A 144,179-nucleotide genomic window follows, 5' to 3' on the forward strand; every position below is an offset into this window, starting at 1 on the left:
AAGCAGAAATATTCCCATAATCCATCTCAACATTCTCATCTCTGTTCTCTCAAGCTTTACTACCTCTTTTCTTCTTAGAGACCACGTTTCTGCTCCATACATTAACACTGGTCTTATCATTGTGTTATATATCTTGACTTTTAGCTAGATTGGCATTTTCTTATCACATACCACTCCAGCTACCTCTCTCCACTTCCCCCATGTAGCTTTTATCCTACTGTCACTTCAGCCTCACCTCACATCCTCCCTCTTGGCTTAAAGTAGATCCTAAGTATTTAAACTTTTCCACCTGTTTTATAATACAGGCTCTTCTTTCTTGTATTACTATTCTGTCTCTATCTTCCCTGGTGCTCAGCAAATCCTCTGTTTTTATTCCCACTAACCTTAAGCCACCCCTCTCTAAAATCTTCTGAAACTCTCCAACCCTTCTCTGTAGGTCCTCTTCATTTTCAGCAGTAATCACCAGATCATCGGCATACAACTCCCACAGCTGTTCATTCCTGATCTCTTCACTCAATACCTCCATGACCAGCACAAACAAAAACGGCCTTGATGCTGATCCCTGGAGTAATCCAACACTAACTTCAAAGTTTTCTGTTTCCCCAACTGCTATTATCACTTTTGTGCTCATTCTTTTATATATCATCTCGACCAATCTAACAAAGTTTTATGTGACTTTCCTTTTCCTTAAACACCAAAATATTACTTTTCTTGGGATGCTATCATATGCTTTTTCTAGCTATATAAATGCACAATAGAGCTCCTGGTTCTCCTCTTGCCTCTTTTCCTGTAGCTGTCTTACTATGAAGATTGCATCCACCGTCCCTCTTCCTCTCATGAATGCATACTGCTGTTTCTCAATCTTTACAATCTCTCTTAATCTCTCCAGTATTCTCTCTAAAAGTTTCAATTCATGCTCTGTTAGTTTAATTCCCCTGTAATTACCACAAACCATGACATCTTCCTTCTGCTTGTATAGATATATATATATATCTATATATATATATATATCTATATATATATAGATATATATCTATTCCTATCTATATATCTATTATAATATATTATTATCTATATATATATATACACATACCATACATAATACATACTATATAAATAAAGTACGGCCTAGGGTTTTTGATTAATAATATATTGTCCGTGTGTTCCCTTTGACCTATGGAATGTGGAGAACAGTGCAGAGGTAACGACCTGAGAGTAGCTGACAATGAGATTCTAGGGGTGGCGTGAGATAAAAATGCTTAGTTCAACAAGTCAATGCACGACAGTTTATGAACTCTTCTCAAAGTGCCTTTGTGAAAACTGGATGCAACTAGTGTTTTTGTGAGGCGCTAACGAACTGTGTGTTCGTATGTGCGTGTGTGCCTCTTCCCTTTAAGAGTGTCATACCCAAGCCTATGGGAGGATTTTGAGAGGGCTTCAAGTCACAGGCAAAGATGCCGTGGCGTTCGCCGGGGGAGTTTTTTGTGACATAGTGTTTAGTGTCCGGTTGTTTGGGTAAGTGTTGAAGTGCTTTAGCCAAAGAGTGGCTTATTATCTGTTTGACATTTTTGTGATGATATCCAATATTTAAACCTCTGTCTGTCAATCTTGTGTGTGTACTTACCGGGATGTGTTCTGTATCTTTGAAACAGACGGATCTGGAATGCCGGGGGACAAAGAATTCCCAGAGGGGTGTAGACTTTTTTTGGTGTACCAGACATGTTACATTTACGGGTTTTTTGAGTTAGTCTGTAAGACTGGATTACTTGATGATTGATTTATTTATTCGTTGTTAATAATGTTAATGTTATGACGCAACTCTCTCATTTCATTACCTGTTAGAATGGAGAGAGAGAGAGAGAGAGAGAGAGAGAGAGAGAGAGAGGGATTGCCGAGAGAGAGAGAGAGAGAGAGAGGCTGTGTGAGTAATGCTGTGTGTGGATTTGCCTTCCGCTCGTGTCTCACGCTTACCTTATGAATAATGGGGGGAGAATATATATATATATGTATATATATATATATATATATATATATATATATATATATATAAAGATATATGCCACGAAGGAAAAATAAACGAAGGAGTAACTGCGAGACCTTTCGACGTTTCCACGTCCTTTACTAAGCAGAACTGACATACATGCGGGAAAAGACAAAACAAGAAGATTCGTATAACTGACTGATAGGGATTATAAAGAGATTAATACCTAGAATCCGACACACCTGGAAGAAGAGTAACCCTCCCAAACAAGCATAAACAATGGGTGCGATTAAAAGTTTAAGATAACCATCTCAGATACAAGGACAAGACAATTAAAGAATTATAGGTGACAGCTGTTCAGAATTTCGGTAAACAAAACAATATTCAACATATTCACAATACAGGTTAGACATACATTACAACGAAGATAACTCTAAGGCAGCTAATTTTTATTTAAGTCAGTAATTATATCTTTGAGGTCATTCTTAAACATGTTACAAATACAAGGGTCTAAAAGAAAAAGGCCACGACTAACATTGAAATTACAATGAAAAGTAAGTTGTATTAAAGCAATTCTAAAAGATTTCGTGATAAGACATCTCTTGACCTTGCAATTACTGAACTACCATTCCAATTTATTCGGTGGTTGTTTTCACTTGAATGAATGAATACTGCATTAGATGTTTGCCAAGTTTTTACAGAATACTTATGCTGGCTTAGCCTTACCTCTAGGCCCTTGCTAGACTGTCCGAGATAAAATGAGGGACAATCCATACATAGAATTTTATATATTATGTTGTTGCTTTCTCTGGGGATATTTTTTATTAACATTCCTTTTAGTGTGTTATTATAGGAAAAAACAAGGTTGACATTAAAAGCTTTTAACAATGATTTAATGGTTTCAAATCCGTTAAAATAAGGCAAACTGAGAATGTTCTTAAAATTTTCTTTCTGCGTGTTACTTACACTATAAAACTTTTTGTGGGCTTTATTATAACAAATCTCTAATATATGTGAAGGATAGCATAAATGTTTCCCTATTTTTCTTATGTATTCAATTTCTTGATCCAAATATTGGGGACTGACAATGCGCAATGCTCGTAAAAACATAGAAGAAAAAATTGATATTTTTACATGTGCATTCGTGGTTGTAAGTTTATATTCAATGGTGAATTTTATCAACAAATATTTGGCATGGCAATGGGGAATCCTTTATCACCACTACTCTCAAACTTGTAGCTACATGGAATTCTTTGAAAAACGTTACTTACCTAATATCATTTATATTCCTGTAAAGTGGTATCGTTATGTTGATATTTTAGCTGTTCTGCCTGTTGGTATTGATGTAAATGATTTACTCTCTAAATTAAATAACCAGGTACCATCAATTAAGTTTACTTTAGAATTAGAAAAAGACAATTGCCTCCCTTTCTTAGATGTTTTGATACATAGAGAACCATTTCAATGTAAATTCAGTATTTATAGGAAACCGACCAACAACTTAACTTATGTTCATTTCTTCTCAGGCCACCATCTTAACATAAAAATATAAATTTTTTCTTCTATGTTTTTACGAGTGTTGCACATTGTCAGACCCCAATATTTGGATCAAGAAATTGAATACATAAGAAAAATAGGGAAACATTTATGCTATCCTTCACATATATTAGAGATTTGTTATAATAAAGCCCACCAAAAGTTTTATAGTGTAAGTAACACTCAGAAAGAAAATTTTAATAACATTCTCAGTTTGCCTTATTTTAACGGATTTGAAACCATTAAATCATTGTTAAAAGCTTTTAATGTCAACCTTGTTTTTTCCTATAACACACTAAAAGGAATGTTAATAAAAAAATAGCCCCAGAGAAAGCAACAACATAATATATAAAATTCCATGTATGGATTGTCCCTCATTTTATCTCGGGCAGTCTAGCAAGGGCCTAGAAGTAAGGCTAAGCCAGCATAAGTATTCTGTAAAAACTGGGCAAACATCTAATGCAATATTCATTCATTCAAGTGAAAACAACCACTGAATAAATTGGGTTGGTAGTTCAGTAATTGCAAGGTCAAGAGATGTCTTATCACAAAATCTTTTAGGATCTGCTTTAATACAACTTACTTTTCATTGTAATTTCAATGTTAGTCGTGGCCTTTTTCTTTTAGACCCTTGTATTTGTAACATGTTTAAGAATGACCTCAAAGATATAATTACTGACTTAAATAAAAATTAGCTGCCTTCGAGTTATCTTCGTTGTAATGTATGTCTAACCTGTATTGTGAATATGTTGAATATGGTTTTGTTTACCAAAATTCTGAACAGATGTCACCTATAATTCTTTAATTGTCTTGTCCTTGTATCTGAGATGGTTATCTTAAACTTTTAATCGCACTCATTGTTTATGCTTGTTTGGGAAGGTTACTCTTCTCCCAGGTGTGTCGGATTCTAGGTACTAATCTCTTTATAATCCCTATCAGTCAGTTATACGAATCTTCTTGTTTTGTCTTTTCCCGCATGTATGTCAGTTCTGCTTAAAGGACGTGGAAACGTCAAAAGGTCTCGCAGTTACTCCTTCGTTTATTTTTCCTTCATGGCATATATCTTTATTTATGGATTCATCACGTTCCTAACTTTCGTGGTATATTATAATCTATATATATATATATATATATATATATCTATATATATATATATATACCATTAAACTCTCCTCACAGTCCCCCTTGGCATTTCTTTCTCTTCACATAAATCCAGCATCCATTTCTCCCCCTCTGTACATAGTAATTTGGTCATTTCAATTTGGAACTCTGATGGACCTGGTGATTTACCACTCTTCATTTTCCTTATTGCTCTCCTTATTCACTTTCTGTATTCCTGTTTTCGTCCAACACTGGTCCCTCCACCCTGTGCTTCCCATCTCATCTCTCTCTTATTTTCAGTATTTTAGCAGTGGTTCAAAATACTCTCGCCATCTCTTCATGTCTTCATCCCTATACAATATATTTCCATCACTATCCTTGATGACACCCAATTTACCCACATCCTGTCTCTGCCTTTTCCTCAAGTTTAAAATCTTATAGATATCTATTCTCCCCTTTGTTCTTATCTTTCATTCAACTGCTCTGTCACCCTTCCAATAGCCATACCTACCCTCCTTCCGCATTTCTTTCCTCTGCACCCTGTGCATGCCTTACTTTCCCATCCTTAAATGCTACTGATTTTCTTTTAATTGATTCTTGCGACTCTCCATTCCACCACCACTATTGTCTCGACATTCAATATCCGCTGGTTCTTCCCACCAGTTCCTCTGCTTACCTGACACATTTCTCTCATGTCTGCCCAGATATTTTCCACTCTGTTACCCTGTCCAAATTCTACGTTCCCCCTTTCCAGACCTCTCTCTCTCACAGTCCTCCTAAACTGCTCCCCCCTTTTCTCCTTTAAGATCCCAAATCTTAATTCTAGATCTTCTCTTTCTCTTCTTGGATTTCCTAAAATCCATCACCACCAACCTATGTTGTTTAACACATGCTTCTCCCAAGATCACTTTGCAGTTTGGCACATTGCTTTTTGTTGGCTCCTCTAACCAGGATGTAATCTATTTGGCTCTGCACTCCTCCACTTCATAACATATCAAGCACTTACCAAACTTTTGAAACCATGTATTCATAATGGCCAATTCAAAGCTCTGAGCCATCTCCAATAAATAATCCCCATATTCATTTCTAATTCCAAACCCATGGCCTCTGTGTACCTCCGCATACCCATCTCTTCTCTTTCCCACCCTGCCATCCATATCAGCTCCTATTATTAGTTTTTCCCCCCCCTTTTTTTTTTCTCCCCTCTTTCACTGTTCTAATGGTAGTCTCAAACTCTTGTCTAAATAATTCTTTCTCTTGCTCTTGGCACCTCATCTGTGGAGCGTATGCTGCCTATCATATACTCTCTTTACTTCTACCATTTCTTCCTTCCAGTTGTTGCTTACTATAATTCCAACTCCATTTCTTCCCTCTCGTGACCCGCTGTAATATAGCTTACACCCATTTCCTATCTCTCTAGTTCCATTCCCTTTCCACCTAGTCTCCTGCACACAAAAAAATCTATCCTCCTCTTCTCTATCACATCTACTATGTCCCTCAGTTTTCCTGTTAGAGCGCCTACGTTCCACATACCTGATCTTATCTTCCACTTTCACTAACTTCTCCAAAGATTGACCTTTGTTTTGCTAGGTCCACTAATTTTTTAACTGTGCTGAATTCCAGGTGCATTTGCCCCTTATAATCCTCATCCTCAGGAATATCTGTATGTCATCTGTCAATTTTATGAATTTCCTTATAACCATACCTTTGTATTTTTCACCAGCTTGCCAGTAAAGGAATGTGTCGAAATGCCTAGCAGCTACTCCATAGTTTCACTTCTCCTTTGTGGCATTTGCCTTTATCTATACATTCATCACGTTCCATATCTTCGTGAATCAGTTAATCTATATATATATATATATACATAGCATCACGTTTTATATACGTACTTCATGATCAAGTTATTCATATATATAATATATATATATATATATATATATATATATATATATATATCTTATACATAAATCTGACGGTCAGAATATGAATGTACTGTCGGCCAAAAAACTCGTGGCAGAGTTTCATAATTTTTCGTTCACCTGCCTGACGCACGATTCATGCCTTATTTATCCATTTTTCTTTTCAAAGATGGAAGAAATCATGTGTAATGACGTTAAAAACAGTCACTGATATCTTTAGAACATTATTTTATGTTATTGTGTAAAACTATTTCCCATATAGCAAAATTGACGTGAACGAAACGAAGTGATAAAAAACGTCATATCACAACCATAGATATACATTACCAAATAGATAGGAGACACCTATCACTAGTAGTATCGCATAAACATAGTCCTTAAATTGTCACTTCAATATTAAGGTAGTTGAACTATTCCATTTGTTAAATTTTACAGAAAACATTGGAATCTCACAAAATGCTATCAAATTTAAAAAAAAAAAAAAAAAAAAAAACGATATCTTAACAGTGTGAACCAGGCGACCTCACTCCATTGCTTTTGATGTTATGTGCACGGGAATCTAATGTCAATGTGTCATTTATCGGTCTAAGAAACATTCCTCGATGAGCGAGAGAAATATTGCACTGCATTCGGTGCAAGTTCCTGTTGGAGAGATATCAAGAAAGCTTAATAAACCGGAGAGAATCATAAATAGATGAATAAAATTGTTTTAAGAGCGGCAAAATTTAGAACATGGGCCTAGAGGTGGAACACCTCGAAGCACCACATGAGAGCAAGACAATACAGTAGTGTAAATGTTGCTGAGCAACATTCATTTGTGAACTTTGAATTCTAGTGCCTCGTCACGACATTGCTGAACCAGGAATCATGACTAGCTCTACGCTTATGAAGTTATGACTGGTGTCTGATGAATACTTTAGATGGAGAGAAAGAGATTTTTAAATCTACACTTGAAGTCTTTGATAGTTGTCTAATGAATAAGTCTAATGAATATGCAAACTTATCTTTGATGGATGAGAGATTCAGTTAGGCTTACTCTTTTTGTTTTGTTTTTTTATCGGTGGCCAGTGAATACCACGGATAGGGAGGGAAACGGTTTCAATGATGCATGCATTTTTTTCTTCAAAACCTAAAGAATACATTTTATTGGGAGATACTTTATTAACATCGGCCTAATCCTTCCATCACTCCTATACGCCACCTCCGTTCTCTTCTACATCTCAGGCGACTAGATCCGACTTCTCACTATGAACTCCATGGATCTCGTGAAAGCATCACTAATGATAACGGTTATTTTAAAATTCCCCGCACCGACAACGGACGCCTTAAAATGCATGTTTATAAAATATTTTCTGTTCAAAGAAACTTTAGCTTTCATTCCACAAAATATGTGCATACACTCGTGTTACACCCTGTAGCCGTCAAAGAGCAAAACCCTTGATTAGCAGTAGGTCTTTCTTAAAAAAAAAAAAAAAAAAAAAAAAAAAAAAAAAAAAAAAAAAAAAAAAAAAACATGAAATAGACTTAAACGAGAACTTCACCTTTCATATTTCTTATCCTTTCAGCTACTTATAATATGCTTATGGGAGTAGGTCTAGTAAGTATACATCTGAAACTAATTTGAATTAATTTCTATTTAGAAGAAATGAATAGCTACAAAAAGATAAACCTAAGAAAGCTTTAAGGAAAGTAAGCCTTTCTTAATGTATTCGTCAGTTTTGACTCCCACAGCTTTCCAAGGTGTCCAAATGAAACAGGATAATATGCAAGGAATTCGATAAAAAATAAGACTGAATTATATTCGTTTGATTTTTTATGATTGCTTTTTTGACTTTATTTGAATAGCTAGGTCTGAGTTAATTATGTTAAGCAATTATGAAAAGGATGAGAAGAACATGGCTAATACAACAAGAATAACGGGAATAGTCAAATAAAGCTGATTAAATATATATATATATATACATATATATATAGATATATTATATATAAGTATATATATATATATATATATATATATATATGTATATAGTCCGATTTAAATATTCATTAATATTACCGTATCCGAGAGAGTATCCTGCTGAAAATAGACATAGGCAAATCATCTGGGAAAATCAGAAGTCCAATTTAGGCCCACTAAATGTGTCATACAAATGATTTTATTGATCAAAGGACAAAATTAGTTTAACTAAAAATCGTTTTCAAAGAATGTTAACGCCTTGATGTATTATTTATCGGCTGTAGGAGACGAAATGACAACACCCCAAGTGCAGTACGATACGTTGAGTCAAGACTAGCGCCAGCAAAGCCAACTTCAAAATCTTCGGTAAGCTGTCACGAAGCTTGAGTTGAGAATAAAATTAGAAATCGTGGACCCATCGGTATACATTTTCCTTACTTTGCAAAATAATTATCTTTAATACATTGAATAAGTCTACTCAGTTCTAATGTCATTTATTTCAAGTATAGCACCTTTGAAAGGAAATATTATTTATTGTTAAGTAAATAATCTGGCACCTGCATATGGCAATATTTCCATAACGAACAATGAATTAAGAAACTACGCCAATTCTTCGTTGGCCGTCTGTACATGTATATGTTTGCTATACCAGGTACCATTTTGATCTGGATATCAAGCCATGCTAACTTCTTTATTATTTTTAGATCAATTCTGCTTTTGTGTTCTGTTTTGCACTTTTTGTTTTTCTTTTTTATTTGAGTGCAACTGCTAAGTAAGCTATCATGGGTTCAAAGAAATTTCAAGTGCAAGCCCTCCTGTAAAAATAGCGAGAAACACCATAGAATTTAAGAAAGAACTCATACTAAAGTGTTGGAGGGTGTTGCATGCCGATCACAGTGAGAAAATGCCTACATGTACTGATGTTAGTGACTTTAAGGCCAGCAGAGGCTGGTTTGAAACTTCCAAAAGCAAATGGGTATACATAATGTGCCTGCTTCAGTGATTAAGGACATGTTTGTAAAGTGGAGTGGTGTAAAAGAATTTGTGGAGAGTTATCATCCCAAAAAAGATGTTGTAATCTGTCTCCAACATCTTTAATGACAATGCCATGTTCCACTTTAGGCGAATTCTAATGAGATACCAACAACAAATGTCTCTGGACAGTTTTGTTGTGATCGATTGATTGATTAAGAAATTTAGGTCATGAGGACTAAGCGCTGGAACCCATCAGGGTTATTCAGCCCATTGTGTAACAGGGGACCAGTGACTCTCAGGCTGGTCCCAGTGCCACTAGAAACCGAAGAGGGGAGTAACCCCAGATAACGCCGTTACAAAACGAAGAGAAGTAACCCCAGATAGGTCCTTGATACTTGAAATCCTTCTGGAAGGGGATTCCCATTCCAAACAATAACCTTTCCTCCTCCTCCTCCCCTTGTCTCCGTCTTCCATACGTTAACAAGTCTTCCATAAAGGTAAGAGTGATGTTAAATGTTCATTATTAGTTTCATTTTTCATTTATATTCCTTTTTCATTGTTTTCTGTATGTAAAACTGTTTATTCTCTGTAAAATGTATTGTTGTTAATATTTTGGGGGTCTGGAACGCATTACAGTGAAACCCCTGTATTCATGGATTTCTCTCTGGAAGATATACCCCCATTATTCGCGAAAAATGAGTATATTCACAGTATTTTTCTGAGAAATATCCACAAAGTCCGTTGTTCTTTTACCAGTTTCATCATAAAATGCACTTTTTGTGATAAAACTATTAAAATAACCAGGTATAAACATTTCTAGTGGATTTTTCTTGAGCTTTAACCAACAAAATGGGCCGTTTTAAGAGTTTTTGTACAGGTTTCAACTATTCGCGTATTCCAGCTATTCACAGGGGGGGTCTGGTACGCATCCCCCGCGAATATGGGGGAAAACTGTAATTGTATTTACTTTATTCCTTATGGAAATTATTGTTTTGGTTTTCACACGTTTTGGGCTTTGTGGGAGGTTCTGGAATGGATTGTGAAAACAGAGGTTCCACTGTACATGGACGCCATGGAGACAGAAATGAAGACAGAGAGTTTTGAATATGAACACATGGTTTCAGAAGTTGGATAAGCACTTGATAACTCATGAAAATGGAGGAGTGCTAAGCTAAATAGATTACAACCTGATTAGAGGAGCTGTCAAAATCAATGTGATGAACTGCAAAGTGATGTTGGGAGAAGCACGTTAAAGAACATAGGTTGGTGGTGATGGATTTTAAAAATGGCAAATTTTTTTCATTTTGCATTTTTCATAGTTTACAAACCTGAGGTCTTAACAATAAGATATCTTCTAGCACCAGCTGGAAACTGGTTAAAAAAGATAAAAAATTTGTAAAGCAAGGTATCTGTGGCATCTGGCAACCCATACATATAGGAGGTGGAAGCTGGTTGCCGACCGAGCTCGGGACCTCGTGACACATCAGTCTTTCTTCCAACCCAGTACACAAGAGGGGTGGCTAGATGAGGGCAGTATAACATTAAGACCTCAGGTTTGCAAGCTATGAAAAATGCAAATTTACTAAAAATTTGACATTTGTTCATATGTGGAATATACTTTCAGTCTTAACAATAGGATACACTTATACTTGGAGGGAGGTAGAAGTACCCTGAACTGCTGGAGGTTCAGCCCAACTGACCATCCTTCTTACAAGAACGAGTTCTAGAGGGGGTTATAGCCAGTGAGAGAATAGGTAGAAAAACACCCAAAAACTCAATCTGCTGGGTTCAGTGTTTTGTGGTATGGCCAGATTTATTGCACTCGTGGAAGATAAAGAGAGCTTTGTCTGTTCTAGTAACAAACCTTTCATGCCACAGGGATTTGTCACCAATCCCTACTCCCTTGCTATAAAGATGAGCATATGCTACTGAGAAGCAGATTTGTTTATTGTATAGGAACATAGTACCTAACTATCACCAGTATGACTACCAGACACCTGTATCAGACCAGTTCCAGCATATGATGTGTCTATTCTTCGACCTCCCCGAAGGAAGAGAGGAACAAAGAGAAAGAAAGAGGCCAGCCAACTCACTCATTCTCTCTTCCACACAAACATCTTTGGTAAGATACAAAATCCCCTGTCCAGGGGGCAGATGAGCTACACAACCTGTTGGGCACCCACCACAGGGCCCAAGGGAAACGTGTCCAAGGATCTGTGGGCGATATCCTTCACATAAAAGGAAGTGAACATAGTTTGACATAACCAAGAGCCAGTGTTCAAAATCCATAAACAGGCATGTTCTTCTTAAAAGCCAGAGAGGAACTTAAGCCCCTGATGTCGTGCACCCTTGGGTGTACAGTCTCTGTAACAGAACTAGAGAGCAAGGAATATGCCCGAGTAATCACCTCACGTAGCTAGAAGGAAATTGTGTTCTTGGAAACTTCCTTTCTAATGTAGCCCGTATTGACAAAAAGTCTTCAACAGATAGCAGTGCAGAGGCCTGACGGGCAAAGCCATAGTTCCTGTGGGTCGCTATCCATAAAGTCATTCAGCGAGGGAATTGAGAATGCGGCAAACCTGTCATCATGCGTCGAATGATTCTGAGTTTTGACCACGAATTCTGGGACAAATTCGAAGGATACAGACCCCCCAAAACCCTGGTGTGTTTTCTCATCATAACTCAGGCCATGGAGTTCTCTAACTCTTTCCGAGGAGGCCAACATGAAAACTGTTTTCAGAGTCAGATTTCTGTCTGACAACCAATGTAAGGGCTCGAATGGAGCTTAAGTGAGATTTTCGAGGACAAGGGACAGACCCCAAGTTGGAGTTTGAGCTCTTTTGGTGGACAGGATTGCTTGAAACTCCTAAACAACAAAGAGATCTCCCAGGATGAAGCGTTGTCTATGCTGACATGGACAGGCCTTTCTCAGCCCTGATGAAGACGAAGAAGTTTGCTATACACTAAACAGAAGTTCCGAATGAAGAGAAACCCCTTTGACGACACCAGAGATAGTCGGACATGTAGCCCACTGCTTTGCTAGAAAATCCTTTTGCTCACAGGAGATACTTGATAAGATACTTGATAATCTCCAGCTGTGAAGAGACTCAACTGATTGGTGGAATCTCTCAACATGAGGCTGGCAAAGAAGGTGACGCATCGGGGGAATTTCCCACGGTACTTCTGAAAGCAGATACAGAAGATCTGGGAAACACTCAGTTTGAGGCCAGGAGGGAGCCACTAAGGTCATCCTGAGATTTCAAGAGCTTATTACCCTGTTCAGGACCTGATGGATCAGGCAAAACGGTGTAAAGACGTAAAATACGACTGTCCCAGTGATGCTGATGGTTTTCCTCGAAAAGCTAGGAACTTCAGAGAACTCCAAGCATAAGTCAGGTGGGAGAGGGGTTTGTCTGAGAGAGAGGGAGGAAAGTCGAAAGGTAGGAGATATCCGACCTGAAGGACATCTACTACCCACTTCTCTGAGCCGTGCAATTGCTATTTGGCACAATGGACTGCCAGGCATTCCCTGACCCATAGCACTGGAATAGGATAGGTGCCCTCTCTATCGACAACCCCCTCTGCTTGTAGGGGGGAGACCAAAATGGGTGTAGTTGTTGTCTTGACCCAGAAGCTGTTGAAGGTCGAAATGTCCTCACAGAAGACGCACACTTGATTTGCTTCCTGGGGGGAGACCGTCTAGCTTGCCATTGAGGTCGAGGTGGAGGAGGAGGACGAGAACAAACCGCCATCTTTGATACTGCCTACTGGACTAGTCTATCTTTAGTATCAGGCCACGTATGTATGGTCAATCGCATCCTCTAACTGCGTTCTTGGTAAGAGAAACTGAGACTCTAGGAGGTCCCCATTACAAAGAGCTGAAAATGACTCTGAATCTACTACACCCACTACCTTCAATAAGGCCGCATCCCTTCTAGCCAGGAGGTTACCCCATAAAGTACTGCTGAGGTGGCCTAACCACAACAGTCTGAAAGATAGAGGAGAGAGTAGACTCCATAGCGGAGGCCTCCTGGGAGGAAAACAAAAAACACTCAGACCTTATTTGTTCCAGAGTTAGTCCAGGCTTGAGGTGGACCACATCAGGATTAAGGTGGCGTGGCATCATCTGAACAATGTTGGTGGAATATTTCCTATGCCGCAGAAGAGAATGAGAGAGGAACTTAGACGACCTACTGGACCAAAGTGAGCTATCCCTATCCGAAATCTGGTTGTTAATATGCTTCAAAATAGACTGTGCATGTCCCGAAAGTGGGAGCTTAAATGGAGCTTTAGAATCCCGCTTTAGGTCGAGCAAAGCTTCTATGCTTGTAGGGGTCATCGAAGATTGAGCTTGTGTCCTCCCTTCCAGATTATTGAACTCATGGATGGGATCAACAACCTCCAAAAAAGAAGACAGAAACTCATTGCTCTCCCCTTCCTCTGGATCCAGCAAAGGGGAACGGCGATGTGAGGAGGAAGGTCTAGAGAGAACCTCGTCCTTTTCTAAAGCCACTGGAGAGGTCTCCCTACAGAGCTAGGCATCAAGTTTCTCACTGGAAGAAGTGGTATCCCGAACAACTGAAACCTCTGAGCAAGCAGGTTCAAGAACATAGCAAGATGCATGACGAACATTGTCTTGAGGAAAATTATGAGCACAATCGTGCGATGTACCATGTACACGTCTGCACAAAGGCTCATGTACCCAGTCCTGAGATGGATCATGTACACATCCATGAGACGACTCAAATACACAACCGTGAAACAACTTACGTACATTACCGTGAGATGACTCGTCCATGGCCATGAGACGACTCACGTACACGGCCGTGAGACGATTCATGTCAATGACCATGTGAATGCATGTTCACAGTCACAGAATAAGGACCGACAAGCAAGAGAAGGTCTTGAGGGAGGAGACTGACCTAGTCAACATCTCTAGATGCAGAACTACGATATCGGGAATTCTTAGGGGAAGGAGACTTAGAAAGTCTAGTCGTCTTGGGGAAGAAGGCCGAGGTGCATGACCATGGACCCAAAGTGTCTCACGGCCTTGACCACCATCGTCATCAACACATTCGTTATGAGAAATCCCAGATGCAGGAGGCAACAGAGTGGAAGACAACTTCGAACTCTTGATAACTGCTCTATCATCTTTACAGTAAACTCTATGGCTGTGGAGATGGGGAGCCATCACATACTGGAACACATACATGTATATGCAATGGAAAGACACGTCCGTGTAGAGAAGACGGAGAAACACTTCTCTCAGTCTCGGAAGAAGACAACAAAAACCTGAATCCACCAACATCTGACTCATATACAAGTAGGATGAGGAGATGGAGTGGAGGAAGGCTCTCTCCTACTTCCATGAATCTTGCTAGGAGGATAGGAGGAAGGGGAAGGTTCTTCCCTTCTACGTGTGTGGTCTCTTTGTAGGGGGAACTGCATATCTCTCATGAAAAACGGAGTCCAGTTTATCAAACATTGCCTGAAAGAACGTCTCTGAGGGAGGCAGAGCAGACAACAGAGACATGGATGGTAATGACGTCACAACATGAGACGGAGGGAGAACCAACACCACAGTCGATGTCATAGGCCAAGTGGAAGCTGGGAGTGACATCACAATATTGGGCATGGCAGCACGAGCCAATGGCCTCACTGGTGGGGAGATAAGCGGTGACCCAGCTGACAATGTTGTCACCTCCGGCCCGCTTGAAGGCATCACACGCATACCAAAGTACTGTCACCTCTCAATTAACTCTAGTTTAATTAAAGCATTTTCGATTTAACGCGAGCTAGAAAACATTTTAGAATTTAAAAAAACGCAAAAATTTCTATTTAACATGAATTGGTGCCAACTAATGGAACCAGGCAGACTTACTGAGCAGTTGTGCTCAGCCCAGCTCATGTCCTCTCAGTTTGGAGTGAACTTGTGCATTGGTAACTTCTGTCGCACAGCCTAAAGGTGGGTACACACGTGCGAACCGAACCTTGTATTGTAACCGATTCTTGTAACAAAAACGCAAGTGTGGACGGTTCCTCGAACCCGAACCCCGAACCCGCGAGGTTCGAGGCTCTGTTCGCCCTCCCTCCCGGCAATTGTCGGTTTTTGGGCCCCGAATCAAAGGGAGGTCTCTTTGAACGTTACGCCATGTGTGGACGGGACCTGTATTACACGCGTAACAACAGAGGTTGCTGAACTTGTTAACACCGACTATGAACAAGGCCGTCCATAGTAGAGTCCCTTGTTTTGGTCAGTCAGTACGTATACGTATGTATACCATGGCTGATTGGAGTGATACGTATATGTATACCATGGCTGATTGGAGTGATACGTATATGTATACCATGGCTGATTGGAGCGATACGTATATGTATACCATGGCTGATTTGAGTGAGGAAGAGGTCCTTCAATTTATTAGTTATTACAAAGAAAAGACTTTACTGTGGCCAGATACTTCTTGGAATCTCATGTCAGCGAGTAATTCCCGACCACTGTATTCTACCCTTCTAGTATATAACCTTGATTGCCACCATCTTCTTTTATTTCGCTTCATCTTCGTTAAATAATGTATACAAATATACGCGGCAGCTGCTACTTGCCTGGTGGCCATCGTCGGTAAACAACCCGGACAGAGACAGACTGATGATCGCAGTGGATTGAAATGAAGTTACGCGCTTATCGTGGTTACGGTTCGTCCTCAACATTTTGACACCTTGTAACCGTATATGCGTAACTCAGTTACACATACAAGGTTCGGCTCTCGCGTGTGTACCCACCTTTACAATATACGTATTCTAGTCATACAGTAGTACTTACCTCTATTCTACTATGACATCCAAGAATCCGTCCACCGCATCAGATGAAGAAACTGCTGTGAAAAAAACAAGGAAAAGCCTCACAGTGGAGAAGAAACTGGAAGTTTTGTCTCGCTATGATAAGAGAGAGAAGACTTCAGTTATCGTGCACGCTATGGGCTTGAAGGAGAGTACACTTTGTACAGTTAGGGCCAATCCTGACAAGATTCGTGCCAGTGCTCTGGCTGGTTCAGCAGCTTCTTCTACACGGTGCTCTCATGCAAGACCAGCAACGACGGAGAGAATGGAGAAGTTGCTAGCACAGTGGGTACAGCACCACAACAAGAAGAATGTTCCTGTCAGCATGTCTATAATTCAGGCTAAGGCTTTAAGCCTCTAATGATGTGAAGGAAGATGACGAAAAACACCAGAAATTCAACGCCAGTTCTGGATGGTTCGCCAATTTCAAGCGTTGATATGGCTTCCACATCATTAAGATCATGGGGGAAGCTGCCTCTGCTGATGTGGAAGCTGCCAAGACCTATCCTGCTACATTGAAGACCATAACTGAGAAGGGTTGCTACACTACTAAGCAGATTTTCAATATAAATGAAACTGGTCTATATTGGAAAAAGCTTCCATCAAGAACATCTCTGTGGAGGAGTCAACTGCACCAGGATTTAAGGTCTCCAAAGATTGTCTTACTCTTCTGCTGGGGGCAAATGCTGAAGGGGACTACAGACTGAAGCCTGTCCTTGTGTACCACTCGGAAAATCCATGAGCATTGAAGGTAAGAATGCTTCTTTAATCAGTTACAGTTTCAATAAATTCAGTGAATTTAGTTTAGTTTGAATTTCCCAACTCTCGTTTTCTGTTACACCTTACGTGATTTACAGTTAATCTTCTTTTTCTTTCTCATTTTAATAGGGTTTTGTCAAGAGCTTCTTCCCATCCCACTGGTATGCAAAAAAGAAAGGTTGGATGACTGGCAGCATCTTTAAAGATTATTTTGGAAGACTGGAGAAGGAGCTACAGCTATACTGCAAACGAGAACTGCTGTTTAAGATTCTCCTCATTGTTGACAATGCTCCCAGCCATCCACCATCACTGGGAGACCTCTCTAGCAACATTCAAAAGGTGTTTCTACCACCCAACATTACTTCTTTGTTGCAGCCATGTGACCAGGGTATCATAAAAGACATTCAAGTCGTATTACCTTAGATCAACTTTATGCAACCTTGTTGGGAGGACCAGCAAAGAAAAAATGTCTGTGAAGGAGTACTGGAAGCAGTTCACTATCAAAGATATTTTGCGTTTTATAAAAGAATCATGGAAAAAGATACCTAGCAAGTGCATCAACGGAGTTTGGAAAAACCTGTCCCCAGCTTGTTCATGAGTTTACTGGATTCAACATCAAAGAAAACGTGTCAAGGGCAAACTTGGAAAGTCTTGCCAGGGCCAGGGAAGTTGGTTTGAAGATGTAAATGAGGGTGATATTGATAAACTGCTGGAGTCACACAAAGTGGAACTAACTAATGAGGAATTGATGGAGCGGGAGCAGCAAGAGGCAGCTGAGCAACAGGCAGCAGGAACTTCATCACCACCACCAGAAAAAATGTTGACAACAAAGCACCTCCAGGATGCGATGCAGAGAATTCAGGAGGGACTTGACATCCTGGAGGCAAATGATTCTAATGTGACAAGAAGTGCAACTGTACCAAGAAAGGTGGATGAATTAAATTGTTACACCGTGATGCTACAGAACAGGAAGAAGGCAACATAGACCAAACTGGAGCAATTTTTCAAGAAAAACCCAGGCCTACAGGAGGGAAAAAACAAGAAAAGGAATCAGAAGAATCAGAAGACAAGTGAGTGGGGGAAAAGAAGATTGAGGGGGTGGGGAGGGACAGCCAAGGTGTAAGGTGGCATGCACTGCAGACGACGGCCGTCGACATATGCAAACAAAGACTACGTACGTATGTACATACATATTTATTAATAAAGCAAAAGACTTTGTGTGCTGTACATATTTATTAATAAAGAGAAAGAATTTGTTTATCAATAAAACAAAAGATTTTGTTCTTTTTCACTTTTTCGTCTGACTTACATAGTACTTGTATATATCAATAATGCAGTAAAGAGTTCCCAAAGTCCAGGAACGTAACCCCCCTTATTACTGTTATTTCTTATGGGAAAAATATGTTTAAATAACACGTTTTTAATTAACACGAGCTCTCCAGGAACATAACCCTCGCATTAATTGAGAGGTGACTGTAGTGTAGGCTAGGAGGAGGAAGAACTGGGGAAGTCTGGTGAGCAGACAAGAAATGCACCAGCAAACTGTCCAAAGAGGGTGAACCCTGTAGGCCTAGGGACGCCCAAACCGCCGCCATTTTGCGGGATTCTAATTCTGAAACAAAGGGAACTGGAGGGGGAGCCTCCTCTCCTGAGGGAATGTGATCGTCTCCCACAAGAGAGGGGCCTAATTAAACATAAAACTATTCCATGCACCGTCTGATACTTCCAAAGTCAAATCAATGGAGGAAAAGGACAGGGACACAGGAACAAAAGATGCAGGAGGAAGTCTACTAGAAGAAGGAGACGCCAAAATGTCCACTTGGGGAGGCGAAAAACCTTCCCAAGACGGACAAGTTGACACCTTACTTTGTTCCATCTTTTTATAGAAAGCCCTCCACTGAGATATAGGCCAGAAACGACATTGTGGGCACGGATTAGATGGTACAAAAATTCGCACGGCACTTAGTTACACGTCAAATGGGGATCTGTAACAGAAGCCAAAAACCTGGAACATGGAAATCCCTGAACTCCCAGACATACACGTTGACAGGGCTTGGAACTGTTGGAGGAATTCATGATCACAGGACACACACACCAAAAATACATAGAAATAACGGGCAAACAAAGCAACCGGCTTGGGAAGGAGAGCGTAATGCGGCTACTCTCCAAGGCGGTCAAATAAAGACTAATGAGTCAGGAGGTCCTAAGCTTGGTCGGTGGCAGAAGGCGGAATGTAGAATTGGGACAGTGTAACAGTGAAAAATATCTGGGCAGACATGAGCGCAAGGGACTATTGGCATCTGTGCTTGATCACGAGACATGTGGAGCCACCCACATACCCCTCTTTAACTCATGACCCCGTTAAGTTATTTTCTTACCACCTTTAAGAGAGGATGTGCTTTGCTTCCGTCCTTTTAAAGCCGGTTTAGTTTGCCCCCTGTTGTTTTGATCTTTGTTTGGAATTCCCAGGCATGTGAACATGAAACCTTCTCATGCTTTGAGACTTCCTGGATATCACAAGAAGCAGATAAATGCCTGGATATTTTCTTCAACGATTTTAACGTCTAGGTACTCATCGTGTAGTAAGTTGTAGGTGCAGAAACTCTTAAGGTACAGTTAATTCGTTGCATATGCTTTGGATTTTCACATATTCATATGAATGGCCTGTAAATCCAAAGCTTGGATGTATCAGGATGTGCTTTGGGAAGTAATTATGACTAATTGTGCTCCTTTCCCTGGGGAGAGGTGTGCATCGCCATCTTGTTTTCGTTCCAGATATGTGGGCACAGATGATGCAGGTGTGCGGTCGGCGTTAGGCCTATCAGGAGTACCAACCCGAGGGACAGTTGGTTTGCTATATGACATCGCGCTGCCATCCAGGGTCCCACGTGATGGATGTCCCTTTTATCCTGATATGCACCGAATGGCGGTCAGATGCGTCAACATCTGTAAAGAAGCAGATAGTGCAACATGGCAGCCTTTAGAGTCAGGTTGCTATGCCTACGAGAATAACAACACCAGCCTTGCACTTCTTGTCGAGTGCTGGCTTCGCATTCAAGATGCTGTGACTGTCATAAAAATGGCGCCTGCCATGACATCACTTCACAGCTGCAGCCTACAAGGAGACATGCTTCCATTTTTGCTTCGAAGTACAAGAGTACTTTACAACTATGCTTTCAGATTTGGCGATTTTTAAACACATTTTTGAGAGAAATTACAAGTGTTAGGAGATATAACAGTCACATAGTGGAAAAGACACAAGTCTTTCCTCTGTATCCTTCCGCTTAGGCGTCAACAAGCTTAGGTGACTGGCTTTAACGCCAGTGCGTTCTGCCAATCCTGGAAGAATAAGAACTTCGTAGCTGATCCTCGAGCCAAGAGGAGAAGTTTCTCCTCCATCTTCGAGCCGGACTGTTACATCCCTATTATATGAAAGAACAAGTCGTCGTAATTGTCGAACAAGTGACTGATGGAAGCTTAGTCTACTGTGGCTGTGAAGAGTTGGAGAATGTTAGAATCAGGGACTTCGTGACTGATCCTTGTGCCAAGAGAAGAATAATTTCTTCATCTTCGTGCCAGGACTGTCTACACCCTTGTAAAAGTAGAAATGCCACAGAAGATTGGGTCTCTTGATCTTGGGTGCAAGAGTACAGGCAGTCCCGGGTTACAACGTTCCAAAGTTAAGGCGACTTCTCAATTATATTCATCAGACATTATTTCCAGGGTTACGCCGCCTACCTCGCTCACCTGGCAGATGAAATATGACCCCAAAAATGCAAAATAATCAATATTTTAAAGTTTTTTTTAAAGAAAAATGCAATAAGAATGCAGTTTACATAGTTTTCAATGCACCCAAAGTGTTAAAAGTAAGGTTTTCTTGGGATTTTTTACGATGTTCGTCCTACAACGCGTCTCAAGAACGGAACCCCCGTCGTAACCCGGGGACTGCCTGTACCATAGACAGCCTCAAGGTTCCATCAAGCATGATGACGTCATAGCCAAAACTGCTATCATAATGGCGGTAGTCATGACATCACAGCCTACTGCTGCCGACCTATCGTCTTCAGTGGCATCATTCTATTACGCTTTCATTTCGGGAGCACACACTTATGGAGAAATATGAATTTTTTCGTAAGATAAGTGGCAGTACCATTGTGTGCTCTAGTTAAGTTTTGAATAAGAAAGCTTAAGCAGTACTTTAGCTCAGTCAACTTTAGACGGTTGCCGTTTAGGTTGTCAACAGTCCAGTGGTAGCCTAGGTTGCAATAACCATGTCGGCTGTAGAGCTATAATGGGCGTAGATCCATGACGCCCAGGAGAGCTAAGTAGGGCTTTGGAAGCATGACGATCATCAGAGCTATAATAGACATGAGTATTTAAGGATTGGAAAGTAAGGAATGCACAGGGTGCAGAGGAACAGTAGAGAGAGGAAAAAATAGGAGGGGGGTAGGTATGGCTATTAGAAGGGTGGCAGAGCAGCTGAACAAGAGGAGAAAACAAGATCTATAAGATTTCAAACTTGAGGAAAAGGCAGAGAGGATTTGGGTAAGTTGGGTGTCATCAAGGATAGAGATGGAAATATATTGTATGGGGATGAAGACATCAATGGATGAAGAGAGTATTTTGAACAACTGTTAAATACTGAAAATGAGAGAGGAAATGGGGGAAGCACAGAGGGTGGAGGTACCAGTGATGGAGATACAGGATACAGAAGTGAAGAGAATAATAAGTGAAATGAAGAATGGTAAAGCACCATGTCTATCAGTTTCAAATTGAAATGTTTGTTTGTATGGTGTTTTTACATTGTATGGAACCAGTGGTTATTCAGCAACGGGACCAACGGCTTTACGTGACTTCTGAACCACGTCGAGAGTGTACTTCTATCACCAGATACAGATCTCTCACCCTGGAATGGAATGCCTGAGAATTGAACTTGTGGCCACCGAGGTGGCACACCAACACCATACTGACCATGCCACTGAGGGCCTTTCAAATTGAAATGCTCAAATTACTGGGTACAGAGGGGGAGAAAAGGACGCGGTATCAAGAGCTATATGGGAAGAGGAAGGAATACCAAGGGACTGGGAGAAGAGTTTAATGGTATATACTATATACAAGCAGAGGGAAGATGTCTTGGATTGTGGTGACTACATGGGAATTAAACTAACAGAGAATGGATTGAAAGTTTTAGAGAGAATACTGGAGAGATTAAGAGAGATTGTAAAGATTGAGAAACAGCAGTATGGATTCATGAGAGGAAGAGGGACAGTTGATGCGATCTTCATAGTAAGACAGCTACAGGAAAAGAGGTCAGGGGGAAACCAGGAGCTCTATTGTGCATTTATAGACCGGGAGAAAGTATATGATAAATTCCAAGAGAAAGAAGAGGCTGTATTATAAAACAGGTGGAAAAGCTTAAATACTTAGGATCTACTTTAAGGCAAGAGGTAGGATGTGAGGCTGAAGTTGACAGTAGGATAAAAGCTGCATGGGGGAAGTGGAGAGGTAGCTAGAGTAGTACAGGATAAGAAAATGCCAATCAAGTAACATATGGATTGGAAACATGGACTCTATTATAATAGAGGAAGTCAAGCTTAAGAGAACATATGAGAATGCAGAGGTGGATTATGGGAATATCGCTGCTCGAGATTTCAGAAAATTACTAAATTAAGATGAGAAGGCTTAGCAGATTACAGAGGTAATAAGAGTTACAACTGACATAATATGAGCATGTGCTGAGGATGGATGACGAGGAGGGAGTGAAGAGAGATAGAAAGAATCCTAGTTGAGGAAGATGATTGAGAGGGAGACAGAGAATTAAATGGCAAGATAAAGTGAAATAAGATATGGAGAGAAGAGGTTTGGTGGAGGACGATGCCCTTGATAGAAGGCAGTGGAAAAGGCGCATCAGGCAACAGACCTGTTAATGTAGGGATAACGGTGGGAAAGAAAAATTCTACATTCCAATATTGGATTTGATGTTAATTATGTTCATTGCACACATTCTGCCATTTCCTGATTATAATGGGTTTTAAAAATCATAATTATCAAAAGGAATATTTTCGTGTTATCACGTCATAGCAGTTACAGTTTTGGCTGCTTTATCAGCAGTTCCTATAATGCCTGCACAGGCAGGAATGAAAAATTCTACATTTTTACCAGATTTTTGCATCTTGAAAAGGCATTTGACACCATACATATAAATAATAAAATGTGCATCATAAGTATGGGATGCCAGAAAAAATCAATAATCTAGTGATGTTACACTACTACAATGTATCCATACTGATAACACTTGTAGGTTTACCACAGTGATTTATTGATTGATTGATTGAGTTATCTGGCGTCACAACTACCAGGGTCCCTGATGCCGAATACTAAATGTGATGTTTTCACTTTTATAATATATTAAACAAAATTCAAAATAAAATTTTGCTGAAAGAACTACATATAAATTTAATAAAAATAAAAGAAAAAACTAAACAAAAAAATTAAATACAGAATAAAGTTCTGATAAAAATTGTTAATGAATTTGATCACAACAGTATAACTTCAAAAAAAAAAAAAAAAAAAAAAAAGGGATATTAACCCTTAAACGCCGAAGCGGTAAAAAAAAAAAAAATGTCTCCCGTGTGCCGGAGGTGTTTCAGAGTGAGCGCGGAAGCGGAAAAAATATTTTTTTCAAAAAATCACAGCGCGCTTACTTTTCAAGATTGAGTTCATTTTTGGCTCCTTTTTTTGTCATTGCCTTAAGTTTAGTATGCTACCATCAAAAATGAAAAAAATTATCATTATCATAAATAAATAATGCAATATATGATAGCGCAAAAACGAAATTTCATATATAATTGTATTCAAATCGCGCTGTGCGCAAAACGGTTAAAGGTAACAGGTTACTTTTTTTTCGTTGTAATGTACACTAAATTGCGATCATTTTGGTATATAACACATTGTCAAATGATCAAAGCAACACAGAAAATATTATCACAAAATAATGCATGAATTCGTAACGCGCGGACGTAAACAAATATTTTTTTCAAAAATTCACCATAATTCTAAATATTGTCCTAGAGACTTCCAATTTCTTTCAAAATGAAGACAAATGATTGAATATTACTATACTGTAAGAGTATTAGCTTACAACTGCAGTTTTCGACCATATCTGACGAGTTTAAAGTTGACCGAATGTCAAATTTTTTATATATATATATTTTTTTTTTTTATATGCAATTATTTCGGAAATAAGAAAAGCTACAACCTTCAAATATTTTTTAGTTTTTATTCTACATGAAATTGCGCACATTTTCATATATAAAACTCTATGAAATGCCTAATATGAAACGGAGCAAATATTCCGAGAATGGTACGTACGTATTTCGGAGATTTGTGGCGGAGAATCCGCGCACAGAGGGAAGTTAAGATTTTTTTAAAATTCACCATAAATCTAAATATTTTGCTAGAGACTTCGAATTTGTTTCAAGATAAGATAAATGACTGAATATTACTAGACTGTAAGTTTTTAGCTTACAATTGCGTTTTTTGACCATTTCGGTTGAGTCAAGTTGACCGAACGTGGTTTTTTTTTCTATTTATCGTGATTTATATGCAAATATTTCAAAAATGAGAAAAGCTACCACCTTCAATATTTTTTGTTGTATTCTACATGAATTGCGCACATTTTATTCATATATAAAACTTTATGTACGGCTAATTTAAAATGGTGCAAACATTACCACAATCGCACTATGATTTTTTCGGAAGAGTTACCACGAGGACGTAAAGAAAATGTTATTTTTTTCATAAATTCACCATAAATCGAAATATTGTGCTAGAGACTTCCAATTTGTTGCAAAATTAATAGGTAAATGCTTGAATATTACTAGAATATAAGCGTTTTAGCTTACAATTGCGTTTTTCGAACCATTTCGGTAGAGTCAAGTTGACCGAAGGTTGAAATTTTGGCAATTATCGTTATTTATATGAAAATATCTCAAAACTGATAAATGCTACAACCATGGGTTGTTTTTAGTTGTATTGTGCATGAAATTGCGCACATTTCCATATATAAAACTTTATATAACGGCTAATTTTAAAATGGTGCAAACATTACCACAATTGCATGTATGATTTTTTTCGGAAGAGTTACCGCGCGGACGTAAGGAAAATTTTTTTTTTCAAAAATTCACCATAAATCAAACTATTGTGCTAGAGACTTCCAATTAGTTGCAAAATTAAGGTAAATGATTGAATATTACTAGAATATAAGCGTTTTAGCTTACAATTGCGTTTTTCGACCATTTCGGTAGTCAAAGTTGACCAAAGGTTGAAATTTTGGCAATTATCGTTATCATATATGAATATCTCAAAACTGATAAAAGCTACAATCATGAGTATTTTATTGTTGTATTCTACATAAAAATGCGCACATTTTCATATATAATACTTCATGTAATGGTACAAAAATTATGTCAAAGTGACGAAATAATTTCCGAGATGTGTCACAGATACTTTTTAGTGCGGCAAGAAATTCGCGCTTGCGCGCCTGCGTATCGATTGTAAACAAAACAACACCTTGATCCGTGAACTCCCAGCATCCCCCAAGGCGCGTGATTCAAGAGTTTTCGGCTGGTAGGCCTAAAAGTATTTTTCCGCGATTTTTAAAAAAAACTTGTATGTCGACGTAAAATACGTCCAGTCGGCACCCGAGACACAAAAAATGTCGACGTAAAATACGTCCAGTCAGCGTTTAAGGGTTAAGACAGCACAGCTGTCAAATATATTTGAGACGACCAGCTTCATTGATAAAAGAAATAACATTATTAATATTTATGCTTTCTCCTATATTTGAGAGGACCAGCTTCTTTGATAAAAGAGATAACATTATTAATATATATGCTTTCTCCTAAGTTTTGCCATGCTATAATTACCACCTGCTTCACTATCTTAAGATAAAAAACTATTCTTAAGTTCCACTAGACTGGGACACTCAATCAGCAATTTCCTACCGCAGTGGAACTAAGTGATCGTCACAGGGGGGCTTATTTTCCCCATTCATCAGATAGCCATAAGTTAAACGAGTATGGCCAATACATAATCTATACAATACAACCTCTCATATTTCCAAGGGTGTGTCTGACTAGTGATTTCTTTAATTTTATTGGGGCCTACTCTGTCCCACTGAAGTGCCCATAAATGCTGGATGGACTTCCATAAATCTTGGAATGTATCGCAATATGGAACAGGGAATTATCTCTATATCAAAATTTGTGCTGCTGATTTGGCTAGCTGGTCTGCCTCTCCGTTTCCAGATATGTTCATATGGGCAGGAACCCGACAAAAAGAAACAATGCTTTCTCTATACTGGTGCAAGAAGATCCACTACAAGATCTTCTACACTAAAGGATGATCAGTACTGAAGACTTTCAGGGACTGTAAGGCACTTTTAAGTCACAAAATATTGTGTAGCTACACACTGGGAGGGTTGCAATATGTTCCAGTGCTACTAGGAGGCCAAACAGTTCAGCTGTCAAGTTTGAGGCAACTGAAGAAAGAGCACCTCGGTTAAGATTCACTAAAAACTCCGTAACCAATGCCAACATTGGATTTGGAACCATAAGTAAATATAAAATTTGTAGTATCTATATGCTCTGATGCATGCTCTAAAAATATTGCCCTAATTTCACAGCTGGTATCTTTCAGACAGGAGTACTGAGATACACAAAAATGAATTATGGGAAATTTCTTAATATTTGTATCCTCTAAAATCTTTTTAATTCTATAGCTGAAAGAAGTGGGATACCTTGGATGACTTTTGTAAAAACCAATAAAAATATTTCTATTTGTCTTTGCACTCTAAACCAGTACTGAAGTAATGATGACTGGTGATAGGGTTAAAAGAGCATCTCTCCTGCATCCACTAGCAAACTAGATATTGGTGACGAACAGAAAGCCTGTGGCTATATGAATATCTGAATGATGTAGCTGAGAATGTGTGGGTGGCTGAAATAGCAAGTGTAATAATGGCAAGAAAAGAAAAGTGATAAAAAGACAATTATAGGCAGCATGGCAAGATGAAACAACTGGGGAAAAAAAGATAACAAATGAATACCCAATGCCATTACTTCATACACAACAAACTAGAGGTGACTTGAGTCTTATCTTACTGCTATTGAACAACTTGTACCATACCAAAATTATACATTAAAATTAATGTTAAAACTTTTTTTATAAACACTAATTTCACTTACAGAGGTCTAGAATTACAAAAGAACAATACTGACATCTACTTACCAGTAAGTGGTAAGTGCAAAGGAATTATTAGACAACTTTGAATGTCAACTAGTACTATCTACTGACATGTCCAAAGGATGCACACAATTTTAGTTCAACATCTTTTGCCAACAATACATTTACAGTCATTCAATGCTGGAATGGATTTAATATGATTTTGCAATGAAACTATTTTTGGGGATTAACTGGGTTTTAACATGGCACACTTCATTTACATTAAGATACAGTGACCTATTGGTAAATGTTATGTATGGAAGACTTTTTAGATATTACTTAATAAAAATAAGTAATATCTAAAAAATAGGTTATGGTTCTCTTAATCTCACACACGTGTCACTCCAGTGCATGGATAATCCAACCAAGTAATGTACATTATTTCTTTACGAAGAGTAATCTGGAAAAGTTTTCAGTTGATTAAAAATAACTTTACTAAGTCTGTATCAAAAAACCTAATTCTTTCCAAAGATACAAGTGGCATAAATTGAAAAAACTTCTTGACACTGGTGTACTACAGAATCTACTTCCTGGATGTTATTTACTTATCTAGCCATCTCTACACTGCACTATCATCCTTGGGACAAAATCTATTCTTCAAATATTCCACCTAAAACCTACACATTCTAATATGTATTACCACTATACATGTTTCCATAAAGTAACTTGGATATTGTAATTGTGGAGTTCAACTGCTAATTTTGCCAAGATCTTAAACTTTGTGGTCTGGCTGAACCATCCATTAATAAATGGGTGAGAATAAGGTAATGTAATTAAAAAAAAACAGAAAATTGTAATTTTAATAAAACTAAAATATACAGAAAACAGTATTAAATGGGACTAGTAACTTACACTTCTGGAAAGGTACAGTAGTATTAAGACATTCAAAATCCAATACCGGTGAAAATGCTTCCATCACTTTTTTTTTTTTTTCTAGGGTCCAAGAATAGAAGCTGTTCCAGATACATTTTGTACATAGCCACATGTCTGAGGTCTCCACAAATAAAACTTTACAAAACAAGCATAACTTTAAATAGCTATCCAGTTATTGTAGACAAATAAATAAATCTTTGTTTTAGAAGAGTTGAAATAATAGCTTAGCCAGATAAATTAAAATAAAGCTACAATACCATTTTATAATCTACAAAAAGACAGCTACCAATTCCCATTTCACTTTTGTGCAATTTTGGTCTTCAAGACAAAGTAATATAGTAGTTAATCATTGCACAATTGACCTCAAGGGAGGGTTTTAAAAAATAATTTCACAAAATTACTAGAAATAAAAGGTAAAATAAAATCAAAGCTAAAATCTCAATTAACAAAATCATCTCGGAACACTGCAATTTTCAAATAAGTCCTATAAAAAGACTTCAGTCCTTTTGTATGACTTCTGAAAGATACACCACTGAAAGACTTGCTTCATATTGAAGCATTTCCTCATGTACATGTGAGAATTGTATTAATTTTTCTTAGAAATACTGAATGGCAGCTAACTGCCAAGAATTCACAAACCTACAGTCCTCTTCATGGAAAAGAAAAATAGAGCAAGACACTAGACTGTTAGAAAACTCAATTTAACCGATAAACAATATTACAAATCTCATGCAACTTCCATAGCACAAGCACTATTGCTATTTTCCAACATAGGAACTGGCTTCTGCTGTTCTGTGGTGGTTTGTGAGGAGGAGGAATTCTCTGCAACATTTTCTGAGGGTGGAATGTTTTCCGAGTCTCTTGCATCATCCCAGTCAATTTTGAACTTTGTTACACGAGGCTGAGATCCCAAAATATTTCTTTGTAACTGGAATAGAACGAATCTGTGATTACCGTTTTTTCTTATAGTACTATTTAATTCTTAGATATGAAATATCCATAATGTACTGATCCTGCCCTGCCAAATCACAGCCTACTTTATCACATGCATTTTAGTAATGGTTTCTCTTGTAAGGGAGCTCATGATTATCACTCACCCAAAAACGTTGAAACAAACCACCTCACAAAGATGGCAATCACAAGTAATTTATGAAACAAGCAGGCACAGAGCATCATGATACCAGTTGACAATGCTCTAAGCAATAACTGAGAAAAGGGATTTTAATGCCTTCACTATACCATATGATAAATTTTAAAATTTTAACTTCATCCAAACTGGCAGTTTTTAAAAGTGGCAATCACTTAAGCTTAACTAAGCCTTTTCCCTTATTAAAACATTTAATACTAAGTATTTAACAATAATACTTCAATTATTTGATCACCATTATCTGGAACTTGACATTATGTAACACCCAGACCAGGGACCAAGGCCACAGATACAGGATGTGTAGGGATTTCCGGGATGAGGATGCCTAGAAAAGTTTCCTAGGTGGTGTGTCAGATGGCTGAACACCATGGGAGAGGAAGGGAAGTACAGCTCAGTAGAGCTTCACTTACTCAATGAAGGGTTTCTTTTGGAAGGTAGGTGGAGCTGAGGAACAGTTTTCCTGGCTGGGAGAGGGTGGGGATGCTGTGTTGGATGGGTGAAGAGGGCGACTTGAGATGTCTGACTTCCCAGAAGCTGTTTTGCATTGTTTATTTTTTTTTTATTTACAGCTCATGCTATTCTCAATTAAATTTTGACTTTTTTTTCCCCCTCCCCCAACTTTTACAACCCAAAGGATACACATGCGTAGGGTAGAAGAGGGTGCGGAACAACTTCAATGAAATATCAACAATGGTAAAATATTCTCTATGCACTATTATGGTACATGTGATAATCATACCAGAGTCAACTAGACTTCCAATGAAATACTGTACAGTAAATCAAGCACAGCATAAAAGAAAAATGACAAATGTGATACCATGCTAAGAAACACTGTTTGAGATTAAACTGCCTTATGGCAGCACAAGCACAGGCTCTTGCTCATATAGCAGCCTGTAGATAAACACAAACATAGTGCTACATAGATACAGGAATGTGAATATTGATGAAACGCCATAAGTAGATGTAACGCACACACACACACACACCCATACAAGTAAAGCTTCCATGACCCCAGGGTGAAATGAAAAATCATAAATTCCAGTAAAATAGAAAATGATTAATTACTTTTTAGTAGTGTTCTCAAAAGTGAATTTGCTTTGAACATTCATCACTGAGAAATGCCATATTTACTAAAGATGTAATACACAGTTCGTGTAATAAAAACCAAATTAATTTCACTTTTGGTTGACTGTACTAGGATAGGCTTTCAAACAAGATTACCAAATTTAAGGATTTTGTAACAATTCATAACCATCTCATATAAATTAAACATTATCCAAAGAAAACTCAAACACATTGAGTATGATGTAAACTAACGTATTGGGAAACAGCTGTTTTGTGTTTGAGGGATTTTACTTGAACAAAGTGTATGTTAGTCTAACTTTGCATACCCATTTTACATTTTTATACAAAAATGAAAATGACAAATTTGAAATCAAATTGTATTTTTCATAACTAACAAACCTAAGGTCTCAATGTAAGATGATTTTCTCAGCATCCTGCTGAGTCCAGTTCGTTCATCTAGGCTAACTTCCTAGCAAACTGTTAAGAGCACAGGAAGGAGTCATATACCTCTGATCTGTTAAGCGAAGGGCTACTCAACAACCAGACATTTGGACAAGGAGAAAATAGGAACTCCTGTCTAAATTTTTTCTTGGAATGAACAGAACCTGTAATTGTTGGAGACGACAAATTCCCATTAGCTACCAACCTTGATCTATTGTCAGTTCCTCTCTCCTTTTAAAAGAGGAAGGGACTTGCCTCTACTAAGGAATTTTTTTATTGTATAGGAACAATTGAATCTAATATGACAAATAGAATGGGCGCTCACTCGCCTGAATCTAACCAGTTCCAGCAAATGATTCAAAACTATCTGCTGCCCGTCAGAAGTGGAGGAATAAAAAGAGAAAGGAAGAAATCCAGTCATCTCATTCACTTTCATAACCAACATCTTAGGTAAGATACAAACTGTCACACTAGGGGCAATGGATGAGCTACACAACTTGCTGAGCAGCCACAACCGAACCCAAGAGCATCTTCTCTGATGCCTGAATTGTTCAGATGATTCATGGGTTTACATTTTCTTAAAAATGAATAATATATAAAACACACACACCACAATATATGGAGAAACAAACAAAAGAGAATGAAAAATTAGAATGTTAAGATGTAAAGCGAGTGGGAAGTGCTAAAAACAACTGGCTTCTGAGTGAGAGACACAGATAGTCTTGCTTGAAGGTAGTTGAGAGAAACTGAAGTGTTGCCACCAAAATCTTGTGCTATTCATAAATGAAATCCGCTCAGGTTCTGAAAAATCCCATTGCATTAAGACCAATGGTCTGTTCCGGATATGAACAAATAATAATTCTGGTAATACAGTCAATTTTGTTACTAGCAGGCTTCATCAGCCGATTCTGAGAATGTCAACACTATAAATAGCAGATGATTGGTTTTCTTACACATAGGATTTAACATCCACGATAATGGATAAATAGATTCATAAAGTAATACATCAGTTTTGTTTCTATAACCTTTATCCTAAATAAAGTTGTAATATTCTATCTGCCTTCTACAAATGGATACGGAGAGTGTAACACCTAGCCTACATCAATAGTTCACCTCAGAATTAATATATTTTCATATGTGTTAACCATAGGGGAATTATTCTGAGGTAAAGCAAATTAGATATTAAAGGACATTTGTAGCTCGATGAATGTATATGAATCACAGTAATGTGATATGACTCATATAATGGCTACGTGTGGACAAAAGCATAACATTACCGAGGTCAAGGTGGGTTGATACCGACTCTAAAGTATATATGTGTATATATATGTGTGTGTGTATAGTATTATATATATATAATATATATATATATATATATATATATATATATATATATATATATATATATACATACATACATATATATATATATATACATATACATATATATATAATATATATATTATAATATATATAATCTATATATATTATATATAATAACTATATACACACACACACACACATATATATATATATATATATATATATATATATATATATTATATCCTATATATATATATATACAACATATAATATACATATACATACATACATACATATACATACACACACACACACACACACACACACACACATACATATATCATATATATATATATATACACACACACACATATATATATATATATATATATATATATATATATATATATAATATATATATATATATATATATATATATATATATATATATATATATATATATGCAGGGGTTCCGTTCCTGGCTGCCGACACCAAGCGATTTTTGACGCTAAGCAATTTTAAAGCCTACGGCCACCGCACACCTTTCGAAACTCTAGACCAGTCAAAGGCGCCGTAATCCCAGAACGGCCCAATAAGTAAAATTATATTTATGCAGTATAGTACTATAGAATTTACTGTACAGTACATTATAGCATTGTAAATGCTGTAAAGTTAAAAAAGCCTAGCTTTAATCCTTTGGGTGTCTAGAGTATGTAAAGATATAATAAAGTTTATACAATGTACAGGTAGCTGTAGTGTTCAAGTTACGATCATTAGTCTTATGATAGTCCGATTTTATGAGAGATCAAATTACAATGGCCTAACTTTATCCATCTTCTAGTTACACAAGTTCAATAACAGCAAAAGAGAATGATGAAAGTATGGTTTTAACGTTATACTCGTTGCGTGAACATGTACAGCCATGAACAACCGAACGAGAAGACTTTTTTTTTTTTTTTTTTTTTTTCTAAGTACAACCGAACTGGATAACATCCGTTTGGCTTGTATTTCAATCATCGTACTATAGTACAAGATTACCGTAGTTGTTATAAATGGCGTATGTATAGAATAGAACTGAGATATCTTAATGTAATAACTTTATTCGCTATAGATCAAAGATCAATATAGATTAAAGATCAATCGGGAAATATACTGTTAAATTTAAACCTAGTTATAACTGAAGCTGAGAAAACTGTTCAAGCTGCTAATGACTATTATTGTACATCGGCAACAAGGATAAAACTGCAGTAAACGTATGCCATCAAACACAACCGTAGATAAAATTGGGATAAAATCCTTTTAATCAAAACTACTGTGCTTGAAAGAACACATTTTACTGTTGGTTTCACGCCGATATAAGATAAATAACGTAAAGTTCGTATTACGATGATATAAAGATTATTGCGAACGGAATCACGTAATTTTTTACGCAATAAACATGCCGCCAACGTAATCTGTTAATGAAAAAAATAGTAGTTCACATTCACAACGAGACATATTAAAAAAATATTTCCACCTACAAACACGTTGTATAAGGAAAAATAACTTTGTCTCATATAAGTCAAGTATCTAGATATTCGTTTATGCTAACTAGAAGCAAGAGCATTCGCTCAGAATTGCGTTATGGTGAAACGAACTTGTATTCATCAGCTGATTTCAAACCACAACATTGGCCGCTCCGCGGAATACTGGCTTAAATTTGCTGTAGTATTTTAAAATACAATAATATGAGAATACATACAATATTCTTGGATAGAGTGAAATAATGTATAACTTTTTAAAGGATTTATGGAAAAGATGCATAATTAATAAAATAACACAATGCACTTTTCGGAACTGGCGGACAAGAACGAACATGAAAAAACATCCCCTGACAACGTGGAGCGTAGTTAAAAAGGCTGCCTTAATTTGTATCTTATTTCTGTACAAAAATGAAAATACCTTTACGTAATATATTTTCATACACATTTTAAACATAAAAGCATAAACATTTAAAAAAAATTGACACATTGATCGCTAAATTTGCACTCTTTAAATCGATATTTTTGAAGAGCGGCAGACGGCGGCATACAAGAACAAACTTGAAAAACATTGTAGTCGATAACTTGAAGGGCAGTTTCAAAAGCTACCTTTTTATCATATTTCTGCAAAGAAATAAAAATACCCTATTCGTAATACATTTTCATACACATTTTAAACATAAAAGCATAAACATTTATAAAATCGACACATCGATCACTAATTTGCACTTTTTTTAAATCGATATTTTCAGAAAGGCGGTGGCTCACAAGAAAGACCATGAAAAAACACTGTATTTGATAACGTGAAGGGCAGTTTCAAATGATGCCTTTGTATCATATTTGTGCAGAAATAAAAATACCATACACGTAATACATTTTCATACACATTTTAAACAAAAGCATGAACATTTATAAATCGACACATCCATAGCTAAATTTGCACTTATGTAACTCGATATTTTTGGCATAGAACAGCGTCAAGAGGCATATATTTTACCCTAAAACCTACGTATTAACTCTCCATAAAATTTGTCAATATAATTTGCATAACCTTTATGGTCTGAAAGGCATTTCTACAAATGTATGAACTCGTTAGACAACGGCGCTAGCGGCGCTGTTAACTGAAAATTGTGCCGTAAAGATACCTTTAAAAAACAAATGCCTTATTTTTTTAATGAATATATTTTTTACGACCGCCTGTATACATATTGTATACATAATAGTAAACATTATATATATATATATATATATATATACACAATACATTACAATATATAGATAATATAGATATTTTTATTATATATATATATATACTTATAAAATTATTTTCCAGGGTTACGACGCCTACAAATGCTGATCTGGCAGATGAAAATATGACACCAAAAATGCAATAAGAATGCAGTTTACGTAGTTTTGAATGCACACAAAGCATTAAAAGTAAGGTTTTCTTAGGATTTTTTTATGATGTTCCGGCTTACGACGCGTCTCAAAAATGGAACCCCCGTCGTAACCCGGGGACTGCCTGTATATTTATATATTTATAATATATATATATTTATGTTATTTATATATTTATTATATATATATATATATATAGATATATATATATATATATATATTTATATATATATATATATATATATATATATATATATATATATATATATATATATATATATATATATATATATATATATATACTATATATATATACGTATATATATATACACACACACACACAGGCAGCTCCCGGCTTATCAGTGATCCAGTTTAGTGCCATAAAATCAGCGATTTATGGCACTGATAACCAGATATTGGCATCATAAATGTTTCGGTTAATGGCAGTTTTCGTTTCCCAGCACACCTGCCGATAACCAGGGACTGCCTGTATATATGTATAATATATATATATATATATATATATATATATATATAATATATATATATATATATATATTATATATATATAATATATATATATTATACAAAATTTAATATCATAAACATACACTTACACTACATAATTTCCCTTAAACAGGTTGCTCTTATTTATAAGCTGTTTAAGCTATGTAGTATTCACTTCCAGAAACAATACTGCATTTTTTAGTAAAACCACTTCTACACCATAATATAAATAGTACACTACCCAATTATAAAAATGGCCTTTACAAATATTATTTTTTATTATTTCATATGAAGAGCCAAACACTCTGTGAAGTTCTCTTTCAGGAAGCCAGTGGCCAATAGCCAGTAATTAGAATGAGACTGTATGAAGTAACCACACACACACACACACACACAACACAAAAAAGATTAATTCAGCATATCCTTCCTCACCTCCATTAGAAATCTATATTTACCTGAAGGGGTCTCTCTCTCTCTCTCTTTCTCTCTCAAATTTTATTTGGTGTTTTCTGAATTTCATAGTTCAATGAAATGAATAGATTAGTTTTTGTAATCATTTGAATCAAAAAATACTTTTAAATTTTCTTTAACATTACTTTTTTGCTATTTGCATAAATTTCCTGTATTTTTATTGAAAACCATGTTTTTTATACTTTAAAATGATGCATAACTTAATTTTCAATATGTATAATGCCCAATAGTAAATTTTATGCTAGAAAAGACCATGAAATCGGATTTTAAATTTTTTTAAACATGAAAATGTACATACCAAAGGGTTAACCGATTGCTTTAAGAAATGTGACTAAAAGATGAATATAAAAGTATAGGTTACAGCATCTATATACTTTATACGACTGGATGTTTTGAAAATCATACTTTCTTATACAGTGGTACCTCGAGATACAAAAGGCTCAACTTACGAAAAACTCGAGAAACGAAAGCAAATATGAAGATTTTTGTGGCTCTACTACATACAAAAATTGTTCAAGATATGAAAGGTTGTTGCTGTAAAGTCCGAGATTCGCCCGGACCACTGATAACAACTTTAAAACTCGCGCACCGCCAACTGAGTGGACTCGCCACCATCCTCCCGCTCTCTCCCATTGGTTCCTAATGCTAGTCACCGCCATACGATCCTGCTCTCCTATTGGTCAGCATCTCTCCCATGATCCCATCATGCACCTACGTAGCGGCGTGCTTTTTCGGTCACTTCGCGGCATCATCGGTATCATAAGCACGAGGAATTCGTTCGTTTATTAACGTTAAATAGTTAGTGATTTCGTTGTAGTACTACTTTATTGTGTTGTGTGAGAACTTTACTTCATGCGTATGCATACTACATAACATAATTACATACAGTATATACGTAGTCATGGTAGTCATGGGTCACAAGAAAGTTGAAGTAGGAAAGAAGAGGATGCTTTCTTTGGAGACGAAGATGGAGATCATTAAAAAATATGAAGCTGGTATGTGATTGAGTGTGATCGCCAAGGAATATGGCCGAAATCCGTCGACAATAGGCACCATCCTTAAGCAGAAGGACGTCATCAAAGCAGCTACACCTTCCAAGGGCCTGACTATTTTGTCCAGCAAGAGGAGCCACGTGCACGATGAGATGGAAAGGCTGCTTCTTGTCTGGATAAAAGACAAAGAAATCGCTTGTGATACGATAACGGAGACGGCAATCTGCCACAAAGCCAGCGCTATTTTCAGCGATTTGATTGCCCAGGCCGAAGACGACGGAGGAGAAGGGACATCGATGCATACACACAGCAACTGTCTACTGTAGTTTACTTCAACACGATGCATACAAGTATCTACATTGTGTTTCAGCGCTGCTCTGTAAGATTAATTCCATTGTAAGTTGGTTTTTCACTGTTAACAGAGCTTCAACAGCAATCGTGGCGCACTAACTCGAGTTACGGAGCCGGAAGTTGATGTTCCATCAAGTTACGGAACTGTAAAGTGAGGTTAATGATACTGAAAAAGTGCCGTATGATCGAATCTCTGCTTGAATGGTGCTTTTACGTTGCATGGAACCAGTGATTTTTCAGCAACAAGACCACGGCTTTACGTGACTTCCGAACCACGTCGAGAGTGAACTTCTATCACCAGAAAAACATATCTCTCACACCTTAATGGAATGGCCGAGAATCGAACCCGCGACCACCGAGGTGGGATGCTAACACCATACCAACCACGCCACTGAGCTGCTTGAATCTCTGAAAGTCAAGGATTCACTGTATTATTATTAATAGGTGTTAGTTTTTCCAGACCTCTGAGTCTCAAGTAGACTCTTCTCGGGCTGGTTCTCAGGGATCAATCCTGAGTGGGGGGAAAAAAAAAAAAAAAAAAAAAAAAAAAAAAAAAAAAAAATACTTTTATTTGAGAAACCCGTCTTATTTAAAAAATTTATGATTTTATTAATTGAAAAATCCCTGCTTTCCCGCAAGAATTTTTTCATTTCCAAACTCCGCAGATAAATAGATCTTTGCTGGGTCCAATTTGGGCACTCAACAAGCAAATGCTGTACTGTCATGGGTGTTTGACATCTGTTACATTTCACTGGGTCAGCATGTGGTGTTGACATCAAGTGACCATGTGAGAATCTTGTGTATCCTATACGTAGCCTTGCTAGGATCACCTCTTTTGCTCTTTCCTCCTGTGAGGATGTCCTCCATGCATAGACTTCAGTTTTATATTTTTAAGTTTATTTGTGTTGGCACAGAGGCCCATTCTTCTTTCCAATCCTGGTAAATTAATGTTTTAACTGATTTTACCCAGTCTGACACTGGGGCATATGAAATTGTTGGAGGGATAGTGCAGGCTAATTTGGCAGCAGAGTCTGCATATTCATTTCCTTTTATTCCCACGTGTGCTGGGATCCACATATTTCCATTGATATTCCTGATTGGAGGAGTTGATGAATTTTTATTTGAATTTCCTGTACTATTTGTTTCCTGGTTTATACTGTCTTATTGCATCTATAGCGCTACGTGAGTCACTGAAAATAACAGACACACTTGCTTTTTGCCCCTCAGATATCATATCTAGAGCCATCTGTAGGCTGTGACTTCAGCAGTAAATACTGATGATATTGAAGGTAGGCTTTTTTTACTTAACATATTTTTCGAATATGCAGATGCTCCTACCCAACATTATTTTTGGAGCCGTCTTTATATATCATAAATTTGTCGCCTTTTTTCTTAATGTGCTCCAAAGCATGTTGGCGGTACATTTCCGTACTTGTCATTTGTTTTTTGAGTAGGTAAGACAGGGAGGTACATATCTTTACTCTATTTATAATCCATGGTGGTGGAAATTCCATTGGTGGGAAAAATTGGATTCGTATTATGTATGTTCATTAGTGTATCTAGCTCTTTTTGGAAAGAGCTAGTACTATTAACTGCTGTTACTTGATTACAGTTTTGGAAGCAGTAAGTTGCAGGAGACGATCCTGCTTGCATTGAAAGACCTCTTTGTATTGTTATTAAATTACGGTGATGTTTTAAGGGCAAAACACCTGCCTCCACCAAAAGTGAGTTTGTTGGGGACGATCGGAAAGCTCCTGTGCACAATCGCACCGCCTTCATGGTGCACTGCATCGAGAGATTTTAATGCAGATTCTGAGGCGGATGAATATATTGGACAGCAGTAATCTATTATGGATTAAGGACTGTTGCCTTATATATCATAAAATGTCTCGCTTTGCTCCCCAATTAGTGTGTGATAACTTTTTTAATATGGCAAGGGCTTTGATGCCCCTTGGCTTTAATGTATTTGATGTGCTCTTTTCCAATTTAAATGTTGATCAAATATTACTCCTAGATACTTGATTTTTGTACAAAAATTTGTATTTCATTTTTTTTTTTTTTTCGTGCTATAAAGATGCAGTTTGATTGTTTGGTTCTTCATCCACCTTTGTCTTTGTAGAAGACGATTGCTTTTGTTTTATCGTTTGAAAATTTAAATCCAACTGAATTTGCCCAACTACATATATTGAAATGGCAGTACTGAGAACTCTCTGAGCATGTCTCAGATTACTACTCGTAATAGTAAATGACAAAGTCATCAACATATAAACTGTTTTTACACCACTTGTAAATTTTTATAGTAATGTCATTGATTGCTAAAGCAAACAATGTACAGCTCAAGACCACTACCTTGAGGGGGATTCCTTCTTCCAGTTTATAGGTTTACTGAGTAAGGAATTTTTCTACTCTACTTGAAAAGTTCTGTTTGTTAAGAAGTTCTTAATAAATATTGGTAATAGTGGCCTCTTAGTCCCTTGGAGTGGAGTTTTTTGCATGATGTTATGTTTCCATGTTAGTTATCGTATGCTTTTTTCTATATCAAAAAAATATAGCTACTGTTAATTTCTTTTGTTGCAAAGAAAAGCCTTTTTGATATGATCTTCTAAATGTGTTAAGGGTTGATCTAGGGTTGATCTGCCAGCTAGTTGAACCAGATTGTGTTGGTGTTAAAATGGATATTCTTTGGTTATTACATACGTTAATCGTGCATTAACCATTTTTTCTAAGATTTTGCATAGGCAACTTGTTAGAGATATCGGTCCTATAATTGGATGGATTACTTGCATCCTTTCCTGGTTTGTTTGTTTATTGGAATAATTATGGCATGTTTCCATTTGGTCCAGGAAACCGAGACACGATTTTCAAGCCAGATACTATTGTAAAATTTTAATAATATGATTTAGCTATAGGAGCTAATTTTTTTGTTCTAATCATTTCAAATGATATTTTTATCATATCCTGGTGCAGAGGGATGACAAGAGTTGATGGAATTATCTAAGTTCATCCATGTTAAAAATATAGTTTATTTATTCCAGTCTTCAAGGAGTTTCAAAATTGAGTATTATATTTTCTTTTTGTTTTCTGATACTTTGAAAATGTGTATCTAGGCTGGAGTAAGCACTGATGTTTTCATGTTTCCCAATTATGTTTGATATTTCATAAGTATCATGGTATATTTTTCCATTTAAATGTATTGCACTTCTTGGAGGTCTTATATGTTTTCCATTGATTTTCCTTATCTTTTGCAAGACATCCCTTGTGGATGTGTTTGAAGATATGTTTTGAGACATATTCCTTCCATGATGCGATTTTTTCAGCTATTACCGTTTTTCTAAATTTGGCTGTATATTTGTTATATAGTGGTTTAATGTGGTTAATTGTTATGTTTGTTATAAACTAGTTTTGTTTAATATGTTTATACTATAGGGCATTTTTGTTGTTTAGAGTGATTTAAGGCGAGTTTTGAGTCCTGTTTAAGATTGCGACTCAATATATGTTTTTATTTTACTTAATGTTGTTAATGTTGGATTCCACCATGGGACAGGGGATTTTTGTGGAATGTGTTTTGGTTTTGGAATACTTTTATCTGCAGCATTTATTATGAAGTTTGAGAAGGATTCACATGTAGTATTGTGATCTTCATTATGTGGGATGGTGGTATGTTTTCGTGTGTATAGGAAATATTTATCCCAGTTAGCTTTTTGGATATTATATCTTGTAGGTGGCAATATTTTGACATTACTTAAGTAGTTCAGAATGATTGGGAAATGGTCACTTGTGTATGAATCGTCTAGGACGTTCCATTCAAATTTCTCCGCTACATCATTTGAACATAATGAAATGTCAATTGAAGAAAAGGTTAGGTGTGTATTTGAAAAATATGTTGGAATTTCGCTTTCATTGAGCAATACAGATTGTGTTTCATTATAGTATTCTCTATGTTTGATTCCGGATGTGTCAGTGGGGTTTATTAATATCCCATACTGGATTATGTGCATTAAAATCTCCTACTATAAGTAGTGGTTCCTGTATACTTTTGCTAATAAGTTCAGAAAAATCACTGAAGAAATTTGCATTGAAATTTGGTTGGTTATATAAATTACAAATAGTAATTTTACTTTTATCAGGCATATACAGTTTAATTGATGTTATTTGATATGCATAGATGGTATGTCAACAGGTTCATATGTAATGCTATTATGAACGTATATGGCTGTGCCTAATTTTCCCACCGTCAGTTGGTGAATAACAGGCAATTTTATAGTGTTTGGATATTTGTAGGGTTACTTCCTATATGTTGTAGACATATGCACATTGGTTGTGGTCTCGTATGATTCTTTGTAATTCACCCAGACGTAGTCGGGTTAAGAGACCATTTATATTCCATTGAATGATTTTATATTCCATTATTGGGAGGAATTGGTGTTAAATTCTGTAAATTGATTGCTGATTTACTTTATCTCGTAGTTTATATGCATTTGAATTTATTTTGTGGTTTTTTAATCGTTGTATTTGTATGTTGGTTATTAGATTCTGCAGTTGTTTGTTTTTCATAGTTGAATATTAACAAGTCTATTTTTGATTTTATAATTTCCTTTTGTATTTTAAGGATTCGAGAACATAATTTCGTTCTCATGTTGGTTGTGTTAAAGGGCACCTCCTTAATTTGGTAAAATTGTCAATACAATTTCGTACTGTGTCCTCTGTCTTGGTAGTTAGTTGGTTATATTGTACTTACAAAGCATTCATTACAACCACAAGATGAAGCATGTTTGGTAATGTTAATTATTGTTCAGAAGTTTTTGGTCTAGCTTTAGAAATTTCTGTTTTGTAATTCTATTATTCCTTTTCTGTAGTGATAAGGACTGTTGGTTTTGAGGGGTTATTTGTTTTGTTGTTGTTAATGGGATATTTCGGTCTTGTGGATGGTTGGGGGTGATAGTTATATTTTGGTTTGGTTTATGGTATGATTTTCATTAGTATTATTTGATGGAAATTGTAAGAGTGATCTTTACTGTCCAGGATGTTGGCTGTTTGATTTGAGATTGAGGGTAATTGTGTATTTCCACTTGTGATGAGGTTAGTTTAATATCTTTTTAAAATGTTCTCCTGGTGTAGTTGGAGTGTCTCGGATTGATTGTAATTTTCAATATTTACTTTTTTTCCCTTAGGTGGGGTTCTTTCTAGAATTCTTTTCTTTTTGCCAGTTCGATTATCATCATTATTTAATTCTTCTTCTATTGGAAGTTCTTTTCCATGGATAACTGAATCATCTATGTTGGTGGTGGTATTGGTTGTTGTAATATCACTTTTATTTTGGGTTTCAGTATTATTGGTATGAAATCCAGTTTCCATGTTTATACTATCTTGTTTGTCATTGTGCTGTTTGATGTCTTGATTTTTAGTCACATTTGAAAAGGTGGGGGTTTTGGATGGATTGTTAACGCCTCTTACTTTTAGCTCAAGTCTGGCTTCCATGACTGACATTCCTGTCCTATTTATTAACAACTGAAGTTCTGTGTTATATTGGTAAAATGAACACTCCTTAGATTTTGCGTGATGGGCTAGTCCACAATTAATACATTTTGATTGTTTACAGTTCCAATTAGTGGTATGGTCATCTGATGCACAGACTGCACATATAGCTTTATTACGGCATCTTTTGTATGTGTGTCCATACCTTGAGCACTGTGTACATTGTAATGGTTTAGGAACAAAAGGACGAACTTCTCTATTTTGTCCAAGAATTTTTATTTTAAATGGTAAGTCTTGGCCTGTAAATTTATTTTGGCAATGTTGATATTTTACTTTTATCTTTCCTACTTGAAATAGAGTATATTTCTAAATCGTGGATATTGTTATATCTCAATTTTGAGGGAGTCTAGCAATAGTTGTTTTGAAGGAAGCTCCTGCTCGCTATTGGGTAGGATGACTGTACCTGTACATAATTCTTGTTTCATGGCTTGTAATTATTACCTTTATATTATTATTTCTGTTTATACTTAAAAAGGCAGTGGACTGATTTTATTGGTTACTTGGATAAGCCATTCATTGTCCTTGATGTGTCTGCATTCCATGTCTTGTGTTGGATATATGTTAAGTAATTTGTTTTCTAGCATCGCTGCTGAGATTTTGTTGCAGCTTTGAGGACTAGAAATCTTGACCAATTATCTGGTCCAAAGAGGTCATCAAAATGTACCAATGTGGGATTAAGTCGGTAATTTTTGTTTCTTTTGGTCCTTGTTTTGTATGTTGCTGTCTATTATGATTTTTTATATTTTCTGTATTTTGCTGAGAGGATTATTTGTCTCTAATTCAGAATTATTGTTCATCATATATGGTTCCATTGTTACGATATTGGAGTTTTACCATTTATTTTTGTTTGTTTCTTTTGTATTTATGCACTCTATTTGGTTTTCTGGCTCTGCTGCTTTACTTGGAACAGGGTGTTCCTTTGTATCTTTTATAGTACTTTCACTACTTGTGGCAGTACCTAGGAAATTCGGGTCGAGTGACGTGCCAATGGTCATCAACTGTGCCGTAGTTTTTTCCATCATGGGGCCCAGGGGTACTCAAATCATTTATTTCACAGTTCATAAATTTTGAGTTTTTACACAACACACACACACAAAAATTCTTGAAAAGATATCATTGGCCCTTTCGCGAAGTTAATTTTCTGCCAAAGGCACAAGTGAGAAAGGACTCCCAAATGTCCGCATCCCTACCCTACCCCAAAAGGGGATGGCATAACATGATTAGTATGGCCCAAGTGTAAGCAGAACCCGCTTGCTAGGACTAAGAGTATTATGTTAATACAATTATCCCCATCCTAATCACATTATGGGCAAACTGGATAGAATGCCGAGAGTTCTATTCCTAGAACCAGGCCCCCCCTGGAATCCGTGGTCCAGCTCCACAGAATAGTTCCGCCTGAAAAACAGTCCGAACATTGTCGGGTTAGATGATGGATCTACCACAGTTCTCACTATTTAGCTTCGGATTTAACTCCACGTTAAGCCAATGATATGTTTTCTCATTTATTTCGCCTTTCAAAATTTTGGCAAAAAATGGAAAGGTCCACATAAGTTTACTCGAAAATATATAATGTCATATGGGACTCTTGGGTTCGAACCTGGGAAGAGATTCCTGAGGTTCGAGAGCCCCCTCACCACGTCAAGGTGGTCCCAAAATGAGGGGGAGGATTCACTGTAAACATACTATGACACTGATGGGCAAGAAAGTCCAGAGGCAAATATCAGTTGGGTTTGTTTCAGCACTTGTCGAAACCACGTTTACATACTGGGTTTTTCTGTCAATTAGGAAATGACTAATTTCTTTTTGGACTAAAATATCATAAAAAGTAATGAAATCTCATAAGTTGAGGTGCCTCTGTATATCCTTCCGGTTAACACTTGCTTGTATTGCAAAATTTTTTCCATGTAATCATTAAAGTTTTTGGTCACCTTTCACATGGAACTGTGTAAAGCTCTACAAAGAACACATCTTTTCTTCTTGGTAGTGAGAGAGCTGTCAATCATCATAACATTCACGTCTTCTTAGCTTTGTTTATAAGTCAGCAAAAACTTCTTACACAAAACACTCCTTACTTTACAACATCCCTAATTAACTGCTTATAATTCAACCTATACTCCAACTAATCAGTAATGAATGCAATACAAGAACTGTACATGTAAATTGAAGGTTACACAGGAAATTATGTGAATGTGTTAAGCGTTTACCTCCCTTTCTTGCATTGCGTTGGGTTATATCATTCCAAAATTTGATAGCTAACATCCTGTAACAAAATATAATTAAAATAATGTATATCTGTATACTTGTTATTCATTGCCTAAACTCTAGTAATGTCTGGACAGCGTAAGGATTATCTAAATTACTGTATGCCATACTTTGTAAATATTTCTTTGCTTTTCTATGGACAATTTCATTTGTAGGCAGAGATGTACTGTAGGCTCAAACTGCCAATCAGCCAATTCTGCTACCGTGTGCGAAGGAGTATAGATTTAAATGACACTATACCTACATGGATTCACCATGTTATCTCAGCCATAGAAATTTCAACCTTCCACCTCCATTACTGAAGGTTCACCTCAACCTTCAATCTACAATGCTTCCGATGGATAAAGCTGACAGTAACAATGAATTCTCTTAAATTTGCAAACAAAATTTTTTTAAAAATATAAAATTATCTTAGGATCTTGTGTATTCAAAATTTTCAGGAAGTTTTAATAACATCTTGTAAATTATCATGGTTTTTAATGTAAACTTGATATAAGCCTAGCCTGCACTTACTGTGGACCCTTTCTCTCTGTCAAAACTTCATCATGAGAGAGAGAGAGAGAGAGAGAGAGAGAGAGAGAGAGAGAGAGAGAGAGAGAGAGAGAGAGAGAGAGAGAGAGAGAGAGTGATTACAGGTGCCCTCACAGTGTAGTTTCTTAAACGCTTATGGGTACATTTACTTAAGTATACACATTAAAAAATATATGTATATAACAATATTTTATTATTAAAATGAAGTGCAATAATGTACTATTAAAATATCAATAAGAATATGTGCCAGAGAGAGAGAGAGAGAGTACCGAGAGAGATGAGAGAGAGATTGGAAGAGAGGAATGAGAGAGAGATGAGAGAGAGAGAGGGGGGGGGGGGGGGGGGGCGGCACTGTATGTGCAGTGCACATTTTCATGTATACACACACAGTACAAAGTATTTTGTATACTAATGCAGGCTAGCCAATCAAGTAAGCTTAACGAACTTTATTACAAATACACTTTTTTAACTTTAATTTACTGAAAATCTTATTCTACTGTACAAACTTATATTATTCTGTATTTGACCAATTGTTTTATCATGATGTTTACAAATCTAAACTTACAAATTCAAGTACTCTTCAATTCATTAACACTGTCTAGTTATCTCTAGTTATCCACTGGAGAAGATGGGTGGGGACCCCTTGCTTAACAAATTAACTTACCCACCAAATTGTAGGAGAACTCTGTCAATAAGTGAGAAGTGTGTAATTATAAAACATTATCGTATTAAGGTTACCATCTTAACACTAAATATTTTACATATGAAGAGTGTGCTTATACTATGCATTCTAAATGTACATACTTTGTCAAACTGAGGTATATCTGGTGGATTTTCTTGTAGCTCTGGATCAGTATAAGAATTGTTGACATAATACCCAACACGTACAAACTCTTGACCCTTGTATCCACATGTCAGGAGAACTACAGTAACACCAACTGCATCACCAACTGGAATCTTTGACTGGTCTGGTGGATCCGCCTGTAAGTTAGATAAATGGAAATTGAATTTTGCCTTGGATAACCTTCAGCTTGTCACCTGCTATGATAACACTAGATATTTTTTAATTAACTGTTATAAAATTCTTTACAATATCTAAATTCACTGTATGATGCACACAGTAAAACCTTTTTATCTGAGATTTTAATAACTTGGCATTTGGGGTAACTATAAATGGAAATGGTCTATGTACACATGAATTTATTCATGCATAATACCAGCACAATAAAAGGTCTTGTAAGATAATCTTGAGAGATAGTGAGATAATGAGATAAAGCAAATAAAATACTTCCAAGATTTTCTGCTGGACTCGTGTACATCTCATGACCTCTACTTATACAGGCAGTCTTTGGTTATAGGCGATCTGGCTTTATGGCGCTTGTCAAGCCCCATAAAATCGGCGATTTATGGCGCCATAATGGGCCGAGTTTCAGTTATTGGCGCCTTCAGATGCTGATAATAGAGTTATGGCGCCATAAATACCTAACAGAGGGACGATTAACTGAATCTCAGCGCCTTATATCGCGGTGTTTCAGTTAATGGCAGTTTTTGCTTATCAGCACCCCGCTGAGAACAGAAACCCCGTCGATAACCAGGGACTGCCTGTATTCAATGATGCTCAAATTAGCAGAGGGAATAGGTATGTGTAATACCATGCAAAGGCAGCCCCAAGGGCAGTGGTGAGCCACTAGTGGCCACAGAACAACATAGCATAAAAGCAAGCAACCCGATCATCTTGGTATTGTGAGTATTGAACAAAGATCTGTTGCATGCAAAACACCTTATCTGGGCATGTACTTGTCCAGGGACCCCAAATCTGTGTGCATACTGTCTGGGAACCATGAATAAAACAGGATAAAATGATTCAGCGGGTTGTGTTCCAAGCACAAACACAGATGGAAGAGCTCGGAGCAAATGCCTTTCCCAACACACAACCCTACACAGCGTCCATTGGCATGACTCCATCACTTCCCAACCCTTAACTGTTAAGCATGAGAACTTTTCCAGACTGCATTTAACATTGATCTAAACTTATCTGTGTGAACTGTCCAGGAACCCTGAACAAACCAAAATGAAGACACCACTGGTTCAGCTGGCTGTTCCAGGAAAAATCAGGTGGAAGAGCTGGGAGCAAATGTCTTTCCCAACACCAAACCCTAATTAAGATGTCCAAGTCACCCATGGAAGGTTAACACCATCACTTCCTAGAAATTGGGAAGGCTACTCAGTCCAAGCTTGCACAAATTATCCTGAGATGTCTTATTTGACTACTTCATCTTCTCAAATAGAGGATGGAGGAGGTGAAAGAAGTGAGACATGGAAGTGCTCCACAACAATGGGAAGAAATAAGCAAATTGCTTGAGATTTCCCTCTTGCCCCTTAACTCTTAGCACAAGAACTGTTCCAGGCTAGGTTTGTTGTTTGCTGTCGTCAAAGCAGCCATGAATGCTGCTGTTAGGGCATTTACCATGGCATAGTTGCCCCCCCGCCCCCACCTTTGTTGGATGACAGGGAACTTGATCTGCAAATCAGAATGTTAACCTGATCCAAAGCACAAGCAAACAAGTAATCACAGCATTACGAACAACTGCCTCACTTCTTGAAGGAAAACTGAAGGAAATTCCATCGACAACAGGGTTCCACAAAGGGGCTGTGGTTAATTCTTGGAGATCATTAAGCTCACAGAGTCAAACAATCTCTGTACCAACTCTGCTGAAGGGGAATCTGAAAAGGAGGAAAAAGACTTAAGGATTAATAATTTCCTGAAGAGCTGGATTCTTATCCAAAGAAAAGCTGATATACTAATTGCACTGAAAAGCTATCTCTTGGACTGTGGCCATGAACAATGAACCCTAAGTGCCAACTATCAAATAAGAACTGTTTTTAGTAGCATAGTAAATGCTTGAAATTGTGGTCCACCATCACCGAATATTACATGAAAATTTTAGGCTATACATACTGTAACCTCTACAATCTTGGTATGCAAAATCCACAGATTTTTCAATGATCAGTTGTACTGAACTAAATTAATGTTCCAAACATGTCTGCATGGTGTACTATAACGCAAACTAGGGCATATCTCAAGTGTCATACCAGAGAAGTGTGGCAGACACAATGTTTGTATGCACATGGTAAAGCATTGCTCCCACCACTCAAGTAGTGTAACTATACAAGCTTCAGGAGAAGCGCTCAGTATAGCCACTTAAGGAAAGTGAGTAAAAAAAACTTCTGTAAAAACAATTCTTGTTCTGTGGTAAACCACTAGTAGACACCTTTGTGTACTGAAAATAGGCCTGAAGTATGTGAACTCCAGCTATACATATGTATACAGTACACTGAATTTAAACACTGAACAAAAGGGCAGTGCTGACCCAACTACATACTCATGCCCAGAGAAGCATAAATAATGAGCCACTACACATGCCCAGTAATTTTACTCACCACACCTGGAAGAGTGAGTCAGTCTAGTCTAGGAATTCCCAAGACAAAGTTGTCCAATCAGCATCAAAGGCACAAGGCAAAAAACCGAACAGATGTACTCCAAAGAAAATTCCAAGCCATAACCCACTGATCCATAAGAGGGTCTGTGAAGAGTGAAACCACTTTTGTAACATGCTTATCAGGCAACAGAGCCTTCAGTAACTAGCAATTAGTGTTGGCTAAACTAACCTAATCAGCAACTTACATGCACATGGTCTATAGATCTATAGACCAGAAGAGAAGGGAGGCACATGATTTACCCAGAGTGCTTCCTCAGAAACTGTATACTACATAGCCAAACCTACTGCTTGCACAAGGACAGTCTGGAGACTGAACACATGCAGAGCGAGTGGGCCTCGTTCACTCGCCCAACAGCATTCCTGGAGAAACTTAAGAAAAGCCTGACTCACCACTAGCTCAAGCATGTTCCATACTGCATGGGGTTAACAATATTTCCAAAATAAACATGGGAGGTAGTTAACCTCACTACAGACCAAACCATGCACATGCAAAGAGGTACTGCACATGTTCAGTGAGATCTACATTGGTGAGCACTCGGCAATTGCTAGCGGTAATGCTCGCAGGAAGAGCGGAAACGTGAATGTTTCGCCCTTTCTCTCACCCTGTGCCTCAAACTGGGACAGTGCAAGACCTCTCCATTAGCAGCTCCGGATGCTCAGGATTTATTAGAAACATGAGCACTCAGCGCTCACAAACGAGCACCCAACACAGCAACTGACTAGAGGCTAGACTGGTGACAGGAATGCAAACCAAAGTTTGTGCTCCTGCAGTTCCCGAAACACAAAATCAAAGGGCATGCAAATTGGTTCCCAACCCCAAAAGGTTGGGAAGATCTATCGAGAGATGCCACTGGTGCCTCCTTGGAAAAAGGCAGGCCCTTAGAAATCCTGCAGGACTTCTCAAAGGGGGAGAAGCAGCCATCCTACGACTGAACACTGTCAATCTGAAGAAAACGGAAAGATAATTAATAAAATGAGACTCCTCTTTTTCCAAAGGGCACTGCCCTACAACAGAAGAGGAGACCCTTGAGAATAAGTCACTATCGGCAACACAAAAACCACTCCTCCTCGCCCAATAAGTGAGTAAAGAGGGCGATAGAGATACATCTCCAGAAGGAGACAACGCCATAAGGAAAAATACTGGGAGAAAAAATAAGAGCAAATGCTCTGAAGTGTTCTTCCTGGCAAACTTCTGACAGCGCAAGCGGCAAGAGGAACATATTGAAAATAATCATAAATATACTTCCACGCCCTTACTCAAGGGGTGAGTGAATGTTACTCGCCCTTGGCTGCCAACCCCAAGTAATATAGGCTGGGGGAAAGCGAACTGCTAAGCTATCACAAATTTTGGATTTGTATATCAATAAATATTTAACACAGCATATTCATTATATAAAAATAATAGAAAGAATCCACTGAGAAAATAGTTTAACAACAATCAGACAAGAGCTCACGAAAACATTGCATGATGGCCGAAAGTAAAATGACAAATTTGTAACTAATTTGTATTTTTCATAACTTACAAACCTGAGGTCTTAACAGTAGGATTTACTAGCGCCAAGCTGGAAACCGGTAAATTAAAATTAAACTTGCGTGATCCAGGGACTATTGGCATCTATACCAGGTCAAGGGGCATGTATTACCCAGAATGCCCTCGGCGTCCTGTGACCCACCAGTTATACTTCTAACCCAATTTAGACTGCTAGAGGGGTGGTTCGAAGTGGGCCTTTAACTGTTAGACCTCAGGTTTGTTAGTTAAGAAAAATACAAATTAGTCTTAACATTAGGATAGACTTACTTATTGGAGGGAGGTAAGTCTCTATAACTGAGTGGGAGTTTGCTATCTAAATCCATTTCCGAATATTAGAAGTATTTCAAGAGAATGGACTATAAACCCTTGAGCCAAAGATATGAGAGAATCTATTGGTTTCCCTCACTGGGTGCTGGTACCATGCCGTGGTTTATAAACTATGGGAAAATAGAGGACCCTCCATTCTCATAAACCACTCTTGTCCCTTGTATCTGGATCTACCATCACCCCTCCCTTCCCTATTACCGAGAGGGGTGTGTTGCTACTGAAAAGTATACTATACTCTAAAATAACTTTACAGTATGGCTGACCACCTCACCTGCATCTAGTCCGTTCCAGCTTATGATGGTACTCTCCTTCATACTGCCCGTAGGTAAAGGAGTAGAAAGAAAGTAGTAAAGAAAAGACCAGTCATCCCATTCATTCTACTTTCATAACTTCATCTTCAACTAGACACAAACTGACTCACCAGGGGTACTGGATGAGCTATACCACTTGCTGGGCCGCCACCACTGGACCCAAGGAAAAGGTATCCAAGGATCTATGGGCAACATGTTTTAAATAAAAGGAAGTGAACGTTGTTTGGCATTTCCAAACACCAACTTTCAGAATTTTCTCCAGACATATTCTTCTTGAATGCCAAAAAAAGCACTCAAGCCTCTGATGTCATGAGCCCTAGCCCTCTCCTGGCTATCTGACCCTGTCTTCTGTCATGTAGGCATTCCTGATAGTTTCTCTTAGCCAAAACGATATTGTATTCCTGGACAATTCCTTTTTGTTCCGTCCTGTACTTACGAACAGCCTCCTGCACCCCGGCCTAAGGTGCCTTGTCCTTCTTAAGTACTCTCTTATTACCCTGACGGGACACAGAAGCATCTCATCTTTGTCATTGTCTACGAAATCTGCCAGAGAAGGTATGGAAAAGAGGTCCAATCTATCGTCCACTATTGATAGGTTCTGAGTTTTGGCCACGAATTCTGGAACAAACTCGAATACCATTGACTTCCAACCTCTCGAGTGCTTTACGATATATGACGGCCATGTAGTTCCCCCACCCTTTTGGTTGAAGCTAGGGCCAATAAGAAGACTGTCTTCAGGGTCAGGCTCCTTTCTGTGGACTGCCTTAGTGGTTCGTAGGGGGGCTTTGTCAAACTACTAAGTACCATGGTCAAATCCCAACCTGGGGCTTTTAGTTCCTTTTGCGAACATGACCGCTCAAAGCTCTTCATCAACATGGCCAACTCCCATGAAGATGAAATGTCCACACCTTCCATGCGTAAGACCGAGGCTAGAGCAGCCCTGTACCCCTTCACCGCAGATAGAGACAGATGCCTTTCTGTCCTGAGATATATCAGAAAGTCTGCTAATAGCTGAATAGTGGTACCGAGTGGAGACAAGTTCCCTCTACGACACCAATCACAGTATGCTGACCATTTTCCTTCATATACTGCTGCCAATGACTTTCCGATATTTCCTGCTATCTGCGCTGCTGCTTTTTGTGAAAACGCTCTCGCTCGCAGGAGATACTTGACAGTCTCCACCCGTGAAGTGATAGGGACTTCACCGACCGGTGGTACCCTCTCCATGTGCGGCTGACATAGTAGGTTGTTCCATGGGGGTAGCTCTCTCGTCATGTCTATTAGGAGTTCCAAGAGGTCCAGAAACCATTCTGCCTATGGCCATAAAGGAGCTACCAGTCATTCTGAGGTTCTGAGACTGCATTGTTCAGAACCTGACGAATTAGACAAAATGGAGGAAATGCGTAAACATCCAGATTGTCCCATGGGTGTTGTAGCGCATCTTCTGCTACTGCCTCTACGTCTGGGACTACTGAACAATACACTTCCATCTTTTTGTTGTATCTGGTTACGAATAGGTCTATGATCGGCCTTTCCCACAACATGAGCATCCTGTCCACTATTTGTTGGTGCAAGGACCACTCCATTCCCAGGATCTGATTCCTGTGGTTCAACTTGTCAGCCACTGTTTCTTTTTCCCGGAATATATCTGGACCTGATGTCTACTAGGTTCTCTACGGCCCACTGATGAAGTTGAACTATCATCACATGAAACTGTTGAGACACTAGACCTCCTTGTTTGTTTAAGTATGCTACTACTGTGGTGTTGTCTGACATCAATACCACTGACTGCCCCTTCACCCTCTCCCTGAACTCCTGTAGTGCTAGAAACGCTGCTTTTAACTCTAGCACGTTTATATGGAGTTCTCTGTCCTCGCCACTCCATTTTGCTGAAACCATCAGCTTCTCCATATGGGCTCCCCAACCTTCTAGTGACGCATCTGAGAACAGCAAGAGACCCAGGGAGGGTTGCTGAAGGGGAACACCCACTGTCAGTGTTGTCCTTCACCCACCACAGCAAGTCTTTCCTCACTTCTGACGACAAGGGAATCTGCTCATACGGGTGACCTACTATTAGTGACCAAAACTCCTTCATCCTCCATTGTAGAGATCAAAGGTGTAGCCTCCCTTGTGGTACTAGCTTCTCCAAGGAAGTTAGAACTCCTAGTACCACCTGCCACTGTTTTGCTGGCTGAGTTTGTTTTTCTAGAGAGGCATTCACCACTTTTTTGCATTTCTCTACTCTCTGGTCTGTCGGGAATACTTTGGCTTTTATTGTATCTATAACCATTCCCAAATACACCAGCCGTTGATTTGGATCCAACTGCGACTTCTCCTGATTTATCACAATACCTAAGCTGTGACAAAACTGTAGAAGGGTTGCCCTGTCCCTGAGTAATTTCTCTCTGGACTTTGCTATCACCAGCCAATCGTCTAGATATCTTATTAGCCTGATCCCCTGAGCATGCGCCCATGCCAACACGAGAGTGAACACTTGTAAAAAATTGAGGAGACGTTGTCAATCCGAAGCACAGAACTTTGAATTCGAACACTTTCTCTGCAAGATTAAAGCGGAGACATTTCCTGGAAGACTGATGGACTGGGATCTGAAAGTATGCATCCTTCAAGTCGATTGTCAGCATAAAGTCCTTGATCCTGACTGCTTTTAGAACTGGCTTTGGAGTTTCCATTTTGAATCTGGTTTTTTCTTATAAACTGATTCAATGTTGACAAGTCTATTACTGTCCTCCAGTCCCCGTTGGCTTTGGGTACAAGGAAAATCCTGCTGTAAAACACCTTTGATGGAATGGATACTTGTTCCACAGCCCCTTTTTCCATCATCATCTTCACTTCCTCTTGCAGAATAAAAGCCTTCTGAGGTTCTTGAGCATAAGTGAGGTGGGGTAATGGTTGTTCTGTCAGGGGTGGGGATACTTCGAACGGAATCAAATACCCGACCCTGAGAACATCCACCACCCACTGCTCTGCTCCCAGTTCCTTCCACACCTTCCAGTGATTTGCCAGGCAACCCCCCACTGGTGTGGCTGAGTGATAAGAGGCGCCCATCCTATTGTCTTGAGCCTCTCCCTCTTCCCCTAATCCCCCTTCCTCTGTTATTTCAATTGTGAGAGGGCCGCCGAGCTAATTTCTTTGGGGAAGAGGGTCTTGTTGCTCTATTAGGGATGTTATGCCTCACTGGCTTCTTTCGAGGTATTCGCTGCTGCCTTACCTCCATAGGGTTAGTTTGACTGTTAGATGTTTTCCTGACTGCCTGCTGTACCAACCTATCGTTAATGTCCATCCTTCTTCTTTCTATAGCCTCTTCTAGTATGGCTTCTGGTAACAGCAATTGCGACTAAGATATTCCCATTCCTCATTGCTAGCAGGGAATCCAAATCAACAGTGTGGCTTAGTCTAGCCAAAGCTGCATCCCTCCTCATTAACAGGATATTTGCCCAAACATTGGCACTTGATATTGTCAAGTATGCAATTGCTTTGGCACCTGATTGTGGTAATCTAATGAACATTGATTCATCCACTACTTTTCTCATCACTTCTGAGGATGCAATCTTTGTCACTGCTATTGACCAAAGATCCAACCAAGAAGCAGTCTGAAAGACAAGAAGCTGTTGCTTCTAACGTAGCAGCCTCTTGGTAAGTCATCGAAGGGCATTCCATTTTCACTTGATCTAAGGTTAATCCAGGCCTTAACCTCACCACATTTGGGTTAATTTATCTAGATAGTAAAGGACCCGTCAGTGTCGTATAATATTTCCTGTTTCATCATTGGAGGGATAAACTTAAACGATCTATTTGATCGTAAGGAATTATCTCTTCCCGCAATTTGTGCGTTTACGTGTTGTAAAACGGACTCCGCATGACTTGAACAAGGCAATTCATACAACACCTTGGTATCCTTTCTCACCCCAAACGCCATGTCAATCCCCGGAGGAAGCATACTGGCAGGTGTTTCCGTTCTCCCCAAAAGGTTATTGAATCGTCGAATCAAATCAATCACCTCCGTATACGAAGCCAGAAACTCTTGGTTTTCTCCTTTCTCCGGTTCTAGCGTACTGTGCTCAGCCACAGGAGACACTATCTCACTCCTATCCCCTGACAAACATCCGGGTGCTTCGTGGCCATCTGCCCCTACGACCGCAGCCTCTTTGATCTCTGATGACCGCAGACGGCTCGATCCCGAACAGTCAGCAGGAGAACGAGACCACCTCACTCCTTCTCTGCTTGCGGATCTAGAGCGAGAATCTCGCCTATACCTCCAAGATGAAGGCTCTCTCGAAACCGAGTTCACTTCCTCTCCATGACAATTGATATCGTCTCCAACGACCGCCGGAGAATTCGGCCTTGATCCTTCATCTAGGCGGACAAGGCCTTCCACCAACATATCAGACAAGGTTGCCAACTCACTATTCTTTGTTCTTTTAATAGGAGTCTTTTCATCTTTTCTCCGTATTTTAAACGGTCTTACAGGCAAAACCGGTATCTGTGCTCTATCCTTTGCTGCACTTTTCGCCCCCGTCTATTTTGCCAACGACATTGTAGTCTTTCTTAGACTCTTTGTAGTCTCTACTGGCAACTCCGTATCGGCCGCTAGCCCAGCAACCGTCGACTCGCTCGCTCGTTTGGACTCTTGTTAACGGCTTCGTTCGCTAGCTTTGAGCTTACCAGCCACTGACTTCTTGCCTTTCTTGCTGACTGGAATGTGACAGTCCTGGCCCGAAGACGAAGAAAAATCCACTCTTCTCCTCTTGGCCCGAGGATTAGTCACGAAATCCCGTACCCTCCAATGCTAGAGGAAGAAACGAAGACGAAGACGAATCACACCTTTTCTTTCTGTCTTATTAATTTTCTTCTCTAGATCCTGTAATTTCTTCATTACAGTGTGTACTACCGAGTCAGATAGCGTATTTGGGTCCGGAGGCAGCGAAGTAGACTCAGAAGCAGTAGGCTGTGATGTCATTGCATCTGCCATGTCTGTGTGTGACGTTGGTTGTGACGTCACCACTCTTGTAGGGAGAGACTGGGCGGCTGCTGCTGGCATCCCTCGTTTGCAGCAAAACTACTACCTCCAACGTTCTGCATCGCCGTAAACATTGAAGCTGTTGGCGTAGCCGCGGCATTAATTCCCATAAAGAGCAAGCCAGGGCTTGTTGGTATTTAGCTTTTACGTTGCATGGAACCAGTGGTTATTCAGCAACGGGACCAACGGCTTTACGGGACTTCCGAACCACGTCGAGAGTGAACTTCTATCACCAGAAATACACATCTCTCACTCCTCAATGGAATGGCCAAGAATCAAGCCCGCGACCACCGAGGTGGAACTCTAATACCATACCAACCACGCCGCTAAGGCGCTGTGTAAGCCAGGGGGATGAGGAATATTCAGCGCTGCTGGACTCTGCTGGAATCGTGATGCCATATAATGCGACAGCAAACCTTCCAAGGTTGGTACGCCTGGTAGGCCTAGCGCCGCCCACGTACCTTCCATCCTGTTTGCGTCGGGAGCCGGCACCTGGAACAAAGATGGCGATGCTCCCCCCATCCCTGCTGGGAACAACAGAGCGTACGTATTGTGCATAAAATTACCCAAAACCCCCCCTGGAGTTTCTGATAATGAACCGCTAGGAGAAACCGAAGGGGTATGGGACAAATCAAAGGCAGGTGGCGAAACATATGGAGCAGTCTGGTGTATTGCCAATATTAAAGAAGCCGGCAACGCTTGGTCATCCAAAAATGGCGTCGACTCCTTTCTTTTGTACTGGCCTTTCGCATAAAACTTCTTCCCGTTCCACCGACCAACCGCGACAAACACAACAAGGATTAGTAATTGTACATACACCGAAGTTAGGAGTCTTGAACTCGGAAAGCCACTGACTCCAGGGCATTTCCTTTGTCTTGTCTTCGAAACGGAAGAAGATCCCAATGGTGACGCAAAAATCTCCATCTCACCACTTACACACTCTTACAGCTCACACTCACGCTGAGCACACTCAGAGAAAGAGAATTAAGAAAAATGAAAGTAAAATTGATAAAAACGGGCAAACTAAAACCGGCTTTAAACAGATAGACAGTAAACACGTCCTATCTTAAAGGCGGTAGAAAGATAACTGGTGGGTCACAGGACGCAGAGGACATTCTGGGTAATACATGCCCCATGACCTGGTATAGATCCCAATAGTCCCTGGATCGCACAAGTTTAATTTTAATTCTACCAGTTTCCAGCTTGGCGCTAGTAAATCCTTATGTTAAGACCAAAGGTTTGTTTCGTATATGAACAAGTGGAGTTTTACATCTGGGCCTCCCCACCTACCAGACAGTAGTTACTGCAGTACCATCTTGTTCAAGTTTTAACGGTTCTGTTCCAGCTTTGCTGTAAGCAATTCATATTGTAAAGGACAGTTTGTTTGTATACAGTGTAAGAACAACTAGCAAAATGTCATACCATTTCAATGAAGGTTACCTGTATATGTACACTACAAAACTGAATTAACAGTCTAAGATATGCATTATGTTTCAGTCATACTGACATAATTTAAAGAAATACAATGAATATACAACTCAGCATTCATAACAAATTGTATGAACCCTAGAAGAAGAAGAAGAAGAAGAAGAAGAAGAAGAAGAAGAAGAAGAAGAAGAAGAAGAAGAAGAAAAAGAAGAAGAAAAAAAACTATGTATCAGAGGTAAATAATGATTACAGGAGCAAAACAACTAAAATAACTTACCTGAAATACAAACATATGTTTCCCCTCGGGTACAGGTCCTACATAAACTGTGTCTAAAATTTGGTCATAATTCTCACTCTCTGCACTGCCAACATATATAATTTTCCATTCAAGATCTGTAAGCATAAAATACTTTAACCTCCAATGAAATTACACCACCAGCATACCTTATAATGAACTACTAAATCTAACAAAATTCAGGAACATTCTTACAATACAGTAATCCCTCACATTGTTACTTATATCTTTCTACAATAAATCCTTGAAAAACAATCTAGACACCCTATTAAACTTATAACAACCTCAAACATTGGTAATAAAACGGTCTCTAAAATAAATTTATAATGTAAAGAAAAAGGTAAAAACTAAAAAATTTACATGTACAGGCAGTCCCTGGCTTATGACATTCTGAGGTTATGACACTTGTTCCCAGGTTACGGTGCCAATCTGACAGAAGAAATAGACTCCAAAAAGGCAAAATGATCAATATTTGAAGTTTTTTTATGAAAAATGTAATCAAGATGCAGTTTACATAATTTTTAATACATCAATTCCATTAAAAGTAGCATCTTCTTAGAATTTTTGATGATGTTCCAGCTTACAACAATTTTCTTCAAAAACCAGGGACTGCCTACTACTTTACTGCATTGTAACTGATGGGTGACATCGATAAGCTCAATGTGCTGGAGGAGGAGGAGAAGACTACAGGTAAAAGAGGAAGTTCTGCCACTTGATGAAAGCTGGATTTATTACTAACAAATGTCATATTGCAAATATTTTAAACATTTTAAGCTATTAAATTAATTTATATTGAACAATTTGTTAATGACAGTATATATTCTAACATTTATGTTTATATGAACTCACATTTGCTTACTATTTAGCTAAATTTCCACTCATGGAATAATAGTAAAAAGATGAAAAGGTAGACCTAGGTAATAACTCCCAATCAGGTATTTCTTTGGAAATCATCTATTGGTATACTTTCCAAGTGGGTATCTTTGAAATTAGTTTCCTATTGGGTAAATGACCGAGCGGCTACATAGCGGCCACCTCTCTCGGAACGTGGCCACTTCCAAAAAAAGCACTTTAATTAGGCCATTATTTCGTAATTTTAGGAGAAAACATTTACTTAGAGAGGAATGTAGAGGTCTCAGTGCTCTGTCTAGATGGGCCACAACTCTTTGACTGATGCTCATGGCAGCGAAATATGATATTGTTATGATACAATAAAGTTTCATACATACTTACCTGGCAGATATATACATAGCTATCGACTCCGTCGTCCCCGACAGAAATTCGAATTTCGCGGCACACGCTACAGGTAGGTCAGGTGATCTACCTGCCTGCCGCTGGGTGGCAGGACTAGGAAACTATCCCCGTTTTCATAATCAGATTCTCTCTTCCACCTGTCTCCTGCGGGGAGGCTGGGGGGTGGGTCTTTAATTGTATATATCTGCCAGGTAAGTATGTATGAAACTTTATTGTATCATAACAATATCATTTTCATACATTCAACTTACCTGTCAGATATATACATAGCTGATTGACACCCTTTGGTGGAGGGCAAGAGACAGCTAATTACTGACTAAGACAGGTAAACAACATATGTTTGTAGGTATTTATAGACCTTAGTTCCTCTGTGTTTCTAGACGAAGGATTGACTTCCTAGCTATTGCATAGGAGTCTGCTTCATCTCAAGAGCCTTAGCGAGATAGTGATCTGGCCAAGAGTTTCTTGTGGATCTGTCGATGGGGTCTCTTCCACTTACTCGACAGAACCTAACTGGCGTTTGTCAATGGGAGCACATCCGCTTATATGACAACACGCACTTATTTAAGGAGCGCAACACCGATCCCGATCACCTGTTCCTAACATGAGGGTTCGCGCTAAATTGAAAGAGAGTTATCCCCAAACTCCTTTCAAACCTCCAATAAAAATCATTGAGTTAAAATAAATTCAACTCATTATTAAAGGATCAGTGTCGGCTCCTTATCCCAGCAAACGTATCCGCTGATACGTATAAAACCAAGAGAGAAGAATCTCTCGTAGGTTAACTTGAAGTCCTTCGTGTAATGAGCAGTCAACACATAGTTGCATCTCTTATTAGTGTTAAAGCTAATATGTCTTCCTGACATATTGTTACGAAAAGAACAAGAATTTGCAAAAGCTCGCACTTCATGAGCTTTTTAAATTCTTGAAGGTATCATCAAGTCACTTATGAAGTGCTTTAGAGATCACCATTGTTTCAAAGAAGACTAGGACTTTCTTTGAACTGGATCTCATCTGGATGAAGCCTAACGCCTGGCTTGCGCCTGGCTGGCGCGAGGAGTATCCTGTTTAGAATACTCCTGGCGCCTGACAGTCGTAAAACTCTTTGAATACTCCTGCCGTCTGGAAGGCGCATCTCGCTCCAAATACTCTGGCGCCTGTTAGGAGTATTAAGCTCAGATACTCCTGGCGCCTGGCAGGAGTATCGCGCTTCGAATACTCCTGGCGCCTGGCAGGAGTATCGCGCTTCGAATACTCCTGGCGCTTGGCAGGAGTATCGCGCTTCGAATACTCCTGGCACCTGGCAGGAGTATCGCGCTTCGAATACTCCTGGCGCCTGTTAGGAGTATTAAGCTCAGAATACTCCTGGCGCCTGGCAGGAGTATCGCGCTCCGAATACTCCTGGCGCCTGGGAGGAGTATCGCGATCGGAATACTCCTCGTCCTCTGAATACTCCTGGCGCCTGGCAGGAGTATCGCTCTCCGAATACTCCTGGCGCCTGGGAGGAGTATCGTGCTCGGAATACTCCTGGCGCCTGGCAGAAGTATCGCTTTCCTAGGAGGAGCATCGTGATCGGAATACTCCTGGCGCCTGGTAGGAGTATCACGTTCCGAATACTCCTGGCGCCTGGGAGGAGTATCGTGCTCATCGGAATACTCCTGGTGCTTGGCAGGAGTATCGCGTTCCGAATACTCCTGGCGCCTGTTAGGAGTATTAAGCTCAGAATACTCCTGGCGCTTGGTAGGCACATCGCGCTTCGAATACTCCTGGCGCCTGGTAGAGTAAAAAGAAAAAGTCTAGAATACTCCTGGCTCCTGGGAGGAGTATCGAGGTCAGAGTACTCAAGGCGCCTGGCGAGGAGTATCTCTTCCCGAATACTCCTGACCTATGGAAGGCGCATCTAGTTCCGAATACTCCTGTGGCTTGGTAGGAGTATCGCTCATGGAATGGCCTTTCGAATGGCAAGTATATTGCGCTTAGCGGGCGCTATACTCCTATCAGGAGTTCTCTCTTCTCCAGTTGGCTCTTGTTGCTTGGATGAAGATCTTGGCCTAGAACGATCTACAGTAAAGTCAGGCTCTTTGCGCCTACTTGGCGCCTGGCTCCTAGTTGGCGCCAGACGCTTGGCAGGAGTTACTTCCTTTCCCACGTCTCGCCTGCCTAACGCATCGCTCCCCCCAGAGATGGCCGCTTGTGCGACAACTCCCCTGTAGGGTTCGTTGCGCCCAGACAGGAGATCGGTATTTGGATCTCTTAATCAGAAGTCTGTCATCCTTTTTACGAGTAGGATCTTTAGAAAGTACTCCTACCAAAGACGCTAATTGCTCCTGCACATTCATCACAATTTAGTCCGCTCCATCCAGTAGACAATAGGAAATCTCAAAAGTCCCAGAGACAAGTCTTCCTCCGAGGAGGATCATTATTGCATACTTCCGTTGCTAACGAGTTCTCCTCCTACATGTTGATGAGTTTTCTCGTTGCAGAAGCTTCCCTATCCTTGCCCGAAGGAAGGGAAGGAGCTTGGAATTTAAAGAGATTCTGAGCTGAAATTGGTTGATTTCAGCTCTTGAATGTATCTCTCTGAACCTTTTGGGAAGTAGTTTGAGCCCTTCTCGCGTTCCAAAGACTCTGTCAGTAAACGTTTTAAACCTTTCTTCTTCTGTAGATGACAATGTCACTACATTACCCGGACAACGAAACCTCTATCTAAAAGCGTTGATCCAGGAATAAAAGGCTTTAGTTCTCTTGCCAAACATACTATGCTGGCCAGAACCCATTGCCGAGTCGTCATAGAATTTGATTCCAGATTCTAAAGCCCAAAATTTCACTTGTCCTTTTGATCGTTTAGGACCAAGAGAAACATTTGATTAGGAGCAGTTCCATCTTGTCGGAACACGGAATCTGAGGCCCAAATTAGGATCCCATTCTAAGTATAAGTATCTCTTACTCTTATCGTTTATAGAGGTATTGTATAAGATCCCGAAGATCTAATTCTCTACTATCTCTAATATTCTTTGTCTAGACAGAATATACTTTTCACTGTGTTCATTGATAGCATAAATTACCAAGGTGATTCTTCTCTGAAAGGGAAGAAAAAAAAACCATTATGTGGTTCACAGAGGTATCGGAAGAGGACAGTTTCCCCTTTCTATCTAGCACGATCTGCAGCAACTCTATGTCTTTAACATATTTAAAGAATTATATCAAGCTTCCCTTGAAAAATCCTCTCATTCATATTTACTTCTGGTCAGTCTGCACGCAGACAGACTCAGAGTGAATAGGTTTTTCAGGTCAATATTTATAATAGATTCCGATCAAATCTCTTAGAAAAACCTTCCGACACATGCTGAAAGAAGAACGTGACTTCTGGTAATCCAACCTTTATTGCCAAAATGATGCATTCATCTTCTTCCTTAGACGCCCTCTTATTTTAATATGTGTTAAGAATATATACAACTAGGGAAAAAAAAAAAAAAAAAAAAAAGACTAAAGTTTATTCCCCTATTTAATTTAAAGATGGCGTATCTTGCTACCTCTCTTGTTTCGAGGAAAAGGAAGCAATCTATAAGAAGGTCGTTCATCTTCTGCCTTGCGAAGATATCTGTGAATATTTTCCGCAGGGTCTGACAACTCTTTCCAATGAATGTTAAATCGTGCTCTGCCGAATTAAAATTCTTTATAATCCTATCACATTGTGGTAAACAGCATTCATCTAGGAAACTCTTGTAAGGATATAGGAACGCTGTAATTAACACGGTGTGTGCATAAGGCTTAAGCGTATCGTTATCTTAAGGTGAATTTCCTACTACATTCTTTCCTCGCCGAGGCAGAGAGATATCCTTAGCAAAACGAATACGATGTATTCATGTTTGCCTAAAAATCAATCAATTCGTGGTTAAGTCCCTGATTGTATGGGGGAATATACGGTGAAGCATTCGATCCTTTAGGAGAGAAAGATGTAAACCAAACCGTTCACGACCGCAGAAACCGGATGGTACTAGATTGGCTCACAATTACAGCCGTGTCGTTCACTGCCTGGCTGCATTCATTCTGAGTTGCCAGTTACTCCCTTCAAGAATGGATATAATAAAATATTCTCGAGTCTAAGAAAGCTCTCAATAATGCAAATTTTAGGCAAACAACCTTTGTTAAATACCGAGGCTGAATAGGTATTGTCGTAACAAACCTTTTAAGCGAAGTCTTTACTAGGAAAATCCTGTAAGGATATAGACAATTCCGTAGCGAACCAGAAAGGCAACTATGGTATGCGTATTATGACTTGTCATTCAGTAGTCATATACAGCAAGCCTTCTACGACACTCTTTCCTTTCCGACATGCAGAGAAAGAATAGAAAAACTTACTCTCTTCGTTCATTTCGTCAATAATCCCGAATGAGTATTAGTCGAAAGATATTGCAAATGACAACCGAGGATCGAAGAGAATCTCTCCAAGCTTTTATTATCTTGGAGATAAGTCCGTATTTTACGCCTTTCTTATCTGGAAGAGCCTAATCAATGAATGAGAGCTCGTACGAATCTTGTTCAACTTCCAAACGATTGCCCTCTTTCTGTAAATGGTTGGTTGCAATCTATTTAGAAGGAGGAGATTTTAATATCCTCTTACTAATACTGAAACTAATTCTCACAATTCTGCTCTATCTTCCATCCTCAATTGGGGCAAGATTGAGCAACCGAAGGAGAGCGCTTCCTTTCGAAAGGTGAAGGGCTATTCGCAGTACGACTCTAACCTGACAAGGGCTACGGCAGCCTGTGCTACATCTTGAGTCCCTGCCTGGAAAAAACCGAACTTGCTCTTGCCTTTATTGCATTAAGACTATCCTGACAAGGGCAACGGCCGCCTGCGCGACAACTCCCGTCCCTATCAGGAGAAGCCTCGAATGTCTTTCACCCTTCGCCTGGAGGACTCTCGGGCGGTTGTCAGGCTCTTCTTGTAGGAGAAAGTGTCTGGCGCTAAGTATCTTTCCTAGAATACTCCTGGGCGCCTGGTAGGAGTCATCACGTTCCGAATATCTGGCGCCTGGGAGAATCGTGCTCGTGGAATACTCCTGGTCTTGGCAGGAGTATCGCGTTCCGAATACTCCTGGCGCCTGGGAGGAGTATCGTGCTCGTCGGAATACTCCTGGTGCTTGGGAGAAGTATCGCGTTCTGATACTCCTGGCGCCTGGGAGGATTACGTGATCAGAATACTCCTGATCCTAGAAGACGGTATCGCCCTTGGAAAGTTTTCTTGTTGGAAAGTTCCGAGCATCTGAAAGGCGATCCTCGCCTGGAAAGTTCTGTACGTCTGGAAGGTATTCGAATCTGGAATCTTGGAAATCTTCCGCCTTCTGGAAGATCCTGTGTGCGGAAGGTTCCGATCTCTTGTACATTTGTTCTTGCTTAGAATTCGACAATACTTCCATTTTCGACATAGCCCTCCCTTTCTTCTGAATGAGAAGGACTTCCATTTCCGATAAGATCCTGGTTTCATAGTCTTTCAGGCGCTTTGCGCCCATATTCAGGCCCTTCGGGTGCTTTGGCCGCCTCGTTTCAGGCGCTTTGCGCCTTGTTTCAGACGCTTTAGGCGCATTGAGCCTAGTTACCGGAGCTTCATGCCCAAGGAGCTAGAAGCTTAAAAGTTATATATATGTGTACTCACTAAACGAGATCCATATAATTCATTCGATCAACAAATATTCTTTAATATCTAATTCGTTCTTCTCAGAATAGATATATTTTCATATACTTCTCCTTTCTCAGTCTCTTCTGAGGTTCCGATAGCCAGACGAGATTATCTTGCATCTTCATTTAATCTACGCCGTTGAATGTTTTACTCCTATTCGTCAAGACGATAATAAAAGGGGAACACATTGAATTAGGATGCCTTTCCAATGGCTATCCCTGGCAGTCTGGGACGTCTACAGAACCTGCCGAGGGGACGCCTGAACGGTGGGGGTTCTCCATAACCTCCGTACGGCTTTCGACATTCCTTCTCCTCCGGGCAGGGAGCTTGGAAGAGGTCTAGGCCTGGGAGCGAGACAGAGCCGATCAGACGCACCCTCTATTGCAATGGGGAACACTATAATCACTTCTTACCTTATAATAGCTCGTATCTTGAGCTACATTCCTTTATCTTCAAATTGCAAATGAATTTGTAGTTTCTGTGAAGTAAGAAGGTGATGAGGAAACAACACTACTAGTACTGTTAATATTCTAACTGCTTGTCAGAACAAGGGCTATTAAAGCTTCTAAAGAAAGCATATCTAGTTCTATGTTTTCTGACTTCCTCAAATAGGAAGTTACCTTATTTTCCTCAATCAAATTCTAACATTTATTACACTTTATCAATGAATAAATATTTATATTTCCGTTTCTTGCAAACTATGTAATTGTCTACCGAAAACTTCGGTAGTTACACATACTCTATTCTTCGAAAACTTCGAAGTTAATTCATTAAAAGTTATTAAAAACGTATGCCAAACCACCGATCCAGTACTTCCCTGTAAAAGTCGGCCCAGAAGATCGATGGCGATGAAACACGAAAATCAAATCAGGAGGGAAGCACATATGTTTACCTTCCCAGCGACAGAGAGAATCTGATTAGAAAACGGGGATAGTTCCTAGTCCTGCCACCCAGCGGCAGGCAGGTAGATCACCTGACCTACCTGTATTGTGTGCCGCGAAATTCGAATTTCTGTCGGGGACGACGGAGTCGATAGCTATGTATATATCTGACAGGTAAGTTGAATGTATGAAAAAGTACTTTTTCGGGAAGGTGGTTAATATTTTGCTGCTCAGTCATTTACCCTAGCATTTGGGTTACTTATTAAGAATCTATAGTTATTTTTTGGAGGTCGACTATAATTATCCCCCTTGGGCTAGTAGGTACTGAATATAGCAAAATACATTTAATGCCCCAATCCCTAGTGGCATTCGTATCCGCAGGACTGTAATTAACCCCCCCTTGGGCTAGTAGGTACTGAACATAGTGAAATACATTTAATGCCCCAATCCCTAGTGGCATTCGTATTCGCATGACTGTTCCTTGCAGTTCGTGCGGAGCTATTGCGAAGATTTACCAATAAAAATTATGTAACAGGTTTCATTATGGTTTTGGAAATCCTACAGTTTAGGGGCCCAAATTCATTGTTCCCTTGTGTACAGTAAGTTCAGAAGTGAAGCGACATCTCAGAATTTTCGTACTTCTATAGAAACTCATGGGGTTGCCAGTTAGTATATTTTATTCCAATTTATTGTCATCCTATTTATCTGATAATACGTATCAGTGATTAACTGAATAAGCGCACAAAGTATTTCCCTAGTGAATGATCAATGTTAGTTCAGTAATTGTTTATTAATAGAAATAAAAAGAATTTCCCCAAAGAAACATCTGCGGCTTCCAAAGTGTGATATGAAGTGTTCACCATAGAGTGGCAGCAGGAACCGCGTGCATAAGCATTGGCCTAATATTTGTAAATTAACTTTCTACTTTATAGCGTTATATCGAAAGTTATTATGATTTCTTTTGATAAAGCACAGAGAAGTTTAGCATCTGTTTAAATGAAATATAAATAAGACAAGTTGGTGTACAAAAAGACAAAAAAAAAAAAAAAAAAAAAAAAAAAAAAAAAAAAAAAAAACGAAATCCAAGTTATTTGCGCTTTTGTTTAGCGTTGGTTACATGGTTAGGCCTATTTCAAGAATCAAGGAAAATATATTTTCCAGCTTGTTAGTTAATAATTTCATGGAATTTCTCGATTGTGCAAATTTTTGCATGCGGAATTGCGTTCAGGGTCGCACCAGACAAGTATTTCGTAGGTTTCTAACTTTTTTTTTTCTTTCTTTCTTTCAGTGCATAAGTGAGACTATTCGTCCATACGATCCGGAGTGTGAATATGCTTGGCGAGTATTATTTTAATTCGAGTATCCCCACCCTGTTATGCTCTCTCTCTCTCTCTCTCTCTCTCTCTCTCTCTCTCTCTCTCTCTCTCTCTCTCTCAGGACGTTTTTATCTATCAGGAATAACCAGAGGTCTTTGTTTTAAGAATCGAGCACTAGGCTATTGGTCATGCTCGGGTGTTTCTTCTTTATATATATATATATATATATATATATATTATATATATATATAGATATATATATATATATATATAAGTCATATCACATTTCCGTGATTCATATACATATATCGAGCTACAATTCCCCTTCGGTTAAGCATATATGAAAATATATTAATTCCGAGGTAGAGCGAATTAGATATTAAAGGACATTGTAGCTCGATATATATATATATAGATATATATATATATATATATATATATATATATATATATATATATATATATATATATATATATATCCCCTCCAAAAAACTCATAAATTTCTGTTATGCAATAATACTTGACTGGATCGAACTGATTGCTGGTTGTCAGTGGTGATATGAATTTGGGTGTATCACTCCCTTATGATACGCCCATACGCAAATTCAGTCTTAAATTTCACGATTGGGATATGATTCGAAGATTTGAAGTAATAGGTTTGAAGTGAAAAAAGGTGGAGTTAGTATTGTGGGTAGAGGTAAAGGTAGAGGGGGGAAGGGGTGGTTGGGGTCTGTCGTCTCCCTACTTAACCAGATGGTGATTTACGGGTGTTCTGGTTGTTTGCGACCGACTTTCTTATTTTTTTATATAGCGAGTCTGTTTCCCAGGTGCAAGGATATGTCCTGGTGTCGGTCCTGAAGGTTCATCTTTCTTTGCCTAAATAACAGACAGTGCCCCTGCATTGTAAGCCTTGCAATGCCCGGAACTAGGCCTATCACCTGAAGGTAGCAAACAGAGGTTAGAGCCTTTCTCGAAGGTGGTGTTTTATGCTCGGTCCTAGAAGCTAGAGTCAGAACTACCAACCACCCCCAACTTCTCCATTGAATCTAGGTGCATTCATGGTTGATTATGTTTAATGTCGCGGAGATTTTCCCTTCACATTCTATTGATACTTGCATGGTTTTATGCATCTTCGCTAAAATAATTGATAATACACTATGATATTAAATATTTGTTTCCACATTGCTCGAAATATACATTGGTAATGTTGGTAATCCTGTGTTGAACGAAAAATTTCAATTGGTTTCGTTTCTATAGTTTGAAGTAATTGCTATACTTTATAATTACTATTACCGTAATTTGTTTTTTCTTATGATTGTTTTTTATAAATATCATAGATTTGATATTTGTGCATCATATGTTAGCTTATTTTGCTTGATAGAGCTTTCACCGTAGAAAAAAATATTTTTTTCAGCTGCGAGTTGTAGTTGCCAGTTAGTGAATTTCGAACGAAATTCTCTGAAATTTGTCGCTTCAGTTTTGGAACTTACTGTACATGGAAGTTTCCTTTCATATCTTCAATTTCTTCTTTTGACTGATCTGCAAACAGAAGTACGTATAGGCTAGTATTTGCTAACAAATGAGCAGATTATCTGCTTACAGAAGCAGAGATTTAAGATTTTCTCAAAATCCTACTATAGGTCCGTACCCTATCAAAAGACAAGTTTTTGTAGATTTGTTCCCCTTTATTCCCCCACCTGTTATTTTTTTTTTACAGTATCTTCTGCAAAAGCAAATTTTCACTGTTTTCCATGATGCAATAGGGTGAACAATCGCCTTGAGTCCATCTTACTCACGCAGATCACCCTTTTTCACTCTATATTTAATTGGTGAAACATGAATACAATTACAACTTTAAGCATACTTTTCAAAAGATTGAAGTTTCGTCAACATAATGGGATATAGGAAAGCACCATACGAACTATAATAAGCATGCAAGGTCTTTGTAAAATATGTTTTCAAGGCAGTTTTTAAATCCGATATGGCGTCTTTCGCATCCAGTCCCTTTCATAACCGGCATCAAGACCACGTCCTTCCTAGCGTTCATTTGAACAATATCAGCGTATATATTTAACATTTATTGATATTACTCGGGATTGCTGTTGTAATCAGCACATTAAAACATTATGTTGCTTATATTAGTGAAAGTACGAGACTTTTTATTCCCAAGGTCTTGGTTTAAACTGAAATGTATTTTTACCTTGTGATCAGTGGTTTTACTGTTACTGCCATCACAATTGAAACTCCACAGTGCTTATTTGATTGTAATTATACACATTTTGTTCTTAATTCACTCCAAAGTTCAAATTGCACTTGAAAATATGTCGAGTTTGTTGACAGCTAAGCCATGGCGAGAACAATTTTTGTCTTAATTTACAGGGTGTCTAAAAAGGCCCAGTATACCATTACATGTATTTATTGCTCTGAAACCATATAACATAAGAGTAATGAAGTTTTTTGTAGAATGAAGTTCTCTGAAAGTAGAACATTCAACAAAAAATGATATTGTCATGTTACAATAAAGTTTTATACATACTTACCTGACAGATATATACTTAGCTATAGACTCCGTCGTCTCCGACAGAATTTCAAATTTCGCGGCACACTACAGGTAGGTCAGGTGATCTACCGCCCTGCCTGGGTGGGCAGGACTAGGAACCATCCCCGTTTTCTAATCGAATTCTTCTCTTCCACCTGTCTCCTGCGGGGAGCTGGGTGGGCCATTAATGTATATATCTGTCAGGTAAGTATGTATAAAACTTTATTGTAACATGACAATATCATTTTTATACATTCAACTTCCCTGCCAGATATATACTTAGCTGATTAGCACCCATTGGTGGTGGGTAAGAGACAGCTAACAACTGAAATAGACAGGTAAACAACATATGTTGTAGGTATTAATAAACCTTGGTTCCTACCTTATTAGGCTGAAGACTTCGCGGCTACTGCCTTGGAGTCTGCTTAGCCTCAAGAGCCTCAGCGAGATATTGATCTATGGCTAAGAGTTCTTGTGGGTCTGCCAATGGGGTCTTATCCACTTACTCGGCAGAGCCTAAAGGCCTTTGTCATTGGGTGCTATTCCACTAACATGACAATACACCTTGTTCAAGGAGCACAAAAACCGATCACGATCACCTGATCCTAAACATCCATGTTAGTTCTAAGATTGTAAGGAGTTATCCCCGAAACTCCTTACAAACAACCAAAAACTCGAAACATAATTATACACTTTCATTACAAAACCCTATACAAAAAAAATTTTTTACTCCCATACTAGTCATACATACCCTTGATCCCCTACCAGCAATGACACTCTGCTCCCGTGCGACTGTAGTGAGCTTGCTAATAGAAAACCAAGCACATATCTGACAAGAGGGTTTATGTACGATAAAAACCACAAAATTAAGGATCAGTCTTTGCTCCAAGACCCAGTACTGTATCTGCTGATACAAAAGGACCTAGCGAGAAGCACTTCTCATAGGTCACTCTCGCATCCTTCAGATAATGAGATGCAAACACTGAATTGCACCTCCAATATGTAGTCTCAATGATATTCCTTTAGAGACATTCTTTTGGAACGCCAAGGAGGGGGTTGTTGCTACTGCCCTCACTTCATGAGTCTTGACCTTTAGAAGACCGAAGGATTCTCCGAGCAGTTCTTGTGAGCGTCCGTAATAACGCTTCTACAAAAAGAAAGCCAAGGCGTTCTTGGACATGAGTCTTTTGGGGTTCTTCACCGCACACCAAAGACCTTGTTGACAAGCTCCCATCTGTCTCTTCCTCTCTAAATAGTATTTTAAGAGCTCTCACTGGACAGAGAGATCTCTCTATCTCTCTGCCTACCAGGTTAGATAGGCCTTTTACCTCAAAACTTCTGGGCCAAGGTTTTGAACGGGTTTCGTTCTTTGCCAGAAACATTGTCTGGTGGAAACAAAGAACAGATGGCAGCATCTCCTTTGAACCCCACCGTGGAATCCAGAGCGTGTAATTCACTCGTTCCTCCTTGGCTGTAGCGAGAGCCACCAGGAACAAGCATTTCCTAGTGACGTCGCGGAAGGACGCCAGATGTAAAGGCTCGAATTTATTCGATGAAAGGAATTCAGGACCACGTCTAGATTCCAACTAGGTGTTCTAGGAGTAGCTGCTTTCGAAGTCTCAAAAGATCTAATTAGATCGTGTAGATCTTTGTCGTTAGCAATGTCCAGGCCTCGATTCCTGAATACTGAAGACAGCATGCTTCTGTATCCTTTTATTGTCGAGACAGATAGGTTGTGATTCCTCTCTCAGAAAGAGGAGGAAATCGGCAATATTCACTATAGAGGTACTGGAGGAGGACAGCTTCTGACCCTTACACCACCTCCTAAAGACTTCCCACTTTGACTGGTATACTCTTCTCGTCGAAGCTCTGCGGGCTCTAGCGATAGAGCCCGCAGCCTTGCGAGAAAAGCCTCTCGCTCTGACAAGTCTTTCGATAGTCGAAAGGCAGTCAGAGCGAGACCTGGGGGAGGTTTGTGATGAAACCTCTCGAAGTGGGGTTGTCTGAGTAGATCATGTCTGTTTGGAAGCGATCTGGGGAAGTCCACTATCCACTCCAGTACCTCCGTGAACCATTCCTGGGCTGGCCAAAATGGGGCTATGAGTGTCAACTTCGTGCTCTTCGAAGCTACGAACTTCCTGAGCACTTCCCCCAGGATTTTGAACGGGGGAAAGGTGTATGCGTCCACACCCGACCAATCCATGAGAAACGCGTCTATTGCGAAGGCTCTCGGATCTTCCACTAGAGAGCAAAAGATCTCTATTCTTTTGGAGAGGAACGTCGCAAACAGGTCTATGTGAGGTCTCCCCCACAGGGACCAAAGACTTCGACACACTTCTTCGTGTAGAGTCCAATTCTGTGGGAAGGACCTGATTTCTCCTGCTCAGTCTGTCCGCTCTCACATTCTTGATCCCTTGAACAAACCTTGTGAGGAGAGATATGCCTCTTCCTTCCGTCCAGGTTAACAGGTTTCTTGTCAACTGATAGAGGGAGAAAGAGTGCGTGCCTCCTTGCTTGCGTATGTAAGCCAGAGCCGTGGTGTTGTCCAGTTTATCTGTATCACCCCGTCTCTGACTATCTCTTCGAAGAACTTTAAGGCTAGGTGTATGGCCACAAGTTCCTTGCAATTGATGTGCCAGGACCACCTGTTCCTTTCCGTCCAGTGCCTGACACTCCCTTGCTCCTAGCGTCGCTCCCCATCCCCAGACTCCGAAGCGTCGGTAAATAACACTTGGTCTGGGTTCTGCAGAGCAAGCGATACGCCTTCGTTCTTTTGAAGTGGAGGGATACCACCACTTCAGATGATCTTTTAGATCTTGTGGAAGTTGGAAGATGTCCGAGAGTTGACCCGTCTTCCAACTCCACACTCTTTGAGGAAAAACTGAAGAGGGCGAAGGTGAAGTCTCCCTAGCGAGAAGAACTTTTCCAATGAGGACAGGGTCCCTAAAAGGCTCAGGTAATCCCTCGCTGAGCTGTTCTTTCTCTCTAAGAAGCTCGAGATTCTCGACAAACCTCGAGCGATTCTTTCTCGCGAAGGAATATGACCCGAAAACCCCGAGAATCCATCTGAAATCCCCAGATAGACCAAGTTCTGGCTGGGGATCAGTTGTGACTTCTCGAGGTTGACGAGCAACCCTAGCGAGTCTATCATGTTCCTTGTTACTTCTAAGTCCTCCAAGCACTGAATCTTCGACTTGGCCCTGATAGCCAGTCGTCCAAGTAGAGGAGATGTTTATCCCCTCTAGGTGAAGCCATCTTGCTACATTCGCCATCAGGTTGGTGAATACTTGTGGGGCTGTAGACAGACCGAAGCACAGAGCCCTGAACTGAAAGATCTTGTCTCCTATTACAAAGCGAAGATATTTCTTGACAAATGGTGAATGGGAACGTGGAAATATGCGTCTTGCAGGTCCAGATGAGACATCCAATCTCCTGGACGAAAGAGCCGACATTACAGAGGCGGACGTTTCCATGCGAAACTTCTTTTTCTGTACGAAGCGATTTCAGAGCGCTTACGTCCAGAACTGGCCTCCACCCCCCCCCGATGGCCTTTTGGTACTAGAAAAAGGCGATTGTAAAATCCCGGGGAGTGTGGATCCTGCACAAGTTCGATGGCCTCTTTTTTCCCACATTTGCTCCACCATTTGAAGGAGAGTCTTTCTCATTAACGGGTCTCTGTACCTCGCTGACAGTTCCCGAGGCGTAGATGTTAGGGGCGGGCTGTCGTCGAAGGGGATTACATATCCCTTCTTCAGGACCGACACTGACCAAGGGGTCGGCTCCCCTTTTTTGCCCATACTCCTGCAAAGTTCAGGAGTCTGGCGCCCACTGGTGCTTGGAGGAGCAACAAGTTCACTTTGATTTCTTGAAGGGTCTACATGAAGACCTTCCTCTCTTTTCAGAGCTCTTCTTTCTGGCAGGGGGACGAGCCGCTGCACCTCCACGAAGGGCTGCTGAGGAGGACGAGATTCCTTCCCTTCTTAACCGTCGACACTACAGGGCGTCCTTTTCTTGGACGTTTGCGTTAGTAGGTCTTGTGTCGCCTTCTCAGTTAGCGAGCGAGATATCCTTCACTAACTGAGAAGGAACAGATGATCTGATAGAGGAGCGAACAGTAAGGCAGTCCTCTGGCTCGGAGAAACCCCTTTCGATAATAGGGATCCATAAACTGATCTCTTTTTCAGGAGACCAGCACCAAAAAGGGAAGCCACTTCACCCGAACCGTCCTGTACTGCCTTGTCCATGCAGGACAGGACGCTATGGAGAATTTCTGGGTTTTTTAGAAACTCCGGATCCTTAGATTGTTTGGCCAGAAACTCCGAGTGACCAATCCAGAAAATTGAACTCTCAAAGTGACAAAAAGTCCTTTAGAAAGTGGTTCAACTCTGAATGTGCTCCACGTCGCTCTGACCGATCCTAAGAGATGACGTCTAGAGGCCTCCACTAAATTGGAAAAGTCGGCATCTGCAGAGGCAGGTAGAGAAAGACCCATAGTCTCTCCTGTCCCATACCAAATACCTCTCTTCCCGTGCAATCTGGAAGGAGGCATGCAGAATACCGTCTTTCCTAACTCCTTCTTCTTGTCCATCCAAGAATCTAAAGAATGGAGTGCCTTCTTCATAGATATCGCAGGCTTCATTTTTAAAAAAGGCCGACGATTTTGCCGTAGCTGAGCTCGAAAAGACGCGAACGAGGAGAAGGAGGAGCCGCCGGACTAAGAGAATCTCCAAACTCTTGAAGTAGTAGTATGCTAAGACTTTATAACTAGAAAGTCCCTCATTAGCAGGAGGTTCGTCATCAGACAACTCGTCTAACCCTCGATCAGACGAAGGAGAAAGTTCACGTTTGGAGGGAGAGTCCTTCCAAGACCTCCTATGTTCTGAAGGAGAGGAGCTCCTATTTGGAGAAGAGTCATAACCTCCAGGAACGAGTCCCCGACTCTTGCCTCCTGGCTCTTGACTCTTGCCTCCTGCCTCCTGCCTCCTGACTCCTGCCTCCTGACTCCTGACTCCTGACTCCTGACTCCTGACTCCTGACTCCTGACTCCTGACTCCTGACTCCGGACTCCGGACTCCGGACTCCGGACTCCGGACTCCGGACTCCGGACTCCGGACTCCGGACTCCGGACTCCGGACTCCGGACTCCGGACTCCGGACTCCTGCCTCCTGACTCCGGACTCCGGACTCCGGACTCCGGACTCCGGACTCCGGACTCCTGACTCCTGACTCCGGACTCCTGACTCCTGACTCCTGACTCCTGACTCCTGACTCCTGACTCCTGACTCCTGACTCCGGACTCCGGACTCCGGACTCCTGACTCCTGACTCCTGACTCCTGACTCCTGACTCCGGACTCCTGGACTCCGGACTCCGGACTCCGGACTCCGGACTCCGGACTCCTGACTCCGGACTCCGGACTCCGGACTCCGGACTCCGGACTCCGGACTCCGGACTCCGGACTCCGGACTCCGGACTCCTGACTCCTGACTCCTGACTCCTGACTCCTGACTCCGGACTCCGGACTCCGGACTCCGGACTCCGACTCCGGACTCCGGACTCCTGACTCCTGACTCCTGACTCCGGACTCCGGACTCCGGACTCCGGACTACGGACTCCTGCCTCCTGACTCCGGACTCCTGACTCCTGACTCCGGACTCCGGACTCCGGACTCCGGACTCCGACTCCTGACTCCTGACTCCTGACTCCGGACTCCGGACTCCGGACTACCGGACTCCGGACTCCGGACTCCGGACTCCGGACTCCGGACTCAGGACTCCGGACTCCGGACTCCGGACTCCGGACTCCTGACTCCCTGACTCCTGACTCCTGAACTCCTGACTCCGGGACTCCGGACTCCGGACTCCGGACTCCGGACTCCGGACTCCGGACTCCTGACTCTGACTCCGGACTCCTGCCTCCTGACTCCTGATCCTGGACTCCGGCTCCTGCTCCGATCTCCGGACTCCTGCCTCCTGACTCCGGACTCCGGACTCCTGCCTCCTGACTCCTGCCTCCTGACTCCGGACTCCTGACTCCTGACTCCGGACTCCTGACTCCGGACTCCTGCCTCCTGACTCCGGACTCCTGCCTCCGGACTCGACTCCGACTCCTGACTCCTGACTCCTGACTCCTGACTCCTGACTCCTGACTCCTGACTCCTGACTCCTGACTCCTGACTCCTGACTCCTGCTCCGGACTCCGGACTCCGGACTCCGGACTCCGGACTCCGGACTCCGGACTCCGGACTCCGGACTCCTGCCTCCGGACTCCGGACTCCGGACTCCGGACTCCTGCCTCCGGACTCCGGACTCCGGACTCCGGACTCCGGACCTCCGGACTCCGACTCCTGACTCCGGACTCCGGACTCCGGACTCCGGACTCCGGACTCCGGACTCCGGACTCCGGACTCCGGACTCCGGACTCCGGACTCCGGACTCCGGACTCCGGACTCCGGACTCCGGACTCCGGACTCCGGACTCCTGACTCCGGACTCCGGACTCCGGACTCGGACTCCGGACTCCGGACTCCTGCCTCCGGACTCCTGACTCCTGACTCCGGCGACTCCGGACTCCGGACTCCTGACTCCTGACTCCTGACTCCTGACTCCGGACCTCCGGACTCCGGACTCCGGACTCCGACTCCGGACTCCGGACTCCGGACTCCGGACTCCGGACTCCTGACTCCTGGCTCCTGACTCCTGACTCCTGACTCCTGACTCCTGACTCCTGACTCCTGACTCCTGACTCCTGACTCCGGACTCGGACTCGGACTCCGGACTCCGGACTCCGGACTCCGGACTCCGGACTCCTGACTCCTGACTCCGGACTCCGGACTCCTGCCTCCTGCCTCCTGCCTCCTGATCCTGCCTCCTGACTCCGGACTCCGGACTCCTGCCTCCTGACTCGGACTCCGGACTCCGACTCCGGACTCCGGACTCCTGCCTCCTGCCTCCTGACTCCGGACTCCGGACTCCTGACTCCGGACTCCTGCCTCCGGACTCGGACTCCTGACTCCTGACTCCTGACTCCTGACTCCTGACTCCTGACTCCGGACTCCGGACTCCGGACTCCGGACTCCGGACTCCTGACTCCTGACTCCTGACTCCTGACTCCTGACTCCTGACTCCTGACTCCTGACTCCTGACTCCTGACTCCTGACTCCTGACTCCTGACTCCGGACTCCGGACTCCGGACTCCTGACTCCGGACTCCGGACTCCTGACTCCTGACTCCTGACTCCTGACTCCTGGACTCCTGACTCCTGACTCCTGACTCCTGACTCCTGACTCCGGACTCCGGACTCCGGACTCCGGACTCCGACTCCGGACTCCGGACTCCGGACTCCGGACTCCTGCCTCCTGACTCCTGACTTCCGGACCTCCGGACTCCTGACTCCGGACCTCCGGACTCCGGACTCCGGACTCCGGACTCCTGCCTCCTGAACTCCGGACTCCTGCCTCCTGACTCCTGACTCCTGACTCCGGACTCCGGACTCCGGGACTCCGGACTACCGGACTCCTGACTCCTGACTCCTGACTCCTGACTCCTGACTCCTGACTCCTGACTCTTGGCTCCTGGCTCCTGCCTCTTGGCTCCTGCCTCTTGCCTCCTGGCTCTTGCCTCTGGCTCCTGCCTCTTGCCTGGATGCCTCTACACTCCTGGCTCTGGGCTCCTGCCTCCTGGTTGACTCCTCACTCCTGGCTCTTGGCTCCTGCCTCCTGGGTGACTCCTCACTCCTGGCCGGTGCCAGACGTCTGATCGTTTCATCCAGGTTCGTACCGGAAACCTCACCTTGAGTAGGAGTATCGATCCTGGAGGCAGATACCTCCATACGTCTGGAGGATCTTTTAATAGGAAGGGAAGTGTCTTTCCTTCTAGGAGGTTCCCTTTGACAGGACTCCTACAAACGACGAAATCTGTCCTGCATCGCCATCATGAACCTCTTTGTACCTCCTCTTTATCCTCTTCGGGAGGAAAGGGGTAGGAGGGGAGGAGTCCATAGCCTCCACCTCCTGCCTCCTTCTCACTCTAGTTGAAAGAATGGCTCTTCTTGCCTTCTTCACTCCCGATGGAGACTCCTCAGGGAAGTTTTCAGGGCTCGAGTCAATATTCGGAGCCTTCCAACTCCTCTTGAGAGGCCGAGATCGATCTGAATCTCTCCAATCACGTCTCGGTGATGAAGATCCCGACGACGAGAAACACTCACGTAGGACGCTTTTACAATAGCGGTCCTTGGCAGTCTGGGGTGTCACAGAAAACCGCCGAGGGACACCTGATCGGTGGGGATTCTCCACAACCTCCTTTTCGGCTTTCGACATTCCTTCTCCTCTGGGCATGTGAGCTTGGAAGAGGTCTAGACCTAGGAGCGTTAATGAGCCGACCAGATGCCCCCTCCACTACACTGGGGACACTCATATCACTGTCCACTGAAAAATCACTAGCCTTACCTTGTATGGCAGCCATTTTGTTTTCCATCAACTTGAAAGGCTGCTTTTAGATCCGCAAGTTCTTTTGCTGGATCTACAGGTTCTGCAATAGGAGAAGGGGCTGCAATGGAAGGAGAAGTAGCAATACTTACCCTTGGGGAAGATCCCAAGCTTGGAATTAGTTCAGATCTAGAACTACTTAAACTTCTATGAGAAGCCTTCCTCACTCTTTCTCTTTCTAACTTTTTTAAATAATTAGTTAGATTCTTCCATTCGTTCTCACTCAAGTTCTCACATTCCTTACAAGTATTAGTAAAAGAACATTCATACTCCCTGCACCTCTTGCATACCGTGTGAGGGTCTACCGAAGCTTTCGGCAACCTCACCTTACAGCCTACATTCACACAACGTCTCACAACCATACCAGAGTCAGACATTATTAAAGAAAATTCCAAAATCAAGTCCACAAAACAGTCCACAAAAGCGTATGCCAATCCAACAATCCAGATACGTCACCAAAAGTCGTCAGAAGATCAATTGCCGGTGAAAAAAAAAGAAAACCAAAAAACCAATCGAGAGGAACCAACAACAATGTTGATGGTCCGGGCGACAGAAGAATTCTAATTAGAAAACGGGGATGGTTCCTAGTCCTGCCACCCAGGGCAGGGCGGTAGATCACCTGACCTACCTGTAGCGTGTGCCGCGAAATTTGAAATTCTGTCGGAGACGACGGAGTCTATAGCTAAGTATATATCTGGCAGGGAAGTTGAATGTATAAAAACTGCATTACTCTAATTTATAAGGTTTCTGAGCAATAAATATTTGTAATGGTATTGGAACTTTATGGACACCCTGTACGTACATCTGGCTGCCAAAAGCACTGGGGAGCAGACGACAGATTAGCGAAGTGTTTATGACAAAAAATGTTGGATTTTTTATAGTACTTTTCATTGATTCTAGTCTATATATATTACTATTTTGACTTTTTAATTTTAATAATTGTACCTATGCCTGAAATAAATGTAACCTTTAATGTTTGCACACCAGGAACGGCAAAATCTCTTTGTTGCCAATTTAGTGGAGCTTCACACATACGCCAATGTATTTACAAACAGATTCCATGAATTCTAGTTGTCATAGTAATGCAATGATAAAATTGCTCTCATATTTATGTATATATGCTAAAAAATAGATACGCTAACATCTTTTATTTCCACAGTTTTGTGTAAGTCTTATACCCAGTTTGGAGGGTAAACACATACCAATTGGTAACACTGATAAACTATATATTTCAAAATTATCCAGCACTCTCTTCTTCTTTCCTCCCAAGAAATCACGAGTTCCTTGGATTTGAGAGCGATCGTCGTCATCATTTAAGATTGTTCTGAAGAAAGTGTCCCAGCGTCTATAAGTAGAAGTGTTGTGCGGATTAACACAGGAAATGGAAAGTTTATTGAAACAAGTGACTCCGCAAATATCGAGATGGCGTCAATCTTCTATACGTAAGGTGTTCTGAGTAAAAGGTTTGAAAGCGTCATGGAGGCACGTTTGCACTGTGCTAGCTTCCATTAACCTCTGTTTAATCTTAAAATATGACATTACTTTGTACTTTGGGAGAAAACTCTTATTTCGAGAGTTAGGTAAGTAGAGGTCTCTAGGTGTTGCTTCCACGACCGATTACACAACCTCGTGGCCTAAGTTACACTCACTCCTAAGAGGCCTAACTTAAAGGGCCCCATACACTGAACGATTGTCGTTATCGACAGACACTCACTACTCAGACAGTATAAACGATCTCCCCACCGATTTCAGTCTAGGCAAAGATTTTGTTACGGGAAGACGTGGCATCATGCGCAACAGCGTTAGGAGCGCTTACACATTGGCGGGTCGCCGACCGAAATCGGCGGAAGAAACCAAAACCAATATGGCGGCGATACCAAAACAATAACAAAGAAAGTATAGTTCCGAAAGTTAAAGCGAAAGGGTAAAGGGGGACCCTATTGGGAATCCAGGGTGGGGGGATGCAGATACGAGTGGCGATGACCACCGACAACTTTATATAAACGGTAATGGGGGAGCGTGTTGGGAACCGGGTGTTTTTGGGTGGGGGGAAGCAGTTGGTGTGTGGGAGGAAAATAACGTAAAATTTAACAGTAGGTTGACCCCTTACTCTGCAACGGCGATGCGGGCAACGTTAGCCTACTACTTACCCAAAGTTGGGACTGATTACCTATTTTAAATATGTTGACCCCTTACTCTGCAAACGCGATGCGGGCTATGCTAGCCTACTGCTTACCCAAATTTAGGACTTCTTACATATTTTACTCTACAAACGGGAAACGATTTATGTGTGCTGTCAGTTCGCGCCTTATCCACATATTTAAAGATTCTTGGCAAGCATGACATGTTTCGGCAAGAGGTAATGTTGCGCTGCGCGCACTAGCCACAGGGTTTACAGGGGGCCGACCCACCTAATAACGTGGCTGGCCAGTCTAACCTCGGACAATCCACCAAACCTCGTAGCTGGCCAGTCTAACCGCGGGCAATCCACCATCTGCAAGAGACTACATATCCGCGGACAATCGATTTGTGTGTGCTGTCAGTAAGGCCGTGGTGGAACGGCGCTTTGCGCCTTATCCGCATATTTAAAGATTCTTGACAAGCACAACATGTTTCGGCAAGAGGTAATGTTGCGCTGCGCGCTCTAGCCACAGGGGTTACAGTGGGCCGACCAACCTAACCGTGTGGCTGGCCAGTCTAACCACGGGCAATCCACCATCTGTCCCAGTGATAACGAAGGTTTTGACCTAACCAAAGAAACCAACCTAACCGCACTTAGGATGTAAACTACCCTAAATACAATATTGCACTTACTACCTTACACTTGAAAATCTTCCATGTCAGAGTCAGAGAATTCTGGTAGGGCGATTCTGGGCCTTTTGACTTGGGGGGGGCCATCTAGTATCGACATTTCGGTTTGAACACCGCGGTCACGGGTTTGTTGAGGTTGAGGAGTACTGCGGGACAAAGGACGGATTTTCCTTGGCGTTGCCTCTGCTTTCTTTAATGGGTAATGAGGTCGAGGAATGTTTTGAACGGGCAACCACTGTTATTAAAGTATCGTTTTTTAATGCAATACATAGAAAAATACAAAGGGTACAGAGATTTCACCGTGCCACTCCACGGCAAAACGTTTCTTTTTAAAACCTGCCATGTAGATTTGAGTGTTGGTGTGTAAGTTTTTGTCGGTTGGATCGACGAAGTGTAGAGTGATTGATATTTAAGTGTTCTTTAAAGTGCTTATTTAGTGTTGTGTATGATTTCCAACAGTCTGAAATAATGATTGAATCTGGGTGAATATTTTCAATGAGGATGGGAAGCAGGGTTTCGGCCGATCGGTCCTGAACGATTTGGAAAAACGAGTCCTTTGTTTCGCGGTCTATTCCACCTAAAACCCAACAACTATCAACACGCCGACCTTTGTTGAATTTACGTTTGCCAAACTTTGACTCGTCAATTTCAACAATGGAATTGTCCTGAACCAAAATGTCGATACAGACTTCCCAGCAGAAATTACACCAGTCCACCATGGTGTTAGGTGAACCGATCTGAAGAGTCATTTTCATAAAGGCCTGTGGTAGCTCGTGGATCCAGCCATAAATTAATTGGAGGATTGTGCCGAAATCAAGGTGTGAGCGGGAGAAGAAAGAGCCGTTCTGTATCTAAATCCTTCTACAACACATGCATAAGCTGCACCGCCAAACGAAACTGTCTTCCTCTTTAACAGGCTGACGGTTCCCACTCTACACTTGTCACAAGTTCCATTGAAATCGCCCAAAAGTCCGCTTTTGAAAAGATATGTACGTAGTACATTAACGTCTTGACAAAGTATAAACGACACCGAAAGTGACCGGACTTTCAACCAAAAAAGCAGCGAGGGACGGGTGTGATACGACCGGAGACGCCATGTTGACTGTTGAAAACTTGCAGGGTCGGGACAGGTGAAAAAGGCCATGCTGGGTCGAAGGGACTACTTAGCGCGGCAGTTGGATTTGGGTGTTGTGCGCCTTGGGAAATTGGAAATTGGCTCCCAAAACTGTAGGTAAATAATTACGGAATACGCCTACATCGTCACCCGTGTGAATAAAGTGCGATATCGTAACAGGATTCGCAGAAGCAAAGGCAATGGGGGCTTGGGCTCCCAAAACTGTAGATAAATAATTACGGAATACGCCTACATCGTCACCCATGTTAATAAAGTGCGGTATCGTAACAGGAATTGCAGTAGCGAAAGCAATGGGGGCTGGGTGAGGTGTTATATAAGAGACATGTTGCCTTTTTTGAATGTTCACACCAGGTTTCGAATGTTCGATGGGTTTAGGTCGTGAGAGGTGAAATGCCACCCAAGGTCGTAGGGACTACTTACCGTGGCAGATGGATTAGGGTGTCCTGCGGCCCGGGAAACTGGCCAGGTAATGTGTAAACTACCCCAGCGTTATGTCGCCAGACAAACATACATTGAAGGCACAGGATATAGGTACGGCAGCTGTATCCCGATCGTGGTAGATATTGGTACGTCAGTGAATTGCGCAAGCCTCAATTTCAGACTTCATGCCATACAAATAATATAGTGCGGTGAGGGTACGGCAGATTCTGTCATTGGTGCCGTATTTGCGCTCTTGACTTTCTGTAGATACGGCAGTTAGCTGTATCCGTTTACCAGTTTGCTAATCATACTGTATTATGTAAACCAGAGTTCGGCTTTAAGGTGGGACAGTCACGCTTTTTGAACATCTGTCCCCCTTTTTTCAGTTAGCAAAATGTCCCTCCCCCTTTTTTGGTTTGTTTAGAGCTTTTGTGAATTTTGTCCCGCTTTTTTGTAGGGTAAAACACCACGGCAGGCCAACCTTCACCACGGTGGACGGGTCTTATTCACTCGATATTTAATTGGTGAAACAAGAATACAATTGCAACTCTAAGCATACCATTTAAAAGACTGAAGTTTTGTCCAACATAATTTGTGCTATAATGAAAGCCCCTCCATACGAAACTAAAATAAAGCCATGTTGTGAGCTCCTGTAAAAATATGTTTTTCAAGGCAGTTTTGAAAATCCAACTATGGCGGCTACGTTTTGACATGGAAGGTTCTGATCAGTGACGGCCACCATCTTTCCCCAGCCTTCCCAGCACTCATTTGAACAATGTTAGCGTATATATGTAACGTTTATTGATCTTACTCAAGATTGCAGTTGTAATCAGCACAATAAAACATTTTGTTGCCTATATTAGTGAAAGTATGAAACTTGTTGGTAATTCTTCAGAAGCAGTCCGCACTGGATATTAAAATAAATAATCACCTACATGGAAAGAGCATGTGAAAAGCAATATAAAAAGCATAGTCATTATATGAGAGATGGAACGGGGAACTGGAATTAAATGAGCTTGATAAGTTTTACCCTTCGAATTTTTTCCTAAGTCGGGAGAGGTGTTTTCCTCTACGGTAATGTTTACTTTTAATGAGTCCTCTAACTTATTTTCTTACGCAAAACAACCAGAAAGGAGTGCTTTGCAGCAATAATAATAATTGGGAGCACCTACTGATTCGCGGGCCCACTCGACCGCCGACCGAAATCGGCGGAAGAACACCAAAGCCAATATGGCGGCGATACCAAAACAACAACAAACCAAGTAAGGAGCGACTACATATCGGCGACCATCGATTTATGTGTGCTGTCAGTAAGGCCGTAGCGGAACGGCGCTTCGCGCCTTATCCGCAAATTTAAAGATTCTTGGCAAGCACGGCATGTACGGCAAGAGGTAATGTTGCGCTGCGCGCGCTACCACAGGGTTTACAGTAAGGCTACTTACCGTGGCAGATAGATTTGGGTGTCGCATCGCTTACGCCGACGTCCTTTCGTCACTACAGAGCGATCACACCCAAAGGCGTCCTGTTGTAGTCGATCCGACAAATAGCTCCACAATACTCGCAGTTTTTTTGGCTGAAGATTTAAATTATGTCTCTGAACATATTCAATCACAACTTCTTTACCACCACCACTAGACAAATAACGATAAAATTCACCGTAACCCACATTGCACTGCAAACAATCGGTAGGAAATCGAAGGTCTCTGTCAAAATTAATGCCAGAAGGGCCAGCCACTACCTCTGCCATAGCTACAGGAAGACAAATGCTAGTTTTTGCTTCATTTTTCGAGTATTCAGTCAAACAAGGATACCAGTGGACACTGGACAGCTAACTTTATTACTCCGCTGAAATGCTAGTGAAACTTAGTTTTCGACTAAAGTCGTTCGTAATTGGTTATGAAACCCATGACGTCATAACGATGTCACACCTCTCAGCCAATAATGAGTAACTGGAACTGCTTTTGTTTCCGCAAGAAAGTAAGTTAGAGGGCTCATTAAAAGTAAACATTACCGTAGAGGAAACACCTCTCCCGACTTAGGAAAAATTCGAGGTAAAAACTTATCAAGCTCATTTAAATTCCACCCCGTTCAATCTCTCATATAATGACTATACTTTTTATATTGCTTTTCACATGCTCTTTCCATGTAGGATATTTATTTTAATATCCAGTGCGGATTGCTTGTAAGAATTACCAACTTGCTTATTCGGGGTGATGGTTTGAACTGAATTCATTCTTACCTTGTAATTCGGGTGGTTTTGGATCCTTACTGCCATGCATCGCAACTGAAAACTCCACAGTGCTTATTTGATTGTTATTATCACATTTTGGTCTCAGTTCACTCCACATTGCACTTTAAACCCGTTGCTGTTCCTGGTTTCTAAGCGCGCGCGCCACAAACACAGTTATGAACAACAGACGACGACAGACGATGAAAATGAAGTTTTTATGATAAAACAAAGTTTAATGTATACTTACCTGGCAGGTATATATATAGCTATATTCTCTGTTCCACCTGGCAGAAATTTTCAAAACTCGCGGCAATCGCTAGTAACCTATTAGTAGTTCAGGCAACCACCACCCCGTTACCGTGGCGCTAGCGCTAGGAACCGTTCCCAATTGGGCCAGATTTTCTCTGAACCCTGTCCCCTGAGGGGAGGCGGGTGGGAATTAAATTATATATACCTGCCAGGTAAGTATACATTAAACTTTGTTTTATCATAAAAACTTCATTTTAATGTATGACACTTACCTGGCAGGTTATATATATAGCGATTGACACATTTGGAGGTGGGTCAAGGACAGCAACATTCTTAGAGTATAAAAATATTATTAAAATATTATTAAAACTCCAGGTTCTTACCTGCTAAGGTAGCTGACTTCATAGGTCCTGCTCTAAGCCTGCTTAAACCTTAGTAGCTCTCAACAGGAAGTGTCCTGTCTGTTGAAGAAGCTAAGACTGGAACTGACAACTGGACGTGACCAATGTGTTTGACGATCCTTACAGCCCTCTTATGCCACGGCATTCAAGCTAGTAACAGATCATTTACCTGAACTACACACACACCATCACCAGATAATACTACACGACTGAGAAAAGTACCGCACCCTTTTCTCAGACGACCCAAGAAACACAAACACCATCACCTAATAAAAACAACTAGCTTACAAGAAGGTTATGTGTAGTAACTCCTTTGCCCAATACTGTACCCGAGGACACGTATGGACCTAGCGTCTGACAATTATCGAAGGTTGTCTGAACGTCCTTAAGATAATGAGACGCAAATATTGAATTAGTTCTCCAATATGTTGATTCAATAATCCTTGAGGGCTAAATTCTTTTTAAACGCTAATGAAGTCGCCACTGCCCTGACTTCATGAGCCTTCACTTTTAAAATCCCAAAGCTCTGCTCTTCACACACCATATGAGCCTCTTTAATTAACTCTCTCATGAAGAAGGCTAGAGCGTTCTTCGTCATAGGTCTAGTGGGGTCTTTAACTGAACACCACAGAGCATCAGACCTCCCTCTGATAACTCTTGTTCTTTCTATATAACATCTCAACGCTCTCACTGGGCAGAGAACTCTTTCTTGCTCGTTACCGACCAATTCAGTTAGACCCAAAACTTCAAAGGATCTTGGCCAAGGATTAGCTGGATCCTCCATTCTTGGCCAAGAAACCTTCTTGGAATGAACACACTGCATTGCCGTGTCTCCATCCCACCATTCTTCGATATGGCCTGAAGCTCACTAACTCTTTTAGCAGTTGCTAATGCTACTAAAAAGATAGTCTTCTTAGCAAGATCTCTCAGAGAGGATCCCTCTAACGGTTCGAATTTGCTAGAAGTTAAATACTTCAAGACCACATCCAGGTTCCACGCAGGTGGCCTGCCTTCTGATTGTTTCTTCGTCCCAAACGACCTAATCAGATCTCTCGATCTAAGTTATTCGAGATGTCTAGATCCCTGTGTCTAAACACTGAGGTTAGCATACTCTTATAACCTTTAATTGTCGAAACTGACAAGTGTAAAATCCTTCCTCAAGTAAAGAAGGAAATCTGCGATTTGGGTCACAGAGGTACTGGATGAAGACACTTTCCTGTTTTTACACCACTTCCGGAAATTGTCCCACTTCGACTGATACACCGTGATTGTGGAGGTTCTTTCTGGCTCTAGCCACTGCACTGGCCACCTCTCTAGAATATCCCCTCGCTCTGACCAGACGTTCGATAGTCTGAACGCAGTCAGACCCAGAGCGAGGGTATTCTTGTGAAACCTGTCGAAGTGGGGTTGTTTGAGTAAATCTACTCTTAGAGAAGCGTCCTTTGGCGTATTCTACCGTCCATTCAGTACCTCTGTGAACCAACTTTGGGCCGGCCAAAACGGGGCTATTAAGGTCATCCTCGTTCCTTTGCTCTCCTGAACTTCTTCATCACTTTCACCAGCACCTTGAACGGAGGAAAAGCGTACAGATCTAAGTTTGACCAATCCATCAGGAATTGCATCTACCGCCACTGCTTCCTGGTCTTGGAACGGAGAGCAATATGTTGGTAATCTCTTTGTTCTGGCTGTCGCAAACAGATCCACTACCGGACGGCCCCACAACTTCCACAGGCTCTGGCAAAACCTCCATGTCAACGTTCCACTCCATCGAGAGAAGTTGCTCTCTCCTGCTCAACAGTCCGCACCCATGTTCTTCTCTCCTTGTATAAACCTGGTGAGTATCGACCTTTTCCTCTTCTGCCCAAAGCAGAATTTCTTTTGCCAGATTGTAAAGGGGAAAAGAATGAGTTCCCCCTTGCTTCCGAATATATGCCAGAGCCGTGGTGTTGTCCGAGTTGACCTGCACTGTCTTGTTTCGAATCAACTCTCTGAAGTGCTTCAAAGCCAAGAAAATTGCCAACAGTTCCTTCCTGTTTATGTGCCACTTTGTGTTTCGTCCTTGTTCCAAAGTCCCGACACCTCTGAGGGCCTAATGTCGCTCCCCAACCCGCGTCCGACGCGTCGGAAAACAAGACGAGGTCTGGGTTCTTCTGCTGAAGCGACATCCCTCTTGCTAACCTGCCTGGAGTTAGCCACCACTTTAATTCCTCCTTTACTTCGGTCGGAATTAGAAACTGGAAGGGAATCCGGTTTGCGATTTTCTTGGCCATGAATCCTTCAGGAAAAAACTGAGAGGTCTCATGTGCAGTCTTCCTAAAGAAATGAACCTCTCTATTGAAGAGTGTGCGCCCAGTAGACTCATCCACTCTCTTGCAGAGCATCGGTCTTTCTTTAGAAAATCCTGCACCTTCTGACTGCATTGGCTTGCCTTTCGGGGGACGGAAAAGCCCGAAAAGTCACTGCCGATATCTGAATCCCCAAATAAACTATCTGTTGTTGGGGCTCCAAATGGGACTTCCCCATATTCACTACCAGTCCTAGGTCTTCTTCTGCTAAGTCCAATGTTTGACTTACGTCCTCAGACATTGACTTCTCGACTGGGATCTTATCAACCAGTCGTCCAGATACAAAGACACTCTGATCCCTCTTAAATGTAGCCATCTCGCCACATTGGACATCATCCTCGTGAATACTTGAGGGGCTGTGCAAAGGCCGAAGCATAGGGCCTTGAACTGAAAGACCCTGTCCTGAATCACAAACCTTAAATACTTCCTGCTTCCTGGATGAATCGGAATATGAAAGTATGCGTCTTGTAAGTCCAGAGTCGCCATCCAGTCCCTGGACGTACCGCTGCCAGTACTGAATCGTTCGTCTCCATAGTGAACTTGGTCTTTTCTACGAAAAGATTCAGTTGACTTACGTCCAGCACTGGCCTCCAACCTCCCGAGGACTTTGCAACCAGGAACAGACGGTTGTAAATCCGGAGATTCGTGATCCAGAACAGGTTCTATTGCTCCTTTCTCTAGCATGGAAGCTACTTGCTCCCACAGAGCCGCTTTCTTCTCTAAATCGTTGTAATTTGCCCCGAGGGCTCTCGGAGATGTTGCGAGAGGAGGTCTTTTCACGAAAGGAATCATTGTATCCTTCCCGAGCTACGTTGACAGCCCAGGGATCTGCCTTCATTTGTTGCCAAACTTCCCAAAAACCTTGAAGTCTGGCTCCCACTGTCGTCTGGAGGACCGATTCTCATTCTTTAGAGGGGGTCTTGGCTCCTCTTTTCGCGGTACTCTCTTACCCCTAAAGGCGGGTCGAGCGAAAGTTCTTCCTCGAAAGGGCTGTTGCGACGGTCTAGTCTCCTTTGGCGTCTTCTTCACCAACTTGGTTGGTAAGAAAACTTCTTAACCGAAGATGAAAGAAGATCTTGAGTGGCTTTCTGCGAAAGGGATAGAGCTATATCCCTAATCACCTCTGAAGGAAACAGCTGTTTCGAAAGGGGAGAGAACAGTAACTTCCGATTTCTGAGAGTTAGAAACTCCTTTTGAGCGAACGACGACAAACAGCGATCTCTTCTTAAGCACTCCCGCTGTGAATAACGAAGCCAGCTCATTCGTTTCCGTCTCTAAGAGCCTATCCATGCAGGACATAATGCTCTTAGCTGTTTCTAAGTCCTGCGAATCCTCTTCTCCTATGGAATTCGCTAGCGCTCCCAAAGACCAATCCAAGAAATTAAAGACTTCGAAAGTCCTAAAAATCCCTTTAAATAGATGGTCAAATTCCGAAGACGTCCACCAGACCTTGGCCGACTGTAACGCCTGTCTGCGTGAGCTGTCCACTATACTGGAGAAGTCCCCCTGGGAGGAGGCAGGTACTCCCAGGCCTAGACTTTCTCCAGTAGCGTACCATACTCCTGATTTAGAAGCTAACTTAGCTGGAGGAAAAACAAACGAGTATTTTCCCGCTTCTTTCTTGTCCTTCATCCAGTCATTCACCCGTTGAAGGGCCTTCTTCGCCGAAATTGACATCGTCATTTTCAGGAATGAGGACTTCTTTGGAGTCCTAGTCTTCGAAAACTGTGATAAGGGGGATAACGGAGCTGTCGGTTTAAATTCCCCCTCAAAAACAGCAATAAGACGTGAAGTCAGAACCTTATAATCTGAAGAAGGCTCTGTATTCTTTTCTTCAATTACTTCCAACTCTTCTTCTGCTGAAGAAATATCTTGCAAGTCGTCGTCGTATTGACGCTTCGTTGACGGACTAGCGTCCTGCGGCTAGGGAGGCATCGGCGTCCTGCCGCCTCTCGATGTCTTGCCGCCTGCGTCCTGCGGCTACCGATGCGTCTGCGTCCTGCCGCCTCTCGATGTCCTGCCGCCTGCGTCCTGCGTCCATCTTAGAAACGCCTTCTTCCTGTCTCCTGCGTCCACCATTGGTCCCGCGTCCCGTTTGCGTCCTGCTTCTTCGGAAACTACCTTCCTCCTAGCGCCAGTTCGCCCTGCGTCCTCGGCGAATGCGTCCTTGTCTTCCCTTTTAGAAGACTTAATGGGAAGGAAATCGTCCTTACGCCTCGAAGAAGGTTGTTCAGTAGCATCCCAAGACTTCACCAGCACTGCCAACTTGGACTGCATTTCCCGTAAGAAATGCTTCGTACTATCCTCCTGCATGGTAGACGACGAAGGATGAGGATTACGAGCTGGACTGTGACCTAAAGGAGAGCGATCCTGTACTCTACCCGACGGAGAAATACGAGGGGGAGGATACATAAGAAGATGGAGCGATTCTCCATGGAAATACCATGCCGAGAGGACGTATATCACCAGTGCGTCCTGCGTCCTCTCTAGTACGAAAAAACCTTTTTCTCTTGATCGGCACTGCGTCCCCGTCTTCCGAGGAAGACAACACCTCCGGACTACTCCAAGCCTCACTGTCTTGCGCCTGTCTCTCGCGAGCCGTTGACGTCCTGAACGTCCTCTTGAGTGGGCGAGACACCACAGCATACCTACGTTCTCGCTCGGAAGTCGAACCTTCCGAGGACGCACACTTCCCAGTTACGCCTTTTCTGCGGCGAACTGCAACAGCCTGGGAACTTGCAACAGGACTGTTCGAAGGGAGGGCGCCTGACCGTGGCAAAACCTCTCTCCCGCCTCCCTTCGACTGTCGACATGCCTTCTCCCTTGGGTCTGGGAGCTTGACAGAGGTCTAGGTCTAGGAGCACGAGAGAGATGATCAGACGCCCCCTCCACTACACTTTCACTGACATCGAAAGCACTAACTTTGTCTGTAAGTCGCTGTATCTGGTCGCCCATGGACGCAAGGGAGCGAACACTTTCACAATATTTGTATCGTTCGTCTCCTCCGATACAGCAGCGCGCAGGAGATACCTGGGGAGAAGGAAACTACCAATTCTACATTAGAAGGAGCTGGAGAGGAAATACAATCACTCCTTTTACTCGAAGAATTTGACTTCTCATACGAGAAACAGATCTCCTTACACGATCTTTCTCCAGTCTCTCAACATATTTCATCAAGACCTTCCATTCCTTCTCTGATAAATTCTCACATTCAATGCATCTATTCTCCCAAGTACACACATTCTCCCTACATTTCTTACAAACGGTATGAGGGTCGACCGAAGCTTTCGGCAGTCTTACCTTACACCCCTCTTTTACACACACTCTAAACATACTTCCAGAGTCAGACATCTTAAAGAACAATCCAAAGCGAATGCCAAGCTAACGTTTCCGAGTACAATACCAAAAATCCAAGATCAGTCAGCAACGAGAATGAAAAGAAATTCTAGCAGGGAACCACCAACAATGTTGCCGGTTCGGCTGGCAGAGAAAATCTGGCCCAATTGGGAACGGTTCCTAGCCGCTAGCGCCACGGTAACGGGGTGGTGGTTGCCTGAACTACTAATAGGTTTACTAGCGATTGCCGCGAGTTTTGAAAATTTCTGCCAGGTGGAACAGAGAATATAGCTATATATATACCTGCCAGGTAAGTGTCATACATTAAACTGCAGTTTTATTCCCTAAATTGTTTACTTTACTAGTTATCTAGTTTAAATTTACTTTATTTAAAAATTTATATTTATTTCATGTATATTATCCCTTTTTTGCAACCAAATTACCCCGAAAAATTACAGATATTTCTAAAGTAGATACAATCAAATGTTTCTAACGTTTTCGTACATTGGCTGCTGAAAACCATAGAGGAACGACTACGGAAAAGCGCATAGAGGAACACTACGGAAAAGTGAATTATATACATTTTTTTTTTTTTTGCTTTTTTGTTTTGCTGGCACTTTTCATTGATTTCAGTCTATATTAGTATTTTGAATTTCTTTAATAATCGTATGCCAGAAATAAATGTAACCTTTAATGTTTGCATGCTAAGAATGGCAAAATCATCGTTGCCCACATTAGTGGAGGCTTCACACATACGCCGTTCCATTATTATAAACTGTTTCCATGAATTCTAGTTGTCATAGTAATGCAATAATGATAAAATTGCTTTAATATTTATGTATATAATCTTCCAATACATAGCCTAATTTCACCAATTTCAAAGTTTTGTGTGTAGTCTTATACCCAGTTTGGAGGGTCAACACATACGAATGCAATGGAGAGAGAGAGAGAGAGAGAGTAGAGAGAGAGGGCGAGAGAGAGAGAGAGAGAGAGATAGAGAGAAAGGAAGGCGGAGGAACGAAGAAGAAAAGGGGTGGCGGTGGAGGGGGGGGAGAGGGTAGGTGGAGCTTTATAACGCGTGTTCGTATCCATTTCTTTTCCTGCATAATGGAGTTTTTGTCTCTTGGTACAAGGACAAGTGTCGTTATTCTTTACGATTAGTGATTCACGATACCCTTATAAAATTACAGCACTGGGGTTGTAGTGCACTATAGCAAAATCTCATTCTGTTACGAGTGTTCATTACAGAAATAGGTATTGCCCAAAAACGTGCTTGCACTGTCTCTGAAACCCATAGTAGACATGCTGCTTAGTTGTCAATCAAGTTTTTATAACCAAGTATTTTTTTACAAAGCTAGCTATTGAATAAATTTGTATTTTTCTGTGTTCAAAACATATGCCCCTCAATGCTAACTTTCTTCTTTTAACGACTTTCTGGTCATTGCAAATTCGGCCCCCCCATAATTTCTTATGGTGCGAAAACAGACAGAGGCCCCAGGGACCGAAAAACGATTGCGTCACACTACAGCGGTAATCCAGCAGTAAAACATCTTCATATATCCAAAAAGTAAATAATAAAGATATATATGCGCATTACAATTATAACAATTACATGAATAGCTGATAAAAATCTGCATGAATAACTGGTAAACTGTTCTGCAAGACAGTTGAGTATAGCAATTATTTACAATTGGTACAAAAGTCAAGATGTCGTGACGTCATAATACAAACTTAAAAGAACATTCTAATTCAGAAAAAATAATTACTTAAATTTGAGTCAGAGTCGAGTTACTTTTTCAATGAACGAATATCACAAATTAATATCATAAATATGTAAAATATTGATATTTTACTATTTATTTAAAAATTAGCTAAGAGCACGCTTCTCGTCATCTTCTACCAAAACAGCTGTTTACTCATAACTTGTTTGTTGGTGAGAAATCTTGTTTCGATTGTTGTGATGAAAAGTGACCCAGCGTCTGTGGGTACAAGTGGTGTGCGGATTTATCACAGGAAATGGAAAGTTTGTTGACACAAGCGACTCCGTAAACATCGAGATGGCGTCAATCTTCGAAACATTGTTAGTTGTAAGTAAAATTTCTAAAGCGTTTTTGGTGAGATTTCCACTGCCGTGGACGCCATTTTCAGTACCCTCTGTTTAAATCTTAAAATTTGGCCTTAATTTCTAACTTTGGAGAAAATACTTACTTCGAAAGGAGAGTAGAGGTCTTTAGCTCCGTTTCTCACCAACAACAAGTCGCGACTGATGCCCATCTCCGGTGTCAGGACGCGTTATAATGTACTTTTTCGGAGGGTGGCAAGCGTTGATTGTAGGTGGCCTGTTTGGCCTTGCCGTGGTGCATTTACCGGTGGTATTTCTTACAGAAGCAGTCCGCACGGGCTGCAGGAACGTAACCGCGGATACGACATCCACTAGGGATTGGGGCGTCCAATGTATTTCGCCGTGTTTAGTACTGGACCCTGTTAATTACAGTTGTCCGAATATTTATTACTTAAAATTCTTGTTCAGTATTTAAAATTGCATAGAAAAACCGCAACTGCCATAGTGTAGGCCGCCGCGGATAAGTACCCTAGATCTACCATTTACCCTACTACAAAAACAACACTATCCCGATTTTAATGGAATAATGCTAAAATTTGGTTTAACTTTGCCATTTCACTACCTGGTAAATTCTATCATCTTCTCCGACAGCTGCAATATACCCAATGAAGTTAATTAAAAGAATATTGTAAAGTGTATAACGGCCCTTGCAACTGCCGATGTCGGGCAGAATAAAGGGCCGAGAAAGTCACCAAAGTACGATGGTCGGATGGTATATGTTTAATATATAATCCTCTTTGAATCTCCTCTTCGGAATTCTTTTCAGGGCCGATTCGATCATTCGTGACCTATGTATATAGGGTAAAAATCCGCATGGTACAGGGGTGGACCATGTACGATCAATGTGTACAACCCCAAGAAAAGTACATTATAATACGTCCTGACACCGGAGTAGAGGTCTTTAGCTCCGTTTCTCACCAACAACAAGTCGCGTCTGATGCCTATCTTCGCTGTCAGGACGCATTATAATGTACTTTTTTTGGGGTTGTACACATTGATCGTACATGGTCCACCCCTGTACCATGCGGTTTTTTACCCTACCATGAATTAGCTACCCAATTTTTGAAAGTTTGAGTCTTCATAGATGTCTATGGCTTTCTTCAGCTCGTTAAAGCCTGAAAACATCTGTTTTTCTGCGAAAACTAATGTATTATTCCGCGGTTCATGCTGTTCCGTCACCATTTTTCTTGCTGTCACTGATATGCCCAAAGACTGTGTATATAGCTACTTCAGTATATAGCTAGTAGGTAGTCTTTGGATATGCGTGAGGCGGTAAACAAGGGTTCGCGCATGCGCAATTCACTGCCGTACCAATATCTACCGAGATCGGGGTACGGCTGCCGTACCAACATCCAGTTCGTACATTGAATGACCTGCGTATGACAAACATAGGCTAAGTTGCAAGTCACAGACCTGGTTGTGACAGATTCCTGCCAATATCGTTCAGGGGTTGTTTACACATTACCGGGCCAGTTGCTCCCTACTTTGTTTGTTGTTGTTTTGGTATCGCGACACCCAAATCCATCCGCCACGGTAAGTAGCCTTACTGTAACCCCTGTGGTTAGCGCGCGCAGCGCAACATTACCTCTTGCCAGAACATGCCGTGCCTGCCAAGAATCTTTAAATATGCGGATAAGGCGCGAAGTGCCGTTCCGCCACGGCCTTACTGACAGCACACATAAATTGATCATCGCGGATATGTAGTAGCTCCCTACTTTGTTTGTTGTTGTTTTGGTATCGCCGCCATGTTGGTTTTGGTGTTCTTCCACCGATTTCAGTTGGCGGTCGAGTGGGCCCGCCAATCTGTAAGTGCTCTTCGTTCAGACCATGAACCTCCGCCCACTTTTGCATTCAGACAGCCCATAGGGTATACAATAATTTGTGCGAACAATACAGACAGTCGTTCAGTGTATGGGGCCCTTCCTAAGTCTGATGTCTTCTGTAACCCAGCCTTTCCTATGATCTTCCCAAGGGTAGACTCAACTTAGAAGCCTAGAATTGCTTCCTCCACAGGTTTCGGCGAAATCAAGGCCATCTTGTGGGGCAGCCTACTCAACAGCCAGCCTTTGGTAGGCCGACGGGAAACAAAGAGCGCCTACCTAGCCTAACCTTCTACTCCTATCGCAAGACTGGCCTCCCTTCAGAGTAGGGTGGGCTAGCCTACCTAAAGTTAGGGGTACACATTTCAGGCTCTATAAAACGTCAAATAAAAAAAACTGCTCTTGAAGTTACAATCCCCGTCTATTGTATTCCTAGGGCCCCGGCAAAATAAGTTTCGCGATAGCTTGTACCAAGGGAGAAGAAAACAACGCCTGCTCTTTACCTTCCTGCAAGTCCTCGACGCACTCGAAGGTGATTTCGAACTGGAAAGGATTAAAAAAGGGCGAAGGGTTGTCTATACACCACGTTGACTATATGCACTTTGGCCATTATTCCAAAGGGTGAGAATATGCGGCCACAACACAAACACAGAGGGTGATTTTGGACCTACTGCATTGGCGGCAAATTCACGATTGTTTGTGAGGGAAATATGGCGCCAATCACGAATCTCTTCATGAGAGCTCTCCTCCCATTGGCAGCGGGGCACGAGAACAGTTTTTAAGACGCCTCTTGATTGGTCGAGGCTGCTGCTGGCGCAAGCTTCAAATCTTCTTCATTTCGGAATGTCAGTGTGAGGTCATCGACATGCAAGAAACTGGAATGATCTTGAATTAGTCGTTAAAAGCGACTGCCCACTGCAGGCAATGTACGTTACACATTCAACATGTTGCTAGTCCTGTGGCCCATATCACCGCGTTATCTACCAGAAATGATTTATATCTTTATCAAGTGACTTGATCACAGGTGCTTTCCTAAACAAAAGTATCTTGATTATTTGACCACGTCCATTTATTGTCATTGTAACAGCAGTAAACAGTTTTACAAAACAATTCTTTTGTTTCTGTCTTTGTCTTCTTCTAATACTAATAAAATTCTAAAATACAAGTTGTAACATAGGTTGAATAGATTAAAGCCTATTTATCCTCATGAAAAATTCGATGGTTACAGCTCATTGTGAATATCCCAACGGTAACAATATTAAAATGTGTGCTAATGCCTAGCCTCATTACAAACACCATTTACTCTTTCCTAAGAAGAGACTCAAACTCAGCCTATACTTGTTAAAAAAGCGTACTTCGTTTATATGTATACTACTATCATATTGTTGCATACATTCATGGCTTGAATTGTTATTATTATTATTATTATTATTATTATTATTATTATTATTATTATTATTATTATTATTCAAAAGACGAACCCTTTTCATATGGAACAAGCCCACAGGGGCCATTGACTAGAAATTCAGCCCTCCAAAGAATATGTTGTACCATTGAACGGGAGAAACAGAAGGTAATGGGAAACAAGAAAGAAAGAAGAGATCACTTATTTGATATTTTTAAAAATGTGAAAATGTTTAGTAAACAGATGAAGATGTAAGTAAGTTATGAAAATACAAGGCGAATTGTATTAGGGTAGTTATGCATTCTCTAGAACTTTTCAAGTTCCAATTGCACGACATCCTCAGGGAGACTGTTCCACAGTCCAATGGTGTAAGGAATAAAGGACCTCTGGGAATGAGAAGTTCGACAACGAGGCACATTTACTGCATATTTGTGCCCCTCTTCAGCGCATCTGGCTGCTCTCGGCAAGAAAGGGGGTCAGGGATCAAATGTGAATGTGAAAGATCTCTGGTAAAACACAACTTATGCAAAAATTGAAAGAAAAAACAAAAGTAAGAGACCATCTGTTGATGGTCCAAGTCAGTCTGCTATTATTAAGAAACAAAAACCTGTCACCACGAATTACCCATCTAAAAAAAAGATATATATATATATATATATATATATATATATATATATACTTATAATGAAAGTTTTGTGATGCAATTATAATTTTGGTAATACAATTATTTCCCTTCAGAACCTGTATATCATGTTGTAAAATATGTATTTTTGTGTTCAGATTCCCAAATTTAAAGATAACATGTTAGAGTAGTGAGAAATTTCATTTTTTTAAACATACATAAGGCGGAGAGAGGAAAAAGTAGCGTAAGGCACATAGAGAGAGACTGCTTTGTCCAAGCAGAACTTGCTGTTATCCAACCCCTTGAAAATAGATGAGTTAATCTAATTTTTTATCGTCCTAAGCAGCCCCGTGACGAACACAAAGGGACCTATTCATCCATGCAAACGAATGCTTAGGGACCTCCCACATACGGCATCAGGTCTTCGAGAACCTTCCCTACAACGATGTTGTTCATGTTTACTTGCAGTAATTAAAAATTCTATTGCTAGGGATACCATTTAATTTCTCTAATAAATCTCATCTCTTTCAATTTGCCATAAGAAGACTTATCGACTTGCAAGTAGTTAATTGGAAAATTCCATAACATAGAGAGATGACGTGATATATTTCGTCTCGACCTTGTTTGCTCACCCAAGGGACCCCCATGCGCTACGGTACGCCCTTTTCACACCCATAGGACAAGGTATTCGATTCCGATACCTAGCTGCGTGCGTTAGGGAGAGCATCTCTCTCTCTCTCACGAGACTGTTTCATTACCATAATGTAACTCACGTTTATATATGAATTGCTAGCTAATTTCTTGGTAATATATGTGTTGTTTGTGGAATCTGAGCATAGTGTTATTATTATTATTTTTGTGAAGGCGCCCACGAAAAGTGTGAAAGATTGTTGAAGATTGTAACAGGCCTTTTCTTTTTGAGTGAGAAGTTGCAACTGATTGAAGGTAGTTTAAAAAAATGTTTTGAAATGAACTTCGAGGTTTTTACTTTTAGTGTTTGGATAAAATTACTATTTTTATGCATTTTATTTTGTTTTGTTCTTTTGACATGTCCATTTTATATGCTTAATGTTTGTACTGTCAATGCTTTAATTGTTTTCATATTATGCATTGTGTTTTTGCATCTTCTTTATTTTGTTTAATTAGTTTGAATAATTTTTGATTGTGTAATTGTCAATTAATTTGTATTTAATTAAATTTCATTTCAAATTTAATTATTGCTTTATAATCTAATTTACTTAATTTTCTTGATAACCTTTGATTTAATTTGGTTTAATAATTAATTCAAGAATTAAGTAAACTTTTGTTTTCAAGTAATAACAATTTCCCTGAGATTGTGAATTTCACTTATAAATTTTGAATTTAGAAATAAATTTTTGCATTTAAAATTTTTGTGAGAGTTTCATTTACCACCAGTATAATATGATATAATATATTTTTATTTTGGTTAAGTAGAAATATAGAGTGGTAATTGTGCTGTTTTCCTCAAATGAATCAGAACCAGGGAAATACTTAGATTTGAAATTATTGAAGGAATGATGCCCTTTAATTAAGATTACCTCACATCCATTTTAATGAACTTAGACTGATTGTTTTCTTGACTGTTCAGTTCTATAAGGGATCACTGTTACCTTTAGAGTATTCAGTCGTTTAGTATTTGTGATGAAGGGTCAGGTGTCTGGCTGTAGTGAGGTAATCCATAACCAAGCACTTGATCAAACTGTGCCCCAAGTATAAAAGGTGTCCCAGACCCAGGAATAAAAGAGTCTCTTGCTCTAACAAGTACAAATGGTAAGTGTAGTAACCAGATACTTGCCACTTTGGGTTAACAAGTATTAACGGTGTCCAGACCCAAATACTCTTTGGCCACTTCGTCACAATATATATATATATATATATATCTATATATATATATATATATATCATACATACATACATACAAATAAATAAAGGCTATAAGCCACGAAGGAAAAATAAACAGCGGAGTATCTGCAAGATCTTTCGACTCAACGCCCTTTACTCAGCAGAGTAAAGGACGTTGAGTTGAGGGATCTTGTAGAAAAATCCGTGTTTATTTTTCCTTCTTGGCTATAACTTTTGTATATATATATATATATATATATATTTATATATATATATATATATATAATATATATATACGTCCTTTACTCAGCAGAGTAAAGGACATTAAGTTGAAAGATCTTGCAGAAAACTCCGTTGTTTATTTTTCCTTCATGGCTTATACCATTTATTTATGGATTTATCACGTTCCAAACTTTCGTGATTCAGTTATACATATATATATACATATATATATATATATATATATATATATATATATATATATATATATATATATATATATTTACCAGCAGAAGGAAAACACAGGAGAGAGATAAGTTCACGTGCATGCAATGGAGGTCATGCAAAAATAATAATCGATGAAACATTTAACACAGGTGTATTCTTCTTAGCTACACAGGTGACCTGTAATTATTACGTTAACTATACTAGTGGATAACCGGACGGCAGGTTAGACTGTTATTGACACTCATGGTGACGCACGTCTTTGTGTGGCGGCCGACGGGAACGGGACTGCAGGGGGCACTGGGCACTCTCGACCCAGTTTGTCTGTTCTCTATGGGACCCGCTAACGAACTCCTCTGACCGATGGTGCGGCCTGTTTCAAATGCCCCCTACACACAGCATCATTATGCAAGAAGCTGATTGGTTATAGGGATGCGTGGCACTCTTTTGAACTTGCCCAAGCCACGCCAACTTGTAACGTCTTTGGCGGTTGACTTGTGTTGTGGCACACACACACACACACAGTATCACTTATAACGGTTTCACGGGACTTCAGAATAACACGGAAAAGGCATATTCAAAAATATATCGAATCAGCTCATCACTCCCGAGTCCCTCCCCAGTTCTTGTGTCCCGCAAGACATACACTGATCTTATGATTTGTGCATTGTTGTTCTTCTTTGAGTGCCCCACCGCCTTTGAGTGCCGTACCATCCAGTTTGTGCATAATTTTAAACTATTAAGGAAGGGCCATTTGGCGTGTTACAAACACAAGTTACAACAAATGAATCTCACGCCTCACAATGTGTCACACAGAAATACAAATTTAGGTTCACATTCAATAATATCAATAAGAAAATGGATAGTCACAGCTCCAGTTCAAGAAAGTTAAATTCATAAAAATTCACATAACATGAGTCAAAAATGAAACGTTACTCATAAGAAATTTGGTAAAAGTATAAGAAAACTTACTGAATTCCTTCTGCAACACAATAAAAACAAGAAAACATAAAATCAATTTTCAAAGATTACACACAAAAAATAACTTTTTTTTCTTCAAAATAATCTCATTTTCCCACATCATCGATGGAAGATCATAAATTTCTAACGAAGTATAAACAGCGTTGACAATGATATGAAATTTTGGACACAGCATAATTGGCATCAATAGAGATGGACAAAAATTAGATACATTGCAATAAGATGTTTAACACGACTTGAAATGCAATAAAAAAAAAACAATACATTTATGAATACATAGACTCACTCATTAATATATGCTTGGAACTGTAACAAAATGTTTAGAAAATTAGACATAAATTTCTCAGCAATAACTGACATGAAACAAAAGTGCATAAGCATGTTTTTGTTACTCTCTGTTCACTTTGTGAAGGACACGTTTACTCATGACTTGCGCTGGTATGCTACGCAAGGCAACTACACGCACTTACAAATTATGTGGATGGTTTGCTTTATCGAAGAGGGAGGAACGGTGGCACAAGTTACTCTTCTTTTTTTCAGTTCAAAAACTGTGACTTGTCAGTCAACTCCCTTACACACTTGCAAACCCACATACACTCAACACATGCACAATCACATGGCACTCGCTCAACATCTTCACACAACAGCTGACTCACTTGCCTCTGTTTTCTTTGCAACTCACCCACAGGTGTAACTGAAACATTTAACTTGTATGCGTCGCAGTTCCTCTCCCTTTGGCTCGTGCTTTACAGTATACTCTTGGGCAGAGCGTCTGCTACTCTTATTGCTCTTGTTTTTATATGATCAACCCTACGATCTTCTTGAGAAATTAACATTCTTAAAGACATTTCTTTATCAGGTATAAAATACAATTTGTTCTTACTTCGTTATCAAATTTAAAAATTACTTCTCTTTCCCAATGAAAATCTGACTACTCTTTCAACAAATATCACTCTCTTTACTTTACTCAAACAATCTCTTTAATGAATTTAAGTTAATAACTCTGCCTTTAAATCTTAATCACAATTCTTCGATGAGGACAAACGGAAAGTATTGTCGCTCGTGATACTTTAACTATAATCAGAACACGGCCTAAGAGAACCATCTTTTTTTTCTCTTATTTTTTTATACACATATTTTTCTAACGTTACTTTCTACAAATTCCCTATTTTCATTTCCCTAACACATGCTATTGATTACACTACTAAAGGCTACACAACTCGTTCATTGTGCAGTCGATCTAATACTAATATTACCATCAGTGACAACTTTTAGCAATCACGTCGGCTCTAGGCGGGGCGGGGTATCCCTCCTCCGGGGGTGTGAAAGGTATCCTCTCATCACATCCCCATAGTGTCCCAAAACACTATCCTGTAACTGTCCTTCTCTGCCATACGGTTGAGATGTTCCCGTTTTCTATGCAATTTGCTCACAGGTCAGCAACTCTATTAGTGCCAGCAGCGGTGCCGGCGATCGCTACTGATGCTATTAGTTTGCTTGTATCTTCTTCACATCGAGCCTGGATTCTCTTACTGGGTTGCTGGCTGTCATCTGACGTCTATCAGCTATTCCTTATTCTAACATCGCTTGATACTATCCATACCTTAGGCAGGTATCGTGACTTCCTTCACGGGTCGAGGTTGGTAAGGGAACTTCTGCACTATTCACCTTTTTAATACCATCCCTCTACTCTTCAATAGGTCGTGATCAGAAGTAGAAGTAGACTTCCCCCTTCCCATGGAGTCACGGGGGAGAGGCTCTGGTCGACCTCTGCATGTCCCAGCATTCTTGACTCGTGGGTGGACAGGTTGTCTTCTACTTCTCAGAGGTTGAGGATTGGTATCCCTTCCCTCACAACAAGACAACAAGGCGTCCCTTGTTCCCGGGCACTGCATATAACAGTCCCGCACGGCACTGGGGGTAACCTGGGATACCTTCCCGGCATTACCTCCATGCCATCTCCGGCTACTGCCAACTTCCGTCCTTCCTGGTGAGGTTGGACTGCTCCTTACCACTGCCATCACTCCGTTCAAAACGCGTTCGTTACTCCTCTACTTGGTCTGCTACACGAGTCGGTTACTCGGGGGGTCACGAAGGGTCACGAAGGGTGTTCGGGTGCCACCACCGTCGTTTGAATTTGGCGCTGCAACTGTCGATTTTGAATTCTCCCACACTACTCTTTGTCTGTTCGTATGTCTCGTACGGATTTTTCCAATATTTTGTGAATACTTCCGCCGATTGGAATTATTCTCTCACCCGTTCGTCATCGAATTCGGTCGTGAAACTGTCTATAACAGCGGTAATTTATTAACGATTTCTGCGATCGCACTCTGTCTAGTTAGCAATGCGTTTTTTTCTAAATCGTAGGGTGTGTGATTGTACACTGTCTTTCTGGTTAGCACTGTGCATTTCGAAATCATATGGTGTGATTGTACACTGTCTTTCTGGTTAGCACTGTGCATTTCGAAATCATATGGTGTGATTGTACACTGTCTTTCTGGTTAGCACTATGCATCTCGAAATCATATGGTGTGATTGTACACTGTCTTTCTGGTTAGCACTGCGCATTTCGAAATTGCATGGTGTGATTGTACACTGTCTTTCTGGTTAGCACTATGCATCTCGAAATCGTATGGTGTGATTGTACACTGTCTTTTTGGTTAGCACTGCGCATTTCGAAATCGTAGGGCCACTCGATTTATTATTCCCGTTCTTAGCACGGTTCGCCACTTTTCTGCCGATTGCTTTAGCCATAACTGTTTTTATCCAGTCTGTTCGTTTCACCATTTCCCTCATCATCACAGTTCATTGAACTTTCTCTCGTTTCCTTGCTTATTTCACTTCATATCACTGTTTGTCGCCAAAAATGATGTAGCACTAACGTTTGTTTGACGCCACAAGACCTCAAAAGACCTCATAAGACCTTATAAGACCTCACAGGACCTCATAGCACCCCACAAGACTCGCAAGACCCCACAGGACCTTACAGGACTCAGGAACCCCACAGGACCTCAGAGGACCCCACAGGACCTTACACGATTATTCGCAAGACCCCACGACTGACACCAAAATTATATGACCTGATCTCGGTCATTTGTGGGTTCGGGATATGAAGGAAAACACAGGAGAGAAATAAGTTCATGTGCATGCAATGGAGGTCATGCAAAAATAATAATCGATGAAACATTTAACACAGGTGTATTCTTCTTAGCTACACAGGTGACCTGTAATTAATACGTTAACTATACTAGTGCACAACCGGATGGCAGGTTAGACTGTTATTGACACTCATGGTGACGCACGTCTTTGTGTGGCGGCCGACGGGAACGGGACTGCGGGGGGCACAGTGCACTGGGCACTCTCGACCCAGTTTGTCTGTTCTCTATGGGACCCGCTAACGAACCCCTCTGACCGATGGTGCGGCCTGTTTCAAATGCCCCCTACACACAGCATCATTATGCAAGAAGCTGATTGGTTATAGGGATGCGTGGTACTCTTTTGAACTTGCCCAAGCCACGCCAACTTGTAACGTCTTTGGCGGTTGACTTGTATTGTCGCACACACACACACAGTATCACTTATAACGGTTTCACGGGACTTCAGAATAACACGGAAAAGGCATATTCAAAACTGTATCGAATCAGCTCATATATATATATATATATATCTAATTATATATATATAGATATATATGTTATATATATATATATATATATATATATATATATAAACAGTGCGTTTCGTCTCGAGGCCCCTGTTAGTCAGAGGTTTGCACCAGGCCTTTTATTTACTTCAACACCTTAACATCACTTACGAGCTGCTATTCTGCAGGGGCTTGCGGTGGCATAATGATTAATTGATAATAATAAATAGCATCTAATGAATGTTATATGTGGCACTCGCCAAATTAGCAGCAAGACTATCCATTTTACTTTTAATATGATTTGATCCAGAGATGACTGCAATAGTAAGTAGGTACCGTTAACGTGTATAAAGTTGCAACATACTCGTATAAATCCTTCGTTGGCGGCAGCACCGCCTCTGATGCCTCGGTGAAATTCCTTCTTTTTGACTTTCTTGTCATTTACCGTCCTTAAATATCCACTCCCCTCCAGATCCCCGTCTTATAATTCTCATCCATGTAGTTTTGGGGCTTCCAACTCATTCTATTTTGGTGTTCATAGGAGCCCAGCTGACACTTATAGCACACCGCTGTTCTCCCAGAACTTATGTGATTTTCTGGGTTGTATCATTGCTACCTATCTTACCAACTAACTCTCCTAACATTCTCTTTAAAGCTTTATTCGGGAAAATCTTTCAGACATGATTTAATTTCCATTCTACGATTCATGTCCACATAGCAATACGTACCAGACATACGTATATATAATTTTGCTTTCGTTTAAAATTTATTCCATTTAATTTCCAAATTTCATTCTACCTGCACGTATTTTTTATTTGTTTTTAAATCTTTCGCTAATTCCAACTCTAGAGAATCTGTACGGGATATATATTTTATAATAAATATCTGAAAGATTCAGCCTCATTTCCCCTTTCTCCGTTTAATGTTATGACCGTAGATGCATACTGCCCACATTACTTCTATTTATTTTGAGCTCCGTCTTCTACATTTATTGTGAATTCTATGAAGCAAGCTCAATAAGTCTTGTGGTGTGCTGCTGATGAGAGCAGCAACACCTACTTATAAAAAGTTTGTAAACTTCGTTTCAACGTTCCTTCCAGTCTTAAGCATTGTCTTTCACCATCGACCACTTGTTGTTGTTGTTGTTATTGTTAAGAAATTCACAGTCCCGTGAAAACAAATTGTTAAAAAATCCACAACTATATATTAAAATATATCTCTATGTAGAATTAAAACAAAGACTCGAACCCTTGAACGGTGTTCCTCATCAGTGTCTGATGAGGAACACCGTTAAGTGTTCGAAAGTCTTTGTTTTAGTTTTACATAGAAATATATTTTAATATATAATTGTGAAATTTTTAACATTATTATTATTATTATTATTTTATTATTATTATTATTATTATTTTATTATTATTATTATTATGATTATTATTATTATTATTATTATTATTATTATTATTATTATTATTATTATTAGCTTAAGAGACGGAAAATAGCAAAGATGACATGACGTTGCCATGCAGCACTCCACTTTTACTGCAAGCTCACTTGACAAGATCCCGTCAGCATTAACTTTACTTTTGTTTAGTTCGTGGATAATTTAATTTCGCAATAACCTTCATGGGAATTATATATATATAGCGATATAGGACCCTCCATGATACAAGTGAGGTAACATGACATAAGTTTTAAATCGTTTGAACATGACAGTGCGACAAAACTTTAACGAATAATATTGAAGTTAGTTTTGAAAAAGTTCAGTCTAAATTAGTGAAAGGTTAAAGTTCCAGAAACAAAAATATATAGTACTGAAAATGCACAAACATTTGAAATAACAGTTTGTAAATTCATGACTTGATTACATAACAGCGTTAACAAGATGAACAGCTCTTACTGAGGGTTCAACCACAAAGTAGCTAAACATAAACATTTTGACTCAGTTATTACAACGCTTAATCACATACAGAATACAAGCAACTCTCAAAATTATCATGAGCTCCTCCTAAACTGGTAATTTGATCCCTGTTTCAAAAGCGGCAGTACAAGAGACAAGCAATTCTACATAACCAATAGAAATCGCAAAAAAGTTACAGATTACATCATGAATTAAACAAATGTGAGCTCCTTCCTTGTATAAACTCAAGAATCAAACAGTGACTTTTAGCATCATGTTCAAACATATGACAAGTAGCATCATCTTGTAATAGATTTTAATCTAAGAAGAACATACTAAAGCAAAGTCAGTGCTTGGCTTGGGTACTAAACGATTCCTTCCCTCCGCGGCACAACTCTACATGTCTGGAAGTTTAATGATTCTCTCTCTGAAACCCTTTATATAGAAATGTATTGTTTTGTTTAGAAACGTGTCTGGCGTGTGGCCAGCACTTCTGCTTTAAACTAGCTTTTAATTTGTTCTCTCTGAGCGAAGTATGCTTTTAATCCACTTCGTGAGTTTCCTGTCTTCCACTCCTCACAACTGTAGGTACTGACCGATTTTTTTGTTATTTCTTCTTCCACCTTCACTTCCCTATGACACTATCATATTTCTAAAATTTGCTTTTCGATGCAAAGTGCGAAAATATTTATTGACAGATAAGTAGGCTAATATATTTTTTTTCCTCATTCCACTGACCCTATGTAACAAATGGTGTGATAAGTTAAGTGAATGTTGGTAATTCTGTAAAAGTTGGGTTTAAACAGTTCATTACGCGATTACTTTTTCAAAATGTAGTTTATCCTTTACTCAGTTGGAGAGACTTACTGTTGATAATACTTTCTGGTTACTATGCCTGATCTTTCACAAGGCAGTATTCCACGGTTTTCAGTGTTTTTAGTCTTTCCTACCGAAACGATTTTTGTCTTATGAAAATACCGTGTAAGTCGTAGTACATGACACAAGCCCAAGTCAGCTGTTTACATATCTCATATGCAAAATAAAAAAAACTGTTATCTTTATCATACTGTAGATCTAAAGAGGAGCAACGAGTGGTTTGGTCGGTGGTATATTTGGCTGAACTCTAGAAAAATTAAAATGTCGTCAGTTAGCCAATCTTGCACCTTATTCCAGCCCGATGATTTATCATGCATAGGTAATTTTAGACGTATGACAACAATATTAATAATTCGTGTTGCTTTCAGCAGCAAGATTTCAATTTCATGGGACATATTGTGTAAATAGCTACCAGAAAACCAAGCATTGTTTTGTATCATTGAGACATGATTAATTTCTTTTATTATTCTAATTTCTAGAACATCGTTCCATAGGTGGATAGAGGCAGCACCACTGCATCGCAGTCGATAGGAACCTTAGTATTGCCCTTAGTATACCTGTTCATCTAGAATCAATGCGTGTCCCTTAATTACTAGTGTCACCAATAGAAACACGTTAAGATGTTGTTATGTTAAAATCTCGTATTATCAGGAGTCTTCCATTCCCTTTACAGCTAAACTTTAGTTAACACTAATCAAAATTTCAAATAATTGATAAAGACTGGCACAACTTTCGCTTCCAGACTATCTTTATTATAAGGTACGCTGTTGGTATAATATAAAGTACTGTTTGTAAGGTGTTTTACCTACAGCAATGTCCTTAGCTGTTATGCTATCAGTGTTGGAAGTACTCCATCCTGTCAGAAAGCCAGCGGTGCTCCTGGATCATCTTTAAGACAATTGTGCGTTAAATTCTTTCACCAGACAAAGGTTACGACCATCGACGGAATATGTCGGTTTTCGCTCGATTTATTTTATTCAGAAAGTTAGTTAGCGTGTGGCATTCTACAAAACAACAGCATGTTTCTCATATCTCACTCATCGACCATTCTTTAAAAAGTGTCCATTCCATAGACCGTAAAACTGGAACAATCTTCTTCCTAACAGTGTCAAATCACGGGCTGCCTCTGAGGAAACCAAGAGCCCACGCTGACATACTTGAACCCGGTCTTTATTTTTATGAATGAGTATAAAGGAGTTTTAATAAACACAAGAAGCAATAATACGGAGAATGATCATAATGTAACTCTTAGTATTAATCATTCGTATAGAGGAGACCAGAAAGGAGACTGACTCATGAACTTGCCAACCAAGTTTCTAACCACAATCTCCAGTCTTTGAGGAGGGAACAGAACCGACGGAAGAAAAATTAAAAGAAAAAAAAAACGGAGATTACAGATCAGTAAAGGTTGAGATAAATAACTAGATAAAAATAAGAGATGGAATAACCAAAAATTATAGATGAATGAATGAAGAGTCGCTGTGAAAACTGGAACAAAGTTGGCTTGATACTTTGAATTGATACCACAGCCTCTCCTCAACGCATGAGCTTCATTCTGTTAATAAAGGTGATATCACACTTGTAGCATCCTACCATCAACCTCTGTGCCAAGTAACAAATATCATTTTTCATTATTTGCGTACACCCGAACTAGCATGTTCGAGAGAGCGATAATGCGCAAATTTAATTCGTCTCCAGTTTATACGTTTTGAGAATCGGTCAATTATTAACAACTTCCAAAGCTTGGCGGAAAGATGTAAAAGATAACGGTAACTTGCTCGTATGACACTGCATGTCAGTATAACTCAAATTAAGCTGGTCTAATTGTGCATAAACATACTCGTTGTAATGTTTTATTTTTATACAAAAATTCTTAGGAAAGTTTGCAGAGGGATATTCGCAAAGGTATGTGCAATATCTTTATAGCCTCATATCTTCATAATGCTTTATGTGTATCTTTATCAAGGATTAAGTTGCTATTACATCATATGCCTGAGGCATTTAAATGGCAAGTTTGTCCTCCTGTCCATTTGGTTAAAATTGCTTTTTATTAACATCATTCACCACTTCCTTGTATTTGTTAGAGTTATTTAACTTGCCATGCTATCTGAATGGGGTTCCTGCAGTATACTGTCTCTTTCTCCTCTCAATCCAATTCTTCAGCTCTTTGTGTTGAAGATGACGGCTAACTAAACTATTCACTCTGCATTTTAGATATACAAATTACACAATCAGATTACTAACGTTTGTCTAAAGGATTAAATATATCAATGAAATTAGGCTTGTTAATCCCAATCTCTAAAGACTGATGTTAGTTTTGTTCATCAATACTCTTTTCCTCTTATGCCTAGGTCTAGGGAAGGTTAGAGCCTCCATTAAGGACATCTCTCATCTTTGCCCTTTGGTAAATCTTCTGACTGAATGATCCAGGTGTGCCTACGGTTCCCTCTACTCAAAAGTCTTCAATTTCTTTCGCTTTTTTGCATACCACCTCCCATCTTTTAAGAGGTACAGGTATCGCTCTTCGCCATCTTAAGCCCAATTTTCTTTTCTTGTTTTTTCTTCTGTCATTTCTATTTTTTTCTTGGAATGGGGACTAAGGTTCACAAAATTGATCTTGAGGTGTATAAGGGAATTGGGTGCCTGTTCCAAAGGCCTACGTGTTTTTCAAACAGTTAAATCGGTATGATCTGATTTAGTCGAATTTTAAGTTAAACTGATAACGTGTAAACAACATGGGAAGGAATGAATTAATTGAGTATTCTCAGCTGAAATTGATCAGAACTTGTCAGAATGTACTCTAGGGATTCACTAAAATTCGAAAACAAATGTATCTGAAAGGCAGAATAAAATTCTATGGTAAAACTAGCCCATTAATATCTCGAGCAGAACATTTTACGATCTACGAAATCATATACATATGTGCGCGCGTGTGTGTGTGTGTGTGTGTGTGTGTGTGTGTGTGTGTGTGTGTGAGAGAGAGAGAGAGAGAGAGAGAGAGAGAGAGAGAGAGAGAGAGAGAGAGAGAGAGAGAGATGACTAAATCGACCGTTAGTAGGGTTATTTGTAAGGCAATTTAGCAAGTTGGTGGGATACATCTCAGCAGAGGAGTATGCATGCTTGTTTGTTGTTTCCTCCGACGTTTAACTATGTTACTGATAATCTGACTGGATTTGAATGATATTGAGCTCAACGGATAATCTCCATAGCTGTCGGTGGCCTTGCTTAAAGGTAGCCTCATCGGCCGTAAATTTATTCCCTGGGGGAAAAGCAGTCTAGTCTAAAATGCCAGAGGCGAAATGTACCTACCCGGTGGTGAGCTCCCGTAATGTATAATCATTATCCAAAGAAATTCTTTCTTGGGGGTATATTGGGCTTGGCGAAATTTTCTTAGTTTAATCTGTTGAACCTCTGTCTTATTTGGGCCACAGTAAGATCTAGACCGAGACTGTGGGCCACAGGTACTCTTAGTTAATTTGTTCTGCCAAACGTAAATAAAATGATTATGACTAAATTTAAGAAGGGGTGAAATTATTTTTGTGACGAAGATTTTAAAATTTCACACATTCTCTTTTACGAAATTTTAAAACAATATTGGCTTCGATGAGAGGGTAATCAACGATGGATAAAGATACGAACTTGACGTCAGTAAAAAGATCAAATAATACGTTACCGCGTTTCTAAATATTCAAGAAACAATTGAAATAAATCCACTTTGATTAATGTTGAAAATGTTTTCATTGTGATATGAATGTGATAAAACTGCGAAAGAACTATTACTTCCTTTGTGCAGAGACCATCATGAAAAGAACGAATCTTTTTATTAAAGGGACTCAATTATTGTTCACGAAACATTCATGATGAAATTGCCGTTTCAAGACTATAAAGGTAATTGGTATTACACAATGAAATACGCACGGAGTTTAACTTTCGAATTAGAGAGTGAATATAAACAAAATAGAAAACCAGAACAAAACTTGAAGTCAATCAAAGAAGTTTTCGACTGTTGAGCAAAAACGGCTGACTGAGAATGTGGTTACACGCTATTCTCCTTCTGCTTCTCTGCCATCTGGAATGGACTTTCTATATTTCTATAGGCTACTACTCCTGCACCAGAAAGTGGATTCCAAGCTCCTCATCAAATAACACTGATTAAAAGAATAAGCAGATTAGCCATTATTTTGCAGACCGTAATGCTCGTAGTTCGTTGTACTATAAGCAATCGAGTAGTAAATGATTGTTACCTAGAATACAGAATCTCGAGAACATTACAAGTCACAGTTACAGCAACATACCTTTCCATGGAGGAAAAATGAAGAATTCAGTTGCACAAGATTCTCGTTAACAGAGCCTCGTGACGTGATCGCAGGAACAGAACAAAATCTTCTATACAAAATACTCAACACAAAAGGACCTATGCAATAGTTGGAAAATAAAAATTCTTAAGGAAAAAGCACAATAAAATACTAAAGTGTGACCGATAGAATGAAGAGCCACGAGATCCTGAAAATTACCAGAAAATGTTCAGAGTCTGGAGTCTGGAGGGGGCAACAGGAGAAATGTAATAAACGGAGATATAAATAATACATTAACCAAGAAGCCCAAATAAAAAAAAGTTGAAATACAGTTTAAAATATATATGATAAATATACAATGTTTAACTAGACAAAAGTTAGTAGAAATAGAAAGTATTACAGACAATGATAATAAGATATTTTGTTTAACTGAAACTCATCAGAAAATAGACAATTTAGCATTAAGTAAAGGTATAAATAAAATAGAAAATATGAGGGAGATGAAAGACAAAAAAGGAGGAGGGTTAATGATGCTATATAGAACCAGTGATAACACAGGGATAAATAAGGTGGAGACCATTAGCAAAGATTTAATGTATGCTAAATGTAAAATATACAATAATACTGGTGTTATACTTTTCAGTTGGAAATACAGAGGAGGATAAAAATAGAGATAAAGCAATAAAATTGGAATGTGAAAACATTATTAAAAACATAAATGACCAAGAATCTTTATTAATATTAAGAGATTTTAATGGCCATGTAGGTTTCTTAAGCCACCAGAATACAGACAGAAACGGGGAAATAATACTAGAATGGATGAATGAACATAGGCTAATAATACTTAACGCAGAAGACAGATGCACTGGAGTCTACACATGGGAGAGGATGCAGATGAAAAGTGTAATAGATTTTGCTTTAGTCAATGAGAAGTTCTATAAAAATTTTGAGGAGATGGTAATTGACGAAGACAAAAATGAATTTGATATCTCGGACCATAACCTACTATGAGATTCAGGGTCTCTGTAACACGGTTTTTTGGACTTTGCTCCTTGTCAAAGCATCGGATGTAGCTGAAAGTTGACATATGTATATTTTACAACCACACACAAATTTTGTCAGCATTATCAATAACCTAAACCCGATAGTGTTAATTTTTATAGAGTAAAAATGATCTAGCCGACGCCATGGCCAATGATTACGAGCCAAGAGTCGAAAAACATTCATTACGTAAGCAAGGTAAACATACACCTTTGACGAAATGTTGCCCCGCCCATCCACTAGACAGAAACTCCATCGGTTCTGAAACCCAAAGACTTTATGAATGGCGGAACAATACATAGATGTGGGTGGGGTATCAGTGCTAGCGTAGTAATACTACTATAGCAGTAGTGCCGCAACAGTATAGCAGTAATATACATGAATTGAACGTTTAGGCCAACTGCTGGGATCCTTGAGGATCATTTAGCACTTCTTACAACTACTCGAGAAATTAGTTTTTATAGCCAGAAGTTAAATTTTCTAATCCAACAATGCCCATGGTAGCCTTCAGTGTTACCCTGAATTATAACGAGGCGAAAGTGGGTGGAGCCTCATGGTTATTATTCTGACGATAATTATTGGTGAAGGTTTAAAGCCAATATACGGTACCGGCTATTTTTTTCAGTAAATAGGTAGATAGCCAATAAATAGAAATTGCTTGACATTTGATATAACAGTTATCAAATCAAGCTTGTCTACTATGTTTTTGAAAATTACCAACTTTTCCCTACATCTTGTCAATCTGATTGTGACCTATAAAGTAGACTATAATTTCTTAGGAAACCTATTTTGGGAGTTAAACTAATAATCAAAGTGTTTTTGTATTTATTAACATATTTTGTCGGTTTGTTCATTATGACAATTATCAGTGGAGAGGTTCCAGAGTTCATAAAGGTGTACTGCTTTGCTTGTATTTAAATTTGTGTCATTGTTGCCAGAGGTATAGCCTTCGTTACGTATAGCGGCTATAGCCAATCATCCATCGAGAAAGAGGGAAGAAATGCCGTCATAAGTTACGTAACGAGTGCGTTCGAAACCTTTTCTCTGAGTAAGTTGGCCCGTCCTCAAAAAAAGTCACTTTTACATTGTAAGTACCAAATTTATTCAACCTACGTAATGCAGAATACAGTCAAAATTTATGTGTTGATATAATATGTATTCTCAATAAGCGTTATATTTATGAAATGCATAGATAAAAAGTTATTGCGAAAAAACCGTGTTACAGAGGCCCTGAATCTCATAGTAATTACCATTAACTTGACATTCAAACAAGAATCTCAACAGGGGTAAATGGGAGAAAGTAAAATACTTCAAAACAGATGAAGGTAACCTAAATGACTTTATTAAAAAACTAGAAGAGATCCTAATAGATGAAGACATAGACAGAATCTCAGAAATGGACCTATCAATAAAAGAAGTAGCAGAAGACAAGCTTGTGAGAACATGAAGGAGAAAGATGCTAGTAAAGGAAAAAGTAGAAGAGCAACCCTGGTTCAATGAAGAAATAAGAAAAGGTATCAAGGAAAGGAAGGAGCTGAATAGGAAGAAAAGAAATGAGAGACAATGTCGTAAAGGAAAGTCTAGAGAAGAAATGTGTGCAAAAGAAAAAAGAAGTGCAGCTATTAATAAAAGAAGAGATAACAATATATGAAAAGAAAATAACAGAAGAAATAAGAAGAAAAAAAACGAAGAGCTCTGGGAAAATATTGGTAAGTTAAGAAATAAGCAAAAAACAAAAAAAGAAGCTATACATTCATATAATGAACAGGGAAGCAAGCTAAATGAGGCTGAAACAAAGGACGACATAGTGAATTATTGGAAAACCATATACAGTAAACACGAAAATAAAATAGAGGAAATCTGGAATGAAGAGAAAAGGGTGGAATATGAAAATGAATTGGCAGAAGTAGATGATATAAGAATTGGAGACTATAGATTTCCAGAAGTACAAAGAGAACACATGGACCTATTGATGGAATGCAAAAGGAAGATAATACCAATGCAGGAACCTCTGATAACCAAAGAAAAAGTCATAGCTTGCCTAAGTAAGCTCAAAGCAAAAAAAGCTGCAGGCCCAGATGGAATCAAACCAGAGCTTTACAAAGCATTAATGAAGAGCAAAACCTGTATAGAAGTACTTGTTAGATGTTACAAGAGCTGCAAATCAAAGAAAAGCCTGAATCTTGGAAGAAATCAAGAACGAAAATGATAGAAAAGAAAAGGAAACCAAGGGCTAAGGATTTAAGGCCAATAGCTTTATTAAATATATCATACAAAGTATTCATGATGCTGATAAAAGACGAAATAGAAGCACACCTCAGAATGAATGAAGGCGATCACGAATGCCAAGCAGGATTCACAGGAGGGAGTAGGATTGAAGATAATATCCTTACACTACAATAATGTGTAGAAGAGAGCTATAGGATCAGAAAACCATTAATAGTAATAGCTATCGATTACAGTAAAGCCTTTGACTCGGTAAAAAGAGAAGTTATGATCGAAGTCATGAAACAGTTCAAAATACATCCAAAAATCATAGAGGCAGTAGCTAATATATATGAAGGGGATAGCACATTAATAGACCTAGGGGAGGGAGTTGAACAGGAAATAAAAATTATTAGTGGAATTAGGCAAGGGTGCACAGGTTCTACTTCACTTTCCAAATTGATGACGTATATAATAATTAAGAAAATGGAGGAGGAAGGGACAGGATTTGAAAACAAATTAGTAAAGATAGGGACACTTTTCTTCGCTGACGATGGGTTAGTTTTAGCAGGAATTGTAGAAGATGCAAGAATAAATATAAAGATTTTAATAGATATAGGAAATAAATGTGGGCTAGAAATAAATAAAGAGAAAAGCAGCATCATTATTTTCAATATGAAGGAAAAACCAGAAGAGATAGAGAATATAAAAGTGAGGGAGAATATAACATATGTAGGAATAAAGGTAAACCATTCTAGAAATCTGTTTAAGCTACAGAAAAAGGAAATGATGGATAAAGCACAGAAGTTAGCCAACCTAACCTATTCCGTGATAGAAAAAAGCTGTAACAAAGTTCGTATAGGTAAAACATTCTGGAAAAATATAGCTCTACCATAACCATCGACCATCAGATCAGTAAAAAAAAAATTATCCATGTAGTAATTCAAGGCAACTGACATAGGGTCTCAGTAATTAAGTCTAGGCAAGACACCGATGTCATTAAGTTGGATCAAAGTATCATGAACAAACATGTCACTTATTTCAAAACCTGTAACTGTATCTATTAATTCCTCAGCTTATATAAGTCGTAAAGGTAACAAGAACCAAAATAATGTCATTTATTCATAGCACGACTGTAAATAAATCAAAAGAAAAAAATATATTTCAAATAATTTCTCAGCTACAGCATTCCAACTGCATGTAAATGGATGAAATAGAGAATATTAGTACCATAAGAGTGGATCGAATCCGATCAAAATAATATCAGCAGCATTTACCAGTGTAGTCACCATAGGGATAGTTATCTATGGTAGTCGCTGTAGTGTGGCGTTTTTAAAATTTGCGTTATGGTTAAAAGTCGCTTTCGACCGTCGTAGGACATGATCGCTAGGCCGGGAATATTTGCGTTTGACCACCAGAGTGTTAAAGGTTAGCTATAAAAATGGAACTTCAACTGGGAGGCCAGTGGGGTCCCAGGCTCACCCTCCCACCCGAATAGCGACGCCACAGAACATCGGTCAAAACATTTCGTCTTCCCCAAAAAGGATTAATGATTCCAATAAAATCCTATAACTCAGGTAAGAACTTGAGAGTATACCAATAAGCTTCCCTAGCCATAGACCACCTGGAACATATAATTTACAATAATCATAATTATCTCCTTCCAGTTTTAATTGAAAGAGTTCCTTCTTACTCGGGATATCGTTTCTACATTTGTCCAAATGTTTTCCATCTCCATACTCATAAGCTGCCTTTGAATGGTTTAAGGAGTAAATTCCTCCTAAGTATTCTATTTTGGAGCTACAGTTGGTGCACTTGAAATACTTTTGCTTCTGTATATTTTGATTACCTTTGAAACTCGGTTACTTAACTAGTGTAGAACTTCATGGTGTGATTTACAAGGAGCAAAGCTCAAACACCTAAAAAAAAAAAAAAAAAAAAAAAAAAAAAAAAAAAAAAAAAAAAAAAAAAAAAAAAAAAAAAAAAAAAAAAAAAAAAAAAAAAAAGAGTGAAAGGACCACACAGGACATTGTATATCGAGCCATCTGGTAAGAAATGAACAACTGTTGGAGAAGATATAAAAATCTAATGTAAGAAAATCAGAATGTAAAGAGGACAACAGAAGTGAGACACGACTCATAAGAATTCAACTAGAGCGAATTATGCGTTAACTCTTGGAAGGGTATAGACGTAAAGAATGAGAATAGAGAGGTGACAGTGTAAATGGAATTGTAACTGTGAAGAACAAATATAAATTTAACCAATTAATTAGCTCTTGAGTCAACCATAAATACAGAGAGGACACTAGTATATCTATGGAATCAACTATTCCCTGCGCATCGTCCTGGACCTGGAAGTATATAGACGTTCCCTTTAGTTATTTCAGGACAGCGAGACACACAAGGAACAGCTACTTAATCCTGCTCATGTAGTCTGCAAGCAAAGAAGCTTATTAATGAACATTATAGTGCGGCTAAGGAGTGCAATACTTAGAATATGTTGTATATTATGTGACCTTGTCGTTGTCAGAATTCTGAAACGAAACAATAAAGTAATTTGTAGCACAGGAGATTGCCGAAAAGGCAGTCCTATCTGTAGATATAGACAGGATTGATTGAGTAGTAGCCCAGTAGCCCTTATTAATCTTGAATATAGAGGGGACTCTATATCTATATCTTGTCTTGTTTCTCCTGTTTTGCAGATATATATATACGTGAAGCCACAACTCATATAATTTCACTCTACCGTAGTACTACCATAACGGCAGGAATTGTTAGAGCTGCAAACTATTAGGAGCCTGGTTACTGCAAACTGCATCAACAGCAGAAAACAAATAAATGATAAAACTTTCAAGAGCACGCAGCTATAATAAAGTCGACCAAATGAGCGCATTTAGTTAATAAGATTGCAACATTTTTGAACGAATCCACAATATAAATGGAAATAGATATTTCGAGGATCTTGAAAAATTTGTCGTTTATCAAGTTCAATTACGTTAACGTACTCCAATAACCAAAAAGAAGTGGAGACTAGCAAAAGTTATCTGTTTAGGAACATAGCATAAATTTATTTTTCAATTGTATTAATTTCGTTTTCAGTCTTAAAATGAACTGTGTAATTAAGCTTGATAAATACAGAAGTCTTTGCAGTATACTTTACCAGTAAAAATGAGAGGGTGGTAGGTAATTAAGGTCTAGGGGGGAAAGAGTTGATTATGGAAACCATGATTGATTAAGGGTAAGGTGGTCAATATTTGAACAGCTTATACATTGAATATAACCAAGTTGAAAATAAAATACAAGCCTGTATTTCCTATGTAATTCACCTGACCATTCATTGCCTGCTCAAAAATTCTCTTCGGACTCGGAGTCGCGAATTCACATCAGTTCCTAATTGCTAATGAGCCCAATGTCCCTTGGGTTGGGAAAGTGAAACGCAGTCCGCCGATATTTGTGATCCTTAAGTGACCGATTTGACTAACGTTCTTTAACATGTAAGGGATTCATCACAAGTGTCATTCAATGAAAGAATCTAAAAGTGAACAATTAATTAGAAATTACGTTACTGTTGTAATTTGATGGAGCGTTTCTGTAACCAAATCCCAAGTTGTAGGATTACCCTTATCCTAACCATCATGCCTACCTAACCTAGCATTGGCTAATCTCGGCAGTCGCCTGAATTAATCACAGAACTTCACATCATCACATATTTTCGGTATGTACTATATATCGTGATCATATTTGTTCATTGCATTCATTGACCTGCTAGGTTTTGAAAAGATATTGGTTACCCTTGAAGGCACGCCGATCATAAGCCTATGGCATAGGGTAGCACAAATTGAGCATAACCTAGGCCTACATACTAGGCTACCAAGTTGACCACGTTACGGGGCCATGATTAGTTAGGTAATTGTGTTCAGTCAGGGCACATTCTAACTTTGTTTTGGCTGTATCGTATTTTTGTTCAGCCTCTCTACCCCCTTACACAAGGAAAAACGAAACGAAACCGAAATAAAATCCCTTCACCAGTTAGACTATGATATTCGATTTTCATACATTTTATATGTTCATCAAGTACGAAAAATGTAGGGTTAGCTAATCTAAGCAATAGTGGCGCGTCGGGAAATTGCATTTTTCTTTGAAAAATGCAATTTCCCTTACAAAGTAGTATTTTCGTTGCTTAGTCCATTAGACTACGTAACAATTTTCCATTAGTTTTTGGCGGTTGACTGTAATTAGCTAACCTGTAATTTACCTTAGAACTCTGTCCTATGGTAAGGGGGACCTGTTGGGAATGCTGGGTTTTGGTTGGGAAAGTAGCCTGTTGGTATAACGTTGATAGGTATTAGCTATACCTACCTAGGCTATACCTTTTGCTGCTTTACGTACTAGGCTAGCTACAGCCCCATGTTTTTTTAAGAAATCTTTTTCGTAGCTGTGTTTAGTGTATTGCAAGACAGTCTGGTTGTATTTTTACAGACTTGGCTTTTCGACAAGAATCAACTCCCAGCCTAAAATTAATGTACCAGGAAGGTTATGAAGTCTAGCTTGGAAATCAGATAACGTTTGCTGTTGGAGATAAGTAAATTTCTGTCCGAAATCATCAGATTGTGAGATGGATTGAAAGAAGGGTCACATTAAAGTGCAATTAGGAGAAAATTGAATGGTACTAGCTATTGTGTATATTACATTGTAATTAAGCAGTCATAATTATAGGCTTACATCCTAACCTAACTTAGGTAAATCTGTCCTCTCCTGACTGAGGGGCACACCTGTTTACCTTGGCTTAACAGTGTGGTAAATGGTAAATGATGTATAGGTAATTATAAGAAAAATTCTAATAAAAGGACATAAACCTAAGTACATACCATATCCTAGATGTAGCAACATAAGTCCACAAAGTAAAGTTATTTTTAGTATACCAATACCTCAATAGATGAACCCTTGAACTGGAAGTGGAAGAAAAGTTGCTTCAGTGACAAGCTATGATGTTGGTGACTGAGAAACTTACAAAATAATATCCACATTTACAGGTTCACTGTCTCCTCGAAATACAACTCTTCATTCGTTACATAGCTTTTTAACATGTGAATGTGAGCTTGAACAGACTTTCAACTTTCAGACAAGGTTGTTAACTATCAACAGTTAGTAGGGAGCACCACTTGCCTGTCTGTATGCACACCAATTTGCTTCTTACCACTGTCATATCTGGATATCTGTTTATACTCTGCCCAACTTGCCATTTGCTTTCCATGGTCTTTTGTGCATTTTCGTAGCTATTGCCTAATAAAGATTGCTTAATAAAGACAACAAGCCAAACCACTCACTCATACCTACCTTCCACCTCAACAAGGAAACCTCAGGTTTTTTAAAAGTAACTTTGCTATGGACTGGCATGTTTTACTTGGATGCACAGATAAAGCAGTTAGAGAAAGCATACAAGAATTAGCTTTGGTTTTTATTACTGGAGTACTGAAAAAGAGGGAACTCTGGTGTTCATTAACCACGAAAGGGGTAACTCCTTCTCATTGAGAAGTCGACACAGGACCACTTTGCACAATGTACTAAGCGTCCAAGGAACAACAAGTGCACCTGTGGCCCCTGCCAACACAAGAACGGTATCTCCTCTGGCTCAACAGCCCTTTCCTAGTAACAGGATGCTTCTAATCCCGGCCTCGCGGAAATCTTAAGACAGGAAGGACAATAAGAGATTTGCAGTTAGACCTACCCCTAGAAAATGAAGAATTGATCCTCTGTGCAACTGTAGGAAGGAGGCTACTAACAGTTTTGGGAGCAGTGGGAAACCAGAGGTGTGGAACAGTGGGTACTAAAGGTCATCAAGAAAGGCTAAGCCATCCTGTTCAGGGAGAAACCTCCCTTAACCTCCTCGTCCATCAACTTGAAGGCCTACTCAGTAGGCTCAAAGAGATTTTCAGCCCTGTCTCAGGAATTGTGCTCTTATAGAGAAACAGGCTGTGGAATTGGTAGATGTAACCTCTGAATGTTTTTACAACTGTCTACTATTTGTCATCCCAAAGTCATCAGGGGGTTGGATGCCTGTCCTGGATGTCAGCACCCTGAATTTCTTCAGAGACAACCAAATTCAGTATGGAGACAAACCATTCAGTCTTGTCAGTCATCCAACAAGGGGATTGGATAATAACGATAGATATGAAGGACACATACTTCCATGTACCAGTACATTCAGAGTCCAGGAAGTATCTCAGGTTTGTGTTTCAGGGACGGGTCTTCCAATTTCAGGCACTGTTTTTGATGAAAGCCTTTCCACAGCACCCCAAATATTCACCATTGTTTTTGCACCTCTCTCCAAGTGGCTACACCTCATGGTCATAAACATGTCTATATCTCGATGACTGGCTCCACCACTCCCCTTTGAGATCCAAGTGCATAGAGGACCTACAAATGACACGGAATCTAGCACCTCAATTAGGCCTTATAATCAGCCTAAAGATGTCACAACTGATTGCCTATCAGTTGGTGCTTTATTTAGGGATGAAGATAGATTCTCTGAATTTTCAGGCTTTTCCCTCAGATCAGAGAATAACAAATTGTCGGAAGAAAGTTCGAAGCTTCCTCTCTCGTCCCTCCTGCTCAGCCAACAAGTGGATGAGCCTGTAGGGGACACTTTCATCGATAGAAAAGTTTGTGCCTTTAGGAGGGTTACACACCAGGCATTTCCAGTTGGAAGAGGAAGACACAACCAGATTCGTTCGTCTTTCCCATCTTTTCCGAGATCAAAGAGAATCTTCAGTGATGGAAGAAGAATGTATGGTTGCAGTAGGAAAGTCATTACACTTGTTTAACCCCATGCTAATGTTATATTCAGACGCGTCAGATCTAGGTTGGGGAGCTCTGTTGGATGGCAAAGAAACTGGAGTGAAGTGGTCTCCAACAGAGAAGAACCTGCACATCAACATGAAAGAGTTGAGAGCAATTCGTCTGGCCATTCAAGCATTCTGAACCCTGACACACAACAAAATAGTTATTACTCTTTCTGACAACATGACAGCGTTAGCATACATAAAGAACCAAGGAGAAACTCATTCCTTTCCTCTCTACCAAGAAGCCAGAGAGCTACTGTTATGGGCAGAGAGCAACCTGATGATGATACTGACTCAATCAATGCAAGGAAAATTAAATTTTGTTCATGAAACTTACCTGTCAGATATATATATAGCTGTATTTTCTGAAGTCCGACAGAATTTTAAAAACTTCCGACACACGCAGTGGTCGGCCAGGTGGTTAGTACCCATTCCCGCCGCTGGGAGGCGGGTATCAGGAACCATTCCCATTTTCTATTCATAATTTTTCTGTCGCCGGTGCTGAAAACACCTGTTTTCAGTACCTCCGTCTTAGGATTTTGGAAACTTCATTGCCGCTAAGTATCCTAATTGTCTTTTGATTTTTTATTTACTTGGATTGTGGCTAGGCATACGCTATCTTAAATTGATTTGAATTTGATTCATTTTTGCTTAAAATATCTGAATCTAGTTAGGCTAGTTTCAGACGGGGTTGTCTGCAAAGATAGGGTGTGGCTACCGAAAGCTTCGGTAGATTCGCACTTGGTATGTACGAGGGGTATGGGTCTTGCTTCTTTGTTAAGACTTTGTCTATTCCGTAAGGAAGACGTATGATTCGTATGTACGCAATTAATCAGTAACAAAAGTCAGGGTAGTGAACCTGCTAACCTTCCTGTAGACTTTATTTTGCCTAACCCTGTAGTATGGCCTACGGGCTATGAATATGTCTACGAGAGGTGCTCGCTCTTCTTCATTGCTGTGAAGTGCTACTTCTGTAATTGTTTACTCCTAACCCTGCAGTATTGCCTTCGGGCCCTAAGCAGTGTCTGTAGAGGAATTGCCCTTTCTCTTATACTCTTTCGATTCGTAACTTAGAATCGAAAGTGCTTGCTTTAGAGAGTAAAAGTGAAGTGCAGAAGTGCAGTGATACCCCTTGTGTAGTGGAGGGTGCGTCAGATCGGCCTCGTTTCGCCTCCAGGCCGGGACCTCTGCTTGACTCCCAGGACCTGGGGAGGGAGCATGTCGAAAGCCGAAGGAGGGTTACAAGGAACCCCCACCGATCTGGCGTGCCTTCGGCAGTTACTGATGAAAATCCCCAGACTGCCAAAGTGCGTGCGCGTGCACGAATCCTGAAAGTTTGCTTCTCGTCCTCCGAAGCGTCCTCTCCGTGCAGGGGTTGGAGCTTTCGGAAGGACTCGCGCCCTCTAAATAGAAGCTTTATAGAAGAGGACGCTTCACGTCCTCTCTCTCTCTCGTTATGCGTTTCAGTGAGAAGTAAGAAGGCGAACGTCGCCTGAACTCGTGTCCGTCTTTCCACCGAGAAATACGTAAAAGAAGTCATAGTAGCAGGAAGCTTTTGAGAGCGGACGCCTGGGACGCTCGGATGGACTCCAGGCGCGCGCGAGTGCACGCCAAGCGCGCTCCGTGCGCGCCAGTGGACGCCGAGCGTGCTCCAGTGGACGCCGAGCGCGCTCCAGTGGACGCCGAGCGCGCTCCAGTGGACGCCGAGCGTGCACCAGCGCACGCCAGGTGTGTCGCCTGGCTGAACGTTTCTGTTGAACTCTTCAAGCTCTTGTTTCAGATTTGGGGCCTAAAGAAATTTTTACCTCTACCTTCGGTGATAACTTCTACCTCACCTGCAAAGAATGTGAAGTAGGCAGTGCTTCGGAGGAAGCTTAAAGTGAACAGACAACTTCTTCTTCGAAACCCAGCAAGACATCGGGTTTCGTGAATTCAAGAGGTCTCTGTCAATTAATATTGCTTTTCGCATAGGTGGATGGAGTTAAGGAAGATCTCGTTTGCTCTACCGCAACCTTTGCCATTCTGCCAATAAATTTAAGTTGCCACTACCGCAGTCAAGACTTTGCGCTAAGGCAGTTACGGGTTATGTAAGGCTCGATGTCCTGCACGTCAGGACTCTCGGCAACGTTCAGTAGGATTCTTGCAAAGGCACTCATCAAAAGGACGCTCTTCAGGAAAGCGCAAGACAGGACTTCCTTTGCCATACTGCCAATAATTTTAAGCTTTAGCAGGCATTAGTTGTGATACGGGAGAGGAAGCTGGTTGGAGAGTTTCTTCCTCTTCCCAGGATAATTTACAAGCTTTTTAGCCCATCTGAAAGGGTTTTTCAGATGATAGATTTTGTTAGTTTCTAGTCGGGACTACGCTGCCGAATTGAACATCGTCGTCCTACTTGCCGTAAGCCCAGTCTCTTAACAGGATTCTTGCCCCTTCCTCGTTTGAGACGGGGAATCGGAAAAAATTAAATGCTCGACTCCCTGGATTACGTTTTGTCAATTCAGTGACTTTCCCCCATTGACAATATACTTTCGTTTTGTCAAGTAAGTGGGTATCCCTCTTTAACAAAATATCTCTTTGTCCCGTAAATGGGTTAGTTCTCATGACAAACATCTCATTAACTTGATATTGCGTAAGCGAATAAGCTCTTATCGACAGATTCGGAAGGGCTCTCATTCGTCATTCGCAGACTCGTACAAGAAATAGGACTTGTAGACTACGTCAATGAACGCTTATGTCCAATAACATAAGAAGCTTGAGCTGGACTGCTTCGACTGCTTCGATTCTCTTAAGTTTTGTTCATGAAACTTGCCTGTCAGATTATGTATGTAGCTGTATTTCCGAATTCAGCTATATATATGTCTGCCAGGTAAGTAGGAACAAACTTTATTGTGATATAATTTCATTTTTTGCCTTGCGTTATTTTACTTCTGGTTGGTTCAAGTCATATACGCTTGCTGTAGTTACCTCTTCGGATGGCAACCGAGAGGTCTGTTGTCTATTTTAAGGACATTTAATCGTTACTCCCTGCAGCCTAACAGGAGTTTCCGATTTATCTTTTACCGTTGTATGGTAGTGTTCTGACGACACAAACGCATCTATATATTTAGCGTTTTCTGTTTCGCTTAAATATACCAGCTTGAGAGTCTTTCTGCTCAAAAAATAACGGACCTATTTCTTCGTAGAATAGGGTAGCTGGCAACCCAGACATAAAGTTAAGAGACGACGTTCGTAAGCTGCCTTGCTGCTGCTGTCACGCTGTCTTGTCCTCCAGTCCAACCGAGCCAGTATTCAGTGACAGATCGTGCTGTCATGCGCTGTAGGTTACGTCTCTCTGCTGTACTCCTGCGGTATTGACTGACTAACCGTATCTCTGTGCTGACGGTTACGTCTCTCCTGCGGGATTGACTGACTAACTGTATCTCTGTCCTACAATCACGGACTTTAGCCTAAGATTGAGGGGATTTCTTACGTGAATGAATAAACGTTGCATTCGTTTTGCCTTACTATTTTCAACAGAGTTTATCTCTTAATCCGTTCGGGGTGCTCGTTACCGCACGGTATGGAACTACGAGTCTACCGCAACATTGCACTTTTATTTGCTCTCCTGCTTAGGCAAAGCGCAGCCTTATTTAGGGAAGTAAGCATACTCGGGGAGGGAATGGATGAGCTTGCTGGGGACCATTTCCTTCCTGAAGAAGTTTGTTTCCCCGAATAGACTGCAATTCAGACCACAGTTTTTCCTACCGGGAAACTGAAATATTATTCAAGATCTAGCAATGATTCTGAACATCTCTCAGTGCGTCTATCACCTGAGGTGATAGAAAGAAGGTGCCAGACATCTGGATAGGGTTTCAGATGTCCTGGATCTTAATCTGAAAGAAGTAAAAGCGATTCGGTAGTCCCTCCAGTCCTCGAAACGAGTTTTGGGAACCAGTGGTCCAGATCAACTCTGATATTCCACAGCTCTCTCATATCTTAAGAAGTATCTTCTCTCGGTCCTTGTTCGAGTTTACGAGAAAGAGCCTATTATAACAACAGGCGTAAAATGTAACGATCCTCTACAGGTTCGTTACAGGATTGCAAAAGTCCGTACGAATCGTCTCGATCGACGGCAGCAACTATTCACTTCCGAGTGGAATCTTTCTTTAGAAGTAAGTTGAGAGTTGTGTAGACTTTAGGGACGCCCTTTCATTCTTCTCTTCGATATGTTGAGGACGAAGAGGCGGCTTCTTCTCTGCTCCCTTATTCTCGATCCGGGATCAGTACCATTAAACGCCATCCTATGATATTGAACGGGGATGGATGTTTAGTCTCTTTTTCCCCTTTTTCAATCGCTTAGGAAATGTAATAAGAGGATTTATGACGTCACAGGGAGCAACAATGACGCTGATCGCCCCATGTTGGCCTTCAGAATCCTGGATTCACAGGGGTCCACATATTTCCTAGTTCACTTTCCAAGGACCTTTTCCGAGAGAGTCGGTCTACTCTAACTCGAAAGGTACCTATAACCTCTCCGCTCTGAGTCTGACTACGTTCAGACTATCGAGAGGTTGACAGGAATAAGATTACCGTCTTCCTTTTCCGTCTGAAGAATGGGATAAGCTGGCAGTCACAACTATTAAAGAATATGCAAATATGTTGTTGACGGCCTTTGGGCTCAGAGATTTGCGTCTGTCAAACAACAAAGCCCTTCACGATTTTTGAGTTCTGTGGGATCTCGAAACTCGCTCACCATCTACTTTTTGTCTCACCTGTTTTCTCGGAGTCAGACACTCGTGCGAGATCAGGCGACATATAGTAGCCCTGAGTTTCTTGTTGACGAAGTCAGTTGCGTTTATACACCCCCGATGATCGTGTAACATGAGACCAGGTTGGACTGTCAGGCATTCTTCCTTCGGGACTGAATCGCCTTTTTGCTCCTCGCTCCTTTCTCCTGGCACCAGAAGCTCGAGTCAGTTGATTCGCTATCGACGTTGGGTTGCGTTGATACCCCCCACCCCCAAGGTTTTGCTTAGATTGAATCGCCCAGGCAGTCCAGACACTCATTCTTCAGCGAAAGAATAGTGCCTTAGGTCTTCAGGGTACAGCCTTGCTGTCCTTGATTCGTCTGACTGGTCAACTGGTCGGTCACCTGACTTTAGTACAGACGGACTGACTGTGCATGTCCAGATCGAAGCTTTCAATATGGAACTTAGACGTAGTCTGAAGTTCTTGATGTTAAAGCATTCGAACCTCTCCTACCTGTTAACTTTTTGCATGTGATCAGGAAGGCCTTCTTCTAACCACCCTAGATACGACAAAGAGGGTTAGTGAAATTTTAAGCCATCGTCACAAGTTTTGGCTTTAGAGAAGACAAGGAGGTGTGCTCTCTAAGCCTTCCGTTGTGGCCTAAAAATGGAAACCCGTTTTGTCCTTGGGCCAGGAGCTTGGAAGCAAGGATGGCACAAGTTAGTGGGCAGGAGCCAGAGAGAGTCCTGTGCCCTGTCGGGTCTCTCAAGTTTTTTATCTACATAAACTCAAGAAAGTCTAAGTCATTCGGGCAATCTGCAGTGTTCCGAAAAAGACCAGACTTGCCCATATCGAAGAACACCCTGGCTTTAGTGTTAGGAGTTCTTTCAAAAATGCTCCTTCATCGTGTTTGCACAAAGATTTGAAATCTTTTTATCTAAATGCTCACGAGGTGAGGGCGCGGCCTCGGAAGCATTTCAACAGAGCATGGCACTCAGTAACATCCTGAGTACCATGTTTTAGCGAAGCAACTCTGTGTTCACTTCACACTCCCTGCGAGATGTGAAGATGGCATATGAGATCTGCTGCTCGCTAGGGCCATACGTGTCTGCAGACACAATCTTGGGGGCAAGAAGTACCACTCATCCTATCCTGTAGAAAATGGTTAGGAAGAGCTCTTAATTTAGTTGAGTCGCCGACAACGGCGACTTCTTAACTCTTAAGCCTTAGTTAAAACACCTTAACTTTGGCTAGGTTGGTCAGGTGGTGATATATATATATATATATATTTTATTTTACTTCTTAGCCCTCATGGTATGGTCAATATGGTCTAGTCACGTCGTGGTCTCGCCCCTGTTGACAGATCATCTGGATGCACCAGCTATATAGGTCTCTACCTCGCTGGCAACTCTAGTAGCACAAGCAGACTTACGTGGCAGTAACCACGAAGCCAGCTATGCTAACAGGTGGAACCAAGATGTAAATCATCTGCATGCATTTGTTTCCTAAAATCCTTCTATTCTGTCCCTTCCCACCTCCAAAGGTGGGATTCAGCTATATATATATCTGACAGGTAAGTTTCATGAACAAAATGATATTGTTATGATACAATAAAGTTTGTTCATACTTACCTGGCAGATATATATAATCAAGTACCCACCCACCTCCCCTCAGGGGACAGTGGAAATAAAAATTATGAATAGAAAATGGGAATGGTTCCTGATACCCGCCTCCCAGCGGCGGGAATGGGTACTAACCACCTGGCCCGACCACTGCGTGTGTCGGAAGTTTTTAAAATTCTGTCGGACTTCAGAAAATACAGCTATATATATATCTGCCAGGTAAGTATGAACAAACTTTATTGTATCATAACAATATCATGTTCTAGCAGACAAACTAAGCTGCTGGAAGCAGGTAGTACTACAAGAATGGAGTGGTCATTAAGTCCACTGGTATGTACCGATCCGTGGAAATGATAGGGAAAACTATTGCTAGATTTGTTCGTGGCACTGAGAAATCATCGTCGTCTTCTTTAATGTTTGCCAGTTCCGGACCCTCTGGCATGGGCAATGGATGCTGTGGTCCAGGACTGGTGGCATCTAGATGTATACGTGTTAGGGCTTGTGCCTTGTATGATAAGGCGCCCTATGAGGTAATGTTAGACTAGCGATAATCTATACGCTAAGTCGGTTGGTATTGCACTTCCATCTTCAATGGAGTGTCTGGGGTTTTGTAGATCACTTACGAAGTCGGTATTATCTTTACGACGATGTGTTAAACTCATGGTTCGGTGAGGTTCTTGTAGAAAACACAAGGTATAAAAATAGTATATTCTTCTGAAGTTTTACATGATGAAGATCAGGTATGATCGTACAAGTCTTCTATGACGATAGCTTGAAGATCAGGTATGATCGTACAAGTCTTCTATGACGATAGCTTGATCGCTTCTGCCAATGATGATGGCTAATCCTATTCCTCTACATGATAAAGCTTAGGTAAAGAGGTACAGGTCTTCTAATGACGATAGCTAACTCTGTTCTGCCTGTCTACCATCTCTGTTACAAGTTATGAAGGAACAGACAGTAGTTCGAACATATGAACATACTATCAGATGACATAGTTTCATACGAACACACAATCGAATGAGACACGCTACAGATCACGTAGGCCGTTTGAATAATAGGTCGGGGTAGTTGTCTCAAGCAGGGAGCTTGGACTAATGTTTATAAACAATTGAATGACTACAGGTGACGGCATGTTATCTTAGCCTACATACTTATTGTATACGTCATCTTTAGCGTCTCTAGTCTGATCACATTCCTGCAAGCAATCTGGTTGACCTCTTTAGTTTTAGACTTTTATATATATGGACTAACATTCCATATTTTATTATGTAAACACTTACATTAGCTCGGTCAGCTACCAAAACCAACTACTGAATATTACTCAAACTTGACTTGCATTTGACTTATAGGAGTGTGATACAGACACTATGTGAATATATATATAAATAAGTAAATAAAAATTCATTGTGTACATGAATTGATTCAAGTAATAAAATATAAAACAATGATATTGGTAAATAATAGTGATCACGGATATATAATGATACAGTTTTTCACTTCATCTCTTAAGATACATATGCTACAGAAAAATACTAATGTACTCTGATAATTGCATAGAATGAAGATTAACATGATAAAAATCATATTTTAACTGATAAAAAAAAAAAAATTTCATATATGAAATGATAAAATTATTAATGTTTATGCTGATTGATTCGTTGATTTTTATGCTAAATGTTATATATCTGATTCATTAATCAATATACTAACTCATATATAACTGCAGATAATGGTAAGATATAAGGTAACAGATTGATTATAGGCTACCTGATTTGTTTATACATATGTATATGGATTCATATAATTATGATTAATATATGTGCACTTCAAATAGATTCCTACTGCGTACACGCAAAGATATATTTAGATTCTGTTATGTATGATCATTTATATAATAGATTCCTATTGCGTACACGCAAAAAATATATTTCGATTCTGTTATTTATGATCATTTATAGATATAGGATACATGATACTTTATATATATAGGATACATGACCGAGGTTATACTACTTCACTTTTAACTAGCTTTCGAACAACTTTTCGTCCATTACACAGTTCCAGACAACCACCTATAGCCAATGAAACGGCCTTTTTCAATGGTTAAAACAAGGGGGAAAATTTGGCCTGGGCGGGTTCCGCATTTCTATTCTTGGCTCTCATACTTATTCTCTGCATCCTAAGCTACACGATTACGTTCGCGATGAATAAAAAAAAACATCCCCAGCACGAGTCCTTCGCCAGCAAAGTAGAGTTGAATATCCTTCGGGTCGTAATTGTCGGAAGTATGTCCCATTCGTAGTCGATTTCCACAGCCACCGGAGCATTCCGCATTAAAACGAGATTAACGACGAGATACGGTGTCGGTCGAAGAAGTCCATGAAATTCCTTTCACATTGTAGGCGGTTGTTACTTGACTGTAGTCATCCGCTGCGACGAACGATTTTTTGAAGTTGCTATGTGAAACTCTCGTACTGCAGGATACTGTAACAGGTTCCATTAATCAGCCTGCAAGTGAAATTATACTTGTCACAAGGGCAAAGTAAATTCAGACGACATCCAAATACAGGGGAGGGGAGAGAGCCATTTAGACCAGACTTAACCCACATGAATTCGCTGATATTTTGGAATTCAAAAGAGTCCGCTGTACAAACTTTTTTATCCATGGCATTAACAATGAGTGAACCTATCCAGGTCTATGATGACTGTAAAAATATCCATAATTATAACAAATAAACAGATATCAATACAAATCCCAAAGAAAATTCGATATTACTGGTAGTAAGTTACTAGACAAAGAAGTGGAAAACGGAGCTATTTGTAAGATTGCCAGGCAACATAAGAGTCAAAGAGAAGATTAATCACGATTCTATGTGCCCTAACAAAAGTTTCATATTCAATTTTCTCGTGCGCATCCTCTGAGGTTAATTTTTAAACTTTATTAATAGGTAGGAGATGCAACGAAAAAAAAAACCCACTATGTAACTAATTTCTAAATAAACTTTGGGTTTTTTCAAGAAAATGTGACATTTTCCCATGAATGTTTTACTTGAATTGTAATAGGCTAATGTTGCAAGTAAATAATCCATATCCATATCGTGATACTTCTAAATGTCTATGAGGTTCAGAAAAGATTAATTCATTTTGATGTTATAGAAACTCTATTTCCTTATTTTGTTTATTAATTTTAAAATGATTGCAAGTCCTTAACTACTTGCATTACACACACGGATAAGAATATGTTATGTGGCCTGTCATGTGACCTATGAACCACATGTGAAGTTCATGAGCTGGAGCATTCCTTGTCCAGTCAATCTGCTGTTGCAAGCAGGGACGACACACAGATGAAGCTGTGTAAGCAGATTATTGAGGTTAAAAGGAACAAATGCTGATACGGCAATGATGACGTCGTCACTTGGCAGGAGATTGCTCTCAGCCAGCTAAGAGTTACGTTACTTGCTGTAAGAGATACGACTTTAGTATTTTCAAATGTATTTTGGGTTTTAGTGTTTTAATTCTCCACCCGCATGAGAAGAATGTCTGAAAAAAAAAAAAAAACAACAGTACCAAAATTGAACAATATATTAGTTTCATGTTGGCATTATGTAAAATAAATATTCCTTATTCAAACTATATGAAAAAGGTTTCCATACAAATTCTATATATATTATTAGCCCTGTATAAGATTCATATAGGATTATTCCATAGATAACATTTTCACTTCTAGACTTCCTGACTTTAAAATCTCTTTTATTTTATTTTATTTATTTTATTTATTATTATTTTATTTATTTATTTATTTAATTTCTTTTTTTTTCATTGACTACGAATATAAATCACCGGGACAGACAATATGTCAGTAGGTTTTTGGATATGTGTTTGAACTTTTAGCTTATTTGTCATTACTAAAGCGTTAAGTTAGAGTTCAAATCTTTACGCATATATATTTAGATATTTAATTAACCTATGGTTACGTTTTGCTTATTGATATTATCGTGATTCCTTTTTTATTATAATTTGTAACCCTTCCGACTTCTTACGGAGTGTATTATATTGACTCCACTTGTATCCATATTTATTTTATTTTTTTATATTTTTTATTTATTTATATATTTTTTTTTTTTTTATATATCTTTGATAAATTAATGGTTGGCTTGATATGTGGAAAAGTGTTCTAGCGGCGTACCGTATAAGGCTACTTGCGGCATCAATTCTATAGATACAAGATATCAATGATAAAGGTATTTAAAACGCGAGAACCGCTATAATCCAGTTCGGATCCAACATCACGAGTTGTAACTCGTAAGACTGACACTTCCTATTTAATTATCCGTTATTCTACCAAACCGATTGACTCTGGGTGATCAAATATATTATTGGTTTTCTTAATGGAAAGGAATTCACACAACGTGTTAAGGAGATTATTATTGATTTACACCACCCGAGTCACAGATTATTATGTGTTGATTCCATATTTACTGATTTAGCACTCATAAATATTCCTAACGCACTCAATTGCGGTGTTTGTTTTTAGTGCTATTAATTCTATATAACGTGCAAGGAACTATTAACACTAAGAAGTGTTTATTCCCTCTGTCAGACTCGTAATTCTGTTAATAATTCTACGTATAGTCTTTCAAGGATTGATTTGGCACAGGATAGGCCCCTAAACTGACAGGTGTCTTAGTGTATCCCTTGTTTTCATGACACGTGTTACAATTAGTTATGTGCTTTTTATATCTGTAAGCATTGTAGGCGGTAAAATAGTGATTTGGCTTTCTGTGACATAGTAGGGAACCCTGGATGACGGAATGCAACCAGTTTATGACGATTGGTATGAAAGAGATTATTACTACTACCTGGTCGTTAGTCATCTGCTGTATTCTTCGGGTTTACCTCGTCACAGACCTACATATAATATTACATTTGATTACATTATTCTGATACACATACTTTAAATATACTTTTGCTTTAGGGTTTCTGCTCGAAAGCGTTTATTGTTTTTGCTTAGCCACTGACCCTGTTTCCGTTTCGAAGTGTTTATTGTTTGGTGTTTATTGCTGCTGACTCTGTTTCCGTCCAAAGTGTTTATTGTTTTGGTATGTCTGTTGACTCTTGCTTTGTTCAGTTTGTAACAGTTCTGCGCTCCGACCCAGATATTCAATGTCTGCGCGATCTCTTGGGTTAAGGAATTTTCTTGTTTAGATACGGTTTTAACAATAGGTACGGATGGTTTCTATATCTTTTAGTCCAATTAATGGTTCTTTGCTGTATGGTGCGGGATTGCGGGATAATGCGTCAGCTATGATAATGCTTTCCCAGGTAGATATCTTAACTTGGCTCCAAAGACCTGAATGATCATTTGTCACCGAGTTCCTTTTGGACTGTGATTAAAGCCTTTGAAAAACTCGGTAAAGGACTCATGTTCAGTAAGGACTTTATCAGGATAGCCATAGATTATGAACTTAAAATGTACTAGTGTTAAAGATACCTAGCCCTTCCTTGCCTATTACTGCATATTTGACTTCAGAGGCTTTAGTTTACGTGAATAAAAAGCTATAGGGAAGAACTGTTTATCATATGACTGAAGTAATACCCCTCTTACCCCTTGGTCTGAGGCGTCTGTTGCAATAAAAAAAAAAATTCCTTATTTAAATCAGGGATTTTTAAGTTAGGTAAGCTGCATTATTCCGCTTTTAAGATATCGAACGCCTGTTGATGCTTTTCAGACCATAATAAATCTACGCTCTTCTTCGTAAGATCTGTTAAAGGAGCTGTCATGATTGAAGAGTTACATATTTACATACGATTGTAATACCCACTACAGCGCAAAAGTGCTGTATCCCCCTTTTACGTTAATAAGTACCGGAAAGTTATGAATAGCCGACACCTTACCATGGACTACTTTAAGACCTTGACGAGACACATAAAACCTAGATAAACATGTTCGGTTTTTAAAAACTCACATTTAGATATTTTACTCTGAGATTATTTGTCTTTGTCTCTGTAGCACTAGCTCTACTTTATGTGAATGTACTTCTAAGGTATTAGAAAAGATTACAAGATCATCCATATAGGCATGTAGGGTATCCCCTAAAAATCTCCAAACACTATATTGTAATTGGGGTGCAACGTAAGCCGGAGGCATACGTAAAAATTGATAATGTCCCCTGAGTGTGCTGAAAAAAAACGGTGTATGAGGTACAATCACTTAGGTAATGGTATCAGGTAAAAGCCTTTAAGTAAGTCCAAGTTGGTGAAAAAAATTTATTCTAACCTAACAGAGATAAGATGTCGTCGGTACATCGCACTGGAAACTATTGGAAGTCGTTTCCTTGTTTAAGCGACAGAATCTACGCAGATAGCCAAGTCCGATCTTTTATGGCATGACATTTGAGGGAAAAATTATATGGGGCTTATTTGATTTCCTAATGGCTCCTATTACTAACATTTTTCAACTTCGTCATTTATCTCTATTTTGAAATTTCATTGAAAGTCTACACGAAGGTACGTATATAGCTTAATGTTTGTCCTTAGACCGTATTTTGTGTTAAATTATATCCGTTTTTTCCCAGAGATCACTCGCTAGTGGAGAAAACTTTCCTGGTATTCAGGTAAAAGATAAAAAAAAATTTCTGCTGGATCACCTCTTGCTTGAATGACTTTACGGATATTACTTTAGATAGATTTATCAGAGAGATTCATCCACGACTGGTTGGGCGTGATTAAAAATTAGCAACAATAAAAAATGCGATATTTATAACTTCCAGTCATCCCGCTATTTATGTATACTTTTAGGGCTTTGTTCGCGGAAATCGTATATTTCAGAGTGTCGGGAAGGATTAAAATTTCATTTCCCAGGCAAAGTGTCTTTTTTTACACACACTAAGACATTCGAGGGTGCATGCGTCTCGAGATTTGCGTGCAAAACTGCGACTGTGGTTATGGGAGAATTCTGTTGGGTCATTTGAACAATGTTACGATTTATGAGACAAATGTTATAGGTTACCTCTATATAAGTTATTATTAACTGTCTCTTTTTGTTCAACTGATTTTAATATGTTTGAAGGTTTATAGGATTTTCATTTGATAAACACGCCTTATTTTGCAGGATGTAAGATAATATTTTGTATACCCCTAGATGAATCTTACAATTACGCTAGATACAGATCAATGTTTTTTATAACTATAGAGGTATCTGTAAGCGCTCGCTTATCCGGACTTCTCATTAGGGAAGTTCGAACAACAGACGGTGAGTCCGTAAATACTGGTAATTAATTGTACTAAAGGAATAAATAAGATATTCTAATTTTTACGGCGCGTACAGTCGGGCTTAATCCACCAGTATTTTTATTAAACTTAAGTATAAAATTACTAGAACCTGCTCTGATTACTTGATACTGTCGTGTGATGCATAGGAAAAATCCTTTTTAGTTCAAAAAGATATCGGTATGTATGAACCAACATCGCTTTTCCCCACCTGCTAGAGTCGCTTATTGTGTGGAATTTGCTTTGCTTTGAACACTTCGGCAGTTTTTCGACTGACCTTGACCGCTTGACTAGGTGACACAGTCACCGAGTTTGCTTGTTGATTCTGAACGGGCTACTGTTTCTATTTCTTTTTGTAATAATTAGGATCCTTCTCTTTATTACCATCGCAACGTATTGTGTGTTTTAGCATTATGTTGCTGGTTACGTATAAAGCAATGAATGATGAACTATTAGGAACTGAGCGATTACTAATAAGACAAGTTATCTCTACTGTATTCAATTTTAACTGTTTGTACTTCATTCTTTGCTAAAATTTGAAATAGTGAGGGATCCTGGTCAGCGCGTTTAGGCCTGATGAAAGTTTTTTACAGACATGTTATTCCTTGCAATCCAGCCATATTTTTAAAGTTAAGTTGAGTCATTGAGGTTCGATATTTTATATAACTCAAAAAACTCAAGGCTAAAACTGCGATCGGACTTTGCAAAGGAGCATTTATTGTCATGACCCGAAATAGTGTTACCTCTAATTTATATAGATTTGTACGGGTGTTCCACTTGTTTTTGTGTGTTTCTAATCACTAATTACGGTGCTTAACGACCCTATCCGTGCATCTGTATAAATACAGACGTCCCACTGCGTAAACGCATATTCACTGTTTAATATGATTTGTTACGTAAGGGATTAATAAATCCCCAAACCCAAAATGATAAAATTAACATAGTATAGATTATGATATTTTAGTAGAACTTCTGGAAACAGACACTCAAAGATAAAAACACTCGCAGTAGTGAAATCTCAATGATGTAGATAATTTCTGTAAAAAAGTAAGATTAAGAATGTCTCGTAACTTCAGCCACAGGAATAACGAAATTCGACCTGTAAAGGAAACACTCAAAAGTTACTCCAAATGAATAAAAAATTTTACTTAGCTTGCTTTTGTGGGAAGTCACGGTGTTCCGATAACGGACACACGGCCTTGGTCCTCCTTCTATATTTGCGGACGACCTGGTTTGGCTTCAGTTTCCCCCGTGCGCGTTGTTTCGATGATTCGAGCCCTTGAAAATCCGATGCTGCAGACGCGTTCGGTTTGTTTCTTGCAGTGCCGGAAACGCTCACTAACGATGTTTTCTTGAATGATTCTAATGAGAGACGAAGCTTCCGTTGCCGTAGGAAAAGGACACGTCGGTTTTGTTTCTTGAAGTTATTCACTAACGATGATACTAAAGTTGCTTGACGAATCTTGTTGTTTTCTGAAGTCGCTCACTAATGATGATACTAGGTTGCTTGAAGAATCTGCTGCTTTCGTCGTCGTTGACTTCATGATTTATTATTCTGTTTTTTCTTCGTAGGACGTTGTAGAGTTCTTCTGGTCCGCTGGCCACCAATATTAGGGCTTGTGCCTTGTATGATAAGGCGCCCTATGAGGTAATGTTAGACTAGCGATAATCTATACGCTAAGTCGGTTGGTATTGCACTTCCATCTTCAATGGAGTGTCTGGGGTTTTGTAGATCACTTACGAAGTCGGTATTATCTTTACGACGATGTGTTAAACTCATGGTTCGGTGAGGTTCTTGTAGAAAACACAAGGTATAAAAAATAGTATATTCTTCTGAAGTTTTACATGATGAAGATCAGGTATGATCGTACAAGTCTTCTATGACGATAGCTGATCGCTTCTGCCAATGATGATGGCTAATCCTATTCCTCTACATGATAAAAGCTTAGGTAAAGAGGTACAGGTCTTTTAATGACGATAGCTAACTCTGTTCTGCCTGTCTACATCTCTGTTACAAGTTATGAAGGAACAGACAGTAGTTCGAACATATGAAACCATACTATTCAGATTGACATAGTTTCATACGAACACACAATCGAATGAGACACGCTACAGATCACGTAGGCCGTTTGAATAATAGGTCGGGGTAAGTTGTCTCAAGCAGGAGCTTGGACCTAATGTTTATAAACAATTGAATGACTACAGGTGACGGCATGTTATCTTAGCCTACATACTTATTGTATACGTCATCTTTAGCGTCTCTAGTCTGATCACATTCCTGCAAGCAATCTGGTTGACCTCTTTAGTTTTAGACTTTTATATATATGGACTAACATTCCATATTTTATTATGTAAACACTTACATACGCTTTCCCCCATTCAGTATGTTGAGGCAAGTATTGAACAAATTCATATCCCACAGCAACATCTCGATGACATTAGAGGTATAGACCAAGACATTTCAGTTTTAATTAAGTCTTTAGACACAACAAAGCAGAAAGAAGTATCTTCAGTGTCCTGGAATTTAGATATTGTCCATAAATGGCTTTCAGGTCCTCCTTTTGAGCTGTTGAATTCTGACAAGGAAGATAATATTTTTAGTATCTTTAGCTATGGCCAAAAGGATAAATGAAGTACAAGCCCATGCTAAAAAGGTGGCATTTTCTCAAGGAAATGTAGTTTGCGCCTTTATGTTATGTATTTGGCAAAGAATGGATGTCCCTCAAAACCTTGGTCTCATTCGTTTTTAATTACCAAGTACGTAATTACATGATGTGAGCCCTCCCACCTCCTCACTTATGGACATAGAGCACAAAGAAATTAGTACTTGGTGTCTCCCCACGTCTCTTCAGTGATAAGCCAAGAAGTGTTGCTTTCTTTGCCTCTGGGGAAGGTCCTCCACCATTGGTTCTCATCAGTGCTGACCTTGGCTGTGGGAGGGAAGAAGGAAGTCGAGGCAGAGGAGAAGGAAGTTATTGTTATCTTCGTTTCTGTCGTCGAATGAAGTCGCCTCCTCCCCTTCTCCTTCCAAAGCTGGTAAGTGGAGAAAGAAGTCTGCTATGTCACCCTGCAGGAAGTCTCATCAAGCTTCCAGTAGTCAGCCCTTTGCTGCAGAGAGGACTGACGTGGCTCTTGTTAGTAGTACCCCGATTAGTGCTGTACATGTAACTGAGTGCAAGGGTGCAACCATTGCACAGGGTTCTCTGAACCCCCAGCATACTGGTACTGGCCCTGGTAGTACCCCTGCCCTGCCAGCAAGAGAGTTGCTCAGGGATCTTGGAATATTGACTTGGCTTGCCTGGCTCAATCACCCAGACCGAGCACAAGGAGGTCCTCCATTCAGTCTTCCCTTCCTGTAGAAGCTTCTTGGAAGACTTCTCTCGCTGGCTCATTTGGACGTCATCACAGTGGGTTGATGACCGCCCATGGCTTTGCTTACTTAGCAGAACTTCGGTCTGCTAGACTGAGCAAGATTGCCCAACATCCCCCACCTGTCCCTTATACCTCTTCAGGGTTTACTGGGAGCCAGACAGGCTTGAGGGTCTGGACTGGGACCATTATCAGTCTCATCCGAGCCCCACAGCAGAGATTTATGTTTCTGGTTCAGTCCTCAGACTTGACAGGTTGTATTCTCAAGTGGTTGAGAGATTGCCAGGGGCTCTTGACAAGTGTCTTTCACTGGGAGGGGGAGCAACTCTTGAAGACCGAGAACTGGAGGGACCTGAGGGACCTATGCCGTGGGACTATGACACCTCAAAGTTACAGAAACCTTTTGTTGAGATCATTAAGATGATATGTCACTTTAGTGGCTTTGAGGAAGAGACTGTGTTATAATGTGTCCTTATGGGGTATGCAGAACAAACCAAAGGCACTTTTTGGTCAGCCATGGTCATGACTTGGTTAGTAGGATTTAAGACCAGGTGAATTCTCTTGTTTCTGGGCAAGAGAATGCCCTCCAGAGTCTATTAAGTTACTGCTCTCACCTTTAGCTCATCTGCGGAAATACTTTCATCCTTCAAAGAGTCCTTTGCAGATCAAGCAGATTGACCCAGACCTGTCTTCTCTGTCCCAGGTTAGCAATCAATCCTGTTCTTGAGGAGGGAGTCCCTCTCGCAAACAGAGATAGGAGTCCTGGGAGTCCACTGCTGTGTTAGTTCTCCAGACTGTGTCTTGGCCTGATCACTGGTCATTTACTGTGGCCAGGATCTCATTCTCAATGGGAGGGCAAACTCCTAAAGAGTATATGCCTGTTTGTTGCTCTCTGGAGGTAGGGTTATTACCTACCTTGCCCACCAGAAGCCAACCTGTGGTCAAACTTGATACTGAAGAAAAAAGTATTGAAGAGGAGATGCACTGTTTTGTCTTGACTCTCTTGTTTTGTAGGACCAAAGTTGGCTTGGCTCAGAAATGGACTGGTGCTGTGATTCACCTCTTTTCCCTTAAAATGAGGTGGACCTTGCGGTGGAAAGGCTTCAAGTTAAGAACAACAGGAAGCTAATCTATCAGGCAGTGTTTTAGGCTTCTTGGTCAAGGTCAGGCTTTCTTCCTTTTGCTACTTAGGCAGTGAAAGGTGATCAGTTGATGGGCCACTTGTTGGGTATTGATGAGTGAAAGCACCACGGTTGTGGCATACTTCAACAAGCAAGGGGGTACTAGTGTCCCTCCCATTACATCAGTTGGCAGTACAGGTGCATGAGTGGATAATGACTCACTCTGTAGAGCTGTCTGTCCAGTATATTCCATATATTCCAGATACTTGGAAAATAGTAGCAGACAAGCTCAGTCGCCAGAATCAGGTTGATAGGGAAAGAACTCTGGGGAGCTCCAAGCACGCAGCTGTTGGTCACTTGGCATAACTTGAAACTCCCAGTATTCTGTTGTATGGTGCTGGACCCATGGGCTGCAATGGAGATTGCCTTCCAGCATCAGCACCTATGGAACAATCTTATGGCTTATGCTTTCCCTGCATTTTCCTTGATTCATTGGGTACTCAACAGTGTTGACCACCCCTAATCTCAGGTTGACTGTTTTCTCCCAAATAGCCACATATAGAGTGGTATCTGGACCTGCTAGCTCTGTTACTTAAAGTCTTGAGAGATTCATCTGTGCCATAGCCTTCTGTGTCAACTGCATCCTGAGAGGTATCACCAGGCCATGGAAGTGCTGGCACTTCATTCCAGCATCTCCTACGAGAGAGGTATTTCTTGCCATACAGTGAAAGAGATGTCTGGACACCTTCAGAAATTCTCAGCGACTATGTATCAGGGGAAATGGGCCCTGTTATGTAGTTGGTGTCATAGACATGGTATCTCTTCACTAAGAGTAACACTTCAGCAGGCAGTGAACTTAGCTGTCTTCACTGAGAGAAGTTTCTCCCAGTCTTAGCTATTAAAGGCTACAGGTCTGCCCTTGGCAAAGCCTTTAAGTTGAAAGATCTCTCCTCCTTGTGGGAGGTTTCCATGCTCTTGAGTAATCAGAGAAGGAAATTTTTGTGATGTAATCATGATGTGCACAGGCAGTCCTCACTTATCAGCACCATCGATTAACAGCTTTTCATTTTTATGCTGCTTGGCTAATGATGTTAAGCAGATTTTCGGCAATGGTAAGCAATTTTTGGCATCAGTAAGTGGTTTATTGGTGTTGATAAGCAGTTAGCAGCACCATTACGCTGTATATTGGTGCTTAGGATATTGAAAATGTCATTTATTACTTAATAAGTATTGTGATGTTTCTGTTGTCGATGATTTTTGGTTATCTGCACTTGGCTGGGAACGGAACCTCTGCTGTTATCTGAGGACTGCCTACTTAATCAGCCATTCAAAAGCAAAAAATCATAAAGACGTCATGATGTACTATCCATTTCTGCCAAAAGTGGAGAAGCTTATCAGGCAGTTAAGAGGAATGAACAAAATTATGTACGATGATGTGTCAAGTGATGTTGATGTCATGCTATTAAGCCAATAAAAATTTTGAAAGCTCTCAAGAAGTCTAACACCCTCCTTCCCTTCTCTGGCATCGACACCATTCCCAGCCAAGAACCATGCATACTACTGCCTGTGAGCAGCATTACTAACACTTCTTTCTGCTTGTGCAGCATTGCCAACCCCAACTCACCCATCCTGGGTTTTCCCCCCCACCCCCAGAAGCTTTCTTTGGCTTTTCCCCTAATCCTTTGTTAGCTTGTTTGCGCCAGTAAGCAGTAGAACCAACACCTTTTTGCCTGTGTAGCGTTGTCAACCATTGGAGAATATGTGAGTCCGTGAATCTTGAGAACGCAAATACTAGGGGTCCACTGTACTCATTGCCTAACTACGAACAGCCAAAAACAACCATATGAGAAACAGCAGTTTTGCTATGAACAGCCGAATCAGATAATAACAGCGGTTTTGCTTGCATTTCAACCATTGTATGATAATAAACAAGTACCATAGATAGTATGTTACAAATAATATTAAGTAGAATAGGACTAATATATTTTTACGTTACGTACACCCTTATTCGCAATGGAGAAAAGATTGGCAAAGAAATATAAAGCTAAATTTAAGATGCAAATTGTACCTGAAGCTGAAAAAATAGTGTTCAAGCTGCAAATGACTATAAATTATTGTGTATCGGCAACATGGATGAAACTCCTGTAAACTTCATATGCTCTATCGTCAATAAAATTGGAGAGAAAAGTATTTTAATCAAAACTATGGGGCCATAAAAGAACTTTTTACTGTTGTTTTCCCATCAATAAAAGATAATAAATATGTAGAGCTTGTATTATGATGAAATCAAGTGAAAATAGTGAACGGAATCTGTTGGCTTTTTTGCACAAAAAAAAAAAAAAACGTGCCCCCGATCCAGCCTATAAAAAAAATTTAATTCACGAGATGTATTTGTTATATTTGGACTTTAAAACACTGTATAACAAAAAATAACTTTGTCCCATGTAAATAAAGTATATCTAGAGATTCATTTATACTAACTAGAGGCAAGAAAATCACTCTGAATTGAGTTATATATGGCAGAAATTAACTTGTCTTGTAATCGCCTTCAGCTGATTACCAAATCAAAACACTGATCGCTATGTTCATATCTTATAATATAAGAGTAATATGAGAATTGTTATAATATTATTGGTTAGCGAGGTTAGCGAAGTAAAACATAACTTTTTAAAAGATCAATGGAAAAGATGCATATTTGTTATGTTTGTATTTTATAATATACATTAATATTTGAATATTACATATGCTAATTTTATCCCTTATGAATGATGCGACCCCCTTAACCATTATCTTCAAAATTAGTTCTTCAAAAGTCGCATGATATGGGATTATATATGGTAAATGCTGTAAAACTCAAATTTGCTGTTTTATCACTCCCCTGTCCTCTTCCGATTTTTAGTTATATGTAGCCATCAACAGCTTGACACTGTTGAAGTATGCCAATGAGGACCGAAATACCCTTACAGAACGTCTGATTCTTGTTTGTTTTATACAGTTTCTTTTTGTATTGAATTATCATGAGTCTATCTGCATTGCACTGGCAGAATTAGCTGATATTGATAATTACTGTAACGTATATGTATACTTAGAGTACAGTGGTTCCCATGTTTGTGGGGGATTTGTACCAGACTCGCTATTTCTTATATTAATCTTATTAATATTTGAAAATTAATTGTCAGGTAAATCATATAATTATACTACAAAACAAATAAACATTTGAAAATTAGTACTGTCAATTATTTTATCATAAAATGTAGTGGTACCCTTATAGATATATATACATACACTTTTAATACTTCCAGCCAAAATAGAGGGAGAGAGTTACCACTATGACATAGTTATCTTGTGGAATGAGAGAGCGAGAGAGAGAGAGAGAGAGAGAGAGAGAGAGAGAGAGAGAGAGAGAGTTATCCTTATTTAAAAGAGTGAAATGGAAAGATGATTGTATTTCTTTAAAACACTATCGCATATGAATTTTTGTATTACAGTTATAAATTATTTATGTTATTAATTATTAAAATTATTATTATTATTATTATTATTATTATTATTATTATTATTATTTATTATTATTCTGTTAAAGATGATGGCAGCATCAGTGGAATTGATTTTATAAATGGTCTTTTCAATTCTTCTTATTATTCTCTTCTCATCAGGGCTGATATTTGCTAATAGCTGGCTGATGTTCATATCTTGGTTAAAGAAATGTTTTCTAAAATAATAATTTATTGATATGATAACAAAAGTGGTTAACAAGGCGTAACGGAATTCCAACGTTTCCAACCGTATCATCGGTTCATTTTCAAGGAAAGGTGAGCGTGAACTGATTAGAATGGGGTCGTTCGGCGGTATTTATTGTGTCCCAGGTGCTCTGTCTGATGGGCGCTGCGTTTTCATTGGCTGAACAGAGGATTAAGTCCCTGAGTCAAGCCGTCTTGCAGAGGTGGAAGCTTGCACTGCTCTTCGCGTGCGGACGCTGGAGACTGGGAGCGTAGTATTGGGAAGGTCATTGCCGATAGACAGGGGCACCTGATTGACCCGTTCGATCGGCTCTATGGTGCTGGCGGGCGGCGCCCTACGCGCCACTGTCGGGAGGAGTGAAGTCTCTTGAGTGGTGTTGAGGCTGGGTCTCTCCTTCCTGATGTGTAGGGCCTCCAAGAGGCGGAGGCGACGGTGGTCTGCCGCCTTATCGGTAATTCTGATATTAGGAATAATGTCATTCCTAGTTATCCCGGTATTGTGGACGTTTTTAGCATGATTATGGATGGCACCTTCCTGAGCGTGGCAGGATATCCTCTTCGAAAATCGCATAGTCGTCATACCAATGTAAGCGCGGGGCCATTCCCGGACAGGGCATTTTTGTACTGTAGACAACGTTAGTTTTCTTGAGAGGGTCCTGCATCACTGGAGCTGGGTTGTTTTTCATAATCAGGCCACTGGTCTTCTTGCTCTTGTAGTAAATTATTAATTTCACTTTTTTGGCAGGGTCTGTGGGGGAGACGTTCCTTTCTATGATGGTACGAAGGGCTCGCTCGTCCTCTTTGTATTTCTTATGAAATACTCCCTTGTAAAAGAGAGTGACGTCTTCAAGGGCGGCAGGACGAGGCTCCTGCTGATACCATTTATCGATGTTTCTGCGAATGCATTTAGTGATGTCCCGGTTGGAATACCCGTTGTTAATTAAAACTTGGGCAACACGTTCTAATTTAGTGTGCGTGTCCTTCCACGAAGAGCA

At 40.1% G+C, this 144,179-nt stretch overlaps 1 protein-coding gene across 1 annotated transcript; it reads right to left on the reverse strand.

The window, feature by feature from the left end:
- Nucleotides 1-28,802: 28,802 nt before the first annotated feature.
- On the reverse strand, nt 28,803-95,921 carry LOC135219773 (histone chaperone asf1-like). Its single transcript, XM_064256825.1, is given in 5 exon segments — nt 28,803-29,150; nt 46,570-46,746; nt 58,178-58,293; nt 95,723-95,799; nt 95,801-95,921. Coding segments are annotated over 5 exon segments (600 nt in total). The 5' UTR covers nt 95,830-95,921; the 3' UTR covers nt 28,803-28,949.
- Nucleotides 95,922-144,179: the final 48,258 nt, after the last annotated feature.

This window comes from Macrobrachium nipponense, chromosome 1 (genome assembly GCF_015104395.2).
Source record: "Macrobrachium nipponense isolate FS-2020 chromosome 1, ASM1510439v2, whole genome shotgun sequence".
In the NCBI taxonomy this organism is placed as follows: Eukaryota; Metazoa; Arthropoda; class Malacostraca; order Decapoda; family Palaemonidae; genus Macrobrachium; species Macrobrachium nipponense.